The sequence below is a fragment of the Tiliqua scincoides genome, chromosome 1, assembly GCF_035046505.1.
Source record: "Tiliqua scincoides isolate rTilSci1 chromosome 1, rTilSci1.hap2, whole genome shotgun sequence".
In the NCBI taxonomy this organism is placed as follows: Eukaryota; Metazoa; Chordata; class Lepidosauria; order Squamata; family Scincidae; genus Tiliqua; species Tiliqua scincoides.
The window spans coordinates 238,282,812-238,410,649 of NC_089821.1; the positions used below are offsets into that span (position 1 = coordinate 238,282,812).

Sequence of the window (127,838 nt, forward strand, 5' to 3'; positions counted from 1 at the left end):
TCCACTTCTCCAACTTGCAATTTTAGCATTAAAAGTGACCTCTCTGGGAATCAAATATTTCAGAGCTTGTTTTTTGGGAGACCAAAGAAGTGATTATCCATCAAATAACTGCACGCATGCTTTATACTTTGGAGGTTTTCATATCACTGAGCAACAACCATGCATTTCTGGGGCATATTTGTCCTTCACAATTTTCAGTTGACAGCAGAGCAGTAATTCTTAAACTGCAGTCTATAGACTACAAGTGCTCCATTGTGCACTTTCAGATGATCAATGACACCATGATGAGAAAAATGCTGAGAAGACATAGGTTTCACTGAAGTTTTAGCACAGCCACTTGCACTGCTCTATGAACAAGTCACATTTCTAGTGCTGAAGAGACAAAACATTGCTTGACTGCTTTGCCTGGGCACAGACAGTTCAAAGAAATGCTTTTCTCATCAGCAGCTTCATCCATATTATATTTTGACTGACCAACATCACAATGACACAAACTACATGAAAAGTCTGCAATGCCTATCCACCACTTCTTCTCTTCATCCCATTCATTTTAATTATCTGTGTTGATGACTGCATCATATACAATTTTAATCTGGAAGTCTTTCAAAATACATCTCTCACACAATGTAGGAAAATGTGGTGTTCCATGATGAAAAGCAAATCAGGTCCACAGGACAAACCTTAAGAAAATCTTTTGATTGCCCAAGCTCTATTTTCTCTTTGCATTTCTAAGCACATACGTATACTGCTGTATGGTGGCAGACATCCCAAGTTGTTTGCTCCGTTTTTTTACCTTTGTTTCATGAAGCTGCCACCATACAGTGTATGTTGAAACATACCATGTCTTTAAGACCTAAGCCAGAAATTGTCAAGGCTAAAGTTTCAATTTTGCTAAAGAGGCCCTATGTGTAGTTGGGTCTGCTCTCCTCCGGGCCTGAGAAGTGAGACTAAAGCCAGAAGGGACTGGAATTTATGCATATCCCATTTAAGTAATGATTGAGTTGCAATTTGCCTCACCTTTAGTCATTTCAAAATGTAAGTTATACAACATAAGTGAGACTAAAGCCAGAAGGGACTGGAATTTATGCATATCCCATTTAAGTAATGATTGAGTTGCAATTTGCCTCACCTTTAGTCATTTCAAAATGTAAGTTATACAACATAATTCTGAACTATAGATTATAGTTCAATTGCAAATAACAGTTCTCTAGATCAGGGGTGCCCAAACCCCGGCCCGGGGGCCACTTGCGGCCCTTGAGGCCTCTCAATGCGGCCCTCAGGGAGCCCCCAGTCTCGAATGAGCCACTGGCCCTCCAGAGATTTGTTGAAACCCGTGCTGGTCCAACGCAACTTCTCTCAGCGTGAGGGCAACTGTTTGACCTCTCGTGTGAGCTGTGGGATGAGAGCTCCCTCCACTGTTTGCTCTTTCACATCTGTGATGCAGCAGCGGCAGCAAAGGAAAGGCCAGCCTTGCTTTGTGCAATGCCTTTTATAGGAGTTGAGCTATTGCAAGACCTTCATTCATTCGTATAAGTTCATCTTTAATATATTCATTTATGTAAACTTATGTAAATTCAAATTTTAAATGTAAATTCTTTTTTCCCCCCGGCCCCCAACACAGTGTCAGAGAGATGATGTGGCCCTCCTGCCAAAAACTTTGGACACCCCTGCTCTAGATTAACTGTGATCACAAGTTGCAAATAAATCATAGAGCAGCACACCAATACAAATAACAAGACTACAAGAATCCCAAGGACAAACATATTTTTCCATGAAACAGCAAGTTGGCATGACTTAGGAGCAATGGCAGGAGACCATTTGCAAAATCATATTTCTTACCTCAATTATAGTTTGTTTTGTAACTGCAGTTACCAATATAGATCATTGTACAGTTCAGAACAAATAAGCCTACTTCATGACGGCAGCATACCTCATAACATGCTGAATACCCCTTGGTTTATACAACTGCTCCTACGCTTTCAGTGTATGTTGTGTATGTACAGGCACCTTCATACAGCAACATGGCCATGAAAAAACTATTACAATCCTATTATTCGGTAATTTTCCTCCTATGTTAAATGCAGTATTCTCAGAGATGTACCTGAACTCGGTTCAACACTTTTCTTTTCACACTAGTACCATTTTAAAGATCAATTAAAACTCCCATGCCAATACAATCACTTCAACTAAGCCTTGTTGAAGTTTTTTTCTTGGTTCTTTTGAAGCATACTCACATATGGAATAGTTCTATTTCGAGTTTGTGAGATCAGAACCCGCCACAGTAGGTAGTATGAATTAACTGACCCAGAATTTGAGAAATTATGAGAATCTCTCTGGTGTTGTGGATAAGACTCTCTCATACACAGAGCGAACTGGACAGACTTGGGCCACAGCCTCAGCTGGTTCACAGAATAAAGGTAGGTGAGGAAGAGTATGTGTGCCACCCTGAAGTAGCTGTAAGTATTACAGGCGAAATATGGAATAAATTATCTCCCACTTGGATGTGGTAGCTTCTGACATTTTCAGGATCAATGAAGGCAACAATGTTTACTAAATCTATTTCTCTAATAAACACATTAAAGCCATAGATGTGTGCAACTGCAGCAGCAGAGTAATTTGCACGAACGTACAGAGTAGAAGCCCATGTGTGACAAGTACGCATACATTATAGTTCACCAACTGCAATCCTGGTAAGTTGCTACCAAGCACAAGACGCATAAAAAAAGCTGGGTTTATGGTCATTTACAACCACAGGATACCATTGAGGCAAATAAGTCCTCTATGTCTTCTGCTGTTATGATGGGTTACATCTGACACAATTCCCTCTTGACTGTTTATTTCCAATGCAACAAGTAGCTCATGCTACAAGTCACTTGCAGTCTTCCATGCATAGCAGTCCATTTTGCGTTTTTCTTGTGTTCCCTTTATAAATACAGTATTAATCTTTGAAGAGACTGAATTCTTTAAAAAAAACTCAGCGGTAGGAAGGGGGAGAGACAGAAATCTTCCAAGCATTCTCAGCAAAGAGTTTTAAACTAAAAGAGTACCAATTCTCCACCATCTTTAATCCACCAAATGGCGAAGTCATGTTTTCGCCCCCTGTTGTAAAATTCAAAGCTTTATCACACTTCCAAAGGAGTTAGGTGAAATGGAAAAAGGAAGGATTAAGCCCTGTCTATGGAAAGTTACCTGAAAGACCACTTCACCAGCTGTCTGAATGTTCTATCTCCACCTGCAGAATTAAAAAACTGGTCACAAAAGCACTTATTTGAAAGGAAAAAAAAAAACTAGCTCTTTGAACATCATGGTTTATTTTAGATTTACAGATAAAACCCTTTAGATAGAGCCAAGCAAACATTTACTGCATTTATCTTGACAAGCTGTGTAACCAAAAAAACTTTACAGAACAGTATTTTGTGGTTCAGGTATGTAATGTCTGGATACATGAAGTGGATCCAATCCTGAGAACAAAGTTCAGATCTTCCATTTCTTCTGAGATGGACAGCTGCTAAATGATTTAACACAAACAGTTACTGTATCACAATACAATGGCAAGAAATGTGCTTTGAAATTATTTAAGTGACCACAATGCGCAGAGTCCAGGTGTCAGGCCCCAACCTTACCAAATAGTTTTCTTCTCCCAAAAGCACGTTGGCAGATGAATTCTTGCTCAGTGAGTTGTCATCCACACAGGGTTTTATACAAAATGGAATTACAGCCTTGAGTACAGATGCAATTCAACAGTGTAATTACAAGTCAAGACATGAAAAATGCACAACAATCTTCATACATTTGTGCAACAAAACATGCATAACATTTCAAACTTTCTGCTTAAATGCTTCAGCAAGAGCCTCCATTTTCTGAACAGCTGTCCTTGCGCTTGTCAATGTTGCACTTGGAATGTGAATTACAAAAGCTGTGTAAATCAGAAACCATTAAAACGTCAAAGAAAAATGCAAAAAAAGGAAAACCTACCTCACCTCCCGCAATTCCCCAAGCCCCAATACACACACTGTAATTGCAAGAAAAAAGAAAGAAAACCAACTTTAATTGCAGGAAATACAAAGTAAATGGATAAAGATGGACAAATAACATTTTACACAATTCAGTATGTACAATGGAGTCTACTTTTTTGGGCAAGAATGTTTAGGCTTCAGCCAACTGACCTTCAGAATGTCCAACACAGTAAACTTAACAGAGAATTTTAAAATAATCTGTTGTATTTAAAATAGAACAGAATATTTTAAAAATTCCAACAGCAGCTCAAACATAAGGATCCATTGTGGCTGAACTTACCAAGTGCTCCACAGAACACTCAAGTACTTCTGATGCCAACTTACTTTTAACTTCCCATCTACTGTCTCAACTTTCCATTTCCTCTGTCTTGGTTAGCTCTATTGCAGATGTCTGCACCGTTTTCTTGACAGTGCACAATTCATTGTCACCTGAACCCCTCACTTCTATAGATGTTGCCTTCAGATCTGGAAGAAAAGATTCCAGACACTCAGCTGCTTGATTTTGTACATCTTTGCCACCACAACTCAGCAACAGAATATCAGGAGCGCCACCTTTGCTACAATCTGCCTGCAAAAGGGCTTCAGAAACTGGAGGCACATCCTGCATTTTAAGGCACGGCATGCCTGTTTCTGTAGTGCCACTATCTGATGCACGAGCCACAACATCAGAAACCAAGGAACAAAGCTTACCCTCTTGATCACCAGCAGTTAGCACAACAAAATCAATTTCTGGTTCACCCCCTGGTTGGTCAATGGCCAACTCACTAGTTTTGCTGGATTCTAAACTAATGGGTGCAATAGTTTCTAGCTTTGGGCTATCTACAGTATCTTCATTGAGAATTTCAGATGGCAGAATATCCAAGTGTTCGCGTTCAATATCCCCCAGGCTGAAATCAATGGTTTCTAATTCCAGACCTGGTTTCAGTATGGAAGGACCACTAGCCTTTATTTCAACATTCTTTGGAGAATCTCTCTCATTTTCCACATTTAAATTCAGAGTAAGGGTTGCAGACTGATCAAAGTTAAGTCCTGAATAAGTGGTATTCAGATCAAAGTCACCAGCTGTTGAGGTATTTAAGACCCCAGTGTTCATGCCTGTGAAGGCAAGGGTCTCCTCTTCAAGGTGCCCAACACTGAATTCTGTTGGAAGAGAATCTTCTGGCTCTTGAACAATTTCAGGCTGGACAGTAGAAAAGTTAGTATTTTCTTTATCTGTAGGGCCTCTCTCTACAATGTCCATATCAGATTCAGAAAGCCCTTGTGTGTCATTTTTTATAAACATTAGTTCAACACTGGAACAAGGTTCAACATCATTTGCAGAAGAGATGCTGCCCAGATCTTCTGTTCCCTGTACTGGGAAATTCTTGGCTTCACAGTTTGATGGCTGCTGACAAATTTCTTCATGTTTCTCTACTACGCTGCTTATCGCTGTTATATTAGCAAGGCACTCATCTTGCATCTCTCCCAAATCTGTGACATTAAAATCCTCACCATCCTTTGGCTGAGAATTACCTAACAATTCTTTATCCTCATTGTTGGTATGGAAAGAGTCAAATTGAGCTTTATTTAAAGGCTTCAGTTCTGGTTCGATGTTCTGGACTTCTGGAGGATTTTTATCACTGATTGCTGACTCAAGCCCATCAACACCTCCCAGTTTTAGATTCAATTGTGATTTTTTAGAATCTATCATTGTAACTTGAGGATTTTCCTCATTCACTTTTGATGAGTCTGTTGGGTCCCAAGTCAGATGACTCTGAACACACATCTCTGAAACCCAAGTAGAAACTGAAAGTTCAGAGCTGTTATCATTTTGCTTCTCTTCTGTTAAAGTAGGTCCCTTTCCTTTGTGAGTATCAATTTGCATTTCAAATAATGGAGACCCTGGGGGTCCCTGACTAACTGCAAACTGATGTCCTGCTAATTCCAAATGTTCTCTTTCTACATGTCTCTCTTCTAAACTGATCACATATGCTTCTGTCTCCAAATCACTTTTAATCTTTTTTAACTTGGCTCCATCATGCACTTCCACTTCCTGCTGGTCTTGTGGCTGACTAATGTCTTCACATGTCATGTCAATATCACTCACTGCTACAGATTCCTTACTAAAATCAGTCTCTCTTCCTGACAATTCCATTTCTAACATTTCATCATCAGGAGATTTAAACACTGCCTCAAGTTCTAACGATTTCTTGCAAATTTCACCCAAAGGACCAGTACCACTTTCTGGCAACTGCACAGCTAAATCTACTGCGGCCTCCAGCTCTGATGACTTCTTGGTAAGGTCTTCTAAAGAAATAACATTGTCTTTTGATAATTGTATAGCAAACTCTTTATCATCATAAGATCTAAAGTCTGCTGTCTTCCTGCAAATTTCACCCACAAGAGGAACACTGCCTTCAGGCAACTGCATGGGTAACACTACTGCCTCCAGCTCTGACAGCTTCCTACTAACTTCATCCAAAGGAGGAGCAATACTTTCTGGCATCTGAAAGGCTAATTCTGCTGTCTTCAGGTCTAATGGCTTCTTACTAACTTCATCCACAGAAGGAGCACTGTTTTCTGGCGACTGCGTGGCTAACTCTACTGTTGCCTCCAGCTCTGATGGCTTCTTGGTAAGGTCTTCTAAAGAAGTAACATTGTCTTCTGACAATTGTATGGTGAACACTTTGTCATCAGAAGGTTTAAGCTCTGCTGTCTCAAACTCTGGTGCCTCCTTCCAAATTTCACCCAGAAGAGGAGCACTGCTTTCTGGCAACTGCACAGCTAAGTCTACTGTCTCTGGCTCTGATGACTTTTTGGTACAGTCTTCTAAAGAAGTAACATCATCTTCTGACAATTGTATGGTGAACTCTTTGTCATCAGAAGATTCAGACTCTGTTGCCTGAAGCTCTGACGGCTCCTTATTAACTTCATCCAAAGGAGGAGCACTGTTTTCTGACAACTGCGTGGCTAATTCTACTGCTGCCTCCAGCTCTGATGGCTTCTTACTAACTTCATCCAAAGGAAGAGCACTGCTTTCTGGCAACTGCATGGCTACCCTTACTGCATCCAGTTCGGATGACTTCTTGGTAAGGTCTTCTAAAGAAGTAACATTGTCTTCCGACAATTGCATGGTGAACTCTTTGTCATCAGAAGATTTAAAATCTGCTGCTTGAAACTCTGATGGTTTTTTGCTAACTTCATCCAAAGGCAGAGCAGTGCTTTCTGGCAACTGCAGTGTTAACACTGCAGGCTCCAGCTCTGATGGATTACTGCTAAATTCCACTAGAGGAGATGTTCCCTTTACCACATTCTGAAAGGAAACTGAGGCATTTCCTGGTAGATCATGAGTTTTTGATGCTTCCCCATATTTGAGTGTGGAATGTGTACTTGACATGGAAATAGCATCTGAGCCCCCCTCAACACTAGATGCCATTTCAGTGCTTTCTTCACAGGCTGCCAAAATCTTCTCAACTTTTACTACCTCTGTTTCTGGAGTTCCATCACCTAAGGGGATTTTGCTAACATCTGAGGAACTGTCTACATTCTCCAGATCTTCTTGTGAGGAAGAACTGCTGTTTAGTTTAGAACCTCCCAGAGTACCTATGTTTGTCTCTCTCTCAGTAGGACGCAACTTTTCTTTATCCAAAGAATTTGCAGGCTTGTTTTCAGCTGGATTTCTCCCACTGTTGTAGAAAATATCATACAGATCTTTAGCATTACCTGCAGCCAGAGAAGAGTTCTTTTTCTCTAGTTTTTTAGCCTGGTCTCTAAAAATAGTTGGAGGAGGCAAAGGACGGGGACACATGGGCATTGCCAGTATGTTTTTATCATCTTCAGATACACCAGGAGCCAGGTCATCTTCTGCTGGGATGGACGGTGGGTTTGGTGGCAGCAAGACTGGAGGTGATGGGAACAGCACTGGAGTTGGTAGTGGAAGGTGTGGTGGTCGCAGTCCTGGTGGCAACGGCAACAAAGGATGATGATGTGATCGCTCAAGAATCCGCTCACTCATCCTTACCTTCCTTGTAATCTCCTGCTCTTTTGCCAGAGTTGCAAGTTCGCGTGCCTTTGCTTGTGCCTTTGCCACAATCATTGCCTGCTCCTGTGCCTTTGCCACAATCATTGCCTGCTCCTGTGCCTTTGCCGCAATCTTTGCCTGCTCCTGTGCCTTTGCCGCAATCTTTGCCTGCTCCTGTGCCTTTGCTGCAATCTTTGCCTGCTCCTGTGCCTTTGCTGCAATTTTTGCCTGCTCCTGTGCCTTTGCCGCAATCACTGCCTGCGACTGTGTCCTTGACACACTTGTCTTTGCTTGTTCCAGGGCCTTTGCGTGTTCTATGGCCCTTGCCACCGTTTCTTGGTCCGGTTCCTCAGCCTGTTCTGGTACCTTTGAATCCTCCTGTGAGCCCTTTAAAACTACTACTTCACCTCCAAATGCTTTTGAAATAATATCTGGAGGTAGAACAAGTTCTGGATTACCCTCTTTAACAACTGGGAGTGGCTTGGTGGTGGCGCCAGAAGATTTGATAGACAGGAAAGTGTTTAAGGGTGCTGGCTTGCTTACAGTTGTAGTTGCATTCTTCCTGAGAACCATAACAGGGCCTGGTAAATTGGGTCTGATTTTTGCTTGTGATGAAGTTGAAACAACTGGCGTCCAGGGACTGGTGTGAGGTATAACAGTTTTCCCAGACAACTTAATTGCAATAGGCTTTGAATTTGATTTTCCAGACTGGGATTTACTTTCTTTATCTTTGCCTTCCTCGGCACTCTCATCTTTGCTTTGATTTCTTTCATCTTTCTCAGTCTTTTTCCAGCTGAACTTTCCAAATGATGATTGTCTTGACTCTGTTTGAGATTCCTCTTTTCTCCCTTCCTTCTCAGTCTCTTTATGATCCTTTTTCAATTTAAGCTTAATCCCAAATTTCTGGCTAGTAGAATCCTCATTCATGCTACTAATCTCATCCTCTTCTCTTAGTTCTTTGCTACCCTTTGGCTCCTCTTTCTTTGAAACTTTTGCAGTTTTTTCATCTCTATCCTCTTTTTGTTTTTCACACTGTTTTCGTTTCAGCCTGCGTTCTGTTTCTTGAATGACAGACAATCCTGCTTGACGGTCCAGATTCCTCCTCTCTTCATAGAGTGGACTATCATCCACATGTTTCTGAGGGAAAAGGGAAAAAAATCTCAGTATCACTACTTAATTCCATTAATGTAACATATTTAACTTCCTTACTAATTTCTCTTATCTTCCAGCCAACCAAGAAAATCAATTCTACTAGCCATGAAACTAGGTGTGGATATGTGTCCTAGATTCTTAACTGTTGCAATTTCAACACTAGGAAAGCATTGCCTGCTTTCATTAAACATTAGAATTTAACAAAGAATTAAACATTTTCCACACATCTGCCAAAATAATAAAATACTGGAGATGAAGTTGAATTCCTATGCAATGCAAACGGCAAAGTATGAGCATGACAGACTAAAAGTATGTTAGTAGAGCAACACAATCAAAAACTGAAACCCTGCTGAGGAAGACGGGATGAGGAGAACGAGTTTTTTCTTTTTTTAAAAAAAGTTATAGTAAACATCCAAGAAGTGATTCACAACCAAATACACCACATACTAACCTTATATTTCTCATTATGTGGATGACTTTTCACATGTTGTTCTGCTGATATCTGGTCTCCGAAAAATTCATGGCAGAGTTGGCAGTAATATCCAGTGACCGGGATTAGAAATTCAGAACCTGAAACATCCCCCCAAAGCAACTGATCACAAGAGGCTTCAGAGATTTTAACAAAAAGCGATAGTAACAAAAATAAGACCAATGAAAAGAACTATTTAGCTATGGATTTCATTTGCAATTCCTGAGATTATAAATGACTCTGTAAATTAACAAAATATCGTTATTCTAATTCAACATGTCTTACACAATGTTATTGCAACAATATATACAGCTCAGATATGAATTTTTGTTGCTGCTTTTTCATACCCACCTAGTATTTAAAGTCTAAAGGTCTAAGGTCTAAAGTAGGGCATTTAATGCAGAAAACTAAAATAGTTGTTGGAACTCAGCTGTGCATGGAGATATCTGATCCGGCCTCCCCATGTCAGGCAGACCAATTCAAACCTAGGGCAGCAACAGCAGCCGTGTGGCAATGTCTGTCACAAACATGCCGTAAGACATATTGCAACAGTGGAGGGGACAGGCACTGGCGGGAGGACCAGTGGGAACACATGACGGAAAATATCCCACCAAGCAGCAGGAAGGTGATTCTGAGAAGGGAAGGTGGGGAGGGAGCAAAACTGGGCAAGGGGAGGTTAGTCTGGGAAGCAGTTGAAGCCCAGGAGGTGGGGCAGGGACAGCAGAAGAGACTGCTGCTGGATCCTATCTCCCCTCCTGGGCCTCAGAGCCCAACACAAGTCTCCTCAGTTCTGTGACAGCTAAATAACTGGCACAGCTCTGAGTAGACCCATTGGGGTCGTCAGGGCTCTACATGGGGTAAGGAAACTGATGTTCTCTTATCCTGAGGAGACCTCTGGCCGCTTCCCCAGTCCTGCAGGATACAGTGACAGCCATTTTGGTGCTGCTGTACCACAGGGCAGTGCCCAGGGTTAGGATGTGGTCCACTATCTGCTCACTGGGAACAAAAGGCTAAGAATCTTGTGTAGTTTCTACAAGCTACCTAGCGCTGAAATCAGTCGCCTTCAGGTGGTATGCACTGAGCAGCTGCAGGAGGGTACATAACATACCTTTAGCAGGAAGAGGTATTTTGTCAATGCGTTTTGTTACTTCCTGCCTTGTTTCTGTTTGAGTCTTTGAAGCCCAAGGTCTGTTGTATGGATCCAGAGTCTATTTGTAGAGTGACAAAAAATAAGGACTGATACATTAAGAAGTATGCATTTCTGCTAATATTTTGTATTAGCTCAAAACACTGAGAAATCAACATACGGCAAGCATATAGGCAAGATCTGCTTTCTTTTTCTTCACTGTAGCTTACCACAAAGAAATGCTTGTGGATTGCTAACATATCAAGCAAGTATGAAGTTCTTCTCTCTCACACATTGCCAATCAAACTAAAAGGAAGTTTGGATCCAAAAATAGTTGGCCTCAGATAGACAACCGATAATCAGGTGCAGTGCAATCACATCCAGATGATTAGCAGTGAGCTCTCATTCCCAAGCGCATTTCTGCCCTATGGTAAAGGAGCAACTGTTTTGGTGCTTAACAAAATAAACCACACAGCTTCTAACTTCTGGAGGAATAAGGAAGTTTGTGAAATGGGTAAATAGCAAAAATTGAGGGTTTTACTAAAGCAACCCAAGAATAAACTCGGGTTATATTAATTACCACTCCCTTTGATGGCAAGAATCAAAACTTAGATATGTGTTCTACATACTTAATTAGCACATTATTACAGCTTATACAGCAGACAAAAAACCACTCAATGGGAAAGTGATGGCTGGACACATACCTGCCTGTGCTTCTTATTATGCATGTGTGTGAAGAAATCAAACAAGGTCCCACAGATGGTATTGCAATCCTTGCACCAATGGTTCCCTGTGTCATAATAGTCATAAATATTGGCCAACTGGAAATGTTTGGATGGCTGTGAAGATGATTCTGTAGGCTTGGGGCTCTTATTCGTGGGCTTGTCACTCGATGTTTTTGACTCCTAAATTGAACAAAAGGAAATGTTTCTAAGCCATAGAATGACAGTCCGTGCCTCACAACAAGCATCTAAGTAGAGACCTCACAAAATATATGTAACTATATATCACCTGCTTGTCAATGCCCAGGATAATTCCACCGTTTCAGTGAGCTGGCATTGCCGACTCAGATGTTGTTCAGTCAACAGGAAAGAGCTTTCAGTGAGGTGAGTTGGCTAGAGCAGGCACGTGAGTAATCAAGGAATGAAATGTACATTCCATGGAGTACATGGAGTGAGTGAGTGAGTGCTTGAGTGTGTACCCACTTCACTGTCATACTGTGGGCAACCCCTCAAAGAAAATTTAACGAAAGGCAGAAAAAGAACGCTCTGCTTAATTTTAATATTATATAATATTAATATAATATGATCTAAAATATATTTTTGAGGGCTGCTCCCTTCCAATGTTTGTTCAGAAACTCTGGTAAATGTTACAAGTCTTCTGAAAAGTCTATGTACACTATTTCCATGTAAACTTGCACAATGTATGCCTTGACAAAGGAGATTTAGCTGTCTCTGAAGAAAACATGTGAAGAGGTAGCTGGTACCAAACCCTGAATTACTGACATTGCTATTAGCTATGCCACAATGCTACACTTTCCATACATGACAAACAGAACTCTTTTTGTCAGACTGTCTGTATTTTTATTTCAAAGAAAGCACAACATGGTGCAAGTACCTTTCAGCAGATCACATTCCTACAGAACGAGGGTATTCTCATTCACTGTGGAGGCAGACCTGCTTCAGAAAGAACTTGCAACTACACGATGGGGCAATGGCTGCTAGAGCTTGGATGGCTTTAAAAGGGGATGAGATGAATTCATGGAGAACAAAACTATCAACAGGTAGTCAGGATTGGGAACAGAATGCCTCTGAATACCAGCTGCAAGGGAGCAATGGGTATGCCATCAACTCCTGTTTATGGGGTTCCCAGAAACATCTGGTTGGCCACTGTGAGAAACTGGATACTGGACTAGATGGGCCTTGACCCAATCCAGAACGGCTCTTATGTCAGAAGGAGGTGCCTTCTAGTCCAGCCCCCAGCTGAGCCTTTTTTTTCAAAGTGAATCTACCTCCTAGTGTAGATGAGAAAGCACACCAGCATTTGGAACACTGGAGGGAGGCAGTGGAGAGAATGAGGGTTTTCAGTGTTCATGGTGAGTCTCCCTAGAGAAACACAAATAGTTGCAGGAGAGGCATGAACTATTCCCCAACTTTTCAACCCAGTTTGACTGAACCAGAGTTCAGATGCAAGTCACTGATATAACAATCAACAGTGTATGATTTTCTGATAAGCATTTGGGTGAGTGAAAAAAAATTCCTATATTTGACAAGGTTGTTTATTGATGTTGTGTGTGCACAACAACCCTCTGAAATCTCTTCCTTGAAGAGAATGCAGTGAATGCCTTAAAGAATGCCATGATATTATATGTTGTTGCTGTAATAATAATAATGGGTTAACCTCTTGCACATTAACATGTGAACCCTAATCCCAAATTTTGCTTACTTGATATTTATTTTGGGAGGCTTACTATGGTTTAAGAAACCATACTTGAAAATAACCTTGCTGTCTAGCATTAAGGTGGTCACACATCTTTAGCCATGCTGTCTTATTCCAAGTAGTACTAAAAAAAAAAATCCCACAACAGACTACTTCCATGGCAACAAACTGCAAGGGGAGGGGGAGAAAACCCTCATGTAAGCATACTCCCGCTGTGTTAGGTTTTGCGGTTTAGAAAGCAATGCTGTTTAGCACCTTATTTTCATTGTAGTTCTGTGTTTTCCTAGCCATGTCTGTAGAGTATGTGCCATTGTGTACTTGGGATCAGCAACAAGAAATGCATACATCTTGTCTCATGACAATTATCAGAATTTTTGTGTCAAATCAGAAAATGCCACAACAACTCCTTCCCTTTATTATTATTATTTTTATTAAAAACATGAAAGTGAAATAATCCTACTCTTGTTTTCCAGATGTATGTGAACATTTTGATACTGGCACCTACCTCCTAAGGCAGAGAATTTCAACTCAAAAGAAAAAAGAAAACCATACTATTGTATAAGACAGAATACAAACAACAAAACAGTAAGATTGGAATGTTTTTCATTCTACAGTTCAGTACACATAGATTTCTCTCTCTTATCAACTTTCATAGGCCAAGGGGGAGAAAAATCCAAAATTTCCAGTTTTTGGAACTTCTATTATGGAATTAACGCAAGATTTCCAAACTGGACCAAATAGAAAAGAATATGAAAGTAAAAATTCAATCTCCATGCAAAATTTTAAGTGAAACATTTATAGTCGATTAAAAACTACCTGTCTTCTGATGTACAGAAATGTTCTGAAACACTGTTACTCCCCAGAGTGCAGTCAGTTTATTCCAAGATCAGGCACCTCTTACATGCAGATAACTTATTTCAAAAGCAGAGGTTCTCACAGCCACATGTCCATTAATGATCTCAAGCACCAAATGACAGTTTAATAAGGTCTTGTTCTTAATTTCCAAACAAAAGGTGGTAATAAACACTTTCCTACTGTGAGAACATCTGACAGCATCAGCACCTAGAATTTTACCTTGATTGAGCTGGAAGTTTTCTCCTGACTTTTTGCATTTTCTGACTTGTTTTTTTCTGAGGAATCTTTATTTTCTGTAGATTGTTTCCGAGATTTCTCAAAAATGTTAATCCCCAGGATCTGAGCTACCTTGTCAAGCTCAGATTGTTTCTTCTCTGCTGCTTCAGCATTTATCTGCAGCTGAGCAATTTCCTTCACAATGTTCTCTTGTAGCCGATTCACTTCCACTAGCAAGGGGTCTTTGTGTCCATCCTTCTCCCTTCGTTTCTTCCGTAGCATCTCTCCTGAGCCAGCCAAAGCGGTGGAGCAGGAAGCACAAGAAAATAATATTAACACATGCAAAATTACTGTAAAGATACTATGTAGTTAGGTCCACATGCCAGAAGCTGTGTGTTCTGTGGATAGTTCTGACCACAGAACTGTCAGTCAATATGTTGACAGTGATACAGGATGCATACAAACTAGTTCACTGGGATGTCTAAAATAGGAGCGAAATCAATCCCATTCTTTCTGGCAGATTGTGTGGTACCCAACAAAGAAAACAGCCCAGGGAGAAAAGAAAACCTAAAATAAGAGAAACTAGTACCTTGTTGTTTGGAAAGTCTCTCTAACTCAGTTCTTAAATAATGCAGTTTCTTCTGTCGTGCTTCTTGTTCAGCCTTCAATTTCTCCCTTTCCTCTATTACCTGAAATGATAGTGAAAGAGGGAAAAAGGTATTAAACTGCCTCTTTTCACTTATCACAGTCAAAGCAACACTACAAGTGCCATTGTTGCCACTCCCAATGAATCTATTCTTCATCCAAATCATTTCAAAAATCATTTTATTACTCCTTTGAATTAGTATTTGATGCACTCTCCTTGAGCTGGCAACTCATTTCTTTCTATGCTATATCTGTGTCAATTTCTCAATCAAAAACTAAAAAACTTACATGCCCTTCAACGGAGAAATATGATCAATAGCCAGTATGGTATAGTGCTTCTAGAGTTGGACTTAGACCGGGAAGATCCAGGTTCAAATTCCTGTTCAGCCACGAAGATTTCTGGATGACCTTGGGTCAGTCACTTTTTCTCAGCCTAATCTAGGTCACAGAGTTGTTGTAAGGACACAAGGAGGGGAGGAACTATGTATACCACCCTGAGCTCCTTGGAGGAAGGCAGTATAAAAATGTGAAAAATATATAAAAAATAGCTGTTTTCTGTTAAGCTCGTGGTCCATTCCCTACTTCCCATATTCTACTGTAATTAAACTTCAGTGTTTGTAAATGAAACAACTGCACATTCTTTTCAATGTAAACCTGACACTCTTTGCCTCCCATTCCTCTGTTGATTCCATTGTGTTAATTTTAGATTGCAAGCCCCTTGGGACAGTGACTTTTCTTCATTATTTGTTAAATGCCATGCACACTACTAAATGAGTAGTAATACATAAAATTGTTCTGTTATTTAAACTTTAAAATTTCACAAGAAAAATGTCAATAGACAGGTAGCCTACAATCCAACAGTCAACTGTTCCCAAGCCCAATGAAATAAATGAGTCAAAGTGTACGTAACTCTGTTGAGTGGCACCCACAATCTATTATAATGTCAAAGGTGTCCTTTAAGCCATTTCTGCCCAACATTGCATATATGCAACAGGGATCAAATGTGTACACCTGTGGGCTGGGCAAAAATGGGTTAAGCACTCTTTAGTCTGAAAGTATTTGCTTGCTTTCTTGGAAATTTGGAATTTCACTATGTTATTTATTGTTTCTCTTATTGTTTCTCTTTTCTCTTATCTTAATGAAGATAAAACAAATGTGAAGGACTATATTTAAACGTGAAATGTTGATGTGTCTGCCCTTTGTGGCTTGGCTGCTTCTTTCTAGACCAAATACAGGTCCCACCTCCTTACTCACGGATTCAGTTTCAACAAATCGATGGTTTTGAACCCACAAGGTCCAAGTGGAGGCTGGACCTGTATCCTTTGAACATAACCAGTGTGTCCAGAGGGCCTTCTGAGGACAGAGGAGGTCTCCCTTCTAAGGCTTCCAGAAGGTCGAAAATCACTACTTCCAGTTTTAGGCTGAAGACCAGAAGTTGTTATTTTTGCCCTTCCAGAGGCTTTAGAAGGCCTTCTGAGGGTCGAGGAGGCTTCCCTGGCCCTTAGAAGGCCCTCTGGGTGTGACTAGAGCACAGTTAAGGTCTGCTTCCTGATAAGCTCCGTCTAGTTATTTGCAAGAGACCAGGTGCTGGGAGGCAGCCTGAAGGTCGCCATGATCTCCTAAGCTTGTAGTGACCAAGTTTAAGGAAAAATTTCACCCCTCTTTGATAAGTTTAAATTGCATGGGGGAGGGCTGGGGAACAGACATCCGGGGGTACCTGTGATTTCCAGTATCTGTGGGGGAGTCTGGAACAGAACCCCCATGGATACTGGAGCACACCTATAATCTAAACCATCCTGGTCATCCAGGGAGAACGTTGCACTTATATAGATAGTTGGCTTGGCTAGTTGCTAAGCTAGATTGTTAATTGACAGTGCTTTCATATGACACTAATTGTTCTATAAGAATCCTCAGTTAACTCACAGATGATCCTTTAATCAATCTGACAACTCTCACTGCCTGTCATCCTGCATGTTCTTAAAGTCCAAAATTCTCACATTTTTGTGGACAGGTAGCCAGGCATCACTAATGTTTAAAGTTTCTTCCTTTCTATTCATGTTGTTTTGATGTTCCTGAATTTCTATCACCTCCCTGTAGATGCGCGGATGGTATGGTTTAATTGTAGATAACACCTGGGTGTGTTTGAAATCCATCCAGTGGCCTGTTTTTAGGACATTTTCAAGAACAGTCAATTTTTCTGGCTGTTTTAGACTGCAATGTCTCTTGTGCTTTTATCCTTGTGCCAATGCTTCGTTTTGTGGTGCCAAATTACATTTTTTTACATCTACAGGAAATGTGGTACACTTCTCGGGTCTTTGGTCAAGCATATAACCTGCTGCCTCTTACATGTACGCTGATAGATAGGTCCCAAATTGGCTTCTTTTAGCACCCTGCCAATAAGATTCATCACCTTCTTATATACAGCATTAACATTTTAACTCTTTGGGCGGGCCCTTAGTGATGTATCTCCCTGCCAAGGTTTTATTGCTCTCCTGATTTCCAACCATCATTCCCAACAGAAGAGAAGACTAATTAACACTCTTAATATCCTGTGCAAAATGGATTTCTGAACCACAGAATCTTCAGGGTGAGATTGACCATATCACACAGGCTAAATGGATATTCCAGGTTGGAAATCACAAGAGCAAAGCAACCTTGGCAATAAGATACATTACTAAGGGCGCAATCCTAACCCCTTATGTCAGTGCTTTCCAGCACTAAGGGCAATGCAGCTCTGAGGTAAGGGAACAAACATTCCCTTACTTTGAGGAGACCTCCATGAGTGACACCCAACTGCAGAATGCAGCACACATCCCATTGGCACCACTATGCCAGTCCTGGAAAGTACTGACATAAGGGGTTAGGATTGCGCCCTAAGGGAACAGGGGTAAAGTGATCAGATTGAAAAATGGACACAGATATCCAGCATTCACCTCTTCAGGGTAGGTTTCTATATTTTAGTGTTGTAGGCAAGTAATTATCTTAAGTTGAAAATTACTCACCTTTTGCTTCTGGGAAGCTCGATTTCTTTCATCAGATACTCTTTCCATGGCACCTTTAATCGAAGGCTGAGAGAACTGAGGGAGCAATCTGGAGTAAGTAGCAGTGGTAGGAATGTGTACAAGTGCAGAGTCATCTCTCTTGATTTCAGAAGTCCCCTTCCCTGTAGAAACTGTCTCAATAACTCTGAGATTGGGTCGTGTAGGATTTGGTGGCACTGTCAGCGTGACAAGCCCATGTACATCAGAGACTGCAGGCTCACCCTGCTGAGGCGGAGCATACATGGGCCAGCCAGAAGCTGCATAAGCCATATAGTGTCCATATGCATCATAGCCAGGAGGGGCTATTGTGGGAGTGGGATAGTTTGGGGGTAGCTGAGTTGCAGTGAATGGTGAAAAGCGTGAAACTGAATACTGGGAAACCGAGGTGGGAGTAGGAGGCAAATTAGGAAGAGCGGGTGGTGCTGATGGGATTAGAGATACTGGGGGAACAGATCGTTCTGGTGTGCGAACAGGATTGTCTCGCCCTACAGGTTTGCTTTTAATATACTCAGATTTTGAAACAGAGGATATAGCTTTAGAAGATGAATAAGAACCAGAGGGTGACAGAGAGCGCTTTGGCATTGACTCTGGAGAACGAGTATCACTTCGACTACGACGCATCTTCTGTGATTCTGGCTTATGAGAAGCCACCAAATGACGATCAGGAGAACAAGATGGCTTTTTCCCATGGAGTCGTTCCTGCGTGCGAGCAGCAAGCTTACCAATTTCAGCTACACCAATATCAAGACCAATAGTTTTGAGCAAGTCATGGATCTTCTCATACTCTGGTCTAGATTCTTCTGGAGCATCTGGTTTTACAGTGGTGCTAGAAGAAGATAAGGAGCTTACTTTCTGGCTTACAGGTTCTTTCCCACCACTACCCGTTATATTTTGAGTAGGGGGAGAGCGGATAGTAGCGTCATCCTCATCATCACCATAGAGGAATTTCTCTTCATCCTCAATGTCAGGAAAGCTACGTCTTCTCTTTTCCTGAATACTGGTAGAATCTGCCATCATGCCAAGAATACGTGAAAAGCCACTTCCATCCTGGCTGGCCCTTTCATGAGGAAGCAAGAAGTCACTCTGTCGATCTACAGGTTCTGATGTAACCTCATGATACTCTTTCTGTTTTAAAAAACTTCCAAAATTCTGGTCAAAAGAGAAAGTGTTTTGCTGTAGGCCAGAATATTTTCTCCAATCACAAGCATTCCCTTGAGACTCCTTGTTCGCAGACTCTGCAACTGCATTTTTGTTAAATCGTTTGAGGAAATTCTCCACCTCAGATGAAAAAGGAGCAATGCAAGTACGCTGGGGCAAAGGAGGATGATTTGAAAGAAGAGGGGGTTCTTTGACCGAGGCAGAACTGCTAGAAAAGGCTTCAGGCTTTAAAACAAACAAACAAAAAATTATCATTTGTCACTACTTTCAATAAGAAAGTATCCATATTCAACCCATATGACAACAATGCTTTCATATACAAGGATTGCAGCAAACAGTTTAGAACAGTAGTAATCAAACTGGTGGGCTGTGATCCACCAGTTCATGTAAAGGTTCCCCTGTCCCTTTAAGGGGCGGGCAGAGGGTCAATGACAGTGATGGGATCCCCAGGATCACTTCACTAAGGGGGCAAAGAGGGTAATGTACTTACTCAGGGCTGCAGCAGGCTCCAGGAGGTGGAGGGGAACCCCATGCAGCCCTCTGCAGGGCTCCCCGACACTTGGAATGTTGAGAAAAAAGCAAGCATGAACCAGTTTGTGAACGCAACCAGGAGGTAGTTTGTGCTCATTTCATATTTCAAGCATCAAGGAGGCCTGCAGAGGGCTACACGGGGCTTCCTGCACCTCCTGCAGCTTACGTGGGCCATTTGTAAGTAAAAGCACCCCCTCACCCCCCTTAGCGATGCAATCCTGGGGATTGCGTCACTGCACTCGCCCCTCCTCCACAAAAACTTACTTTGGGAATAAGTCTCCCCAAAAGTTTGAGAACCACTGTTTTAGGAAATCAGTAGTAGAAGAGAGAGAAGGGAGGGGGACACTCTGCAAAATATGGTGTTAACTTTCGTATACTGTCAACATGTTATGATTAGGACTGATCCCAAACTGGGGGAGTAATGCCCTACTCTTAACAATTGTTTTCAGAATGTTGCAAAGGGGGAGAAGGATCAAAGCATTGAGTTCAACAAGATCTACTCCCAAATAAGTGTGAGGAGGACTGCAGCCTAAACCTACTGACTAAAATGCCAACACTTGCTTTCCATCCGCATACAAATGTGCATATTGCCAACTTTTAATCCATTTACATTTCACCAAGTGCAACTGTGCCAATGTAACTGTTAGTAGCTTAGGACAGCTTCCAGATATGAAGCTAAAGCAAAGTATTAATTGGTTTATACTGCACAAAGCTAGCATCTACTTTAAGGCACTTATCCACTTTGAGGCACAAAATATAGTTAAATATATAATTTAACCACAAGCACCTTGTCACAAGTATGAAGTAGTATGTTCGCAGCTGTATGCAGACTAAACTGATCTAGTATTTAAAATAAATTTCCCCTTAAATTCAATCCACTAGTTGTCACTAAACCAATTTCAATTCTATGCTTCTCTGGAACAACTCTACCTCATAGAATGGCTTTAAAAAATAATTGATCAACAATTTTGATATTCTGAATTTTACAACCAGTAAAACGTTCTCATTCTGAACCAAATGAAATCTAACATGCTGATTAGACCACAATTTATGCTGAATCAACTCCATGAGGGTAGCCTAGATACTGTTTTGGAAGTACTAGCTCAGTCATTAACTAAGACTGATAGCAGAGATTTAACATTGAGGTTTTAAACAAAATAAAAAAACAGGAATGGACCATTTAACAAGCAGGGGAAACAAGATGGGACAAACCTGCACAGAAGGTTCATCCAATCGTTTTTTCAAGATAGATTTTTTTGGCATTGCTGGTGCTTCATCAGGTCTATAAAGATACCGGGGTTCAGAAGACTGTATTGGATTAGTCAAGCCAGGAATCAGGTAGTCACTGCCAGGAAGTTCTCGACTCAAACGTCTGCTCAACTCCTCCTCTTCTCTTTTTCTCCTAGCACTTTCAAGCTCACGAAAATCTTCATCTAGGTAGGTCGGGCTTGGGCTCCTACTAAGACTTCGTTTGCGGTAATTTCGTGTTCCGGGCAAGAAACCCTGAGAATCTATATTCACATCAAGTAGTCTGTCATCTCTGTCATATCGAGGTCGTTTTGCATCTCGTCCTCTATCCTCTGATGAATATAAGGACTTCCTATGCAGTTCACCATCCCTATCAGATTCTCTTGGCAGATCCTGTAGACGGTCATAGTTCATGCTGTAGTCTGACTGATGGAGGAAGACATCCCTGCTGCGATAGCCTTCATCACGTCTCATATTGTAAGGACTAGGACTTTTCTCATGAGAAGGATATCGCTCAACGCTTCGAGGTCGTGAAAGGCCTCTGCTAAATATTGGGCCATCAGCCAAGTCATCCCTAATGAGAGAGGCACACAGGTTACAACAAAGTCAGCAACTTGAGACAATATCCCAAAGCCGAGGTTGACATAAAATGACCTGCCAACCTTCTGCAAACGAGCCAATGCTACTTGGTTGAACCCGTCATAGTAGGTTCTAGGGATTTTGCATATTAGTAGAAACTTTCACCATCCAAGATATTCGATTCCCCCCCCCCCCAATTCATATGCTGGATGTATTGTGCAGTCTTAAAATATAATAATTTATATAATTTTTATATGCAGTACTATACATTTTTACTCACCTAGACCCTGGTCATCAGGATCTCTGGTTTATCCAAGAATTACCTTGATCAGATCCAAAAATCAAAATGATAGTTGTTGCTGTAGGATCCCCACAACTTCCATCCCAGCAAAGCCATGACTTTCCAACTTTCAGTTCTCTTCTCCTGTACCTACCCAACCTCTCCCTCCCTGTTTTTAGATGTTACAGGTATTACTCTGCACACAGTTAAATTCCACCATGACACAGAACTGATTTAAATAAATAAATAAATTAAAATTTTAAATTCATGAAGTCCTAACTTGCTTCCTGGTTCCATTCCAGAGGTCGGAACCAACGTTTGGAACAGCCAGCTTTTGCTAGCTCAGCAGTATGGTGCCTGCAGAAAAGCACCAGAACCAGAATAAGACAGGCTGTGTCTACAATGAAAGCACCGATGCAGTAATCTGTAACTTGGGGTGTCCATAACTAGGGGAACCAGTGTAGTTATTTTCTAACAGTACTACTCATTTCTTCAAAGAAAGTAAAACTTCCTTACCTTTCCTAAGTAAGTTAAGTAGGCAGGCAGATAAGTGGATAGTTAATTACAAAATATACCAACATACCAAGCAATACTTCCATTAGCACAGGGGATACATTCCCACAAAGTTAAGTGCTGCATGAAACACCTCTATAGACAACATCATTGACAATGAGGCATGAAACTGATGCTGGCTGGCCCTGCGCTACCCAGAATTGTCTGCTCTCATTGGCTGTCAATCATATCCAGAACCAACAGCCCTGCAGCAAAATAGCACTAAAAGAAGAGGTATTTTTGGAGATATTATTGCACTCCCATTTGCATTTTTATAAAAAGATCTGTGCATTTATTAGACTATATCAAGTCTAACTTCTTCCAATTACATAACAGCTTAGGGCCCAATCCTATCCAATTTTCCAGTACCAGTGCTGCTATGCTAAATGGGGTATACACTGCATCCTGTGTTGGGAGGGGCAAGTCTCAGAGGCCTCCTCAAGGTATGGGAACATTTGTCCCCTTACCTCGAGGCTGCATTGCACCAGTGCTGGAAAGTTGGGATAGGATTGGGCCCATAGTCATTATTTCTGTTTAGCTCCTCTGGATACAAAAGAAAATGTAATATCAAATATACATCACAAATTTTACTACTCCAGTATTAATATTTTGATTATATTTAATTGAATCAAGTTAGAAGAATGAATTAATATTCATCTGTCATAACTGAACTCCACTTCCACTGCACTTGAGCTAGAAAGTGACAAAAGCAAGTGAACTAGCTCTCAAAAGGCATGATGCAGATATATACACAGAAATAACTTGTGACTGGACTTGAGTTCAACACAGTAGGATAAACAGAAAAAGTGAGGCACTTTCATGCAAAGTACACTTTCTATGTAGTTCTTATCCCTCTTGAAAGCGTTCTGAAGCTAGAGCAAGGAGGTGGTGACAACAGAATGGATAAGGGGGAAGAAGTTGGTGCAAAGGTATAGAAGCCCCTCTCCCAAAACAGCTGCATTCCCCCATTCATCAAGCTGATGGATAGCTTCTCACCCATCAAACCTTACATGATTTTCCTTACATGATTCCTTACATCAAACCTTACATGATTTCCTTACAGACTGCTTCTCCATGTTACCTTAGCAAAGAAACATCTCACGAATTACTTATTATCAAAACAACTTCCATTATGATATAATACTTTCTTGATCAGTATTCATGATATTGAAATGAACAACGTGCAGGCCGATAGGCCACAGTTAAATAAAGCTCTCCTCACCTAACGTTTTGCCTACTACTTTGGTTCTTTGACTACTTCATCAAAGGACGAAGCTACAGCAAGTAACTCTTCAAACTATCCAGTATAACCGATATAACTGATGTTCTGATCTTAAAGTTCCAAGTCCTATTGTTCTACCTCATCCTTAAAGTCCCAGATACATGTATTTTTGAGCACTGGTAATCAAAAATTATTTACACTCAACGTCTCCTCTCTCCTGTTCATGTTATTCCGATGTTTATAAATGTCTGTGGCCTCGATAAATCTGCGTGTGAAAATGACTGGCAGCACTCAAAAATACAAGTAACCAGGACTAAGAACTGAGATGGAGCTATAGGTACTTGGGACTTTAAGATTAGAACATCAGTTACATCTGTTATACCAAGTAGTTTTAAGATCTACTTGCTGTAGCTTTGTCCTTCAAAAATACCTACCAAAGTAGTAGGCAAAGCATTAGGTGAGAACAGCTTTATTCAACCGTGGCCCATCAGCCTGAATATTGTTCATTTCAATGTCATGAACTTCCATGTATATTTTTTTAATAAAGATTAGCAAAGTTCATATACAAGTGTATTTATCATATTAAGCAGGGTAAGCTCATTTCAAACACTGCTTTCTATGAGATCTCCATGCACTTAATGTTTAGAAAACAACACAAAGAAAACTATCAAAGAAAAAAGCACATTTTCTTCATCATCAGATCAATGATTATTCAAGAAAAATGTGAAGCTACAGTATGTATGCATTTAATTTGTGAGTACATAATATTTACTTACTTTTTATGGTCTAATGTTACAAACAGTTGAACAATGGAAGCTGCTCCCAGTATTAGATAGTATCCAGCATACAGACAGACACAGACACCTTAAACAGCACAGCAATACCAGACATGGTTCTCATGCCACTTTAATGGGAGCAGATGTGCAAACTGTGGGGGTCAATAATATTTGGTATAATCAGGTTTCTGGGTTTTGCAGTCATGAGTGGTTATGAAGGAAAGATGACCAATGGCAAGCAAGAGTTAATTGACCAACTCTATGCATCATATCAAACACAGAATTTTTGCTTAGCTATAGCAGCTCAAATGCCTACTGGCCCTATTACAGGAAAAATATGTTCACAAGATCAAATTATCATTTTAAAGAGCGATGTAATTTGAATCCCTTTTTCATCACCAGGACTATAGTTAGTTTCAGAATAACTTCTCTCAAGCAGTTGTATTAACAGGAAACATATGTCTTCCTTACACTTATCCTGGTATTGCTGTTGCTGTTCATGCCTCTCAAAGATATTCTCACTTCTCATTTTAGATCATCATCATCATCATCATAATACAGGTATTTATATACTGCCTTTCATGGTCTTCAGATTTCTCCTCAGACTTTATTTCAAGGCGGTTTACACAAGCAGGCTATACTAAATCTCAGTACTATACTAATCTAGTAAATAACAAAAATATCAGAAAAAGAAACAAAACTCTAAAAGCCACAACTCCCTCAAGAACAAGTAATTTTCACCTATAACAGTGAAATACACTTGAGAGCACGCTCCACTGCTTCTAACAATATAGCACCCTGACTGCAGAGCATCAAGCACAACCCTCACTTTGGAAATGAAGTTATTGCACAATTCAAGAGAACAATCATAAAACTGTGGCACAATTACATTTTCTTCATAGCATTTTCCCCCTAAATATATCTTTTTCATGTGCAGATGAAACACAGTCTCTAAACATGGATTACAAAAATAGGATGTTTGAGCTGTCAAAGTAAATTATCTAAATTTTAGTACAATAAATCCCCAACATACATACTGGTTCCATTCCAGAGGTCTATAAAGAAGTTGGTATGTACGTACCTTGAAACTGCAATTGTGGCCCAGTACTACTGCAACCTGAAAAGCATCCCTGAGGACATAGTGCACCTGCACAAAAGCGCCAACACACCTGTCCATAACACAGGCACCTGTAATTTGGGGAGCCAGTGTATAGTTTACTGAGTTGGCATCCTTCAGTCTCGGAAGACTATGGTGTCACGCTCTGAACGGTGGTTCTGGAACAGAGTGTCCTCTCCAGTGCGCGAAGCCTGGGTAAAGTAGGTATGGAGGATAGGCTGTTACCCATGCAGCAAATCCCCCCTCTCCACGTCGCTGAAATGGTCCAATGGAAAAGCAGAGGCCAATACGGTTGGTTCCAGCAGCGTCACAGGAGTTGCCAGAACGTGACTGTGTTCAGCCATGAACTGCCTCAGGGACTCTGGCTCTGGATTTTGCCTCGAGGTTGACTCCTGAAGCCTTTTCCATAACTGGATGTAGCCACAAGGCAGTGGAGGTTTGGGATCAGAGTTTTCCTTCTCTCAGATGAGCTGCCTTCCCAGGCTGACGAGCCCCATCTACCCGGTGGCTGTTTAGTCGCCTCTTACGACAAGTACAGCCGAACCGAGGGCCTATTCTTATCCCCAGCCCCCAGGGGATTTTACATAGTTTATTACATAGCCCCATAGTTTATTACACCTGCAGGAATATGCAAGCCTAGTTGCTAACTTTCACCAGAGCACAGAAAACGTACTAAAATGAAGTTTCACTCTTTTTTCTACTTTCTGAAAGCAAACTGTTTCAGTTTCACATGTGCTCTTGCTGCAAGCCCTTTAGATCAGAATCCACTGAAGATAAATGGATTTCTCTCATTTTGAGAGAAAAGGTTCACACAGTTCTGCAGTTTAAAAATATTAAACACTATTTCAGAGAAGATAAGACTCAGAAATTGACATCTTGTTTTCTTAGTCTACCTCTCATCTGTTCCTATAAACTTTTTTTTTTTAATTACAACTGTTTGCTTCATAGCAGGAGGTGTTGTCTGATGGTTGGGTTGCCAGTACTGCATGAAGAGCTAAGCAGGAGATACTGTGGTCTCATTTCTGGATGGGAGACGCAATGCAAGGCTGTCACAAGCTGTGGCAGAACAGAGTTGCTGCTGAGCTGATTAGCCACTGCAGTGAGAGTGGGGGGAGTGTGTGAAGACCAGCTGGCAAAGAACGGAAAAATCCTTGAAGACCTGTGTGGACTTGATTTACAGTGCCTACTGAAGCTTGATGGCACACACATAGAAGATATAACCACACTGTGAAGGCAACATGTGGTGTCTGGGGGTTCTTTGAGTCCTCAGAACATATTGTAAAATCGTCATTGAAAAATGGTGGCTTAGACTAAGCCTGACTATGTAAACCATCTTGAATGCTGTCTAAAAAGCAGAGAAAGGTGGTACAGGTGGAGCCTGTTTATCCGCAGATTATACATCTGCATATCTGGCTCCCCTGGACCCACACTGAGCCAGCTCCACCTGAGTCCAAAGGGCTTTCTGCAGCCCGGAGAGGCAGTGCACATCTGCTCGCTGCATCTTTGGGTTTCAAAACAGCCCAGAGAGGCAAACAAACACCATCTCAGTTTCCCAAGGGAAAGTCCCCAGGCCTTAGAATGCCTTAAAAGGTGAAAAAACGTCACTTCCAGTTTCCCTGGAGAAACCAGAAGTGGCATTTTTTTGCCTCTCTGGGCTATTCTGAAGAGGCTAACATATATGTAGTGTTATTCGCTATTCTGAAGGGGTTAACATATATGCAATATTCTAACACATATGCAACATTAGAATGCCTTAAAAGGCAAAAAAAAAAAAATTCGCTTCCAGTTTCCCTAGGGAAACCAGAAGTGGCTTTTTTCACCTCTCCAGGCTATTCTGAAGCCCAAAGTGACCATGGTAAGTTTGGGAACTGTTGGGTTAGTCTACTAAGCTAGCTGCTTCTGAATTATTCCTTTGTTATGCTAGAGACTCAAATAAAATACAGTTTGGACCCTGCCCCCACTTCAATATGGTAATCCATTCTGAAGGCACCATTGTATTGTAAAAATATTGCAGTGTGAACTCAATAATGCATTGTTTTTTGGTAATTCATTCTAAGACCTCAGAAGTTGAAGCTTCTATCACGGAACTAAGCTATTTCCCTGTATCAAAGGTAATTTAAAATGTGTTTACTGTGCTCTTTACAGCCTGTTACAGTTTAGACAAAGTTGTAATTATAAACACAAATGATAAGCCTATATCCTTATTGATTACCATGATGTTAAAAAATGCTGCTACTGGTCTATACGCTACCCAGAAAGCTCATGTTTGCTTCAATGTTCACACAGGCTACATCCTTCCTGCCAGACACACACCTATTGTTAAAAATGCTGCTGGAATACTACCAAATACTTGCATTCACATCCCTGACTGACTTACCTATCCCCTACAAGGTCCTGTTGGCAACGACTGCTCTCATTATTACAAGGAAAGCTGTCAGCTCAGAAAGAGATAGCTATGACAAGAAAAAAATTCAAATGTAATGACAAATATACTCTATGTATTTATCTAGGAACTGAAACTACCAAGAGTACTTTACCATCAATACAGCAGCTTCTGCACACACCCTACAAAGGGGCCATCACCTTATCTGGCATTTAATACTACACAGGACATTTTGCAATTACTCATTCAAAAGTACCTCTCTAACTAAAAGGCTTACCCGCACACTATCTCATGCAACAAATAGTAGTTTTTCATTATTCAAACAAGAAAATACTGACTATGCAAGGCAATTTTGGAGACTAAACTTAAGCTGCAAGTTGCCACCTACTTTTTGCTTTTGTGATGATACAAGATCAAGTTAGTTTGCAAAATTGCAAATTACAGATGGGGCAGATAAGAAATGATACACCAACAGTGCAAATCTAGGCATGACTACTCAGGAGTAAGTACCAGTAAACAGGGCTTACTCCCAGGAAAGTGCATAAAGAGCTGCAGCCTAATTGAAGGTCAGCAACAGCACATAAGTTAAAGACACAATGAATACCTCTTCGTTTAGGAATCTTGCCATATTAAAACTGTGGTAAAACATTCTACTTTATCAGAATCCCTCTTGTGATTTATTGATTAGATAGAAAAGACAGCCTACTGCTAGCAGAGACCGCAACACCTGAAGTCTGTATCATTAGAGAGTCGTCGTCGTCCCCCTCAAACTCTGTTCTATAAAATAATTCACATACCTAGTGAGAATCTTACTTTGTCTTCAGCCTGGTCAGCTGAATTGAATGGACTCCATTTTTCTCTATAAACTGACAAATGTCCCATTTGATGCATTCTTAACAAAATTTCTCTTAAATTTAAAGATACATTTTATATATCTATTTCTATTACAAATGTTCTTGTATTATCATTCAGAATCTACTACTATTGTAGAATTTTAGTTTCTAAATTACTCAGTAAAGTTTGTTAAGAGCTGTCCTGAGAAAAGCAATCTACTATTAGTAGTTAGTATCCTTTAGTTAGTAGTTAGTATCCTTTAGTTAAAGGATAACTAAAAACCTCTATCCTAGATCAGGGATTCTTTCTGAGAATCCACCCCATCCTTTTAACATTTTCCATATCATCTCACCGAAAGCCTCTCCTGTTTTATATCACTCATGAGACAAGAATCAAGAAGTCTAATTCTGAAAACTGATCTTCAGAGAACCCTACCTGTCCACATCACTTAGGCTATCAACTGGTGAGCCTAGTCTATCAGACAGTCTCCTTCTTTCTGGTGTGTCAACACCATAACGGTCATTGCCAACTGTGATCTGCAAGCTCTGTTCCACTGAAGATTCAGAGTGGTGACTTGGAGAGCGTCGGCCTGGAGAGCGGGAGCGCCTGTCTGTAGAGCAGGAGCGCCTGTCCGGAGAGCGGGAGCGGGAATGCCTGTCTGGAGATCGAGAGCGGGAGCGCCGTCCTGAAGACTGTGAATGCCTGCCTGGAGAATGCCTCTGCAATAGGAAAAAAACGCAATCCCATCATACTAGCTATTCTTTCATCAAAAACATACATTAAAATCTTTCCATTACAGTCAACAATATGGTATGTGATAATATATAAAAAATAAGCCAATACAAATATAGCATCAGTATGCACATTTTACTGCATCAGCGTCAACTTGAGACACACAACACCTATCTGATCTCCACTGAAGACATCTGAGAATAAATACAGTGCAGTTATTCTTAAAAATGAGTCACTTGTAAGAATTACACTGCATTTCAGTTGGCAGCCACTGATTGAGGAAGAATATTTTCTGTAATGGAAAATGTTCCACTGGTATTTTTTTCATTTCTAAAAAATGCATTATTTCATAAAATCATTATTTCATTATTTCAAAAAACAACGCAACAGCTAGATACAACTCATGTGCTGGCATCTTTCAAGCTGAGTGGCCCCTCTCCAATCACAGTGGCCACAGAAGCAGCAACTGCCAGGTGAAGAAGAATAAAAAGACAGTGAGACATAACACCCAACACCTTTTCTATTATAATGAATGATTTTCCCATTGATTGATTTTCTGTAAGATACTCTGGGAGCTGTATGAGCTGAAGAGAGGGAAAAAATACTTTAAATAAATACCATTCACACACTGAGTTCTTAAAGCTATAAATTTTTTTCCCAGGTGACTTTCTCTAAGAAATGCGCTCATGAGTGTATTAAAAATATACATCTCACATGCAATCTATTTATAAATTGAGGGGGCCAAGTGTAATTCAAAATCAAACACATATGTAATCCAAATATTTTTGTGCTGTTAATGTTATTGTAGTTTTTAAAAATTTTATTTAAAAAATTTATACCTCACCTTTCCCAAAGCTCAAGGTGGCATTTTGATATGTTTTTAATATTATACTCTATTTCAGCCCTTTTCATCTCATGGCCCTTTTCATCTCATGGCACACTGACAAGGTGCTAAAATTGTCAAGGCACACCATCACTTTTTTGACAACTGACAAGGCACTTCGCATTGACAGCAGGGGCTCACACCCACCAGTGGCCCTACTAATAAATGACCCCAAACTCTTACCTGCAGACCACCTGTGATACAACAGTGTACCACAGCACAGTGGTTGAAAATAGCTGCTTTATTTGTTAGCCACTCCAAGTACCTTAATGAGATTGAAGGAAAGATACAAATCATTCTAATAAATATGCTAAATCAGAGCTAAATCTATTTAGGACATCAGAAAATTTTCTAGAAAACCCACATTACTGCTTTGACACCATAAAAGACTATATACCAGTGGTTCTTAAACATTTTAGCACCAGGACCCATTTTTTAGAATGACAATCTGTCAGGACCCACTGGAAGTGATGTCATTAACCTGGAAGTGACATCATCAATTTAAGCTTCAAACCTAAGCCATGATCAACCAGAGGTCCTATTACACAGTATGCTTGTGCTGTGTATAGCTCAGAATTCAAACATTCCAGCTCAGGAGTCAAAGGAGAATGCAGACTTGGATCCTTCTCCAATCACACATTTGTCCCCGCTTTGCAGTGTTCCATCTTCCCACCTATTCAGGGCAAAGCAACATGCCTTTTTCCCACCAGGGGCCTGTCCTGCCCAGCAGCTCTGAAACCTGTATTTTCAGCTCTGTATTTTCAGCAGCAGCTGAGCTAGGTGCTACATGACCCATCCAAAACTGGCTCATGACCCACCAAGTGGATCCTGACCCAGTTTGAGAAACACTGCTATACACAATTGGAAGTCTCACAACTGACTATTCCTACAGCCACCTATTGGCAGAATACTGATGACCTCCTCCCTTGGCACCCCCCAAGCCTATGTACAGTCTAAAAAGGAGGGATTAAATAATTGTCCTAATCAATATTCTCTTCTGAAAGGAGAAAGGAAGACAGACATCAAACAAAACCAACATATCCTAAGGGCACTCTAATTGTCTCCAATAACCAGTATGGGCACACACAAGAACACATTTCATATAAGCAGCTACACGCACACTGTAACCAATGTGAACTAATACTGCACTGTACCCAGCTACATTTATCCCAAATGCTAAGCACTTTTAAATTTAAGATTATTTATATCACTTCTTAGAAATATCATTTGCCTTTTCAAAATTACAGTACTAAACGTGTACAGAAAAAGAGTACCAACTGCTATTTCAATAGCCTGCACATGGCTAGTTATGTTTACAAATGAAAGAATGCATTAATGATATATGTTATCCTTTCCACTATTTTTAATGAGATGGCCAGAACATTTAATCTAAAATGAACTTTTTTTTTTAAGTTCAATCAGATACTGATGTCATTAACCAACAATGTGTGCACTGATTAAGAAAGATTATCAATACCATTATGACTGGTATTAGACATCAGAACATGCTGCCTCTCCTGTAGATGTCAAGATGCTGGAAACCTGCAGTCTACAACAGCTTGGCTTAAAAAAAAACTTGATTTGAAAAAAAAATTGGGTTGGTTTGAAAAAAGCACTTTTCTACTCATGTACAGTATACTGCTTATAAGCAGTTGAGTAGCAAACACAGTTTGGGATAATGAGAACAAAACGCAGACTGGAGAAAAGCTAAGGAGGAGGTCCTGCCAAACTCTCCAAGGAGGTCCTGCCAAACTCTCGGGGAGTTTGAAAACCGCTGTAAGTCCTTTCAGGGGCGGGGAGGGAGGCAGCGGGGTTGGGGGGAGGCAGCGGTGCGATCCCCAGGATCGCGCCACTCAGAGGGCTGCAGGGCTCCCTGATGCTTCAAAAGAGAAAGTGGAGCGATTGCTCTCCACCTCTGCTTTAGCAGAAGTGGAACGCAATCGCTCCACTTTCACTTTTGAAACATCGGAGAGCCCTGCAGACACTCGCTCAGGGCTCCTCACACCCCCAGGAGGCTGCAGGAGGCTCTGGTAAGTGCACCCAAGCCCCTGCAGCCCCCTAAGCGGTGCAAACCTGGGGATCGCGCCGCTGCCTCCTGACTGCCCCCGCCCCTTAAGGGGGCAGAGGCTGGGGCATCATGATGCCCCAGTTTGAAAAGCCCTGGCATACACGCAATAGGGACCAAATGTGTACACCTGTGGTTTGGGCAAAAATGAGTCAAGTATGTTACTCAGACTACTTGTTTATTTATTTAAAGAATTTATATCCCGACTTTGCAATACCCAAGTAAATGACCAAGAGGCGAGTAAGTAATTCAATGTGACTAACTTCTAAATAGACATGCACAGAACTGTACAGTTCATATCAGTAAGATTTGATAAACACATCCATGTAACAACAGTTACATACTTTTCATGTGCTATCTTGATATCAAGACAAAAGGTAATATAATGTATATAAACATAATATAATCACAGGCAGGATTACCACCATACCTGCAAGACCCCTTTTCTGAATCCAAATGATTTATAACCCTTTAGCTGTGAGTATTCTTGACTCCTAGTCTGCACTGATTGACTTCCCAATCATATCTTTCAGAAGTCTAGAAAGTCACCAGTCTGCAATTTTGGATCAAATTTTATGCTGCTTCCTGGATTAACATGGATTTCCTGGATTAATGTGGTTCTGATTAACCTCACCTGCAGACTGATAAGAAAAATCATACTTTTCCTGATCAAACTAGTGGTCTTGTTAATACAATTGAATTTGATGGGGAAGCACCTAAGCAGATACTTATGAAGCTACTCAAAAGCAGCTCTGCTCATTTCTAGCCAGCAGATTCTGAACAGTAATAACAGGGGTTTGCTTACCCTTTGGACAGGATCCTGAAGAGAAGCTCCAAATCTTTTTCAATAGGTACATAATTTTTTCAAACCCTACCATACTAGTGTCCCATCCTCAACATGTCTCCAGACAGCTTTCAAACTATTACATTAATTAAATGATCTGGTTTTCCTCTACGATGTCAGGAACAGTTCTGACCCTATGCAGGATAGAAATCATTTTCTCGATTTTCTAACAGCATTTTGGAGATTAACTTTCTGGCTATACTGTCGTTTTGCCAAGCACTTTATGGAAGCACTTTATGGAAGCTGCTTCCTCCACAGTTGTAGGATTTATTTTGACTAAGACTTGATGAAGTCAGATCCTAAGTCTTTTCTGGCACTGCTTCAGCTTCACACAGCCAACATTAAGCCACTACAAGTCATTTTAAATTTGATATAAAATTCAAAGTTCAGAGGCCATTTATTCAAATCCAACAGTTAGGGTTGTAGAAAGATGTTATTTGTCTAAGTACTGATGCAATAAATTGCAAAAAGTTAAAACAAAGATGGTACATTTTTTTATGGCTAGAACTACATCTCTAGGATGTACAACATATTGGGAACTACTACCTTTTTTGCTAGATGCTTAGGCTCTACCAATGTGAAGTAACCCTTTGAAGAAATAGAGTCAGCTGTGAAATAGCAGTTCATACACAAAATTTTCAGTTTTTACACACAAAAAACTCAGATGTGTATTCTGGTCAATATTCTACCCATCCTCCAAGCATTGTTGGGTGGAAAAATTTGAACCTTGACTTCTAGGATCCATTGGATACAAAGGAAAAAACATCTAAGCCACCAGAGCACGTAGGCTTTAGGAATAACTTTAGATCACTATCAAAGCTACCCATAGCTCTGCCCATCCTGAACTACAAAGAAGCAGATCATGAACTAAAAGCAAAAGACTATTATAAGGATATAAATATCCAAATTCTTATTTTATAAGCTATTTCAATGTTGCTCTTGCAAACATTACATTTAATACAAGTTGCCTCTGACTACAAAGCAACTTGTTCTCACATTCTTAGCTGAAATTATTCTCCAATCTCTAAACAGAAGCATCTCTAACAAAGAATCAGAAACTGAAAGAAGTCAAGCATTCTAGGAACCAATCAAATTGGTTCCCCAATCCTAACCAGGATTTTTCATAAATCCTACTAAGGTTCTTAAATTCCAAACACTCATTGCTAGGGCTTGAAGCTATAGTATGGTATGTTTTCTACCACTGAAACTCATTCAAAATTGTCCACGAAGTGTCTCTGGAAAAACTAAGCGAGGGTTCAACAAGCAAGGTGAACGCTGTACTGTCTGACGGTTGTCTCTGTAGAGACAAAATATTAGGTTCCCACTTCATTAATTAAAAAACCATATTCATAGAAACCTGCAGGCCGAACCTACGCATGTTTACTCAGAGGGAAGGCACACTAAATTCAACAGAACTTAGGGCCCAATTCTATCCAACTTTCCAGCACCAGTGCAACTGCAATGCAGACCTTGAGGAGGACTCTGTGACTGCCTCCCAACCATAGGATGCAATGTACACATTGGTACAGCTGCACTGGCACTGGAAAATTGGATATGATTGGTCCTTCTTCCCTTGGTGAATGTACATAAAATTGCAGCCTACATACATTTATAGTTTCAGGGCAGTGATTTACAACCAGTGTGCAGTGGCACACTGGTGTGCTGCGAACGTCTGCAGGTGTGCCGCAGAAATTAGGGGGTGGGTGGGTCATTTATTATGAGGGCCACTGGGGGATGTGAGCCTCCCCACCTGCAGCATGGTGTGCCTTGACAATTGTAACGCCTTGTCAGCGTGCCCCAAGATGACAAAGGTTGAACATCGCTAGCTCATGGCATGTTCTGTCAAGCAGCATGGAACTTACTTCCACAGGCTTGCACAATCAGTACAGCTTCTCCTCTGCTCTGTCACAGAGTAAGGGCCCAATCCTATCCAGTTTTCCAGCGCCGGTGCAGCCGTGCCAGTGGGGTATGCGCTGCATCCTGTGTTGGGGAGGTAGTCACAGAGGCCTCCTCAAGGTATGGGAACATTTGTTCCCTTACTTCGTAGCTGCACCAGCACTGGAGAGTTGGAATAGGATCAGGCCCTAACAGTTGTCTTGGGACCCCTTCCCCTTGGGCTTGAAGGGTGTGCCTTGGGTGAAGCGGTGGTGTAGCTGGAGGGGGGCAGAGCACTCAGCCTGGCAGGGAGGTGGGTGAGCGGCCTCTCCCTTCGGAGCCATTCCTAGAAGGGGGGAACTGCTCTGTGTCCCCCTGCGGGCTGAATGGTCCGCCCCCCTCCAGCTACGCCACCCGGGTGAAGCCACCACATGCGTGTTGTGTGTTGCACATGCAACTGTGTGGGGGTGCTCAGCGGGTCGTCAGAACTGGCCCAGAGATGCAGGTCACTCATGGGGGGCACACCATCTGGGGGAAGGCGAGGAAAGGGAAGGGGGGATGCTCGGCCTGCCAGCGCACGGCGAAGGGCGGGCGAGCGGTCCCTTGAACGTGCGAAGGGGGACGCATCCTCGCAGCCGTCAGCGGGAAGGCTGCCCGAGGCCGCCACGGCAGCGACCTCCCCCACGCGGAGACCGTACCCTGCTGCTGCGGCGCGGGGACGGAGAGCGGCGAGAGGAGCGGCTGCTGGACGGCGAGCGGTAGCGGCGGCCCCGGGGAGAGGGCGAGCGGGATCGGCGCGGGCTGCGGCCCCGAGTCGAGCCGGACTTGGAGGCGCCGGAGCGGGAGCTGCGGGAGGCCGAACTCCCGCTCTCTTTGGACCGGCTGGAGGACGACAAGGCCGAGCGGGCGCCGGCGGTGCGGTACATGATGGCTAACGGCCCGATAGGCCGCGCTCCCTCAGTCCCTCCCGCCCCCCTCTCCCTCTCCCTCTCCCGACCACCCGCCCCCCTCAGCACGCTCCTTGCGCATGCGCACGAGTCGCAAACGCAGTTCGCGAGGCTGAGGAGGGGGGCACATCCGACAAAATGGCGGGCGGAACTCCAGGCACGTGACGGGCAGGCGTCGCGAGAACCTCCGCGCTCCGATGCCTGTGGCAAAATGGCGGCGGCTGGAGTCGGGTCACGTGGGGGGCGGGGCGAGGAGTTGAGGCGCTAAAGCGCCAAGGGAGTAGTGCTCCTGCAGGGTCGGGCTGGCGGCCGCCCTCCTCCACGTGGCTCTCGGTCTTTGTGGTCGTGCTCTGCATTGGGCTTGCACTGCACTGTTCTGCAGTCGCTGCGCTTCACGTTTCATTCTCGTCTTGCAGTTCCCTGGGGCTTCTTGGAACTATGTTTCCTGCTCAGTGGCGCACCTCCCCTGACCCCCTGCTGGGCAGGCTGCTGGGCTCTGGGCTGGGTGATGCGGGGCAGGTCTGTGAGTGGCGGACAGGCTGTACTCGATAGCACAAGGTCTTCTCATCCACCTGGAGGGAAGTTACCCATGGGGTGACTGAGGGCCCAGTCCTGAGCAGTGCATGCTGACCCAGCGCAAGCCCGTGTTGGGACAGTGCTGGTTAGAGGCTGCCAATCTATCGCCAGGCACTCCGTGTGAAGCTGCCTGGATGTGCTCAGGATCACGTGTGGGTAGCTCTACTGGGCTCCTACTGCTCTGTCTTGGGACCGGTTTTGTTCAATGTTTTTATAAATGACTTGGATGAAGAAGTAGAGGGATGCCCATCAAATCTGCAGACGACATCAAACTGAGACAGATCGCTTATACGCTAGAGGTATAGCATGGTGGGGGCACCGCACTGCCCTTCTGCCCTCCGCTGCTTCCATTTGGCCTGAAATTGGGTTGCTTCAGAAGCAGCTCCTGCCCACTGCTGCTTCCAATTGCCCAAAATTGGTGCCATGCAGGGGGCAACATGCACACCTTGCTCTTTCCGTGCCCTCAGATCTCCCAGCACCTGTCTTGCTACCTGTCTCACTCTGGAGCGGGCTGGTGACGGGCAAGGGTCAGGGAGCACTGTGGGCTGGGTGCATTCTCCCTCCCTCCACCTGACCTCCCAGGTGCCTATTCTGCACAACCACTAAAGGTACAGGAGTCCTATCCACCTGCACAGAAGTAACAGATTTTTTTTTTCCTTAGCCTGGCTCCATTCAAGAGCTAAAAAACTTAGTAGAGGGGTTCCCATAACAGTGCTTCCAATTGGGCCCTGCAGCTCCTAAGGCTGGCCCTGGACACAAGCAGGTGTACGGCCCCACTACCACCACCACCACCATATTAGTTGGCAACCTTCAGTCTCGAAAGACTATGGTATCGCGCTCTGAATGGTGGTTCTGGAACAGCATCTAGTGTGGCTGAAAAGGCCAATTCGGGAGTGACATTCCCTTCTACACTGGGAGCAAATGCAGTCTGTCCCTGGTCTGTCTCCCTGGCTATGGGCCTTCCTTCTTTGCCTCTTTGCTTCAGTCTGTTGGCCAAGTGTCTCTTCAAACTGGGAAAGGCCATGCTGCACAGGCTGCCTCCAAGGGGGCAGTTCAGAGGCCAGGGTTTCCCACCTGTTGAGGTCCACTCCTAAGGCCTCCAGTTCCCTCTTGCAGATGTCCTTGTATCGCAGCTGTGGTCTACCTGTAGGACGCTTTCCTTGCACGAGTTCTCCATAGAGGAGATCCTTTGGGATCCGGCCATCATCCATTCTCACGACATGACCAAGCCAACGTAGGCGTCTCTGTTCAGCCACTACCACCAGCACGTCTAGAAAGTGGTTCACTGCACAGTGGGCCGAGTTCACTGCTCTCTTCTACAGTAGCAGTGATACTCAGGGAACATGCAGCCTCCTACAAGCTTCTCGGATCAGCAGGGAGGCTAAGGAGACAGAGCAGATGGTTGATCTCCCTCCCTGTTGACTGCAATCACCCTTGTATTCCCACCTTTTTACCTCAGAGCCATAACAGCAGGTATGGACTTTAACAGCCAGCAGGGCGACCCCACTGGACAAGACCAACCACCTAAAGTCTAGATTAAGGTTTTGGTCAAAGAGATCATGGTAGATCATTTATCAGGAATAAAAGCACAAACTTTCCCCTAGCCCAGTCCCGACGCCCCAGCCTGAGGGTCCTGGTCCCTTTCCCCTTAAGGGGCAGCCAGGAGGCAGGGAGGAGGCAGTGGCGCGATCCCCAGGATGCACTTGCCAAGGTGCACTTGCCCAAGCCCCCTGCAGCCCCCCGGGGATGCAGGGAGCCCTGTGCAACCTTCAGCAGGGCTCCCCAGGTCAGGGAAGGTGACAGCAGAGCGATCACACTCCACTAAACTGGAAGCGGTGCACAATTGCCCCACTTCCCCTTTTGACCAGGCTGCAGGGACTGGGGTGCATCCGCAGAGTGCGATCGACCCACTCTCACTTTCCCTGACCCAAGGAGCCCTGCAGGCGCTGCCGGCTGCTGCAGGGACTGGAGGGTGCACCTCAGTCCCTGCAGCCTGGTCAAAAGGGGAAGTGAGGCAATTGCGCACTGCTTCTGGTTTAGCAGAGCGGGGCGCAATCGCTCCGCTGTCATCCTCCCTGACCCGGGAAGCCCTGCTGAAGGCCGCACAGGGCTCCCTGCACCCCTGGGGGGCTGCAGGGGGCTTGGGCAAATGCACCAAGCCCCTGTAGCCCCCCTGAGCGGCGTGATCTTGGGGGTTGCGCCGCTGCCTCCCCCCTGACCCCGCAAAGACTTACTGCAGGATTCAAACTCCCTGCGAGTTTGAAAACCGCAGCCTAGCCGACACTACTAGTCAGATAGAAACAGTCCAGATAGGTCTCCAGGGCCATCTAAAATGGCCTGCATGCCAACTGAGGCCTGGCTGGCTTTTTTCCCTGAGAGGCCTGTGGCCTTCATGCCAAGGACCAGGCTTGGCATCCTGCACTCATGGGCAGCTGGTAACATGTGGGGAGGAAGTTAGGGGCTGCACTTGCTTTCCATTGTTCTTTGAGGTGAACCACCAGCTTGTTTCCATGGTTGCTTTCCTTCTGTCTGTTCTTTTGCTGTTATTTTTAGTTCTGGTTAGTTCCTTTCTGTGCCTTACTTCTGCCCAGGGGAATGACTGACTTACCAGCAAGACGCAGACAGGGTGGTGTTCCAGGGGACAAGGGTGTTCCAGCTCTTCAGTGCCAGTCTGGGGAAGGGATGCCCTCCCAGGAACAAGGAGGCTGTCATTAGACCGACTCCACCTCCGAGAGGTAGGGGCTTCCCATGTGTCAGGAGGGCTTCCTTTCCTCTCCCCAGAACAGGAATCTTCAAGATAAGAAATTCTGTTTTTCCCTTACCTTGAGGAGGCCTCTATGACTGCCCTCCCACTGCAGGATGCAGCGTACACCCCATTGGCACAGCTGTATCAGGGTTGAAATGTTTAATAGGATTGGGCCCTATGAGTGTCCTATAAGACAGAGTATCCCACATTAGTGTCCCATAAGACAGGGCCTTGTGCCATGAAGTTGCAAGCTAGAGTGGGAGATGTAGTACCATAGCCGGTGCTTTGGCATTTCTGATGAGAAAACCAGTGGCCAGGCTCCAAAGGTCTCTCACAAAAGACTCCCGAGAACTCAACAGTCAGGAATAACAGGACAGGTTCTTGTATGGATTAGGAACTAGTTGGATTAGGAAACAGAGAGTAGGTATAAATGGACAATTTCCACAATGGACAGAAGTGGAAAGCAGTGTGCCCCAAGGATCAGGCTTACTCCTGGTGCTTTTCAACTTGTTCGTAAATGATCTGGATTTGGGGATAAGCAGTGTGGTGGCCAAATTTGTAGATGACATGAAACTCTTCCAGGTAAAGCCCAGAAGTGATTGTGAAGAGCTCCAAAAGGATCTCTCTATACTGAAAAAATGGGCAGCAAAATGGCAGGTATACTTCAATGTAAATATAAAGTGATGCACATTGGTAAAAAAAAAAATCAAAATTTCACACATACACTGATATGTTCTGAGCAGTCTGATCAGGAGAGAGATACTATTGGGGTGGTGGTGGGCAGCTTGACGAAAGTTTCGACCCAGTGTGCAGCGGCTGTGAAGGCCAGTTCCATGCTTGGGATCATTATAAAAGGGATTGAAAACAAAATTCCAGTATTATGCCATTGTACAAACTGAAGGTAAGGACACATTTGGAGTACTGTGTTCAGTTCTGGTCACCACACCTCAAAACGGATATAGTGGAATGGGGAAAGGTGCTGAATAGAGCAACCAAAATGATTAGTGGACTGAGATACTTTCTTTCTTTGGGCTATTCAGTCTAGAATGAAGGTGCCAGGGCGGGGAAGGGGACATGATTGAGACATATAAAATTATGCATGAGATGGGCACAATGGATAGAGAGAAGCTCTCCCTCTTGTAGAATACCAGAACCAGGGGACATTCTCTAAAATTGTTGAGAGAGTTAGGGCAAAAGAAAATATTTCTTTACCCTACATGTAATTAATCTGTGGAATGCCTTGCCACAGGATCTTGTGATAGCTAGAGGTGTTTGTTTCTGGTGAGAAAGATAGGATTACAGTCTAACAGCTCAATCCTATGCATGTCTACTCAGAAGTAAGTGTCACCAATTTCAGTGGCACTTACTCCCAGGTACATGTGCATAGGATTGAAGTCTCAGTCTCTCTGAACACATTGGGCTTACTTCTGAGTAATATAAATAACACTGTTTTCAAATATCTCTAGTGATGGTATCTGGCCTAGATGTCTTTAAAAGGCGATTGGACAGATTTATGAAGGAAAAATCCATTACAGGTTACAAACCCTATGCAACCCCTGGGTAACCTGTTTTAGTGGTAACCTGTCTCTGAATGCCAGTGTAAGGGAGTGGCAACAGGATACAGGTCTCTTGTTGTTTTTTTAATTTTTTTAATTTTTCCAAAAAGAAAAATAAATCAACTATATATAAAAATAAAACAATAAATCAAATTGCTAAATCAACATCTTGATGAGTCATCTCCTTCACTTGATCATTCCAATCTATGTCAGTTGGTTGAAGTATTTCTTCTTCCTTCACTTGATCAATCCAATCTGCATCAATTAGTCAAAGTATTTCTTCCCCTTTCTGGTCTGCTGACTTTTGAGTCTTTATCTTCCAAGCTATCTCCATTAACATTGTCTCTTCCAATTGTTTGTTTTGTCCTGTCTCCAGTATTTTGGATTTATCTTCCATTTCTTTGCTCTTTTGGTGATCTTCTCCTGTTTGTTGCATATTAGACTCATTTGTCTGTTGAATTAAGATTTCCCGGCTAATTTGGATTTGTAAATATCGATTTGCTTGTTGCTTCCCCATTTCCAGTACTTTTTTCATAATCCTTTGTTTTTTCTCATGTGATTCGGACATAATATCTTTGAGTTGCACACTAAGATCATCTAGTTGTGTAGTTAACGCATCCAAACTAGCTTGAACCCGCAGATATTGATTTGTTTGTTGCTGTCCCATTGCCACTAATTTCTCTATATTGTCTTGTATTGTCTGCTTCAATTCTTTCCCTTTCAGTTCTTCTTGTGTTAGTTTTCCCAAGCTGGACTCCGCGGCAGAAGCGCTCCTAACTTTCCCTCCTTTTCCTATCATCCTTTTTCTTCCTTCTTATATCTTCTTTCTTCTTACTTCATTTGTCAAGTCCTTGTCCTTGTAGTGTCCTTTTTAGTCTGCTAGATGTCCCTAATGTTCTTATTTCTGTTTATATCTTATTTCTGTTATTTATATCTGTTTCTCTGTCAACCGCATTCCTTTCCAGGAGATAATCAAAAGAATGTAAACAATCAACCACTTTTGCAAAACAAAAAAAAATGCAGGTCTCCAGTCGTGCTCGCCACAGGAAAATGAAACTGAACACTCCACAACAATAATTGTATTCCAAGACGGTTAATTTGTAATCCAACAAATTTTAGATTTATAAAGTTAGAGTTATGCACTCATATTTCCATAACAAGTTCTGCAGATCTCCTCCAGAGCCTCTTTGCACATCAACAAACAAATAAGCAGAGAAAGCCTCCCCCTCCTTCCTCTTTTCCAAGGAGGGGGAAAGCCTGCCCCTCCTTCTCCTTCTCTCTGGCAAAAGCTTAATCAGGCAGTCAATTATTCAATTAATGCCCGACACACACAATGGAACAACACTAACTTGCTTCTTTCAACTTCCTTCCCTGCTTGGAGCCTTCGACTTAATTTCAACATTGAATCCTCACCATCACTGACATCGATGGCTGGGTTCCCTTGGAGAAAAAACAGTCCCTGACAGGACCCTTCTTCTCCGAAACAGTACACCATCTGTAAAATCAAGGCCTCTCCTGGCCACTGACCCTCGGATCTCATCAGACCCACAATTTTTGGAAGAAATAGCATGCTTTCCAAGAGCTTTCCAGGAGCTCAGAAAAACACAGCTACTCAGCCACCTCAGGCCCTGCCCCCTCTTCAGGTCTCTTGTTGTCTTGAGTGCTCCCTGAGGCATCTGATGGGTCACTGTGAGATACAGGAAGCTGGGCTAGATGGACCCTTGGATTGGCCCAGCAGAGCTCTTATGTTTGTTGTTCATCCATGGTGCATGAACACCATGGATGTGGGTGTGGCTTCTGCACAGGTGTACATGGAGATCTAGAATTTCTTGAGGTTAGGATTAGATCTTCCCTTCAGTCTTTCCTGACTTGTATGAGCAACTACAAGAAGTCTCCAGGAATTCCTGTTTGCTCTTCCTGTGTCAAGGCCTTTCTTGGTCACCTTCAACACCATTGTGGGGACTTTGTTTGCTGGGTTTCTTGAAGCTCTCTAAGCTGTCAGCATCTCAGTGCCCAAAGTGAGCTTTCTTTCTGTGGCTGGTGAATGACAGATATTCCATATCTCCATTGCTGTGTGATCAACATTTATGTGACCAATTGCGTGACAAGGACATCTGCAAGAGGGATCTGAAGGCCTTAGGAGTGGACCTCAACAGGTGGGAAACCCTGGCCTCTGAGCGGCCCGTTTGGAGGCAGGCTGTACTGCATGGCCTTCCTAGTTTGAAGAGACACTTGGCCAACAGACTGAGGCAAAGAAGGAAGGCCCATAGCCAGGGGGACAGACCAGGGACAGACTGCACTTGCTCCCAGTGTGGAAGGGATTGTCACTCCCGAATCGGCCTTTTCAGCCACACTAGATGCTGTTCCAGAACCACCATTCAGAGCATGATACCATAGTCTTTCTAGACTGAAGGTTTCCTGCGTGACATTTACATGGTTTTGCAGAGACAGTAGTTGGAGAGGTAAGATAAAGGCACCATCCTTCTTTGATGATATCACCACTCCTTCCCTTTTACATGTTGTTAATGCTAATGTTTTTATTGTTAATTTTTAGTTTGTTGTATTTTGTATCTTGTACTGCTTTTATTTGTAAGTCACCTTTGGGGACCTGGTTGGATATAAACCTTTTTAAAAAATTAAAGTAGTTATGGATAACCGTACGTTGGATTGCACTGCTTATAGAGAAAGTTTGATCCTTCATAAAACAGCTCATTATCTTGCATAAAGCAAAAACAAGATAAGGATTGAACAAAGTCTAGTGCAAAAGGAGTACTTGCAATAGTTGTGCACTTCTTGGGTGTTCAGTCCCCAACGTGGGATTTTCCATACCTTCTCTCTCAAAGTACAGTAAAGATCTTGGGTAAGTTTCAGTTACTTCTCCTTGTGACAGAACTTGTTTTTACTTGAGAAATCTCAAAAAGACATTCTGGCCTTCCAGCCTTTACACTCCTAGTCAGAAATTTGTTTAGTCAGAAATTTCCTTCTTGCATACTTTAAGAAGTAAGTTTGGATGTTAGCCAAGACTCCAACGCACAACCTGAAAGTGGCTTGTCCATAAGTTTCTTTTCCAGAGCTGCCCCTCCCCTCCATCACTTGTGCCCCTGGACTGCCAACTGTGAAAACAAGATCATCCTAATCAAACTAGTGAGGGGAATTGATATAGTGGGTGTGTGTGAGTTGTTAACCCTATTTTTCATTACATATTATGAAGTGTAAATCACAGTTAGTGGAAAATGGAACGGCATAGAAGAAAAGGAATCTCTTGGGTTCAGATAATGGAAAATTGATCCCTTATCCCAACTGAAGCTCGGAGATTTACAGGCATTATTCAAGAAGATGCCTGGGCCTCTGGATGTATTATTTAGAGAGAACAGTTGATTGACAAGTTAAGGCCCACTAGTATTTCTGAGAATTCTAGATTTCTAAAACGTTTTAGCCTCCCTTATACCCCAATTAGATAACAGGGCCTAGAAACTTGAGAATTTGGTTTCCATTAGAACTTCCTGTAGCACAGAATATAAAATTTGATTTGAATGTTAATTTTAATCATCTGATGTTCATCTGAGTACATTCCTCTTTTCAAAAAAATGCATTTCGTATTGAATAAACCAGTGGGTCGCAGACATTTTAGCACCAGGACCCACTTTTTAAAATGATACTCTGTTGGGATCCACTTAGCTTTATGAGATTTTTAAAAAGGAGTTTTAGAAAGAAAAAATGTTTGTTTATTTAGAAATAATATTTTGTTTGTTTGTTTGTTTGCAAAATAAATCTCCCAGTGTCAGAATGCCCTAAAAGTCATTAAAAAGTCACTTTTGGCTCTAGGAGCATTCTTTTGGCTCTAGGAGCCAGTCTGAAGCCTCCAGAGACAGCAGGCAGATGCACACTGCCTCTGCAGGCTTCAGAAAGCCCTCTGGAGGGGACCGGAGCACAACTTTGGTCCCCCTTGGAGGGTTCAGGTGGAACAAAGTCTGGCCCCAAACAGTCTGGCCCCTTTGAGCCAGGTCCGCAGATGTAAAATCCAAGGATAATCAGGCTCCAGCTGTATTTACACAAACTTACAAACTGCAGGAGATACAGCTCTTTGTAGGCCAGTTGGCAGCTATCTGATTTTTGAATAGCTTCTGGGCTTGAGATAATTTTCTGTTCTTTCCATCACCCATATTATCATTGGAGGCTCTGTGGAACCCACCAGAAATCAATCACAACCAAAACATTTTATTTCAACAAGTGTAGGACTATGAAGGAGCTAAAATTGTGTGAAAGGGAGAAAAGCATCTCCAAGCCAATAGTGCCTCTGCAGTGCTTGTATACTGTATCTCACTGTTTGGAGATATTACGTGCAGGCCTCCCTTTCATACTTTGCATGTTCTCCAGAGGGTACATACTCTGGCAAATACACCACATGGCAAACACGCCTGCTATCTTATAGTAAGAATCATCCTTTTTACTAAACATGCATAGGCTCAGAGAGTAAGAATGGATTTGGGGGCTGTATAAGGGCAATTGTTGATCAGCCTTCTTGGACGAATCCAGCTGTATGTAAGGGTGCTATTCACTTGTGCTTCTATTACATCATTGTTCCTTTGGGCCAATTTATATAATCAGCACAATCAAGAGGTAAAGCTTTTCATAGGCTGATTTACCTCATGGTATTTAAATGCACTCTTGTAGGATAAACATGTCAAGTTCATACTAAGGTCTCAATCCTATCCAACTTTCCAGTGCTGATGCAGCCATGCTAATGGGCCATGTGCTGCATTCTGCAGTGGGGAGGACAATCATAGAGGCCTCAAGGCAAGGAAATATTTCCTTACCTTAAGGCGCTGGTAAATTGGATAAGATTGAGCCCTAAAGCTAGATTAGGCATGATGATGGAGTTAATGGTTGAACCCTTTACCTGAATTGCTGACTTTCTACATACAATGTTATTGTGTGCCTGTGCATACACATACACCTACAAACATACAAAAAGGAACATTCAGACAAGCAAACTACACTCTTCTGACAGCAATGGTGTCATCCAGGACAAAGGAATACTATTTAATTCTGCTGATGATATAAAGTGGCATAGGATTGGTTCACATAAACCTCTACATCACTCAATTTCTCCATCTTTCTGTGCATCTGATGGCCAGCAGGGGAATGTGTGAGCAGATTCATTGGAAAACATTGTGAAATATCACAATGCTATTCCATTGGACCATTTCAGCGACGTGGAGAGGGGGGATTTGCTGCATGGGTAACAGCCTATCCTCCATACCTACTTTACCCAGGCTTCGCGCACTGGAGAGGACACTCTATTCCAGAACCACCATTCAGAGCATGACACCATAGCCTTCCGAGACTGAAGGATGCCAACAACAACAGATCTAAGATAGCCTGTTCACATAACAATAGTCAGCCTCTATCTTTGAAGGAGAGCCCTTTTCATCCCAAAAATAATCTCACACACCATGCATTTGGGTTTAGTGAATATGGGCATTTTTAGAGAGAGAGAGAGAGAGAATTCCACATAGGGTTGAACTATTGGCATGCTGGTGAAAATCATAATACAGGTTGATTATCCCTTATCAGGATTGCTGGGATGGGAAGGTGTCTGGATTTTGGATTTGTCTAGATTTTGGAATAAGTGCATAAATATAATGAGAAATGCTTCCTCTTGCTCTTTTCACTGTTACCCATATGGGTGTCTGCTGGCCTCTCTGACATTTTTCAAGAATGTCCATACAGAATGTCTGTACAGAGCAGAGAACAGAGTGATAGCCTGTACCTGCACTGTATGTGGAAATGAGCCCAACACCTTCTTGTGTTCACACCACCATAAATGAGTCTTGGACAGAAATATCTGGATTTTGGAACAGTTCAGATTTCGGATGTCTAGATAAGTGGTAACCTACTGGTACTATGCTGTGTAAACCAGTGTTGCTCAACATTTGTCCTCCACTGTACTACTTCACATGGTCCACCTGCTCAAAGTACCACCAGAAGTAACTGGTGATGACATGCATCGCCAAACGCAGTGCAAGAAACATCAGTAAGAGGCTCAGGGTGGACAGGAGGGCTCTTTCAAGCATGGAAAAGCACGATTTGAAGGTCTGCCCACTGAGCCAAGCCTCCTACTGCTGTTTGTTGCATCGCGTTCCTGGTCTCACTGTCAGGTGGCGGGTGTCCAGCCGTCCCGCGGGTACCACCAGACACCAACTTGAGCATCACTGGTTGTTCCCCTACTACTGGTTGAGAAACCCTGATGTAAACTGTACAGTTAATCATTTATGTATCCACTCCAAGCTTCTTCTTGCGCATGAAAGGCTGCAAAGGGTCCTCCCAGACAATAGGGGTCGCAAGGGGGAAAGAAGTAGGTATCTAGGAGGCAAATGAATCAGAATGAGAATACAGATCAGACAGGCTCCCTAGTTTTCAGTTTCAGCTAGGATCTGCAATTCACTACCAGAGGTGAAAGTTCTGCGTGCCTGCGATGGAGAAGTGGGTTGGGGTCTGCTTGGCTTTGGATTTCACAGTACTGTATGTTTTCAGCATGGCTTTGTGATAAGTTCAGCTGCCTGGATAGTGAAATGAGGCTGCAATCCTATCCACAGTTACCTGGGAGTAAGTCCAAGTAAGTCACTGGGGCTTACTTCTGAGTAGACCTGTCTAGGATTGTGCTCCGAGTTCACCTGAAATCCTGTATCTGTATATTTTGCTATGCACCTATCTCCTGGTCCATCTGTATTTTCCTTGTGTGTGTGTGTGTTGTGTAGTACTGCAGTGAGATCTGTGGTGTTACGTTTTGTCAAGACGCGAGAGATCATAAAGCTGCTGCAAGATAGTGGTTCCAAACTATTTTTCACTTCAGCCCCTTCTGGAATAGGGAGATCATCCTGCAACAACAAGGGCACAGTCTGCCAACCTCCCCCCCTCGCAATGGGGGATAACAACACTGGACTCTGTCCAAACTGTAAGGTGGGCACAGTTTCTGCCACAGCCTCTCCTCCACTGACTCCGTTTCCAATATGGTGGAAATAATGCTGGAGAGTTTCTTTGTTTCTCTCCCCTCTCCATTCCAGAGCTGGGAGCATTAATATAAGAAGAATCCCACTGGATCAAGCCAAAAGCCCATCTAGTCCAGCTTCCTATATCCCACAGTGGTCCACCAGATGCTTCAGGGAGCACCCAAGACAACAAGAGACCCGCATCCTGGTGCCCTCCCCTGGATCTGGCATTCTGAGGTAGCCTACCTCTAAAACCAGGAGGTTGCACATACCCATCACAGTTGTGACCTGTGATGGACTTTTCCTTCAGAAATTTGTCCAATCCCCTTTTAAAGGCATCCAGGCCAGATGCCATCACCATTATCCTGTGGCAAGGAGCTCCACAGACCAATTTGCCAGGTATGTTTGCCACTGTTTTAAAAAAAATGCAAAGAACCAACATGTTCACGCACAGTTGAGTCTGAAAGAGCTTGTAGTGCTACTCAGAGCACAAGCCTGTGCTTGTCTGCTCAGAAGTAAGTCCCATGGTCTTCAACGGGGCTTGCTCTCAGGAAAGTGTGCACAGGACTGCAGCCTTAGGGTGCAATTTTAGCGTGTCTACTCAAACGTAAGCCCCATTAGGCTTACTCCCAGGACAGCGTGGATAGGACAGCGTTGCAGCCTTAGAGCCCAAACCTATGCATGACTACTCAGAAGTAAGTTCCATTAGAGTCAATGGGGCTTACTCCCAGGAAAGTGTGGATAGGGTCGGGCTGTTAGTGTGCTGAGGGAGGGCTGGGGGTTTCCGAATAGGAGCAGCTGCCACTTTTCCCGGCTACTGCGGAGAAAGCCTGGTGCCGGCAGTCTCCAGGAAGTCCTGCCTGCAGGGGTAGGGCTCCCCCGGCGTGATGTCACTGGAGAAGCCGGCTGTGGGTTTCCGGGTCGGGCATTTTCCGCAGGTATTGTGCGCGGAGGGGAGGGGGCTGCAGCCTCCCGGAGGAGGACGCGTCCCTTTCGGAGCGAGCGCCAGGCTGAGAGGCAGTCCGGTTTCACTGCCAAGGGGCGAGGGGCTTCTTGTTAAAGCAAACCAGTCCTCCCTCTTGGGAGAGGCAGGAGCTTTCTGGCCCATGTAGGTCTCTGAGGCTGCAAGCCTATGCGCACCTGCCAGGGAGTAAGCCCCATGGACTCTAATGGGACTTACTTCTGAGTAGACATGCCTAGGATGAGGCTCTGAGGCTGCAATCCTATGCACGCTTTCCCCACTGAACTCAGTGGGGCTTGCTTCAGAGTAGACATGCATAGGATTGGGCTGATATTCTCAATGAAATTGACTTGTCCACACTGGTCTTCAAGACCAAGGAGAGTTGCTGGCAAGGCACTAGGAGCAGTGTCTCTCAACTAGTAGTACCGGTACTACCAGTGGTACTTGAGGTGTCATCTGGTGGTACCCTGGACACCAGCTGCCCAGCAGGGAGACCAGGATTGTGGCACAACAAACAGTGGTAGGAGGCTAGGCTCTGTGCGCAGAGCTCCAAAGCATGCTTTTCTATGCTCCAAAAAACCCTCCTGTCCATCCTGAGACTCTTACTGAAGTTTGCCATGTGGCATCTTGTCTCCCAACGCAGAAGTAACTGGCAATAATGTCATTGGCAGTTACTTCTGCTGGTGCTTTGAATAGGTAGACCATGTGAAGTGGTGTGGCTGAGGACAAATGTTGAAAAACACTGCATTAGATCTCTTTTCTCTGTGCATTCTTCTGTGGCAGGTTTTCAGCTGAATCCTGGAAGTTTTGTTTGCTGTTCTTGTTGACCTCTAGAGCACATGAAGTGATAATAAAGGGGAGAATGCTTCTGAGAGTGTGTGGGTGCATTTCTGTAACCACTATGTAGAGGCAGGTCAGCCCTGCCTTTGCTGGGCTTGCCTCTGAAAATGTGTGGGTGCTTTTCACTCACTAGGTGGAGTCAGATCAGCCCTGCATATCCTGGAAAGAAAGAAGATTGTATGCAGGTTGAAACCTGAACACTGTCATATGGGAAGCTTTAAGAAAAGGAGCAGGACAGCCCTTCCATAGTGGCAGAGATGATGCTCTAAGGCTGCCATCCTTTGCACACTTACCTAGGAATAAGACCCACAAAACTGAATGGGACTTACTTCCAAGTAGATATGCATAAGATTGTACTGCAGGGTAAGGAAAAACAAATGTTCTCTTGTGGACAGATACACACCACAGAGAGAGAGAGAGAGAGAGAGAGAGAGAGAGACTGTTTCCTACTATCTAGCTGTAGAACAGGGGCACCCAAACCCTGGCCCTGGGGCCACTTGCAGCTCTTGAGCACTCCCAATCCAGACCTCAGGAAGCCCCCAGTCTCCAATGAACCTCTGAAGACTTGCTGGAGCCCTTGCTAGCCTGACTCAACTGCTCTCAGCTTGAGGGTGACTGTTCAACCTCTTGCCTGAGCTGTGGGACAAGGGCTCCCTCCACTGCTTGCTGTTTCACATCTGTGATGCAGCAGTGGCAGCAAAGCAAAAGCTGACCTTGCTTTGTGCAAGGCCTTTTATAGGCCTTGAGTTATTGCAAGACCTTCATTCATTCATATAAGTTCCATCTCTAATATATTTGTTTATGTAAATTTATTCAAATTTGAAATGTAAATTAATTCCCCCCCACACACAGTGTCAGAGAGACAATGTGGCCCTCCTGCCAAAAAGTTTGGACACTGCTGCTGTAGAACAGTTTCTCAAACTGTGGGTCAGGACCCACTAGGTGGGTTGCAAGCCAATTTCAGGTGGGTCCCCATTCATTTCAATATTTTATTTTTAATATATTAAGCTTGATGCTGCCATGGAATGTGACTGCATTTGGGGCAAAGTTACAGACCAGTACTTTTAACAAGCTACTTTGTATGTTCTTTTAACAATGATAGTCAGTGGGAGTTACTCCTGGGTAAGTGTGGGTAGGATTGCAGCCTAGGACTGTTAAAAATTTTTCCTGCTTGATGATGTTACTTCCACTCATGACACCACTTCCAGTGGATCCTGACAGATTCTCCTTCTAAGAAGTGGGCCTCCTGCTAAATGTGTGAGAACCACTGCTGTAGAAGATTTAAAACAATTTGACAGCAACCTGAATAGAATTTAAAATGTCATTGCACAAATTGCATTTTTGTCCACACCCAAAAAGCACTACAATCTTTGGGGAGGAGGGTGCAGCTGTATTTTTTGTTTACTTGTGTAACTGACATTTTTTCCCCCCAGAAAAGGGGCAGGAAGTAAAGTTAGGGTTTAGGTAAAGAAGGAAGTTAAATGGTCCATACCTTTTCTTTTCCTGAGGACTGCAGTGTCACCTGGCTTTCTCACCTCCTTGAACAACTTTGATACAAGTCATCACCTTGTACGATGAGAGAGAGAATAACAGCGGTTCTCACTTTCTCTTTTATGTTCACTGTCCTAACACAGAATGTGGTGCCAGAAATCTCAGCAAATATACATGGAACTGAACTGGGCTCCACATTTCATGATTTGCAAGAAACTGCAGCCATTTGTTTACCACAAAGCGCACACAATTTATAAGTGTTCTGACCACTGCTCAGTTAATGTGGAAAGCCATTCTGGCTGTCCTTCCAGTGATGGTCAACTAAGGATTCACTTTGCAATCTGTATAGGCTTCTAAAAAGTGAATTTCAAGTTCTCGCTATTTTCTTATGCAGATGATACAAATATTGGAGTTGAATGTCTGAAAATGAAGAGAGGGAAGGGACAATTCTCAGCAGGATTTCATACAATTACAAGACTAATAATTTGCTTTGTTAGAATTGAAGAAGCTAGTTGACAATTCTTAAGGATCATTAATTACCCAGGAAACTCACTCCCTAACAGCCTCCATAAAAAGTGTCAACTTCCACAGGAGTAGCCATGTTAGTCCACTGCAGCAAAAACAACAAAAATCTTATCGCTTCCTAAAAATCGCATAAGAAAAACTCTGTTGGATCAGGCCAAAGTTCTGTCTAGTCTAGCATCCTATTACCCACAGAAGCCACCAGCTGTCTCTGGGATGCCTACAAGCAGGAGAGAAAGGCATACTATTCTCCTGCCTTTGCTCCCCTGCAACTTGTTTTCAGAGGTACACTGTTCCTGAACTTGGAGGGAATACATAGTCATCATGACTAGGAGCCACCCTGTCCTATATGAATTTCTCCAATTCTTGTTTCCAAATCTTCTAAACTATTGACCATCACCTCATCTTGTGGCATTTGTTGCTACAAACTAATTATGCCCTGCATGGCGAAGTACCTCTTTTTGTCCATCCTAAATCCCTATCAATGGGTTTCAAGGGATGACCCCTGGTTCTAGTAGTCTGGGTGAGTGTGTGTGTGTTTTATTCTTCATCCCAAGAATTCTTGGGCTGGACCAGCTAGTATATCTTTCTAATGCCTGATTCCTTGTCTTCTGCTTTCCTGTAGGAACTTCTGGCTGTTGTATTTGACCCTGGAGGAGGATGGAGGAGGTCCTGGCTACTCTATGCAGAACCAGTCCAGTAGACCCCCTCCCTGTCTGGGTCCACAACAATGTTGGGCATTGTTTTAACCAGCTGATTTTAAATATTATTCCTCACGTAATCCTTGCTGTAATCAGTGCCTGCTACATTGGAACACCAAGGTATGGTGAGAGGTCTACCTGTGTGTGTGAAGCCTCACACACAAATTCTCCATATGGAAAGCTTTTCTGTCAAAATAAGCTTTTCAAATTAAGTAACAATGCATAAGATTGTTTCTAACAGTGCAAGTCTATTTTTGTTTACTGAAAAGTAAATCCCAGTGTGGTCAGATGAACTTACTTCCAAGTCAATATACCTAGGACAGGGTTTTCAAACTCTCATTGAGAGTTTGAGCCACTGTAAGTGCTTGCAGAGGCAGGGGGGCAGCAGGGAAGGGGGAAGGCAGTGGCACGACCCCCAGGATCGCACTGCTCAGGGGGCTGCAGGGGCTTGGTTGCACTTACCTCCTGGGGGTGCGGGGAGCCCAGTGCGATCTTCAGCAGGGCTCCCCGCAGCAGTGAAAGTGGAGTGATCGCACTCCGGATTGTCTACCAACCTGGCTGGAAATGCAGAATTGCTGCCTCCTTTCTCCTTGCTGGCTTGTCAATTCTTGATATAATTCCAGCCTGCCTCCAGGCTGCCCCCACCCTTAAGGGGGTAGAGGCCAGGGCCCGCAGGCTGGGTTGTCGCGATGCCCCAGTTTGAAAAGCCCTGGCCTAGGAGGACTGTAGCTTTGTCTCCTTTTTCTCCGTGATCTTGACAGAATGTTAAGATCATCTTCTGAGGTCTTTCACCAAGTCCCTCTCATTTGCAAAGTTGAGGCAGGTGGAAACCTAAGATGGGATCTTTTTAGTTGCGGCCCTCTGGTTCTAGAATGTACTTCCCAGGGAGGTTCATCTGGGTAGTGAGTTTGAGGTTCTTTTGACTAGAAGTTTGAGGTTCTTTTGACTAGACCTTTTCATTTACTCAGGCCTTTTAGAGTTTTTAATTTATAGACAGCCCAATCCTATAGAAATTACCCCATGCTGATGTAGTGGTGCCAGCCTGGCTTCTGCTGCATTCTGCAGGGGAATTTCAGCTGTTGGAGGTCTCCCTGAGGTAAGGGGACATTCATTCCCTTGACCTGGGATAAGCCCCAGCAGCCACAGTGGGGCAACTTGGGCCTGCACCAGTGAAATCGCTGGCATAAGTCCACATTGTCCCTTATTGGCAGATCAGGCCTTGAAAGGGGGACAGGATACACTGCACTGGCGCTGTCAATATCTCCTCCTCCTGGGCCCAATCTGCCTACCCCACCCTGAAGAGATGAGAGTCCATATAATGCTTTGTCTTATTTCTTTACTAGGTCATTAGGAGCTGGGATTGTCTACCGGCCTGGCTGGAAATGCAGAATTGCTGCCTCCTTTCTCCTTGCTGGCTTGTCAGTCCTTGATATAATTCCAGCATCCATTTGGCGACAGGGCTTGGACTCTTTATACCTGGAAGTCCTGGCAAATGGCATCACCGCATTGGCATGGCTTGTTCATAGCTTGGCACTTCTTGCTCTCTACAAATCTCCATACAGTTTCAGCCATGGCCCTGTCACACTACTGATCATCATCTTCTTTCCAGTCCCGTCCTTTATTATCACACTTGTATGGCGCTGTCAGACTGAGATGGGTGGTCAGCACCTCCAACCTGTCACCATTTTCAGACTCTCTATCCTCTGCCTGCAGTTAGCCTCTCTCCTTCTCTACATAATCGGGTACATCATTCCTGTGGCCAACAGGCAAGACTTATGGTCTATCAATGATTCTTGGCAGCGCAAGCCCCTTATTACAGACTCAGGGATCTCTGCACCCACTTGGCAGGGAATATCAGTAGATGGTGAGAGCTGGCTCTCGCGTCTCTCTTATGCTTGGATGAACCCCCTCATGAAGCGTGGCTACCAGTGGATGCTGAATCGGCCCCAGGATGTCTGTCACCTACCTCGAGAGCTCCAGGCAGTCCAAGTCCGTGAGCAGTTCTACTCCTGCTGGCAGGAAAAAGCAGTTTGCAGCCAAGTAGATTCCACAAAAAGATTATCAGCCAAAAATGCTATGAAAAGTGATGTATTCCCACCCCCAGACCATCCTTGTGATACTCAGAAGTCTGTGCGTCTCCTTTCAGTACTGCATGCAGCATTTGGATTACGCTTTTATTCCCTTGGGCTTCTCAAATTGGCTGGCGGTCTGTTGGGATTCTCTGGTCCCCTGCTGCTGAACCTGCTGGTCAGTTTCATGGAGTCGAAGCAAGAGCCTCTGAGTCTTGGTGTGCTGTATGTGCTGGGACTCTTTGCTGGGTCCTTCTTGGGTGCCATTCTGCGTAATCAGTTCAGTTATGAAGTAAACAAAGTGATGCTTATGGTGCGCACTGCAGTCATCTCTGCCATCTATCAGAAAGCCCTTCGGGTGAGTGGCAGTAGCCTGACTGGATTCACCACAGGTGAGATCGTCAACTTTATGAGCACCGATACTGACCGGTTGGTTAACTTCTGCTACAGTTTTCATGAGCTGTGGGGTCTCCCTTTCCAATTTGCCATCACTCTCTACCTCCTATACCAGCAAGTGGGAATAGCCTCCCTGGGAGGGCTGGCTATGGCTCTGCTGCTTGTGCCCATTAATAAAATCCTTGCAAATTGCATCATGGCGAACAACAAGGAGATGCTTAAACACAAGGATGTACGTGTCAAGGTAAGATGGAGATAAATGGTATTTCAGGGCTACAGTTGTATCTGTCTCTTGATTGTACCTGGAACTTTGAATAAAAGAATGTTAGAGTTGTATATGTATTAAGAAGAAATACTAGATTTCTTCTTAATACATAATACATAATAAAAGAAATACATAATAACTGGGTCTGCATGATTTGTCAGCTTACAATGAACCAGCAGTACAGGATAATCAGCATATACAAGGAGCACAAAAGAAACAAGGGGTTACATCTCACCAAGCGCATTGGTCCAGAGTTGTCTCTACTCTGAGACAAGGTGAGACATCATCTTCAGGCAGTGGATTTTTGGTGCCTTTAAGGGTGGCCAAGAGGAAGACATAAGAACATAAACATAAGAACATAAGAACAGCCCCACTGGATCAGGCCATAGGCCCATCTAGTCCAGCTTCCTGTATCTCACAGCGGCCCACCAAATGCCCCAGGGAGCACACCAGATAACAAGAGACCTCATCCTGGTGCTCTCCCCTACATCTGGCATTCTGACTTAACCCATTCCTAAAATCAGGAGGTTGCGCATACACATCATGGCTTGTACCCCATAATGGATTTTTCCTCCAGAAACTCGTCCAATCCCCTTTTAAAGGCGTCTAGGCTAGACGCCAGCACCACATCCTGTGGCAAGGAGTTCCACAGACCGACCACGCGCTGAGTAAAGAAATATTTTCTTTTGTCTGTCCTAACCCGCCCAACACTCAATTTTAGTGGATGTCCCCTGGTTCTGGTATTATGTGAGAGTGTAAAGAGCATCTCCCTATCCACTCTGTCCATCCCCTGCATAATTTTGTATGTCTCAATCAGGTCCCCCCTCAAGCGTCTCTTTTCTAAGCTGAAGAGGCCCAAACGCCGTAGCCTTTCCTCATAAGGAAGGTGCCCCAGCCCCGTAATCATCTTAGTCGCTCTCTTTTGCACCTTTTCCATTTCCACTATGTCTTTTTTGAGATGCGGCGACCAGAACTGGACACAATACTCCAGGTGTGGCCTTACCATAGATTTGTACAACGGCATTATAATACTAACCGTTTTGTTCTCAATACCCTTCCTGATGATCCCAAGCATAGAATTGGCCTTCTTCACTGCCGCCGCACATTGGGTCGACACTTTCATCGACCTGTCCACCACCACCCCAAGATCTCTCTCCTGATCTGTCACAGACAGCTCAGAACCCATCAGCCTATATCTAAAGTTTTGATTTTTTGCCCCAATGTGCATGACTTTACACTTACCGACATTGAAGCGCATCTGCCATTTTGCTGCCCATTCTGCCAGTCTGGAGAGATCCTTCTGGAGCTCCTCACAATCACTTCTGGTCTTTACCACTCGGAAAAGTTTGGTGTCATCTGCAAACTTAGCCACTTCACTGCTCAACCCTGTCTCCAGGTCATTTATGAAGAGGTTGAAAAGCACCGGTCCCAGGACAGATCCTTGGGGCACACCGCTTTTCACCTCTCTCCATTGTGAAAATTGCCCATTGACACCCACTCTCTGCTTCCTGGCCTCCAACCAGTTCTCAATCCACGAGAGCACCTGTCCTCTAATTCCCTGACTGTGGAGTTTTTTCAGTAGCCTTTGGTGAGGGACCGTGTCAAACGCCTTCTGAAAGTCCTGATATATAATGTCCACGGGTTCGCCCGCATCCACATGCCTGTTGACCTTTTCGAAGAATTCTATAAGGTTTGTGAGGCAAGACTTACCCTTACAGAAGCCATGCTGACTCTCCCTCAGCAAGGCCTGTTCGTCTATGTGTTTTGAGATCCTATCTTTGATGAGGCATTCCACCATCTTACCCGGTATAGATGTTAGGCTGACCGGCCTATAGTTTCCCGGGTCCCCCCTCTTTCCCTTTTTAAAAATAGGTGTGACATTTGCTATCCTCCAATCTTCTGGTACCGTGGGATCTAAGACAGTGAGATCTAACCCATGGGGCACAATCCACTGCAAACGTACTCTTGCTCAACTCCTATTTATCTAAATTGCAGGAATGCACATTAGCCCATGCACAGTAAAGTTCATTTCAGTGAGACTTGTTCAGGAGAATGTTCTGATGGTTTATAGCGGGAGGGGATGCTATTGGGATTTTTCATCTCTGGTCCCAAAACATATGCCAACTCTGACTTGTCTCTTTGGAAACATCAAATACACAGAATTTCTCTGCAGTGGAATCCTATGGAGAATTTGATTCTCCTTTGTTTGATCTAATTCACCTTTGGGGAATTTGCTGTAACTCACCTTTGCATAGGTTGCTGCATGTATATGTGTGGGTAAGAAATATACCTGTAACTGTTCTGTGGTGCCTTTCTCTGCCCATAGCTGATGACAGAGTTCTTGTGTGGCATGAGAGTGATCAAGTTTTACACCTGGGAGCAGCATTTTGGCACTAAGGTGTATGCTTGCCGAGCCAAGGAGCTGAAGAGCCTGCGAACAATCAAGTACCTTGATGCTGTGTGTGTCTACCTCTGGGCAGCACTGCCTGTGGTTGTCTCCATCCTTATCTTCATCACCTATGTTCTGCTTGGACACCAGCTCTCTGCTACCAAAGTAAGAATTATGAACCTTTTCAGCACAGTTCCTTTGGGTGACATGTGACAAGCAAGACGACTCTCCCCTAAGGGCCGTGTAATCTGTTTATTGCCCTTAGGGTGATCAAGTGGCCATAAACCCATACAACCACTTGACACCCCGCAGGTCTCTCCAAGTTCAGTTACCAATAGCTCTTTAACCGTAGAGCTCCCAATCCTGGTAGCCAGGCCAAATTTGGGGAATCCTCCCCTGAGCTGTGCTCCAGCCGAAACCCCCCTTGGGTTCAGCTTGAACCTTGGAGCAGGCCCCCAATAATGGGTCTCCAGGGTCCGCCCCAGACACACTGGATTGACTCCCACAACCAGTCCCCTCAGCTTCACCAGTCCCAATAATCCAGTCAGTTGTAACAGGTAGGATTTATTGAATACAGATTTAAAGAATAGTCATACAGACAGCACTGCATCAGTCAAGGTTTTAGGAATTTAGAATAGAGCACACCAGTACAATACAACGCTCAGCACTAATAAAACAATAAAGAGATAACTCCTAACTCTAACTATCACTCACCAAAGTCTCAGATTTCCAAAGTCCAGTCTAACCCATCTCGCTGCAGTCAAGTTGGGTCACTCTTGCCAGGATGGTCAAAGATCTCAGATCCCCTTAGCCAGAGGTAAAGCTAGAACACAGAAAACTCTTTTCCCTCACCTTTATAGGGCTCCTGTCCCATCCACCAATCAGAACTTGGTTCCAGCCAAACATTCTAGGGGTGGACGTGCCACAAGCCATCTTACTCATGGTGGAATCCCCCCCTCCCAACCTGAGAGGTTCACAGCTGTACCCTGTTGTTAATCAAGTTGGCCTTGAAGCCCACTTGGTGTGGTATCTGAGGGCCCTGTGAAGCGGCCTCCTCCACAGTTCTCTCAGACTTGGTATGCACTAATTAGAAGTTGGTTGCAGCTGGAGCCTTGTACTTGGGCCTACCGACATGGCTACAAGCAGAAACTTTCCTTGTTACCTGGTCGTTGATTTTCACTTTTCTGCCACATGACATATCTGTCATGTGAAGTAGAGCATGGGATATTTCAGAAAGTATTGGCAGAATGATTGCCCAGACTTCATTAGGTCCAGCTCAGTTGACGTGAAATGTGTATTCATGTATGAGCATAACCTTACCGTTTCTAAATGGCTATTTATGTTTGCTTCCACTTTATAACTCCCTGCTATGCCAAAATGCAATGTTTATGACTGGGCCTGAAATGCCATTTTTGCTTTCCATTAATTCTTCTTTCTCCACCATAGGTATTTACAGCCTTGGCCCTTGTTGGGATGCTCATTCTCCCTCTCAATAATTTTCCCTGGATCCTCAATGCGATTTTGGAAGCCAAAGTGTCTCTGGATCGAATCCAAAACTTCCTTGAACTCTCAGACCAGAATTTGGATGCTTATTACAGCAAAGGTATGGAGGCCACGGATAAGCAGTTGAGACACCTGAGTACATAGAGCAATATTTGATTCATGGGGAATAGGTCTGAAAAGATGTTTGTATATTCTGCTGGGCTATAGATTCAGTGCTTGGAGTTGTTCGTTTTTCACTTGTATAAGAGAGCCTGTTTTTATACTTTATGATAATAGAGACAGGCTGGGAAATATATCTGCAGTATCTGTAGAAGGCTCTGAAATCAGAAAGGGACTCTAGTATAGAGTGGGTTGAGCTCTCTGTTGATTATCCATGGCTGCTTTTCCCTGTCACTGTACTTATACTCCTTAACCCATTTCTGCCCAGCTCACAGGTGTACACATTTGATCCCTGTTACGTAGATGCAATGTTGGGCAGAAATGGCTTAAAGTCCATTGTCCACATATTTTCCCTGTCTACCCAGTTTTGCTAAAAATAAAACCTAGCCTCTTTGAAAACCCAGATTTTTGATGTAGATTTGATTAGGCAGAATGAGCATGCATATGTATATCGTTACAGGTACAATAAGGGGGGGGGAGATATGATGAGTTCCTGCAATTCAAAATTTGCTACCACACAACCCAATGATAGTTTGTTGTCCTTTGTTAATCCAGTAACTCTAGTGGTTCACCAAGTTTTTCTCAAAGCTTGGGATTGAGGAACCTGTTGGTTGGTAGAGGAGCAAAGACCTGATACTTTGTACTGTGTTGGCCTTTGTGCTGCAGCTGGGATATGCTGGAAATCAGTGTTCTCTGCACAGATCTGTTTAGGAGGCAGTTGATTGTTCTTGCTGATTTCCTCAGGAAGCATTGTGTACCATTTACAGTTCCCAAATCTACCTCTATATTTGTTGCTGCATTACTGCTTTTCATTGCAGCCAGTCCCTCTGATCCATCATCTGCCCTGGAAATGCACCATTCCACTTTTTCATGGTCACCAGCAAGTCGAGAAGATACTGAAACCCACCTGCCTACAGGAAGTTTGCAGCTTTTCATTCAGGATCTGGCGGTGGCAAAGGTGAGCAATGCAGAACAACGCTATAGGAAAATACTGTGACCCAGGCCTCTTCATTTGGGAGGTTCTGGACTTCGTTTTGTGGGGAGAGCCAGAGCATGCTCTGACTGAAAGTTAGCCAAGTGATACTGTAAGGTTGAAGAATAAACTGTGAAAGTGCTGGTGCTTCTTTTCCTCTGCAGGGTACACTAGTAGGGGTCGTTGGGAAAGTTGGATGTGGAAAGAGCTCTTTACTTGCTGCGATCACTGGAGAACTCAATAGGTAAATAGTCAAGGGAACCTCTCCCATATTCATGTTGTTTCCTATTTCTTAGGATCCAGGGTTTTCATTGGTTAGAAAGATCTAATGCTTCCTTCAAATTCAGGCTCCATTTTCAGTGCCAGGCTTAGCTCTGGAACGTGTAATGTAAGACTGAAGAAGTGTGTGCTTCTGACTATGTACAGAGCTTAAAAATTATGTATAAATATTGATATTTCTATTGATAAAATATGGTTTATTATAACCTGATCTCACATGAAATTCCCAGTGATCTTTCATCCAAGCGAGTGATCAGGTCCATACCTTCAGCAGTACTGCATTGTCAGGTACTCCAAATGCTGCATTGCTTCAATGCTGCAGTGTCAGGGGCATTCAGAATGTCTTTCCCTCACCCACAGAGTAAACACAAGCAGCTCTCACGGAATTTAGGGGCAAGAGTTTTCAGTTAGAGAGCATGAACATGGAGCAGGGAATTCAAACACCAAGCTTTTAAGAAAATAACCAGTTATTATACCCATTTTCTAAACCAATTCTGATGGCCTTTGCCTTCCTCTTCATTGTGTCTTTCCGCTACCCGTGCTTCGGGTGCATGCAGTCTAGGTGAGCTGGTGTACATCTGGGATGTGGAGAAAGGATTTGGTCTGGCCACACAGGAGCCCTGGATTCAGTTCACAAGCATCCGTGAAAACATCCTCTTTGGGAAGGAATATGATGCCAGATTTTACAAGGAAGTAATAGAGGCCTGTGCTCTTTCTGATGATTTGAATGTAAGTATCCTATAATGAAAACATCCCTTTGGCTCCCCAGGGTCCATGTTTTTATCAAGCAGTTTTAGTCCAGAAGTAGTTAATCCCCGTTTAAATCAATTAAATTAAACCTTCATTCAATCAATTAAATGAGATTTAGGTGCAATTGTCTTCCTTTGGAGTGTGGCCAGTATACTTGCAGTATTTAGTGTTATCCCTAATAATTTTTATCCCCAGTTCCTATTCTTATGCCTTCTTTTGGGGTATTGGTATTTGAAGGATAAGCTTGCTTTTTGGGGGTATGGTCTGATGTTCATTCTGTCTTAGAACTGAAGTCTAAAGGGAATTGGAAAGGAAGAAACACTTCTGGCTCAAGTTCATGGGATTCTCTTATTGCCAGATACTGCCTTGTATTCCATGCTTACAGCATGGAACTAAGGCTTCAGCCCTATACAACCCTTCTAAACAACTGTTACATTACTTATCTTTTGTCTGTTTTAGATCCTACCAGCAGGTGATCAGACAGAAGTGGGTGAGAATGGAGTGACTCTCAGTGGGGGACAGAAAGCTCGAGTTGCACTTGCTAGAGCTGTTTACCAGGTAAATAAAGGACTAGATGAGTAGTAATAGAGGGTACTATACTACAACAGAATGTGCAGAGCATAATGGTTTCCTCCAACTGGGATCTTCCTGAGTCACCAAAGGGTCTTATTTATAAGAATCAGTTTGAGGGAAAGGGAGAGAGATTTATTAATGTTTTCTCATAATCCTTTGCAATACTGGGATTGAAAGAACTAGATCTATATCGCTGTTTTCCTTAGGAGAAGGAAATATACCTACTTGATGACCCATTGGCAGCTGTTGATGCTGATGTAGCCAATCACCTTATGCAGAAGTGCATTCTGGGAATTCTCAAGCATACAACCAGGATTCTTTGCACTCACAGAATTGAGTTTTTGGAAAAGGCTGACATTGTATTGCTGATGGACAGTGGCAGAATACTCAAGACAGGTATTGTCTGTCTCTCCTACTAGGTCAGATCTCTCTTCCCAGTGGTGGGAATTTGGAGAGTCAGACTACTGTTTATAAATCAAGCTTTTAGAGATCTACTGCATTGTGGTTATTTTGCAGTTTTTAATAATGTGTAATTCTGTTGGGATGTTTCTTTTATTGTCATTTCATGAGTGATTTTTAACATTGTATTAATAGTAAACCACCCTGAAGGTCATAAGGCAGGGTGTATATGTAATAAATTGAAATTCAGATGCCGACTTGGAAAATAAGGTTAAAGCAATTGGATTTATACAGAATATATCCCTGCTAACTGGAGTCATCCCTGCTAACTAGGTAAAAGACACTTTTTCAAATGGGTGCTCCTCTTTTATTTAGCAGGGGGAGAGTAACTGGCCCTCCTCATCCCAGCAAGGATTTTTCTAGTGGCTATCTGCTGGCGTTGCATCTTTTTAGATTGTGAACCCTTTCAGGACAGGGAGCCCTTAGTTATTTGATTTTTCTCTGTAAAAGCTTTGTGAACTTTTTGTTGAAAAGTGTTATATAAATACTGTTAGTAATAATAATAATGTTAGTAATAATAATAATAGCACAAAAAAGAACAAAGGAAAGTGTAAAAACAGTGCAAATGATGAACAAATAAGATGAAAGAAAATGGTTATGGAGCTCAGATAAAGCAGAGATTCATGGAACAAGGATGAGTAAGAGTTGAGCAGAGATTTTACTGGCATGGAACTGGATATAAAAAAGAGAAAAAGACATGGTCTTGAGCCTCAGCTAGATGATCTAGTATTGCAGCTGGCATGCAATTCACAGAAGTGCGCCTTGTTCTTGTTTTTCTAGGAACCCCATCGGAGATTCTGCCATTGGTAGAAGATGCCCCTAAACTTAGAGAGATGGACAAGAGAAGAAAGAACAGAAGTCAGTAATGAGTATCTTCAGGTGACCAAGTTCTGATGTCTCAGTGGAATCAGTGGCAATCAGACAAAACATTTAGAAAATTTACAGCCCAGTCCTATCTCCCACCACCAACACTCATGCAGCCAACCAAAAAGACATGTACTATATCTCGGGGGGGGGGGGGAGGGAGTTTGGACAGCCTGTAGGAGGTAAGTAAAAACATTTCATACTTGCTTCCTGGTAGTCTGTTCACCAATCGGTGTCCTTGGAAATATGCCACCTAGGAAAGAGAGAAGTAATGGAGCGTGGAGGTTTTCAAAGGGGAGGATCAGGAGTGTACTATTCTCACCATATCACTTCCTCCTGCCTCCTCCCTGCCACCGAGTTCCTCCCCACCCAGAAATACTCCTGTTCCTCCTTCCCCCCCCCGTCTTTCCCACCGCCTGCCCCCATCATTGCCTTAACTGCCATGGTAGATGGTGGCCTTGCTGCTGGCCATGTGTGCAGCCACCAGCAACCGTGCTGTCTGCCTCATAGCACTTGCTGGTGGTGTCAGTGAACATGACAATATTGCAAAACCTCTGCCAGGCACTTCTACATAGATCCTGGTGCTTCTGCCAGTGGAATGCATATTCTGCCGGTGGTGCCTGGGGGATAGGATTGGACTGTTTGCCACATTTAGCTCTCCACCAGGTCCAGGGGCCCAGGGCGGGGAGCAAAACTAGTCTGGAAACCAAAGTGAAATGGTTTTTGGAAAAACATGATTTTTCTAAGCCCTGAAAGGCAATAAAATAGATAAGAAATGCTAACGAGTCTGAGCTGGGCACTTGTGTGCCTCCAGCTGGAAGCACTGGGGAAGGAGTAGTGTCCAGTCAGGTTTGTATATCTCCCTTGGACATCTTGCTTGGTAGTACATTAAGGGATGTGCTTGGCTTCAGCTGTGATGTAAAAGAGGAGAGGCAGCATACAGCATGGGAAATCTTCATATTTTAAGGCACCTTGTTGTGCAACTGGGAGCTCTTCTTGCATACTCTGACCTGTAACCTCTTCCATCTCCAAAGTACCCTCTGAAAATGGTGAAGAGGAGGATATAGAGCCTGAGGAAGAAGAACCAAACCAAGAAAATGGCCTTCTCAAGCAGGAGGAAGACAAGAAAGAAGGAGCTGTGGCTTTCCAGGTCTACAAAGCATATTGGCTGGCTGTGGGCAGCTGTCTGGCATTGTCCATTCTCCTTTCCCTACTGTTGATGCAAGGTAAATCATCCTTTGCTTTTCTCTCTGCTCACACCTTCTCTCAATCTTGGCTTCCTGCTGTCTGCCAGCAATTCAGTATCCTGCTTGGGCCAGTGTACAGGAAAGGAGGGCACTTATAACAGTTACTTTCACCTTCCCCATGGTTCTCAGCCTACATTTCTCTGTCCTCATGCATCTTTTCTATTCTTGGCAACGAATTTCTCAGTTTGCCTTCCGCTGAACCCGATACTTCTCAGTTAAGTTCTTTTTTGGAAAAAAAAATTTCAAAGACTGCACCTAAGTGCTCCTGTTGATTATATCACCAGTCCTGCTGTAGGAGAAGTGCCAGAGCTAACCCACACTCCCTCAACTGTATCCCAGTTGTCCCCCATGACCATTTTTGATGTAGAAAAGTCAACACAACTTTTTCCCTTCAGTTTTCATGCAAAAAAGTGGTTAACCATTCATCACATTAAACTCACATTTTAATAAGTACTTGCAAGTTCCGACAATTTTTAAAAGTGCTTTCACAAGATCACTTTGGCCCAAATCTTAACCAACTTTGCAGCACTGGCATAGCGGTGCCAGTGGGGCATGTGCTGCATCCTGCAGTCCCATTATCATGTAAAAATTGAGGGGAAAATCACCTTGCAGTGAGTTTTCTACCTTAAAAATCACATGAATGGACCCTAAGCTAACTTTGGTTTGATCAGGGAGGGTTACATCTCACTCATTGACAAGGATATGCATTGTTTCAGCTTCTAGGAATGTCTCTGATTGGTGGCTGTCAAACTGGATCTCCAGCCTACCCCACGCAGAAAACACCTCCCTCAGAAAGTTGTCAACTCTGCCTTCCTCACAGCTGCTGCTCTTCTCCCCTGGGGGACTCATGTATGTTGGTTTATATTAGGTGCTGAGTCTGGGGACCACATCTATCAGTGAATGTGCATAAGCTGTGCTTCTAAATTTGCTTTTAGTAATCCTTTTGTGAAGACTTTTCACATCCTCAGTAAGATGCTGAACACACCCAAAGAGCCACTGAACTTCATGCAAAAAAGAGGAATTGTTCATAAATGGCATCATGTGCATTGCTTAGGGCAGATGGGAATCGAGGCACTTCAGTTGGAGAGGGAGACAAAGGACAAAAGCTGGCTAAATAAAGACTTTCCATGAGTTTCCTTTCATTAGCCTTACTAGGCCAAGTAAACAAGCAACTTGGAGCCCAATCCTAACTAACCCCCCCCCCCAATGCAGCCATGCCACCAACGCATACACTAACTCCTATGGGGCAGAAATTGTGGAGATTGAGAACTTTCATTCCTCTACCCTGTGGCAAACCTCTGCTGCCTTAATGGGTCTGTACGAACCATTTTGCTGGCACAGAACCAAGAAGAGTAAGGGAGACAGAAAGGGAACAGGGATAGCTTCCTGGTGCACACTGTTGCCGCCAGTATACACCCCTCCTTCTCCTGTTCCATTTTCCGCCTGCCTCCCTCCCAGCCCAGACACACCCTCATTTCTCCCACTCCTTGCCCCATTCCTCCTACTGCCCACTGCTGGCTTGCTAGCGGGAGGCCTCTCCGCTGGCCCAGACATGTGGCCACCAACCATATGCACCGGCAGCCTTGTTGCATGTGTTGGTGGTGCATCACTTCTGCCACTGGATCAGTATTTCCACCAGCAGAATGTGTGTTCTGCCAGCAGAACCCTTAGTTAGGATTTGGCCCCGCCTCTTTCCAAGTTTCATTAACATGAAAGGACAGATTATTTTCCCAAGCTTAGTCAGAGCTTTATCCCTAAAAGAAGGGCAGGCCCAGGTGAACCTCTAAGGCCTCTGGAAAGAAAAACTGGAAGTTGTCCTGATGGTAAGCCACACACTGAATAACCCTGCTAACTGGATAGAGGCACTTTTTAAAGTGGTGCCTTGTTATATTTTTCAGGGTGAGAGCAAACGTCCCTCTTCGTATTCCAGCATGGTGTCTTTTTCAGTGGCTACTGCTGGTGTATCTTTTGTGTCTCTTTTAGATTGTGAGCCCACTGGGGATAGGGAACCATTTATTGATTTGTTTAGCTGTGAGAGAAACTTTGTGAACTACTTCTTATTAAAAAGCAGTATACATATTCTTAATAATGATTGTCATAATCAAAACATGAGTGGAGCATATAGCTTCCTATATTGTACAGAGTGCAGTCAGTCAGTTGTTGGCACTGTAGGTGGTGGGCAGTGTGCCTTCAGGATTAAACAAAGCACACATGGGGGGAGGGAGGAAGATTACTTCCTCAGCCCTTCCAAGGAATATCTCCCCTCTTTCACACTTTGAGGATTGATTTAGCTCGTCTTTCTCATTCTTAGTTCTCCAGTCTTGGCCACCATCCCTTCAAATGGCACTTCGGATGTGAATTTTTACTTGACTGTGTATGGCTGCATTGCTGGGGCAAACTCCATCTTCACCATCCTACGGGCATTCCTCTTTGCCTTTGGCACCATCCAGGCTGCTACTATCATTCACAACCGGCTGCTTAGAAGAGTGATGAAGGTAAAGTCCCGTAAGTCCAAAGGGACCCAGCTTGGGCTGCAAGCCCATTAGTTTGAGGAAAACAATTGAGGCTGAATTGTTTCATGTTTGATTAATGTTTATGCAGATTAATCTGTATTTATATGTGTCCAGACTTCATAAGATCTGTGAAGTTGACTGGAGCCAATCAGAAGCAATGTGAGAATGGAACAAGCAATATTCTGAACAGTGGCACTCTGAACCCCAGGTCCTTTTCTACAGCAGAGGGGGAGAGTGGGTATGTGTACATGCATATATGTATGTATGCACATGCTTGTAGAGGAAACTTTAGGTATTTTAATTTTAATACACAATGTGCATTGTGTTTTGGACATGCTCTCTCAAGAACTGCATCACAGAGTTCCTTAGTCCCTGCTGGCATTTTCTATGTGCAGGCAGGAATGCCCACAGATGATAACATCTGATTGGCAGGAGGAGGGAAGGACAAGCACTATAAGGATTCTGAAATTAGGACACCAGGTGCCTGTGTGACTGATACAATTTACCTCAGATCATTTGTGAGTACATGAGTGAGACCTTTGGTCTCCACAGAGTGCACAGAAAATTAATACACTTATATGCCACTCTTAATTTAGGTTTATCAGAAATAGTAAAGGGAAGCAGTAAAAACAAACCAGTTCTTCTGTTTTTTTCAAATTGGATATTTTTCCAACTTTATGAGAGAGTGAAAGGAGGTCATTGCAAAGATTACACTAACAATTGATTCCTCTATCACCTCTATCTTCCCAACAATTTTGTGAACTGAGGTCAAGCTGAGGGAGAAACTTAGGGTTACCCTAGGTAAACCAGAAGTGGAGCGCAATCCAAACCAGAGCGTAATTGCTCCACTTTCACTTTCTGCATGCTGGGGAGCCCTGCAGATACTCGAGCAGGGCTCTCCACACCCTCAGGACGCTGCTGCAGGGACTGGTGAGTCATTAAAAGACCCACCTGGCCAGGCCAACCCCTGTCACTGTATAGGTGACAGTGGTAGCATCCAGTGAACCCTCAAGGGTTGCCATGAAGAGCCCACTGCAGGGTTTTGCCCCAGGGCCCCCATCAACAAAATACCAGCAATGATGCTCCTCTTCCCTATAGCAAGCTTTATGGCTGCACTATGATGGTGAGTTTGTACTGGGATAAGTTCTCTTTGGAGCTGTTGACTATTTGCAATCTACCAATCTACTCTATGCTAGATGCAGCAACTGTTACCCTGCACATGCCCAATCTCGTCTGATCTGGGAAGCTAAGCAGGGTCAGGCCTGGTTAGTACTTGGATGGGAGACTGCCTGGGAATACTGGGTGCTGTAGGCTTATACCATAGTCTTTCGAGACTGAAGGTTGCCAACCATGTCTATGCTAGGAGAAGCAGGAAAAAAGGAAGAGTTGCCTATTGTCCCATTTGGCTAGCCCACCTCAACATTCTTTCATGTACCTCCTTCACAGCTTTTTAGTAAAGAGAATGTTTGTTAGGCTCTCTCTCCGCAAGACCAGGTAATTTGTCTCCTTTGGGTGTAGGTCCTTGCCATGGCCCACTGTATATCATGGTGTTTATAGCTAGGTTGGTTCCACAGCCCAATTTAGCAAACATTCCAGCAACAATGCAGCTGCAATGCAGCCCTGAGGTTAGGGAACAAACATTTTCTTACCTTGAGGAGGCCTTTGTGACCGCCCTCCCACCAGAGGATGCAGTGCACGCTCCACTGGCTGCATCGGCGCTGGAAAGATAGTTAGGACTGGGCTGATATACAACTAGATGAAAGATTGTATCTTTAGTTAAACAAACTGCTTTTAATTCTTTAAAACAAATCCTTGTTCCTGTAAAACTTTAATTTCAGAACTACTTCATGTATCGACTTTTTTCCATCCAGGAATTTCATCATCATGTCTGGAAAGGAAGTGTTATATGATGAATGGCAAAAGTGTTTTGTGTCTTGGATGCAAGGACTGAGCACCTGATATATGCAGTGGTCCTTGATTCATCCCCACAACACTTTTTATACATTCCAAACCCCAAGCTTTTTCTGACACATAGACCTAATCTAAACAATGCAGATGCAAGGGATAAAAAATTACAAAAAAAACAAAACACCCCATAGATACCTTGAGGTGAATTCCTGTAGTAGAATGCTATTAAAACTATTTGTGATAAAAATATGTGAACTATCAACTCAGCATGAGATGAAAGTATTGTTTAGACCAAATCTGCTGAATTTTTAAAAGTAGTATGTCAAGTCCCCTATGGTTGCTCTCTTTGTCATAGCTTGCAATGGCTCTAGACTCTCTCATTCCTCTGTTGCCAGGCCACAATGACCTTCTTTGACACAACACCAGCAGGCCGGATCCTTAACCGCTTCTCCTCGGACGTGTACTGTGTGGATGATTCTCTGCCCTTCATGCTCAATATCTTTCTGGCCAACATCTTTGGGCTGCTGGGTATGCTGGTGATGATCACCTATGGACTGCCTTGGATTGGCCTAGTCCTACTGCCCTTGGCAGCCATTTACTACTCCATCCAGCGTTATTATCGACGCACTTCTCGTGAACTCAAGCGCCTGTACAGTCTCACCCTGTCCCCCATCTACACGCACTTCTCAGAGACTTTGACAGGCCTCAGCACAATCCGGGCAACTAGGGCCGCAGGCAGGTGAGTTCTTCCTTTCAGCCAGGGAAAGTCTAAACATTCAGACAGTTGTGACTTGAAAATCTGGCCCTGTGACTGTTGGCAAAAGAGGTGTCAGGAACTGCAAGAGGAACTGTTTCTAATACTAATCTCAGGGCTGTATCCAGTCTAGGTTTGAGACAGAGAACCAGCTGCGACTGGAGCTGAACCAGCGCTGCCGTTTTGCCAGTAATACTGCCATGCAGTGGCTGGACATTCGGCTGCAGATGATTGGAGTCGCTGTGGTTACTGCTATTGCAGGAATTGCCATCATCCAGCACCAGAGGAAACTAGGAGACCCAGGTGAGTGATCTGACAGTGAACTCTGGAGGAGTCATCATTTGTGGCCATCCCTCCTGTGATGTCTTTCTTCCTAATCTAATAATTGTTCTCTCTTTCATCACCTTCAGCTATGGATTCTAAATTTCTGTCCGTATGCTGATCATAGAATGGGCAGCTGGAAAATAAATGAAGAGTATCTGGTTTGGTAGACCAAGCCATACTTTTAACATCAGTAGGCAATATGGAACCTGCTGGTAACTTATTAACACAATATGTTCACATTTCTAGTTCACTCCTTCCATCTGTCTGTTTTCCCTCTCCCTTTTTTCCTCCATCTTTTTCCTTCTCTTTTAAAAAAAACAACAGAGAATAGGGCAGCTATTAGCCACTAACAATCCAGCTGATTGAACACCTCTTCCAAACATCCCAATCACATTAGACCAGTGGTTCTCAAACTTTTAATTCTGGGACCTATTTTTGAGAATGACAATCTGTCTGAGACCCACCAGAAGTGATGTCATTAACCTGGAAGTGATGTCATGGCTGGAAGTGACAACATCAAGCAGGAAGTGCTTTCCTGAAAATGTAGCAAGCACTGAAATTGCCCATGACAAGCACTGAAATATCATTTTCTCTAGTTAAGCTAGCTATAAATAAGTAAATCAAAATAATTATAAATAATTAAGTTAAAGTAAAACAATTAAATAAGAGGAGATAAGATGGGGAAGCTAGCCCTGTAGCCTGCCTGCAGTAACTTCAAATGCCCCCGCCCCATAAAAAAATCAATAAGATTTTCAACCCTACCCAGTGCCAAGTTCAATTTAAATTCTTATATTTAAAGCCAGTTCAGTGTGATTTGGGGCAAAATCAATTTTAAATCCAACATGTTTTTTGTTTGGGCTGGATTGAGATTCAAAGCTTCCATCTAAACAGCATAAAAACCCCAGAATGATGAGGAGAGGAAATGAGGCTCAACTATGGGGTGAGGGAGAGAGGAATCTGGAAAAGACAACAACCCAATAAAGCAGTGGTTCCCAAACCTTTTAGCACTGGAACTAAATTTTTTAAAATTACACACCTTCAGGACCCACCTAGCTTTACAAGAGTAGAAAAGAAAAAATCTTACCAGTTCAAGTCTGTCTTTACTATAAAAAGTACGGGGGGGGGGGCTGCCTTCTGGAGAGGTTGTTGAGCTCCATGTTCCTTGAATCTGGACCATTGTTGTAGCCTTCCATTCCCTTTCACCTGACCTTCACTAAGGCACGTTTGCTTACTCATGAGTAAAAACAGGCTTGTAGCTTAGTTTTGCTTTCCATAAGGCTCAATACATTTGTCAGCTTGGAGGGAGGGACTTCCTTCTTTGGTGTTTTTTGGGGGCTGCATGCATCAGATTGGAACCATTCTGGTGGCTTAGATTCCTTTCGGCCTTCCCCTTGCAATGGACCAAGGCATGTACGTCTACTCACTAGTAAACATGCAGTGTGGCTTAGGGCCCAATCCTGTCCAACTTTCCAGTGCTGATGCAGCCTTGCCAATAGGGCATGTGCTGCATTCTGCAATGGGAAGGCAGTCACTGAAGCCTCCTCAAGATAAGGGAACATTTGCTTCCTTACCATTTGTATGTGTATCAACACTGGAAAGTTGGATAGAATTGGGCCCTTAGTTTCACTTTCCATAGGGCTCCATGCATTTGCCTTCTTAGCTATCAACTTATCAGTTAAAACTGCATAATCCACCAACAATCAAGTCACAATCCACCAAGTGGGTCATGACCCACAGTTTGAGAAACCCTGCATTAGACCATAGTGGTGCAGACAGTAGCAGACCACAAGTGAAACAATGCATGTTTTTTCTGATGCATCTGTAAGTCATTAGGAGACTGATTTAGATGGATGAATCAGGTGAGTTGCAATGCATACAACAAAGAAGGAAAGAAAAAAGAGCCACTAGCAGTCTTGCCTGAATGAAAAAACCCTTATCTGTCATAAAAATCTTTGCCAGTTGTGACAATTAAGCTGCAAGAAAAATAATTCCAACCATTTTTTTTCCAAGGGGAACTTTTCTTAGCATGTTGGCCTTTCTCTTTGTTTTGTCTTCTACTTTCCTATTTTGGAGCTCAACTGCTGCACCTTCCTCTTCATGAGTTCCCTCTTTGCGTTGTTTCAGAGATATAGTTTCTCCCTGTAGTTCAGTGGTTTTCAAACTGGGGTGTTGCAATGCCCCAACCTGAAGGCCCTGGCCTCTTTCCCCTTAAGGGGCGGGGGCAGGGAGGAGGCAGCAATGCGATCCCCAGGATTGTGCTGCTTAGGAGGGCTGTAGGGACTAGGATGCACTCACCAGTCCCTGCAGCAGCCGTCCTGAGGTGCGGGGAGCCCTGCGTGAGTGTCTGCAAGGCTCCCCAGCTCGTCAGAAGTGAAAGTGGAGTGATCACGCTCCACTTCCGGTTTTGCGGAAGTGGAGCATGATTGCTTCACTTTCACTTTTAGAAGCCTGGGGAGCCCTGCAGATGCTCGCGCAGGGCTCCCTGCACCCCAGGATGGCTGCTGCAGGGACTGGTGAGTGCATCCCAGTCCCTGCAGCCCTCCTGAGCAGCGCGATCCTGGGGATCGTGTCGCTGCCTCCCCCCCCCCGCTCCTGCTGCCTCCCCCCAGCCCTGCAAGAACTTACAGTGGTGCAAGCTCTCCTAGAGAGTTTGAAAACCGCTGCTGTAGTTCCTTCTGTTCTTTATGCCTTATGCTGCTACCCTTTTTGTCTCTTCAGGTCTTGTGGGCTTGGCCCTCTCCTATGCTCTGTCAGTCACAAACCTGCTCTCTGGGCTCATCACTAGCTTTACCCAGACAGAGACCATGATGGTGAGTGTGGAACGGACAGAAGAGTATGCCACAGAGATTCCCATAGAGCCTCAGGAGGAGCTGCTGCAGGTAATGCTGTCTTGCCTCTAAATTGCTCATCAAGTTTCATGTCGGCATATTGCCTAATCCAAATTGCCTTTCTCTTTTGGGGGGGAAGTTCCGCTTTTGCAAGTGGAGTAGGGTACAAGCCTTCACAAGTAGAGTAGGGTTTTTTGAACAACTTTGGAGCATCCAGTTAATGGGATAGGGAGTCAAAAGAGCAAAGCAGGAAAGGGCCAGCAGAAGAAAGACCCTCATGCTTCAGCCAATCTCATGGCAAACACATGCAGGAAGTTTTCTGTTCAGATCATCTTCCTTCAAAGGGGATTTCCCAGCTTCTTCATAACCACTTGAACAGAAGGCATAGCTTCCCAGATTACTGCAGAGCCCAGGAGAGCGAAGTCCTGTACAGAGGATGCAGCCTGTGTGGCTACCACTGCAGCCAACAGTAAACCCAAAAGCTCAGCATCTTGTGTGGGGGAAAAGGGCAAGATTGAAATCTGAACCAGTGTGGCATGTGTGACTATCACACAGATAGTGAAGCCAGGAGAAAACTGGGCTTATACTACAGCTGGAGAACTCAATGTGAATTCTCTTTTTATGCGATGTCTGTATTTACCCATATTTGGATATATATGAGGGAAGTGGTTATGAGATACGGCAGTGGAAGAAGCAATGAGGATTGTAAGAAATTGCATTCCAGTTTCTCACCATCTTTATTCAAAGTCCTGTTGTTGCTCACATGCTGAAAGGTCAGAAGGAAGTTGATGGGAGGTAGATCACTTCATTATTGTCATTCATTATTGTTGTTCATTACTCTCTTTTTTTCTTCAAGGTTGCACCTGATTGGCCAAGTAGGGGTCACATAGAGTTCCAACAAGTTAAACTGGCCTATCGGCCTGACCTACCCAATGCCCTGGATGGAGTGACTTTCACCATTTATCCTGGGGAGAAAATAGGAATAGTTGGACGTACTGGATCTGGCAAATCCACTCTCTTTTTGGCTCTTTTCCGCATGGTGGAGCTCAGAGCTGGCCAAATCCTCCTGGACAATATCAACAGCCATTCTGTTGGCTTGGAGAAGCTGAGGTAGGACAGAGTCAGCAAAGATAGCAGCACAGAGCAGTGAGGGTGTTGCTGGAAATCCATCTTTTTGTTCTTGTGGTTGTTCTTAGCATGACATTACCAGGGAGTTAGGAGACAATTCTTTTGTCTAATGATCAAATTTTATTCAACATATATACAACAGTTTGGGTGTTTCTCAATCTCTTTCAGCAGATTGAATGAGATGGACTGAAGCTGTTTCAGGATGTCCATTAACACTGTTTGCCTCTAAGCCAGTGGTTCCCAAACTTTTTTGACTGGCAGCTCCCTTGATCTACTGGGCCATTGGCCATGGCTCCCCATTATGTCTACAACCCTATATTTTGTATAGGGCGGCAGGGTTTTCCTGAGGATTCCATGGCTCCCCTGGCTGGTTTCTGTGGCTCCCCAGGGAATCACAACTCACAGTTTGGGAACCACTACTCTAAGCTGTTGCCTTCCAGCAAGTCTTCATCTGTTTCCTCTTACAGATCTAGATTGGCCATAATCCCCCAAGACCCCTTTTTATTCAGTGGAACAGTCCGTGAGAACTTGGATCCTTTGAATCAACATACAGATGCTGACCTATACCAAGTCCTGGAGCAGTGCCATCTGCGAGAAGTGGTCACAGAAATGGGTGAGTCAATTGTTTGAGCAAGGAAACCGCTTATCAGATTTACTCAAAGGAGAAGAATGTCAAGATTCATCAGAATCAATCAGTGCAGTACTTGTCATATCTGACCAATAGAAGTCAAAGTGATAAACCCAAGGAAAATTCCAAAATGACTTGAAGGGTGGAGGTTGGGCCCTGGCAGATCTTTCTGTAGATGTTTAACCAAGATTCCAGTAAGTCGATTGAAGAGAGACTTCATAATCTTTAGTGCAGTGTGGGAGGGGATTGGTGGGTTTCCAGTTTCTCTCTTTCTTGCAGAGGGCATACTGTATTCTTACTACTTGCTTATGTCTAGGTCTCTCATATCTTGAGCATTGCATTCATATGGACAAGGGTTGAGTGGAAAGTGAAGTTTTGAATGTTGTCAAGCCCTTGGCTAGGATGGCAGGGCTTAATAACCTTAAACATAATTTCACTCTCTTATTCCATGCAGGTGGGCTGGATCGTGAGCTGGGGGAGAGAGGAAAGTCTCTCTCTGTGGGACAGAGGCAGCTGGTTTGTCTAGCAAGAGCTCTCTTGACCCAGGCCAAGGTGAGTGCTGTTCCCCAGACATGGCAAATATTTCTGGTTTGGGCTAGCTTGCACCTTCTTGGCTGAAGAAAATTCACATTGAAGGAAGGAGTGAGGAGGTTTTATTTGTCCCATCTCAAAAAAGGATACCTCCGAGCTAGAAGAGGTGCTGAAAAGGACTGTCCACATAATTGATTGCAGCACCTTCCTTACAAGTCAATACTAAAATTTTTGGGCTTTTTTAGTTTAGAAAAATTATGACTAACAGTCCAATTCTATGTGTGTCCCAGTGTGTTCGGTGGTGCTTACTCCCAGGACAGTGTGTATTAGATTGCAGCCAAGGAAGGATATGATGGAGGTTTATAAAATTATGCAAGGTGTGTGAGAGAGAGTTCCCCCCCCCTTCTCTCATAATATCAGTACTGGAGTCCTAAATAAAACTAATTGACAACAGATTCAGAACCAGCAAAGCACTGCTGCACAGAATGTATAATTAGCTTACAAAATCCTCTGCCTTAAGATAAGGTGATGACCGCTGGTTTAAATGGCTTTCAGGAGGACTAGATAACATTCATGGAGGGATAGGTCTATTATTGGTTTTAATGATGAGAGTTAAATGGAAGTTCCCTGATCCTGGGCAATATGATATTAAATACCAGTTCCTGAAGAACAACAATAGGGAGAGTTATTGTCCATGCCCTGCTTCTGGGCTTTCTGGAGGTATCTGGGTGGCCAATGTGTGAAGTAGATTGTGGACTAGCTGGGTTCTAAGAACTGGGTTTTTATGTGTTAAGATTCTGCTACATGAATATATTAGATTTAAGAATGATTAGCAGGACCAAGAGTTGTGTTTGTAGCAGCAACACCCTTCACTTCCTGGTTTAATTAAAGGTTTTTTTCACTTTCTGTCAATGGTAGGTTTTGTGCATTGATGAAGCCACAGCAAGCGTGGACCAGAAGACAGACAGGTTACTCCAACAGACTATCCGCCAGCGATTTGCAGACAAAACTGTGCTGACTATTGCTCACAGGTGCTGCTTTGTTTCTCCCTCCACTGCTGCTCTCAAGTGTCCTAGTAATAATGATAAAATGGGGCATCACTTGGCTTACAAATCACCTTGCCTCAGCTTTACTTGCTTAAGGCATTTGCATTTCCAGCCCCCTCAACTGGCGTAACATGACTTGCTGTCCTACTTGGCAGCCGTGGAAAGCAGATGCTGGAACTTATCGGTCACATGGCTTTTGATTCTCTAATTATTGTATTATGTATTAGCATTGTATGATTATTAGGGTAAGGCCCTGGGAAATGCCTCGAAGAGCATGTTGGGGCAACAACTGGAAGGCTGGCTTGGGCGATATTTATTTCAATGGACAGGTTCTCAAGCTGGATTTGAGTATCCAATTTTGTGGGTAGCCCAAAAGAGCACTGTTCATAAAATTGTTCTCATGGTAATGTGAACCATGTTCGCTTTCAAAATACAATATTATTTCCATTGTGAACAACCACTACTAGGTTTATTTTACAATTTTGTAGTGCAGTTCACTGTAGCTTTGAACTGCTGCACTTTGCTGAAAGAGTATGAATTCTGAATAAGTTGTAATTTTGTAGATCTCATCCAGTTTTTGTCTCACAGTAACATCTGTATATTTGTGTAGGGTTTCATTCTTTCCTTACTTCAAGCTGTGGTAGATTCAGTGCATACCATGAAGACACCCTTGGTTTGAATTGTGCACATGTTCCGAAATTTTAAAAGCACTCTCTGAAAATTAAAGAGTGAGCAAGAGAGACTATACTGAGTAAGAAATTTGGTGAATCTGGAAAGAAGCTAAAGACCAAAGTACATAATATACAGCTTGGGCTGCAATCCTGTATACACTTACCTGGGAGCAAGTCCCATTGAACAAAATGGGACTTATTTCAGAGTAAAAATACATTGCATAGGATTGTACTGTTTTAAGTCTTAAAACAGTACATGTTGTACTGTACATGTAAACAACATGTTTACATGTTGTAAAGATGCTCAATGCTAAAATGACACTCAATGGATTATACATGCTATGCAGACAAAATTAAAATCCAAAGAGTCCTTATAGAAGAAGTAGGATGAGATGAGGATGGTTACATTAGAATTAGAATTCTAGAATTTTCACTTGTTACCCATCTTGAGCCCTGAGATAGGGCAGACTGTCTTTCAAATAAATAAAGAGGAAATTCAAGGAGTAGGATACTGTTGTGGGTCAACTCTGCCATACACTTTTGAAGGGTGTTGAACCTTTTCACTTGAACCTGTGTGTTTTGTTGTGAAAAGGAACGCAAAGTGCAAATAAAACATGAATAATCTAATTGTGCAGACTATGCACCTGAGCTACAAGTCAGGCTTCAATCCTCCATACAGTTAAATTGATTAAATCCCACTGAAGTCAGTGCGATATACTCTAACTGGGCTCAAAATTGCAACCTGGAGTAATTGAGCTGATAATAGCCAAAGATTGATATCACTGAATATATTGAGTTGTGAAGACATATAGACTCCCACAAAACCAGAGCAGAACAAAGCAGAGTTTGCAGTGACACGCAAAGTGTAGAAGTTGTCTCCCGACAAAGGGTAGATAATTCCATTAAATGATATTTGCAAGCAGAAATAAAGAGAGCCGACTGAGAACTAACTCCTTAACAGTATTCAAGGCAAGCAGAACTTGGCACTATCAAACGCTTCTTGGCAAAGTTCCGTCTGTTGATTCCTTCTAACCTTGTTGGAAGAAAATGGATCCAAACATAGAATCTTATGAAAGGTATCAGTGTTGTCAACCATGTAATAGATTCATTTATTGAACACAGTATTTGGAAGTATCACAGTACTTACCCCTACAAACACTGACTTCAGAGCGTGTTCTGCTGCTCTCATTTGTCTTTCAGAGGGAGAGCTAAAACAATCTTGAGCACAACACCTAGAAGAGCTGATAGTGTTGCTTCCAAAAGTGTCTTGCTTATGTAAGAGGGAGCAATGTTGTCACATCATGAAACAGAGCTACACAGTGAGCTTAGTTGTAACTTCTGGCTGTTCTGCTCTTAATCAGCAGTTACCCAGTTCCTGAGACCTAGCTCAGCATCTTTCAGTAACAGAGTATGGTGGCTGTCACAGTACAGCTGTGCTCCAGCTTCATCCTTCAGTGTCTCTCAGGGGATTTCTGAATGTGTTGGATTTCACTTTTGCCTGCATGTTGTTCATTTTATTTTGTTTCATTCTGGGCAAAATATTTGCAACCTACTGATAAGTTATTTTCAGAAAAACAACTGGATCTTTTATTCTTTGAATGTAGAATGCAGGCTAAAACCTAGATCAGAACAATACTGTTAACTATAAAGAATTTATGATAGTTAAAAAGGTTGTGCTTTGTATACTCACACTCACTCTGAAGCTACTCACTGAGGATGCATTTATACATACCACTCCTACTCAGATGAACAGTGTAGGATCAAAGAGCCTTCCTCTGTGTATGCCCAGCAAGAAAGTTAAACTTGAATGAATTCACATTATGTGATAATTACAGTTATCGGAAAATGGGTGTGTAACATAGTTGCTAACTTTTGTGTGTGTGCATTTCTAATGTGTCTTCTGCTGCACAGACTGCATCGCGCACATCGGTCCTATCCTCATTGCAGTCTCTGTTGTGAATGGGTACAGAAAGGCAGAGATTATTATCAGAAGGAATTGTATGCAGACTGAAACAGATGGAGGTGTACTAGATCTGTCCCCTTTCAAAACTTTAGTCATGATGATGCACTTTAAAACTGAATGGGTGGATTCATCTTTGGAATTTCACAATTCTTGAGGATCAAATGGAAACTGGTGACTATAACTTGATCTGTCCAGCAGGGGGTATTGCAGAACAAATGGAAAAGTTGTTCTTAAACAGTGTTGATTTTGGAGAATGTTGTCTTTTAAACAGCTTTAAAGAACTGAATGTCCTCTTTAAAGATTCTAGTGTAATTTCAGCCTGATCACCTGCACAGACACAAAGTTCTGCATTGCAGCTCTTCTAAATAATGTTATACCTATCTGTTGGCAACCTTCAGTCTCGAAAGACTATGGTTTTGCGCTCTGAATGGTGGTTCTGGAACAGCGTCTAGTGTGGCTGAAAAGGCCAATTCGGGAGTGACAATCCCTTCCACACTGGGAGCAAGTACAGTCTGTCCCTAGTCTGTCTCCCTGGCTATGGGCCTTCCTTCTTTGCCTCTTTGCCTCAGTCTGTTGGCCAAGTGTCTCTTCAAACTGGGAAAGGCCATGCTGCACATGCTGCGGGCCGCTCAGAGGCCAAGGTTTCCCACTTGTTGAGGTCCACTCCTAAGGCCTTCAGATCCCTCTTGCAGATGTCCTTGTATCGCAGCTGTGGTCTACCTGTAGGACGCTTTCCTTGCACGAGTTCTCCATAGAGGAGATCATTTGGGATCCGGCCATCATCCATTCTCACGACATGACCGAGCCAATGCAGGCGTCTCTGTTTCAGCAGTGCATACGTGCTAGGGATTCCAGCACGTTCCAGGACTGTGTTGTTTGGAACTTTGTCCTGCCAGGTGATGCCAGAATGCGTCGGAGGCAGCGCATGTGGAAAGCGTTCAGTTTCCTCTCCTGTTGTGAGCGAAGAGTCCATGACTCGCTGCAGTACAGAAGTGTACTCAGGACGCAAGCTCTGTAGACCTGGATCTTGGCATGTTCCGTCAGCTTCTTGTTGGACCAGACTCTCTTTGTGAGTCTGGAAAACATGGTAGCTGCTTTACCGATGCATTTGTTAGCTCGGTATCGAGAGAAAGAGTGTCGGAGATCGTTGAGCCAAGGTACACAAAGTCATGGACAACCTCCAGTTCATGCTCAGAGATTGTAATGCAGGGAGGTGAGTCCACATCCTGAACCATGACCTGTGTTTTCTTTGCTAAAATGATCCATGAGCTGCTGGAAAGCTGAGGCATAGGATTGGTTTTCACAAGCAGCAAATAAAGTAGTAAAACTGTCTCTTGACTGTGGGGGCTATACATGATTCACAGTTTCTGTGTACAAAAAAAAAGTCTTTTGTGATAAGGCATTTACCGGTGAAAGCTGCATACCAGTTATTAGAAGCCTGTGACAATATGGCAGTGGTTTGGACAAAATGAATTTCCTTTTCCTGTCACTGAATTTTAAGTCAAGTCAACCTTTATTAGGCATAAACTACTGAATTTTAAGTTATTGCAGTAAAAAGGAGAGCTGCATTTGAGGTTTCTGTCATGTAGGCCACAAATTGTCCTGCTTATGCTGCTGTGTTTGTTTCTACCAGGCTTAACACCATCCTGGACTCAGACCGAGTGCTGGTGATGCATGCTGGCAAGGTGGCTGAACTCGATTCTCCTGCTGCTCTCAGAAAGAAGCCAGACTCCTTGTTCTGGCATCTGCTGCACAGTGGGCAGCAGTGACCTGCCACAGAGACACTGATCCTGGACAATTGGTACCTCATGGTTGTCTGCCTTCCCTTTTACAATGTGGACTTTTCTCTGACATTCTTCTCTATGTGTAGGTTGGGGAAACATGTACTCCACATCCTGTTAGCAACCTGCTTATTATGCGAGAACAGGGGATAAAACATTCCCCACCAAAAACTGAAGAGTTCTTTCACACAAGAATTCAGGCAACAGTGTCTCCTTGAAAAGGGTCTGTAATTTAAAAAAATAAAATAAAATCTGTTCTTATGAAGCATCTTCCTTCTAAGTAGTAATACTGCTAATATAGTAATAATACTAGTAGTACTTAGCATTTGTATGAGGCTGAATGTGCAAAGTACACCTCTTATATTATCTTGGTGTAGTTCTTACAACAACATTTTAAGGCAGTGTATTATTATCCCCATTTTGCAGCTGAAGCTGAACTGGCTTGCCTAAGGCCACTTAGAGTGAGGTTCAAAGTAAAAGGAAGATCTGAACTGGGAAAGTCTTGATTTGCACTCATTCTCTTAGCCATTTCACCACACTGGCTCAGTACTGCCTGCCACTCATTAATAGCAGAACCTCTTCTCCTTTTTCCCCATTTCCCCCTCTTCCCACAATCTCATCTCAAGAGACTACCCTAACCCTTTTTACTCATGGACTTGACTCACTGATGTGATTCCCCTTGTATGTACTGCACATTTGGTCTGGGCCTAAGAGAGCTGAAGTCTGGGGAAGAGGTCAGAAAGGCACTGGTTCCAGTATTTTAGTTCTTGTATTTAGTTTATAAAGTTACATCATTCATCAACTGTGTATTACAAAAATAATCTTTCTGGTAAACTCCCTGCCCCCCACCCCCTTCCCTTCTTCTTCCCACCTTTTTGCTTAATTTAGTTTTTCTAGACACACAGCCTGCAGCTCTTTAACCACATATGTGGGATACTTGGATATTCCTAAGGGGAGGGGGATGAGGAAGAGAGCAGTGGTGGGTGATAAGAAAATGTGGCAAATGTTGTCATCTTAAGCAAGAATCTGTCAGGGTTCATCCTGGGAGTAACTTCTAACATGGGGTGTGTGAATGCTCTGAAGTAGGATAGACATGACTGAATCAGCCACACTCAGTCAGAGCAGGTAAACTGTCTCCATCAGCTCCCGCCTAGGACTCAAATGTGCTTCATACTGAATCAGTGGCAGATTTAAAGATAAGATCATCTTTCTAGAGCTGAACTGAATCGGGGGGGGGGGTTTGCAAACATTTTCATGCTTTTCAAAAATCACCATATTTGATGATTGGGGGGGGGGGGAAACCTGAAATGTTCACAGGGCAAAGGTAACATATCTCTGTTGTTCTGGCAGCCTACACCCTCATTTGCTGTCCTCCAGCCATGAATCTGCCTTGCTTTCTCTCTGAAGTCTCAAGCCAGCTCTATAGTCCAGTAGACTGCACACTGGAATACATACTCAGGAGTCCTGGGGCAACTGTCAGTTGGCAAGAAATATACAGTATGTGTGGAGGGGGATCAGGATTATGTCTTGTGGCTTTGTCCCAAACTCCATGTACAGATCATAACTTGAGCACAGGAGCCTATAAGTGTTAACATCTCAATGCAAGTATGCTCTGAATACACAATTAGTATCCTATTGTTTTGCATATGGATAGTGTTCTTCAGGCCTACTCATACTGGAGTGTTTGGCAGTAGGCCTTCTGCAGAAGTTATGATAGATGGTGGATGTCAGGGTAGGCCCAGCAGGTGTAATCCTGATCCCCCCCCCCCCGGCATGTACCTTTCTATACAGCTTGACCATATGTATAGGGCCAATGAGACATCCCACTGAGTGATGGCATGGTGACAGACAATATGCATCCATTAATCAACATGAGAATGTGCACCCAAGCATAGGTTGTGCCTAGCCAGACTACTAGGACACCGCTGAATGTGCATTCTGATGCTAGTGACTTCAGAGTGAGGGCAATGTGGCTTTCTTTGACCTTGCTGCTATCAAATCTGACTGGCTCCATGGCACTATCACCTTCAATAGTAATACAGTATAGTGAAGAAGAAGCTGAAGGATCAAGAGATGCAAGGGAGGGGAGACAACATTTATAAAGAGATGTGAAAAACAGCACAAAGGGGGATTTGCACCCCTGGAAAGCCTGTTCTTTGCCTTGAAAATTGTGGGCAACTCTGGATCTTTCTGTCTCCACAGAAATCACCACAGCACCTGGACTTTGCCTGCACCCTAATTCTGTATGATGGATCTAATACCTTGTGTATTGAAAGGCATTATATTTGCTGCTGCCAGGTCACTCCCAATTTGGTTTCCTTAGAGAAGTGAATCCTTGGAACTGGGGTTGCAGCCAAATAAGCCGTACCTTACTGTCCAAGTTTACATGCATGTCTGCATTCTGTTTAGTGGGAAGCAAGGAATACTGGCATTGTGCCTGCTCCTCTCCTGACTCAATATCTGAAGGAATGAGGGGCTAAGGTGGTGAAGGAGTATGATGGGAAATCAGAAAACTAACAGTTGAATTGGTATGGGAAAGGAAGAGGGTGGGAAAAGACACAGGTTTTGTTTTATATGTACCAAACATTTGCAGCCACATAAAAAAGAACATGACACAGGTAGAATGGGCAAAACATGATCCTGGATTACCAATACGGCCAATGCAACTCATGGCACCACAAAGCCGTCCGGTGAGCTTGTGGTGTGTGAGAATTAATGAAGACTTCTAGGCAAATTGGGGAATCCCGTATTGTCTATGCCAGAGCTCCAGAGGCAGAGCCATATCACTACATAGCCATTCCCTTAAGTAAACAGATAGGCCATATGACACCTCCAATGCCTCTGACCAAGACTGACCAGATGCCCAAGGGCCAACCCAAGTTTTGGCTCCTACAACCTGTCTGGCCCACTTGACCTCATTTCTAGTCATTCCTTTTAGTGCATGTTGGATAGTATCCATCCGTCTTGCTTGCTGTTTCCAACATTGGGTTATCCTGACCCAGCTTGTCCTTTGACTCCCTTGGTAAGTTAATATTACCATGCCAGTGGGTGAAGCTGCACCCGTTTCATGCTGCCTCATGGGAAATCCTCCTTCCTGCTGACTCACAAACTTAAGTTCTACCAGAGCCCTTCAGTGCTTTGGAGATGCGCAGTCAAAGCAGCTCCCAGGACATGGCTTGATGAATTCATTGGAAGTTGTATATAGGTTGGCCAGGCTCCAACTTTGGGTCCTTACAGCTCAGTTGTTTTCCTGGGTTCTATCAAAACTGTACTTAACATTCCCACTTGACACTCTTGGTCATGAAATTTTCTTGCAGACTGAGAGGGGCTTTGGCTCCTCCGGCGACCCCTCCGCCAGTTCTTCAGCACCCACAACAGAGTTACCATGACAAACATCGCTGTAAGGAGCCCAAACACCAGCACTAAAATCAGCTGTAACTGACTCAGCCCAGAATCCTGCTGTGTCACCACCTCTTCCACGGAAATTAGCAGCCCTCCATCATTTGATTTCTCACTGTAGTTAGTGATTCGTTTCCCAGTAACCACAATCCTGATTGGTTCGGACTGAGTTGTCCAAGGAACACTGCTGGTTGTGCTTTTCTCATTGCGTTCCTCATGCTCAGCCTGAAATGCAGCGACCCAGGTTGGTTCTGGAGCAGGGAGGTCACAGGTTTTGCCAGCAAAGCCATCAGGACACAGGCAATCAAAATCATTGATCCGGTCATAACACTTTGCCCCATTTCTGCATGGCTGGCTGGCACAATCATCAATGTTGATGGTGCAGAAACGCCCTTCAAAGCCTGCCTGGCACTGGCAGGAGAAGCGGTTGATGCCATCAAGGCAGGTGGCACCATTGGCACAGGGACGCATCAGGCAGTCATCTACATCGATCTCGCAATGAGCACCAATGAATCCTGCCAGGCACTTGCAAGTGTAGTTGCTAGCAAAGCCATTCCTATCCTGGCACAGTCCACCATTCTTGCAAGGAAATCTGAAATGAGAGATCAGAGACAGGTAACAAACCAATACAGACCATGCAGTGCTCTTCTAGGGAAATTCACCCTGACAGGTTCCATTTATACGGTCAACATTGTTTCATGTTCATTTTTTAAAACCAAAAATGTAATTCATCTTCTGTCAGGAGGCTACAGCAGCAGACCTTGTAAGTCCTTCAGGTTTTGCAGCTGACCTTTTTAGTAATTAGTGTCATAAGGTTTCCTGTGGCATGCAGTCCATTTTATACTGTAGTATACTATACTACAGTATACTATATATCAAGCACTCCTTTGGGGGTTACCTCCCAAAATGCATGGTTTCTGTGTGACTTGTGAGGCTGCATCAAGATTTCAGTGAGCCGCCACTGTTGCAGGGAACCAGCTGCCTTGGTCAGCCATCGTGAACATAAGACCAGCCTTGCTGGATCAGTATCCTTCTGAGTTCTTGGCCTTTTAACATCTTTTTAACATCTTTTAATATTTTTTTTACAGGCCTGATTCTTTTATGACTTGCTGCTGCTCTATGCTCTTTTTACCTATTTTTACTCTGACTGCTGTTTTTAGTATGTGTTAATATGTTTTTATTTGTTTTTAAATTGTTTTTAATATGTTGTAAGCCGCCTTGAGTCCCTTCGGGGAGAAAGGCGGGGTAGAAATAAAGTTATTATTATTATTATTATTATTATTATTATCCACTCATCTCACTCCTTTCTCACACGGTACACAAATTAGGAAGCGTACATCCTGATTTATCTAAAGAAGTGGTTCCCAACCTGGGGCACATGAATCCTCAGGGGTACTTGCCAGGACCTTTAGGGGTACTTGAAAAAGAATTGAATCATGGCAGAAAAAGGCAGGTCTGTATCAGCATGTGTTGCTGGACTGGCAAGGCAGGAAGGAAGGCAGCTAGATGACTGTGAAAGCCCCAGAAACTACTAGTTTCTGGTCATCAATCTGTATATTATCAGATATGGATCAGTAGTTGAAAACATATACATTTGAAATAACAGCAGCTATATTAATTGCAAACATTTTACTAAAACGAGGGGTGCGATTTATGGGAATGGGCTTAAAGGGCAAGTGAAAAAACCATTGGGAACCACTTGACTAGCCTAAAGGGACTATGTGAGGAAAGAGTAAACAACAGCAGATACTCAAGTATAAGTCGACCTCACAGATAAGTCAAGGACAGGTTTTGAGCCATAAATCATGGAATTTTCTATGAACCTCGGATAAGTCAGGGGTTAAACTTGGAGGGGGTGTCTGACTCAGTGGCATGCAAAGGTCATTTGGTACCCAGGGCCCATAAATTTTTGGCACATCCCATACAATGAAATAAAAATTAAATAATATATTCTACAATTAATTCAAATATATTATTAAGAAGCATTAATACACTGTCAATCTCTTGCTATGAAATTTAGCATGCTCTGACCTCACAATTTATCTCCACTTTTGACTACTGGAAGATGGTGAGGTGAAGGAAGACCACTGGAAATAAGGCAAGAATTAGCAGCCATCAAAGCACCTATTCCACCTAAAGGAATTATTCTCTCTCCTGACGCTTTCAAAATGTGATGTATTACTAGTAAGGATGAAGAAAATACTCAGAGATCATTTCTCAAGCATAAGATCATTCACACACACACACACACACACACACACACACACCGTGGTTAATGTAGCATGAAAAGCCTCTAGGAACGTATATACAAGAATTTAATTTAAAATATCCATATTATAATACAGACAACTAGTAAGGCTGCAAGAACACAACTAGTAAAAAGCTAAAGTGTGAAGTAGAATATAGCAAGCCAATAAGATTATTCACACACAACCCCAAGTGGGGGGTGGGGAACCTCAGAGATGGCAATTAATCCCTTACTTCTCCCCCAGGAGGGTTTCAGTGGCTGCTGCATGGGCACAGAACATTGCAATGGGATCTCAGGCAGCTAAACTTTGCTGCATAAATGCTTCATTGCCTGGGGATACTGCAGAAGCAAGCATGCTCTCCTCATAAGCAGTAGTTATCTGGTGCTATCTGGTGTGCTCCCTGGGGCATTTGGTGGGCAGCTGTGAGATACAGGAAGCTGGACTAGATGGGCCTATGGCCTGATCCAGTGGGGCTGTTCTTATGTTCTGATGTTAGTTGCAAGTGCTTCAGAGCTCCTGCCAGCATACAGCTAAGATCTCTGGCTAAAATACCTGTTGCTGCAGAATAATTCTACTCTCCCTGTGTTTTTCATCTTTGCAAGGTCTCCAGGATTCTTCCAGTGAAAAGAACACACATACAGGGAGATTGCTTTTCTCTCTCTCTCTCACAGATGCTCCCCCCCACACACACATACACAAATGCAGGGACTTTTTCCCTCCAGTCCAACTTCATTGGTGAGGACAGGGGGAAATGAGGTTAGCAAGGAGGTTTGCAAAAAGGTCTGCAAGGGAGAGATTGAAGTGTGACTGTATGCAGTAAGGGGGGGTAGGTGGATAGGGGACTGGGAGGGAATAGACTGGGAGCCCAATCCTAGGCATGCCTACTCAGAAGCAAGTCTCTAAATAGTCAATGGGGCTTACTCCCATGAAAGTGAGGATTGTAGTCTTAACTGTTTTAAGTGCCCCAGCGCTCGCACATGCTCACGTGCTCGCGCTCTCTCTCACTCACACACACACTTTTCCTTTTATAAAAGTTAACACTTCCTCTCCCCCCCAGTACAACTTCATCAGTGGTGAATGATTATGGGGAGAGGGTTAGCAAGCCTCAGCTTTGCAACAGAGAGTAAGGGGGGGATGGGCCAAAAACAAGAAGAGGAGATGGACTTAACTCTTTCAATGGCTTGAGAAACTAAGGTACAGCCTTCTGCAGGCTGCCCCCCCTCTCTCTGTCCTATTTTTTTTTTTTTTTTAAAAAGATCTCTCCCCCACCCTGTCCAGCTTCATCTGTGGGGAGATGGGAAGGGGATTAGCAAGTTGGGCTTTCCAAGGGAATGCTTGAAGTTTATTTACAGTAGGAAGGGGGGGGAGGAGGAACAAGAAGGAAAGAGGAGATGGACTCAGCTGTTTCAAATGACTGCTTCTCCCTCGCTCAGACGCCCCCTCCCACACACAGCTCATTGTCTCCTGCACTCCTACTCTGTCTTGGGAGCCGCTCCAGGTGCTGGTGCTGAATGAGGAGGGGCTGTTGATGGCTGCGGTGGCAGATGCCCCTGCTCTGTCCTGCACAGCCCAGCCCAGCCCAGCCCATTGAGCTCCTGCAGCTGGGCAACAGCCTGAAGGAGACCACCAGCAGGTAGCTGCAAATGCTCAGCAACAGCCCCAGCCTGCACAACACCTCCTCCCCACAGAGATCACTTTCTTTCTCCCACACTTGCTCCCTCCCACAATAGTTATTGGCTGGCTGGCTTGCCTTCCCCCACCCTTGATGCTTGCATGCCCCTTGGGGCAATGATTCAGGCTGCATTTCTGGGAAGAATTTTTGCCTTATAGGTGAGTATCTGTGGTAAGTGGATAGGGAAGTGGATTGCTTCTGCATGCACCCCAATAAACCATGCAGAAGGCAGCAATTCACTTCTCTGTTCACTCACCTCACTCCTTCCTTGCAACAGGCAGTGTGGGACATGCTGGGAGCTGCCAGAATGTCTTGTACTTCAGCTTTTGTTTAAAAAGAGGGTGCAGGAAGCAGCAAGGTGAGGAAGTAAGGGCTGGGTTGCCATTCTGTACCTGGATTTTGGGAGGAGGTTAAGGCAGCCGCAGTGGTTTTCAGTGGTGCATCATGTTGGGCTGCTTTGCCTCCTTCTCTCTGTTTCTCCTAGGATCTCTTACCCTGTCTTCTCACATGGTCCTGTCTTCAGCTCACAGTCCTTTCCATGAAACCCTTCAAGACATAGGCAGGTATATTCTCCATCTCGATCGTAGACACACTGAGCTCCATTCTGGCATGGGTTCTGATGTTCGCAAATGTGCACATCTGAAAAAAAGTAAAAGAGACTGCTGATCGAGGGAAAAGTTTTCATATCTAATTTCCAGACAAAAAGATACATAAACTATTCTTTATGCTATTTGCATTGGCAGCAAATCCAGGCTATGTGCATACTAAAGGTAAGATAGGTGGTCAGATGCATTCTTCTATATTTTTAATAGCTGTGTAAAATCAAGAATGTTGATGTCCTACTTGTCATGCAGACAAGAAAAGTGGCAGCCACTGAAATTCCCTCTTCTATACAAATATGAAAGGTGAATCAGGGGATGGATGATTTTTGTCAGTTTTACAGAAGGTGTTTGAGGAATTTCCCTGGAAGTGATTGTGTGCAGTGTAGTGGTTAGAGGGTTAGGCCTGAACCAGGAAAACCTAGGTTCAAATCTTTCCTGAGCCATGAAGCTCACTATTTCTAACCCTAACCTACTTCACAAGGTTGATATGAGGATAAAATAGGGAAGGGGACCTTGTGCAACATAGTGAGCTCACTGAAGAAAGGGCAGGACAAAAATATCAACTGCTCAGCAACTCAGAGGGCCCCTCACTCAGGGAGGCAGGGGCATCCAAGACACAGACTTGCATCTAGATGCAGACTTGCACATATCCTCACTATAATATTTAATCATGTATCCAGGACTGGATAGAAGATGTCTACTGGTGGCCATTTCTCACACTGAGTACAATGTGATTATGAGGTGCTGCCTTTCACGCTGTATCCTTCAAAGAGCTTATCTCTCTGTCTAGATGTTAATCAAGGTTTTGCCACCCTGTTTCCACTGGAGTGACCTACCTTTGTTACAGAACTTGCCAGCCCAGCCACTCTGACAGATGCACTGCCATGGCTGGTGGCATGTTCCGTGGGCGCAGCCTAGCATCCTTGCACACTGTTCACAATATTTCCCTTCCCAGCCTGGATCACACCTGAAAAAAGACACAGGACAGACACAGGGTGATCACACACTACCACATTACATGCATGATAAAACAACAACAACATGGAATTTTGTGGTGTCATGGCTCATGGGTAATAATAATAACCTTCTTACAGCATTAGATTTCCATTTAGTAGTCTTGCCTTCTGTTCCTGAGTAAGCTCTTCACAGGTCTTAAGTAGTGGTGGTGGTGGAAACCCACAAGTCTTTTCAGGTTGCCTGGCATAATATGCAAAAGCACCTCCAAAGAATACCATGAGAATTCTTAAAGCAAGCAACAACAGAGGTAAGAAGTGGAGGCAGAGCCAGCATGCAGGGCCCATAGCTGGACATCCCCAGTGGACAGGTAAAAGAGGAGGAAGTGCACATGACTCACATGGGTGCTTCCTCTTTCTCCTCTTTGTTGCCGGCCAGTGAGGATCTTGCTCCCAGTCAACAGCTCTGCTGCTACCTAGAAGCAATGTCCCAAACTCAATGCTTTTCCTAAAAGGCAGCCCTATAAGGAGCTTAAGGGCCCAATTCTATCTAACTTTCCAGCACCAATGCAGTCACAATTCAACCCTGAGGTAAGGAAACAAATGTTCTCTTGCATTGAGGAGGACTTTGTGACTGTCTCCCCATCACAGGATGCAGTTCACATCCCATTGCATCAGTGCTGGAAAGCTGAATAGGTTTGGGCCCTCAGTCTCCTTATGTCCTCATCTAAGGGCGCAATCCTACCCTGGACTGAAACAGGCAAGTCAAGAGGCTTGCGCCATATCCAGTGTGGGATAGGAACCCAAAGCAGCTCAGCCAGAGGTAAGGGGAAACTTTTCCCCCCTTACCTCTGGGTAAGGCACGCTGGCCCCTATGGGTCTCCTCGCACCTGCACCACCACCTGAGGTGGCACAGGTCCAAGGAGAGCAGAGCGGCTTGAAGACCCGCCTCCTGCTCCCCAACCGCTGCTCCTGGGGCCGCCCACCACCTGCCCCCACCCCAGAATACCTCCCTCCTACCTCCTCCTGGCCCACCACAGAGCCTTGTGTTGGCCCAGCTGGACCAACGCAAGGCTTGCTGCCTCTGTCAGCGCAGAGGCTTGTGTTAGCCTCTGCAGGCCAGCGCACCTCTGAGCACCGGCCTTGCTGACTCCTGAGGAGGCGCAAACGTGCCTTACCCTCCTGGGCCAGCACAAGGGTGCCCTCTGGATTGCGCCCTAAGACAACTTGGCATAGCTATAGAGATAGCTACACAAACACAGTCCAGGTTTGGTCTTGGCTTCTACACACATACTATTAAAAGACATGTTGAGGTCTCAGAACGTGCATATGTGGCCTATGTAGTTTAGTGGTTGTCATCTCCCAGAGTCAGAAACAGACAGAACTGACAACTCAGCATATACATCTCAGACTCCAAACTACACTTTCTTGCTCTGAAAATAGTTGTATTGTGGGCTGTGTGCTGTGGGGAAGTACACTATGTAGTTGCATTTCCTGCTACAAAATCCAGCACTAGGCTGGATTTCTAGAAAGGAATGTCTGTTCCAGGAAGGCAACCCAAGGGAGGCAAACGTATTATCAATGTAAACTCTCAAAATATTGTTTGCACCTTTGTGGTGTTGTAGCAGATTATTTTGCCAATGTTTCTTTGATAATGCTAAGCTGTCTTGCAGGCAGTGAGCCTGTTCAGAATCCTAGGATTTAATGGGATCTAAATGACAATGTATACAAAAGCGTCTCCATTTGTCTGCCTAAAACAGAGACTTCTACTTAGAACCATAATTTAGCACATGATAAACAAAGCAAAAAAAGGCCTAGCCCCTCAGATATCCCTTACCTGCAACTTCTAGAGGTCCAAGAGCAATCTTGGAAAAATGATGAACACACCTTAAGAACATACTAAATATAATTAGTCTAATATTTTAAAACCTTCTATCTATAAGAGTTAAGAAGGTTTCTATTTCCCCTCGTGTGCCAAAAAGCTTGGAAATTAGATGTTAAAGTGGTCACATTAACTTCTGTGCCATGTAATTAGTCTCCTATGTCATGCTCACTTTACAAATTAAAATTCCATGCACCCACTCTTTGCTTTGGTCTTCAACTTTGGTCTCCACTGGGTTGTGGAGGGATGCATTTAGACAGAAATTCCACAGGTGACCCTTCCCTAATGTCTTACAAGAGATAACCTGATGAACATGCCTGATGCATCACTTCAAGGCTGCCATTTGTCCTGTACGAACATGGCTGCCGCATGCTGTGTTGACACTAGTAGGTGAAAACTTCTTTTATTCGTGAAACGAATAAGGTTTGTCCAATGTTCCCGAATTTTGTTATGGATTAAGTCCCAAACTTACTTTTAACAGGTTGTAGAGCAAGGCAAGCAGCAGGGCTTGCCAGGACATTTACTGAGGTGCTGTAACCATGGAGACTCTCATGGTTACAACACTTCTGAATAAGGCTAAATTCTCAAGTTAGCATATGACAGAGTACACATTTTTTCATGTGTAAAGATTTTCAATGTAGAAAGTATTACTTCTTAAGTGGACTTTTGAGAGCAGAATTGAAAGTGACTAGATACTTAATCTTGTTTTTTGTTTTGTTTTTGCACAATGTGCCAGGTGTACGCAGATACTGTGTCTGAACAGACCACTCCTTCAACAGCATCACAATATGGTGTTACCTGCATTTGCCGTTCTCGTCACAGCTTCCATGGGCCAAGTTACAGTGGTCACTGCAGTCATCACCTGCAAGAAAAAGCGCAGATAGGATTGATTGCACAAGGAAGTCAGGAATACAAGTTATTGGCTACTTAAATCAGTATGCATGTCCAGATTTAATGCAGCATTAAATCTTCTTATCCTAAAGTGTGCTACTTGGGCAGACTTGCCCTACAAAAGACATTGGGACTTTGATCCAAGGATGTGAGTGTACTAGAATGAACATATGGAACTCCACTGAGAATGTGATACCCCATTCACTCGGAAAGAAGTGGGTCTGCACATGCATTCCTTTGTGTATACCAAGCACTTTTCTCCATTGAAATGTGTTTATTAATTTGTGTTAGAATTATATTCCAGCTTTCCTCCCCAATAAAGAGACACCCAAAGTGGCTTTACTCAGCGTGTAGTAAAGCCACAGGATGTGGTGCCACAGGATGTGGTGATGGCATCTGGCCTGGAAGCCTTTAAAAGGGTTTTGGACAAGTTTCTGGAGGAAAAATCCATTACGGGTTACAAGCCATGATGTGCATGTACAACCTCCTGATTTTAGAAATGGGCTATGTCAGAATGCCAGATGCAAGGGAGGGCACCAGGATGCAGGTCTCTTGTTATCTGGTGTGCTCCCTGAGGCATTTGGTGGGCCGCTGTGAGATACAGGAAGCTGGACTAGATGGGCCCAGTGCTTTTTTTGTAAATAAAAAGGTGCAGGAACTCACAACTCGTTAATCTTTTATTTATTTATTTATTTTTAAACCATTTTTTATTGGAGAAATAAAATATTTTTATGTGCTTCCCCCCTAAAGATGAACTTACTTCTGAGTAGACATGCATAGGATTGGGATCTCTACATCCCCTTCCCCCTAGCTATTTTTTCTACACAAGGGGAAAAATACTGTACAGGTGCACTTGTAGCATGTAGTATGTAGTGTGGCACTACTTCGAGGAGAGGAAGCAGTGAATGGATTCTGAAAAATGGCTTACATGAGTTCCATGTAGTAAAATTACTCTAAGCAACTGTGGGAGTAAGAACAAAAAAGGAATTCTTACACGAGAGGGGTCCTTAGGTGCACATAGAAATAGCTACATTTGCAAACAAGCGATTAAATATGGTTTAATTCAGGTATCAGAATACTCTGTGTCTTTGGGAAGGCACTTGGCATGCAATTGTATGTTCTCTGCTGCCCTGAGCAGCTGCTGTGCATTGCTGGAGAGGAGCTGCAAACGCTGGCTGGCAGAGGGCATGCTTGTGGGGGAAGGATGAGGAGGATCTCTGGCAAGGCTGGACAGCACGTTGTACATTCACATGCCCTTAGCATGTGAAAACGGGTGCAGATATATATCTCTGCCAGGATTAAGAGCCCAATCCTAGGTATGTCTACTCTGAAGTTAGTCTTGTTCTAGTCAATGGAGCTTACTCCCAGGAAAGTGCCTAGGATAGCAGCCTAAGAGCCCAATCCTATGCATGTCTACTCAGAAGTCAGTCCCTGAGAAGTGCAAGGCTATGACACTTTCCTGGGAGTAAGCCCCATTGAACACAATGGAACTTACTTCTGAGTAGACATGCTTGGGCTCTCAGGCTGCAAGGCTATGCACCCTTTCCCAGGAGCAAGCCCCATTGAGCACAATGAGACATACTTCTGAGTAGACACGCCTAGGCTCATGCTGCAGATTGGCATGGGGGCTGCACCAGCCAGCTTCCTTCCCCTCCTCCTCCACCAAGCCAGTACCTGGGCGTTCCGTGGGTGCCGCAGCCCGTCTCCCTGGCTGGCTGGCTGGCTGGCTGTCCATCCTCCTCGGTGTCGGTGCATGTCCCCTGCGCCCTCCACCAGCTTGGAAGCTGCGCTGGAAAGCAGAGCGCAGGGGGAGGGGAGGCAGGCTGGGCTCAGGCAAGAGCTTGGAGATGGGGCAGGAGGGGGTTGATGTGCGGTCAGGCAGGGGCCAGGCGCCCGCTCACCCTGCACCCCCCAGCACCCACACAGCAAATGCCTCTATTTTGCTCCCCCCTCCTGGAATGCCTCCAAAGGGGAGGGGCCCCTGCAAAAAGGTGCCGGAACTCCGTCCCCCTGCGTTCCATTAGAAAAAAAGCCCTGGATGGGCCTATGGCTGATCCAGTGGGGCTGTTCTTATGTTCATTTTTAAACACAGTCATTAAAACAATAAAGATAATCAAAAGGAGGACAGCATGTGGAAGTGGAGACCTCCTGGCATCTGAGGTGACTTGCCAAATGCTGCCCTCCCTTTACCTGGTGATATTACAGGTTCCCACTTCCTGGATTGGAAAAGGAAAGAGGACTAGAGCAGAAAAGGAAGTGTGGAGTAGAGGAGAGTGGTGAGCTAGAGCATCACAGATTCTCTATCATTCTCCTCTCCTCCACACTTTTGCTTAGTTTTCCCTTTCCAATTCAAGAAGTGAGATGAGGATGTGCAGTGGAGGTGAGTCAACAGTTGGGCACCTCCTGCCAATCTGCTGCTTGAGGTAACTGCTATGTATGCAAGTTATGCAGGATCGAAATCCTGCATAACTGATTGGCCCAGACTTATGGCTGGCCAATCAGGTGATGGATCGAAATCCTACCATCCGATTGGCCCTCTAGTTAATGTTTCAATTGCACCAATCATGGGGAGTCTGGGCGGAGCTAAAGGGTATAAAAGCCAGAGGTGTTTGCCTTGTGTCAGATTCATTGCCAGGTCCTGTTCTGAAGATGGAATAAACATATTGAGCTGTTATCGCTATGCCTTCCTTTATTCGCATGGACCCACTATATAGAACACTGGCAACAAGGATGGGATTTGATTCCTCCATGCTTAACAATGCTAGAACCAAGAGCTGATTCACTCAGAGCTGATTCATCACTGGGGAATTGTCGCCCCAGACGAAGAAAGAAAGACCTGCTTCCATAAGCCTGCTGAGCTGCCATGATGACCACCCGAGGTCACATCAAGGAATTTGATCCAGCGTCCCCAGAGCTATGGGACACTTATGCAGAATGTCTTGAGTTCTTCCTTGAAGCCAACGCAGTCAAAGATGCTGCCCTAAAGCGGGTCACCTTGCTCAGCGTCTGTGGCTCTGCCACTTTTGAAATTGCCCAGAATCTCATGGCACCAGCAGAATTAAGGGCTACCAGTTATAAGGACATCGTGGCTCTCCTGAAGAATCACTTCTCACCCCAGCCGTTCCATATTGCATGCCGCCATGCCTTCTACAAGCGAGATCAGGCTGCCAGTGAGTCTGTTCCAGCTTACGTGTCCGTGCTTCGTCATCTTGCATGAAGATGTGAATTCCGAGACCTGGAAGAAATGTTTCTCGACCGGTTTGTATGCGACCTCCAGGATGAGAGGATTCAGAGGAAGCTCTTCGTGAAGGAAGAGCTGACCTTTCAAGAGGCTGTCAAGGAGGCACTGGTGTTTGAAAAAGAACAAGAAGCAGCAAAGGAGATTTGTGGCTCTCACAGCCTAGCTGTGACTTGAAAAGCTGAGGCAGTCCACCACGAGGACACAGCCTCAGACCGTTTGGAAGGAGGGGAGGTGCTACAAATTAATCAAGGTATGTTGAGATGCAATGATCGCCAGGAACCACAAGCACCTAGACCCAAGGCCTGGCAAGCCTCTGATGTCTCCAGCCAAGGCCCTTGTGCCAGCTGTGGGGAACCGCATGAACATCAGAATTGCCTGTTCCTCGATGTGACTTGTCGGGCCTATGGAAAGAGGGGCCGTATTGCCCGCGTTTGTCACAGTAAGCCTTCTTGGGCTCGGAGCCAGAAAGTTCTTCAAGGGTCTGTCGGCCAAGAAGAGCTCTACACTACTTCAATACACTCCAACCAGAGCGTCCGTTTGCCAACCAAGGAAAAGGTTCATGTGGCAGTAGAAATTCAAGGGTCTCCCTGCATAATGGGACTCTGGATCAGTGCTCTCTATTATTTCTACAGAGACTTTCCAGCACTTTTGCCTTAGAAAGGGCCCCAGCCTCGAGCCGATTGGACTTTTCTTACAGATTTTCAGGGCAACCGCATCCCCATTCAGGGTGCGGATAAGTTTCAGGTTCGTTATAAACACTTTGATGGGTTCCTGGATCTGGTGGTCATTGAGGGCCATTGCACCAGTCTCCTTGGCCTTGCGTGGTTTGATCCTCTCGGCATCCAGGTAACTGGGGTCCAGAGTATCAGCAAATTAGACTTTGATGCTGATGCCATTCATCCTGTGCCAGACAGAACTTTGGGAAGACCACCGACTTCCGAGATACAAGAGGCCATTCATGGGTTCAGCCCCAGCGACCCAGTCTACGTCTGGAACTATGCAAATAGCCCATCATGGATCCCAGCAACTGTCATTAGAGTCACCAGTCCTATCTCATATGAGGTTGCCATCCAGGACGGCCGCTGTCATGTGGACCAGATGTGCCACTGCCTGGCTGACTCAGCACCCGCCATGCTGATTCCAGTCCCTGGTAACCAGCATCAGGTCTTGCCACAGACCGGAGAGGCCATCATTCCTGATGTGATACCGTGGGAACTGGAGACCTCTCTGGACTTATCTGAGCCACCTGATGTCAGTGTACCTATGGGGAGTCCCTCTTTCATAGCTGTGCCAACCCCAGAGCGGACTAAGGAACCAGAAGTCCCGATGCCAAAGCCTCGCCGCAACTTGTGAATGCAGGTACAGCCCCGCCACTCTGATGACTATGTTTGTTAACCTTGAACTGTACTTTGGTGGGGAGGGGTGTTATGTATCCAAGTTACGCAGGACTGAAATCCTGGATAACTGATTGGCCCAGACTTATGGCTGGCCAAACGGGAGATGGATTTAAATCCTACCATCCGATTGGCCCTCTAGTTTCAATTGCACCAATCATGGGGAGTCTGGGCAGAGCTAAAGGGTACAAAAGCCAGAGGTGTTTGCCTTGTGTCAGATTCATTGCCAGGTCCTGTTCTGAAGATGGAATAAAAATTTTGAGCTGTTATCTCTATGCCTTCTTTTATTCGCATGGACCCACTATATATGTTTCAGTTAACTCTATTGGTGGGCCAACTCTGGCTGAATCAAATAACTCCTCACAACAACTTCCTGCCTTTGGACTTGGGTGCAAAGAATCAATTTTTCTTTATATACTTTCCCCAGTCATGCCTTATCTCCCACAGTCTTTCATTATATCAGAAGACCTGTCAGCATGAACAACGTACTGTTCTTCATGTTAGGAATAACATATCCATTAATTTTACCCACTTCCTGTTGAAACAATTACTCTTAATATAATCTAGGGCAGGGGTGTCAAACTTGTTTCATACAGTGGGCCAAAGTTATCATTCATGGTGCCTGCTGAGAGCCAGAAGTGACATCATTAAACAGATGATGACAGAAATAAGCACTTTGTTCTCACAAAGAAACTCATTAGCTCCAAAAGACTGAATAGAAAAAGTGCAAATCTTGTTTGCATTTTCAAGCTGTGAGAGCCCAATTATCACACTGGGAGAACCAAATTGTAATGAAGTTGGATAAACTGCTTCCAGGGACTGCGTTTGGCCTGGGGGCCTTATGTCTGATATCCCAATCTAGCAATCATAACAAGGCATATATCTGAGACAGAAGCCCTTTCCACTTTCTCACGCCAGACTCTTAATACAAAAGACCTGCAGCTCACAGCGTTTAGCCTGATACTATGTTCTATATGTGCTCTTAGCTGAAAATATTGCAAGCACAGAGCAATTCCATTTAGTTTATGGTACCAAATGTGAACAGCTCTGATTGTGTGTATAACATCCATAAATCTAATCACTCTGTATCTTATCCAAAGCGACAAGTCACATCCTAATACAGTACATGTTTCTCACTGTAGATACAGGAAGAATAACCAAGAGAATTTAGAGGATAAACCATCATTGTTGCAAGGACACAGAGGTTATAGCCTATCTATCTTGCTACCTTTTAATATTTTTTGGCACTATACCAGAGAAGACTGGTAAGTGGAAGAGTGCTGCTATGTTTTCTGAGGCATACCATGGGGTTTCTCCATTGTAAATAAAAGTATTTATCCATTGGGCAACTAACTCTAAATGTGAAACAGTAATACTTCACTATGTTCAGAGCTATCACTCCCGTTTTCAAATTTTTTCTCCAAGGTCACTTTAGCCACTCTTGTCTTCTAGGCCCAGATAATTTTTAAACATCTGCCAGTTTTTTAAAGTGCATAGGGGGAATGAAAACTGGCACATTTTCAATCAGAAACAGAATTATTGGGATAATTTTTATGTTATAGCAACTATTCATCCTTTTCAAAGGATATTAGACAGAGACCACTTGGCAAGTGATTGTTATTGTTCAGTAAACATTAAAAACAAGATATTCTGATTACTGAGTATTGATTTTACAGCTCAGACTACTATTCAGGCTGCAATCCTATACACACTTACCTGGAATTAAGTCCTACTGAACTCAGAGGGAGTTACTTCTGCATAGACATGCACGGGATTGTGCTGTAAGCTAGTACTCTTGATAGTAATCGCCAAGGGTTTGAAACACATAACAAATAGCAGAGGATAGGCAGCCTTGCCTGCCACCACAAAGTGGTGGGGATTTGTATTTCTATTGTTGACAAGATCAATATGAGTCATTTAAAGGTCATTTAAAGTTTTTATATATCCTGAAAATAATCTGCCAATTTTAAATCTCTCCAATACTTCAAACAAAAAGTCACATTTGCCTTTTCAGTGACAAGGAAAGCAAAAACTGCTGCATAATCATGTTCTCAGCATGCATTAATAAGATCAAGCACCCTTCTGGTTTTATCAGAAAGCTATTTTCTAGGAATAAAACCAGTTTGGTTTCAATGTATATAGCTAGCAGTGCACCTCTTAAGCCTTTTAGTGTACAGTATATGGATACCAAGATCTTGCAGTCCTGGTTTAGAAGTAAAGTTATTGTTGTTGTTTTAGTAGTAGTAGTAGTAGTAGTAGTAGTAGTAGTAGTAGTAGTAGTAGTAGTAGTAGTAAGATTACTTAGAAATAAAAGGAGTAGGGCAGAATGCTGCTGCATTTTACTGGATCATTCCTTTTTTTATGAATCAGTGTCATCTTTGCACCATACCAGGATTTAGATATAGTGTGCCCATGTATACCCGAAGTAAATACAAATGAGGAATATTTACAGTTGATATCTGAGTGGGTTCCTCTACCTTTAACTTGGAGGCCCCAAATATTTCCATTGCTCAGTCCCACCACTTTAGAAGAGAATTATAAACCTCTCCAAGGTACAGGGTATTCATTTCTTATTATTTATTTACATGTCTCCAAGGCTGTAACTGAGCCATGCATTGGTGCTGCCATCTTAGTATCTATTTTCCCCTCACTACCAGCCTCCTTTTTTCCTGCTTGGTGTCTTTGACCTTTTTCGTCTTTGCCATGGGTACTTGAAGGTTCCCCTGCTACTTCTTGCTTACCAATCTCCTCAGTCCTATTTGTTTCTTCATAAGAGGTTTAACAATGAGTGATTATCCAGAGTCCAGTTATGTTTGTTTAGTAGGATATTGCTACACTGTGCAGACCAGTTTATTTATCATGGCTTCCCTCAAGGAATCCAAACCAATATTACAGCAGCTAAAATTACCAGGCACAAATGGTATGCAAAATATAAAATACAACTAGCAGAAACAAAGAATCCAAATAGGAAATATATTCAGGAGGGAAAAGCACAACAAAAATGAAAAGTTTTGAGGTCTCTCCAGAAGGCTAGCAGGAAGGGGGTTTTGTAGAAATGGTGCCACCACAGAGAAGGCCCTGCTCCTGGTCACTACCAACCTGGCTTCCACCAAGGTGGTACACACAGCAGGGCACCCTCAGCTGACCTCAGGGGTTAGGCCAATTCGTATGGGAAGAGAAGGTTCCTCAAGTACCCTGATCCCAAGCCATATAGTGCTTTAAAAGTCACAACCAGAAGCAGCAGTTAGACTTAGGTAGCAATCCTAACCAACTTTCCAGCACCGAGGGAACTGCAGGTCCGAGGTAAGGGAACAAATATTCCCTTACCTTGAGGAGGCCTCCGTGGCTGCCATCCAACTGCAGGATGCAGCACACACTCCACTGGACAGCTATGCCAGTGCTGGAAATTTGCTTAGGATATGGGCCTTAGCCAAACCTCCAAGCTCTCATGACCACATGTGCTGCCCCACACTTCAGAAATTGTGGTTTCTGATCAGGCTTCAGGGGCAGCCCCATGTACAGCATGTTACAGTAGTCAAGTCTCTATGTCACCAATGTATCAACCATTGTTAGGTCTGAGTGACTCAAGTATTGCTGTGAACTTCAAATATGACCACACACTTCAACATGGATTGTGTGGGGGACCTCTACTAACCTTACTTTTGTAAAAGTGACTAACAGCCAACAGTGCCCAGCAGGTGTCACTGCATGCCTAAAACATAGGAATGCAGGGGTGGGGTGAAGAGCACAGCTTAGGTATAAGACAGCTGGTGCAAATGCCAAAGAACAAACCTATTAATCTTCAGCAATGTGGGCCAAATCAGATCTTATATCCTAGTGGCATGTTACTATCTCTCATGGATTTTTTTTTCCAAAAAAAAAAAAGCCTCAAAAAAACTTGAATCCAAGCAGAGTAGTGTTGAACAGTAGATAGGGCCAGCCGAAGACCTCCTGGCGCCTGATGCAGAATGCCAAATGCTCACCTCCCCCTTACCTGGTGATGTTCCAGCCTCTGTGAATTGCTACCGACTAGAAAAAGGAAGAGAGAAATGGAGCAGAAGAGAAAGTGTGGATAAGAGGAGAGAAGTGGGCTAGTGTTAGAAATTTATACCAGTCTTCTCTCCTCCATACATCCTCTTCCGTTCAGTTCCCATCTTCCTTTTCCAATCCTGGGATTAGGAGGAGAAGCAGTGGAAGATGAATGGGCAGACAGAGATGGGCACCCTCACCAACATCTCGGCAGCGGCTCCTACTCTCATCCCATCTTGGTCTACCCCTTGCCCCATAGTTTTCCTCGCCTTCTTGAGGCCTTCTATTGTCTGTATCTCATAGAGCCTTGGCAGAAGCGATGCTGCTGAAAGAACAGTGCTGGGAGAGCCCAATTATTTTAGATGGGTCAGATAACAAGCTTCCGCAGGCCACATCCAGACTGCAGTGTTTGACACCCCTGCACTAAGCTGTGCAAGACAGAAATAGACCCAATTTTCTGATATGTTAGAGAGCAAAGGGAGTCACCTATTCTTTAGATCGGGGGTGCCCAAACCCCGGCCCTGGGGCCACTTCCAGCCCTTGAGGCCTCTCAAAGTGGCCCTCAGGGAGCCCCCAGTCTCCAATGAGCCTCTGGCCCTCCTGAGATTTGTTGGAGCCCACACTGGCCCGACACAACTGCTCTAAGCATGAGGTCGACTGTTTGACCTCTCACCTGAGCTGTGGGATGAAGGCTCCCTCCATGCTTGTTGTTTCATGTCTATGATGCAGTAGCAGCAGTAAAGGAAAAGCCAGCCTTGCTTTGTGCAAGGCCTTTTATAAGCCTTGAGCTATTGCAAGACCTTCATTCATTCATATAAGTAATATATTCATTTATGTAAACTTATGTAAATGTATTCAAATTTTAAATGTAAATTAATTTTCCCCCCCAGCCCCCTGTGTCAGAGAGATGATGTGGCCCTCCTCCCAAAAACTTTGGACACCCCTGCTTTAGATCAGTGGTTCCCAATGTTTAGGAGCCCACAAATCACTTCTTGGGGTCTTGCAGGCTATCTGTGGGACCACAGGTTGCGATCTAGTGCTTTAGACCAGGGGTCTCCAAACTTTGTGGCTAGAGGGCCACATCAAATATCTGGTGCAGTGTTGAGGGCTGGAAAAAAAATTTAAACAAATAAATTAGAGATGAAACTTAGGTGAGTGAATAAATGAATGAATGGGTTCATTTATTCAACCTCTCCGGCCCTCAGAACATCCTCCAGATGCAATCAGAGTACAGCTCTGGTCGCGTTCAACTGAGTGAACCAGAGGCTTTCAGGGGACAAGAGGTTGGCCGTGGGCTGGACAGAGGCTCGCCGTGGGCCGCATCTGGCCCCCGGGCCAGGGTTTGGAAACCCCACTTTAGACAAAAGCGACTTTATCATGAACTCATAACATATTTGTTTAAACATGATACACAAACGTACTTGATAAATGTATTTGTTTGGCTCCCTTCTTGACAGGTCCTTGCACAGAGTGGCTTACAATCTATGTATCAATACAAAGGAAGGGGAGGGAGATGGACAACAATGGAAACAGGAAGAATGTGCTATTATTTTGCAGGACATACTTAGGCTTAAGCCACAGGAAATGCACCAAACTAGTCAAGTTACCCATATGCTCATGTACCATTTTCACCTGGCACCTGAAAAATAGAGAATCCTTATAAGCCAGACTAGGCACATACAGCTAATCAAAGAGAGTCTTCTGGCTCCCATGGAAGAAATCAATCACTCCCTTTTAGTTGCAGGAGACCTCAGGCACTAGTGAAACTGAAGGAACATTTAACTGATTCTCACCTTGGGCAAAATGGTGATGGGCCAACAGGATCCAAAGCAAGGACATGAGCTGAAGACAGAAGCTCCTGAGCATGGTCAGTGTGGCCCCACTGAGACAGTCACCTACAAAAACATGAAGGCAAGGTCAGGCCAATGCCATGTCATCACCTCTGGGGTGCTATTGCAGTGCTTGCTCCACACAACTATAAATTAGCACTTGCAGAACCTGCCCTTATGCACTGAAAAAGCAATACAAACATACTTTCATTGCTTCCTTTATTGCTGAAATCCCGAAACCTCTTCCAAGAACTCAGCCTCTGCTCCACATTGTCATGCAAGATTGAGATAACTGATTGAGCATCTTAAGGATATACTCAGTCACACTTTGTTATTTTTCTCTATGTGATGATACCACTGATAACGTGGTAGTTGCTAATAGGGCACAAACTGTGAAGAAAAAGCATTGGACTAGCTGAGTTACAAGAAGGAAAGGCACTTCTCGAACCTCTGGCAGACTCACAAGGCAATCCTATACATGCCTTCTCAGAAGTCCCATTGAGTTCAATGAAGTATACAGCCCAACCCTTCCTAAATCCCTGCTTGGTGATGCAGCGGCGCTGGTGTAGGCTAGGGTGCATCCTGCCAAGGATTTTTGGCTACTGGAGGTCTCCTTGGGGAAAGGGCACATTTGTCTCCTTGCCCCAGGGCAAGCCCCAGCAGTCACAATGGGTCAACTCAGACCTGCACCTGTGATATCGCTGGCACAAGTCCAAGTTGATCCATGCAGGTGGATCACTCCATTGGCATGGGGGGGGGAGATTTTCGCCTTCCTGCAAGCATGCTGGCTCCCTGCATTGCCACAAAGTGCTTTACAGCACTTTTGTGGCAGCCAGCTCTGATGGAACACATGTTCTGCTGGTGCTTCCTTTTGTCTCGGTTGGTTTATTATTCAAGGAAAGGGTATATAGGATTGCAGCCTCATGATGGAAGGCTGAAGAACAGTAGTTCAGCTACAGGAGTGGGCACTGCACTAAGTTTTGAATGGTGTTTAAGCGTACCCTGTAAGCTGGCCCTCCCCCTCACTGTCAGATCCATTCTGGAAGGTGAGAGAAATACAGAGGTGTCTCCTCCGCGTTGCTTTTGCTGCTGGAAATGGCTCTGACAGCGAGGGGGAGGGCCAGCTTACAGGGTATGCTTAGGCACCCTGCAAAACTTAGTGCTGTGCACTCCCCCCCATAGCTACACTACTGCTGAGGAGATTATTAACTTCTCTCCCCCTGGAAGATGGTGAATACCACCAAGATCACTGTGAGCGCATGTAGTTGTCATTTGAGGTGGATATTTAAAATGCTACTAAAAATCACTGGACATGTACCTATTGCTTCGTATCTTCCTGTGGAGCAAATGATAGGCTTCTGTATTTCAAACCACTATCTTAAGCTGTATTCAGATTGTGAATAGCAATATGGTTCCTTAAGATTCTTTGGGCTGCAATTATTCTATATCCACTTACCTAGGAGTAAGTCTCATTGAAATCAATGGGACTTATTTCTGAATGCATAGAACATAAGAACATAAGAACAGCCCCACTGGATCAGGCCATAGGCCCATCTAGTCCAGCTTCCTGTATCTCACAGCGGTCCACCAAATGCCCCAGGGAGCACACCAGATAGAAGACATGCACAGGATCATAGAAGACATGCACACGATCATGCTGTTGGTCTATTATTATGTTATCTCATTTGTATCCTAACATTTGAAGCTGCCTTATGCTAAGTAACCATGTGCATTCACAGTTAGAACAAATGGAATCAGATATAAATGATTCGCCTATTCTCCGCCCCTGTATCTGATTTCATTCATTCCAAAACAAATGCACTATGGAATGAATGAATGACTGGAATTAATGGCAGTAAACGGGTTCCATTTTTGGAACTCACATTCATTGTCTTCATCCTGTATAAATAAATGTGTTGTCTTACTCTTACTTGTAGCTCCACACAGTTGCCTCCTTGCAATGACCGTTTTAATTATCTGTACTGTATATCCCAGGACACAACTTCATTGTGGTGTATACTAGTATACTAGTGTATACTAGGTTAATTATTATAGCTACTGCAAGGAGGCAACTGAGCAAAGCAAACATTACACAACACTTCCTTTTATTAAAAAAAATGAATAGGAAAATGAATTAAAACAGGAACAAAGCCAACAACAAAATGAATAAAATTAAATTTAAAAAAAATTTTCTTGCACATGCCTAATGCTAAGTAAGACTTTTGATTAAAAATTTCAGTACTGTATAGATTCCTTAGACTGGCGTCTTAGACTGGCAGTAGCCTACCATGGGCCACTGGAAAGACTCTTTATTTTTAATATATTAGACTTAATGCTACCATAGTATGTGACTTCATTTGGGGCAATGTTACAGATCTGTATTTTTAACAGGTTACTATGTATATGCTTTTAATAATGATAGTTAATGGGGCTTACTTCCAGTAAGCATGGATAGGATTGCAACCTTTGGGATGTTTGGGAGATTTTTTGTAACAGATTAGCAACTGCTCGGGAGGGTTAGGAGGGTTCTTCTTGATTTTAAATAAATTTTTAAATTTATACTTATTGTAAACTTTTAATTTACTTAATTAATTTGTTTTGAGTTGGTCATATGGGGGCTGTCAAAAATTTTACTGCTTGTTGACTTCCAGAAATGACATCACTTCCAAGTCAAGGACTTCAGTTCTGGTGGGTCCCAACAGACTGTCCTTCTAAAAAGTGAGTCCTGGTGCTAAAAAGTTTGAGAACCACTGCTCTGTCCTAACCAACAGGGATGCCCATGCCACGAAGTGACACGAGACAATCATGTGGAATGGCACCAAGGGAGGAGAAGCAAATAAGGAGGCTCCTCTGTCTGCTTCCCTCTTCAAGCTGCCACTCCAGTGGGGACTCCAATCTTCTTCCAACTTCTTGAGAACAAGTCAGAAGAAGATTGCAGCAACTGCAGCCTCCTTCTCCCTTTAGCGCTGCTGAAGGAAGGATTGGAAGGGTAGTTGTGGTTCCAAATCACTTCTCCTCGCCTACTTGGTTCTTAGATTATTTGGAGCCCCCTTTCCTTTTACTTATGAGGAGCAAAATGTGCAGCCTCCCTGATCCATGCTGCTTCTGTCTGTTTCTGTCTCCTGCTCCCCCAATATCCCATTTCAAAGAGAAGCAGTGTGGAAGAGGGAGGCTGCACACATACTTTCTGCAAGTAAAGAGAAGGGGGAATGGGTGCACTTGCTCATTTGCCTGCCCACTCTTCCTTATCTTCTAGGGGGACATGTGAGTACACACACAGAGGTGGTATTTGGTGTGGTATTCAGGTGGCACAAGGGCATGCACTGCCCCTGCTAACAAGGCACAAAAGAGAGAAGCAGAAAATCTTTTGGACTTCAAGAAGCCAAAGTAAAATACTGTAATGGAAATACAACAGTACATGAGTGTGGATTCTCTGAAGGCTTGGGAGAGGAAGTCTGCACAGTCCTATCCCCAGCCAGGTTATAGCATGAATCCATCCCAACAGAGGCTGCACTACATGTATGGGGGTGGCAACAGTTTAGCCTTTAGGAAGTCAGTAAAAATATGTTTTATTTAAAATATGTTTCACTAACCCTCCCTTAGGCTGTTGCCTATGAGTCCCTTCTGACATACGCCAGCCATTTTGGTGGCGCATGTCTGAGAAAAGGGGCAGGAAAGTTTCAAAAGAGGAAATAAGGTCCAGCAAGTTTGACTGCTGCTGGATCCACCCCCTCCCTACTCTGACCATCTCCTCCAGTTCCTCTTTGAAATGTCTCTTTATGCCCTCTCCCCACCCTTGACCCACTTCTGCTGCTGACGTATTAGCGCTTGCTGAGCCCCCTGGGGCCATTGCCACACACCACACCTCTTGTCATTAACAGCAGCTGCCCAGTAATGTGTGATAGTGGCCTGGCTTTCATGCCAACATGAAGGGCCTTGCAATGCTGGAGTGCTAAGTCTGGCAGCACAAGGCCCCAATAGGATCGGGGCCAAAGTCTACATCATGGTTACATTTTTGCTGCACCTCAGATGCCAAGGTACATGCACTGAGAGCATATCTATACTATACGCTTAGTTTATAATCATTCTTTGACCAGAGGAACCCTTGGAAATTGTACTTCCATAAAGGGAAAGCCTAAGGATCTCTAACAGAAATTTGGGGGGGGGGGGGGCCCAAGGAGAAGCTATGACAGTTAAACTGGTGTGAAACCTATATAAGTTTGTGGTGCAACACAAAATTAGGTGAGATGATACCTAATGTGAGGAAATGAAACACAGCAATCCTAACCCAACTTTCCAGCACTGACATAGCTGTGGTAGTGGGGCATGTGCTGCATCCTGCAGTTGGGGGGCAATCATGGAGGTCTCCTCAAGATAAGGCAATGTTTGTTCCCTTACCTAGAAGCTACATTGCCCTTATGTCAGTGCTGGAAAGTTGGGTTAGAATTGCGGCCATAGTTGCAAAAGAATGATGCCTATGTCAGAGCTGCTGACTCCAATGAAACAGAACATGCTCCTTCCAGAAAGGTATTTTGGGTGGGTTTTCAAAGAAAGATTACAATTGTGTGATAATTAAAGGCTGTTATTTTTATTAGTCTACATAGAATTCTGATCGTGTTCTGCTTTGGGTAACTGTACTCCTCTATTACCCTAAATTCCAATTGTTGTTACTATTGGCAAGGAGATCTTCTTTCACTTCCTACCCTAAAGTATTGTGTTATGTTGTGGTGCTTTGTGCTGCTGAACAGCTGCTACATATCAAGGGAGGGCAAAGTGATTCCTGTGAATCTTATAAAATAATTTATGGATTAGGGATGAACAGTTGGCAGCCAATTCCTCCTGAGCTGTTAGGACCCCAGCTGAATACCGCATGTCATTGAAAAGGTCATTTCTCCCTTACGTTCCTAATAAAGTCTCCAAAGCAGAGACATGATCTCTTGAGTTCAGTGCTATTGTAATGCTTTCCCATCCCCTCAAATGGTGTGCTTACTCCTTAAGCAACAGTTTCAAAACCCTGAAACAAGATGAAGGATCTTTCAGAATCACGGGCGTAATGTAAAACAAGTCTTCGGTTTTCTCAATATTACACACTGAATCTTACTTATTAATTGGGGGAAGGCTACTAGATCACAGTGAGGTAAGAGAAGTTACAGGTTTTGAAGTCATCAAATAAGATTTTAATGAATTACTGGATTTTTATGGGACCTGGATGACTTTTTTGGGTTAACTGGTTTGGAGATCACCCATAAGGTTACAGAAGTGTGTGAAGGGGGAGTAAGGTGTTATCACAGAGTAGTGTTAAGAGAATGTAGAACAGTATTTTGGGTCATGAAATGAGGTCTGGAAGGCTACTGGATTGTCAATGGAATAGCAATGCAGTCTTAGAAATAAGTCACACTGTGTTCCCATGGGGTTCACTCCCCAGGTAAGTGTACATAGGACTGAAGTCTAGTCAAAGTTACTGAATCAAGAGTGTGGGTGGAATTCTATGGTTATTAGATTATAGTGTCAGTAGATAGGTTTAGCATGTGCCAAATCAAGAGTGCCAAATCAAGTAAACTGTATTGAACTGAGGCTTCTCCACTTTGGGAAGTTGGCTGAAAACCCTGGAACATTGTTAGTCTGACAGTTCACACAGGCCCAGGTCAAATGGATTACTAGATGGGGACAGTGTATTTGGGAGGGGAACACACACACAACTACAGGTTGTGCCTCGTTATCCATTGGGGTTCCATTCCATATCAGTGGATACCAAATCAGTGAAAAATAGCTTTAAAGCTTTAAAAACCTAGGTTTCTTGCTCCTCTATTGCTGCCCTGGAATGCAATGGTATAGTATAGGCATTATACCACATTCAGCCTCTAGGTGGGGTGAATAATGCAATCCAATGGAATGAAATTATAATTATTAACAACATGAAGGTAGGAAATTGAATTCTGGTGATTTTTTTCTTGTTACAAGGCATTTAAAGCTGGACCTCAATATTAGTGGTAAGTCAGATCAGTGGATACCAAGGTCCCACCTGTACTGATAATCACAAATGTGGATTCTGTTCTCCTTTCTCCAGAATTTTCTGCAATTAATCTCGTAGTTCCCAAATCTGAACTTCTAAATTCATTTTCTCCATCTCTACCATAAGAAAAAAAGGAAAAGCACGACTCAGCAGTATAAGAAGGTTTGCTAAGCAGCACAGCTGCGAGAGAAGCTACCACTAGGGCACCTTGTAGACTAAAGTCTTGAGGAGCACCACCTAGGCTCACACATGTTCTGGGTATACACCTAAGAGGTCTGAAGTGTAGTACACCTAAATATGTGAAATGAGAATGTGGCTCACACTGAGACCTTTGCCAGGAAGCTGTGATTGGCTGAAGCTCTCTGTCGAGTGTACATACAATGGCAAACACAGGTTTGCCTTATCCCTATCTTGTGTGAAAAGGCCCTCTAAGAGAGAGGAGAGCAGAGTCAAATGGTTTTGATGTTGGTGCTCTCCAGAAGTGTTAACAGGGGCGGGGATTATAGAATTAATAGTTTTGCATCAGCCCTTCAGGTTGATTTATAGATGGTGGGGGTGGCTGAAAAGACTCTTCCCTTTCTAGTATTTTACAAGGATATAACACACAAGCCTGCCAGACCAGCCAACTGCAGGTTTCTTTCCCCTTTCCTCAGTGATCCAGCTCTAGATCCCCACCCTGAGGGTTCGTGTGTGTGTGAGAGAGCGCGCGCGCGCACTAGGGATCTGGGGGTCCAAAGGCTGGCCCCCCCCAGGAGCCTAGGGATCTGGGGGCCTGAGCGAGGGTGCTTCAGGAGACAGCCTGGGAAAGGCCACTCTCCGGACCCCCCCTCCTCACTCACAAGCGCGACTGGCTCAGCGCAAGCGGCCCCACGTGCTCCCGCCTCCGCCACCGCTGCCAGGCACCACTGACAACCTCTGCGTGTCAGCCCCACCCCAAAGGTAGGGCAGCCCCTTCGCACATGCACACGATTCCTTCCCGGCCCCACCGCTCTCCCGCAGCGCAGGAGCCTTGTGCAGACGACCAGCGCTGAGCGCGCACACAAAGCGGGGAGCGGGAGGGAGGCCACTGGGCGCCGCGGGCCCCCGCAGCTGTTGCACGCGTGGGCTCCCCCACCATCTGCCACCTCCTCCTCCGCGTGCTGTGGGATCCTCCTTCCCCCCCAGCCTCTGCCCTCCCATTTCGGGGGGGGGGAACCCACCTAAAAAAGAGCCCCGCAGTCCTCGCCCAGGTTCCCCGCATCCCTCCCCATCCTCGTGCCTCCCTCCCTCCCTCGCACCGTGGCCCTGCCGCCCCCCCAGCCTCACCTCGGCGATCGCGGCGGCGGCTCCTTGCTCTCCCCCGGGAGGGTCCCTACCTGCGTGCCTGGGGTCCGGGGCTCTACCCCGAGACTAGCGTGGCGACCGGCGGAGAGGGGCTGCCATGTCCTTCCCTACCCTGGCACGGGGGGTTCGGAGGCGCGGCGGAGCTGCCTGCGAGCCTCCCCGCTCCTCCTGCTGCTGCTGCTGCTGCTGCCGCCGCCGTGCCGTGCACGCTCAGGCCGGCTGCCAGGGGCTGCGTGTGGCTACACATCCCTGCTCCCTCCCCGGGACATTCCGCCTCCCGCAGCCCGAGTGTTGCGAGAGGAGGGACCCAGGAAAGCCAGGGCCCCCAGACCGCAGGCGGACCCCCCTTGCCCAGCCCCGCTCACCTCTCACCTGAGACTCCTGCAGCCCAGACTCGGGGGAGGGGAGGGGAGGGGACGGGGGAGAGGAGGAGAGACGCCTTTCCATGAACCAGGAGCAGGATTGGCGCCTCCTCCCCCTCCCAGCCAGGCCAGGAGTTCCTCTCCCTCCTTCTCCCCTTCTTAAACCAGCCCTTTACAACCACTGTGCCCTGGCACACTGGTGTGCCGCCAGTGGTTCACAGGTGTGCCACAGGAATGTGGAGGAGGGCCAGTCATTAGTAGGGCCAATGGGGGATGTGAGCCCACCACTGGCAGCCTGGTGTGCCTTGGCCATTTTTGTGCCTGGTCGGTGTGCCATGAGATGACAGAGGTTGAAAATCCCTGTGGCCCCATCCTTTGGCCTCCTGATTTTGCCCCTTTTCAGAATGAGCAGCCACTGGCCTGAGAAAAGGTGGTGCCCCCCCCATTCCAAACACGCACACATCTTAGGGCCCAATCCTATCCAACTTCCCAGCACTGATCCAGCTGTGCCAACAGGGTGTGCACTGCATCCTGCAGTGTGTTAAGAACATATAAAGAGTCCTGCTGGATCAGGCCCAGGGCCCATCTAGTCCAGCTTCCAGTATCTACCAGTGGCCCACCAAATGCTTCAGGGAGCACAAAAGACAGCAAGACACAACCTCATCCTGGTGCCCTCCCCTGCATCTGGCATTCCAAGTTCATCTACTTCTAAATCAGGAGCTTGCACATACCTATCCTGACTTGTAACCCATGATGTTCCTCCATAAATTTATCCAATCCCCCCCTCTAGGTGAGATGCCATCACCACTTCCTGTGGCAAGGAGTTCCACAGACTAATTACATGCTGGGTAAAGAAATATTTTCTTTTGTCTGTCCTAACTCTCCCAACACTCAATTTTAGTGGATGTCCCCTAGTTCTGGTATTATGTGGTGTTGGGGGGATGTGGTTGTCACAAAGGCCTCCTCTAGGTAATCTCCAGGCCACATTGCATGCTGGAAGGGTGCTGGAAAGTTGGATAGGTTTGGGGCCTTTAATAAAGGACTTTGGGGCTACATAATGAAGTTTGGGAAGACAGAGCAGATGACGGGGGGGGGGGGAATGTGTTAGAGCCCAATCCTATCCACACTTTCCTGGGAGTAACACTCATTGACCATAAAGGGATTTACTTCTGAGAAGACATGCCTAGGATTGGGCTATTAGGCGTTTATGGAGGACTGAACAGAATGAACTCTCTCTCTTCTGCTGAAATGAATTAAGTACAGCCATTTCTCATTACGCACTAGGGTTAATTTCCTGGAAAACCTAGTGGATACTGAATTAGTGGATACTGAATCACTGAGCCTAGGGGAAAAATGGGATTATGTTCCATGGGATCCTCTTCACCATACACTCTATGAACTTTATGGACCTGAATCATATCTTGAAGTCTATGGGCTGGGTGATATAGAGGGCACATCAACATCTCTGACATCTGATGTTTCCTCCTCTGTGTTTGCTATCTCTTGACTCCTTGAAGGTTGCTGGCCCAACAACAAGGCCTCCGAGTTCAGCAGTGGGAAGGGGGTTGCTTCATCCTTCCTCTTCCCCCACGTGTCTCTTGCTTGCCCCAGCCCCAGAGCAGCCCTTGGGTAGCCTCTCATCATCCCTAGGGTTGTGAAGGTTCAGCTGGAGTCTCTGAGATGGTGCCCAAGACAGTGGAGCAAGTCTGGAAGTGGACACAAATGTGTCCAATGATTCTCCATGGGTCAATGCCAGTTTGATGTGGAAAATCGATCCAATCCAGACAACTTTCTTTAAAAATGAGTCATATAATTGGCTGGAGGTGATTACCCCATGATTACTGTCACCCCTCTCTCATCAGCTGTATTGCAGCTGGGCTGAGCCACCCACCCCCATCCCAGTGCACCAGCACAGTATTTGCAGATAGCAAGTGGATAAAGAGGTAGGTGGCAATTCTGCCCCTCACAAATAAGCAGATTCACAGATAGTGAATTGCACATGAGTGACCTGTAGAACTTACTGCCACAGGACATTGCCATGGCAACTAACAGAAATGGCTTTCAGAAAATGAGCTAAGGAGACCAGGTCTGCCAGTGGCTACTAACTATGATAGCCAAAAATGAAACCCATTTTAGAGACCGATGGGGATTAACAAGGGATGCTGGAGTTCACCATTCTGTCCTACTTTAACTTCTCTGAGCCATCTGTCTGGCAGCTACTCTTAGGAGACAGGATGTTGGGCGGGATACACAAACCATTAGTCTGACAGTTTAATATATCATATATTCTTAGCATGTCACAGAAGGAGGAAAGATATCTTTTTTAATATACTCAGCAAAAGTGCCCTGTGCTGTCCTTACCTCACATATTATAAATCTCCTAAATATTTTTCTTTCAGTAAAAGCAGATGCTGTTCTGCATGAGAAAATGGGTTAGAGAACCAATAATACAGAATGTGTTAGATATACTTTATTAAATTCATGATGAAAGGATATACAAAATAAACCACAAATGCAATTTCTTTGCTGCAGTAGCAATTTTCTATATAGTTACAGAGGAGCTAATTCAGGTATTTCAGTGGATGATACCAGGCCTTCTAAACACATTTTTAGAGGCCTTTCCAAGGTCAGGGAAAGCAGCAAAGTGTGAGTTTTTCTTCAGTAAGTGCCTCTGCAAGCAAGCAGTGATCCAGGGCTTGAAGTTCATCTTGGATCTTGAAAAGCAGGAAAAAGAGAATTTTGCCAGAGTCATGTCTAGCTACTGACATGCAGTTCCATAACTAACCCACAGACTAAGCCCCAAGGACATAAAAGAAGCAGTAGCAGAGGAATATCTCAGTTGTCTTGCTCTGAAATCTTAAAGTAAAGCTACACTAAGAAAAGCAGGGGGGAAGAGAAGATCACCCAACAGACTTGCTGTACAATTCATCTGTGTTCCCTGAGATCTTATTACGCCAAGTGGATTTTACTTAGAGAAGAAGAAACCTAAAATGTAAATATTTTTAAAAGTTTTCAGAAGGTCCTCTGGTGCTCCGTGTTTTGTTCTGCCTACTATCATGCACCTCAGAAGCAACTGCTGGATCAGAACCAGGGAGAATATTTTTTCTAGCCATAACTCCATAATCAAAGATATGTGTCTTCATGAAGAAAATAGTTTAGTGTGAGACACTCCCCCTGGGGGCTGGGGATAAGAATAGGCCCTCAGTTTGGCTGTACTTGTCGTAAGAGGCGACTAAACAGCCACCGGGTAGATGGGGCTCGTCAGCCTGGGAAGGCAGCTCATCTGAGAGAAGGAAAACTCTGATCCCAAACCTCCACTGCCTTGTGGCTACATCCAGTTAAGGAAAAGGCTTCAGGAGTCAACCTCGAGGCAAAATCAGGAGCCGGAGTCCCTGAGGCAGTTCATGGCTGAACACAGTCACGTTCTGGCAACTCCTGCGACGCCGCTGGAACCAACCGTATTGGCTTCTGCCTTTCCATTGGACCATTTCAGCGATGTGGAGAGGGGGGATTTGCTGCATGGGTAACAGCCTATCCTCCATACCTACTTTACCCAGGCTTCGCGTACTGGAGAGGACACTGTTCCAGAGCCACCATTCAGAGCGCGATACCATAGTCTTCCGAGACTAAAGGATGCCAACAGTGTGAGACACTGAAAATAAACTAGGAAGGTGGTGTGTCTTTGCATCATTCCATTGTTGATGCTGCCTTGGCAGGCCACCATCATGACTTGCACACTGACAAAAAGATGGCCCACTACAGCCTCTCTTGCTGGCTGAAGCCTGATCTTTGGAGGCAGCTGGACATAAGTGGCCCAACACAGAGGCACAGTGGAGGGAACAAGATGATCCTATGGCATCCCTGCCATTCAGACACACTCCACAATGCAAAGGAAGAAAAAAGCCAATACTTTGCTGCTCAGGAACTTGGTGAAACACTCTCTGAATGCTCTAATCCCTAAAGGGAGGTGGGAGGGGGGCAAAACGGAAACCAGCTGGAGAGAGACCACAAACACCACAGAGTTGCCAACTCAAATTAGTGTCTCATAAATTGGTATTCACTCCTGGTGGGTCGAAAGTAAATACTGTACACAGGCAGAGCCCAATGCCAAGTTTATGAATTGAAACAAGTGTTCTCCCTACCACCACCCCCCATTCTGCACCCTCCCTCTTACTTTTCCCATTCCACCTAGGCCCACAACAAACACAAGCAGCCTGCTGGCCCTGCAGCAATGTAACCCAATGCCCTGCCATTGTTTCCCCTTCCCTGAGGTCTATATTTGACTCTGCAGCCAGTGTTTAGATATATGTGTGTGTCCATGTGTACGCACGTGCATGTGCTTGCTTTGGTATTCAGCGCTTCATTCCCCAGATGCCCAGGATTGCTTACAAATAACTTCCATGGGCAGTAGGTGCATGTAAGTGAGAGGGAGTAAAAGGGAGGCGAGGGGGAGAGGGGAGGATGGGCAGAGGTGAAAAAGCTTCTAGTGTCTTATCACTTTCACCTCTCCATGGTTTTTGTCAGTGTGTGGAGGCTGCTTTTGTCGAAATATAGCTTTGCCTATGCTGTGACTTGGAATCATTGCCCTGAACACAAAGGTTGCCTGTTAAAATCAGCAATTGGTTTCTTTCAGGGAAGCAGGAGGAAATACAGATGGGATTAGGCTGCAGTGCAACACTGCTTCTGCTCTCTCTCTCTCTCTTTCTCTCTCTGTGGCATACAGTGGTCAGGATTATGTAGGTTAATCCGTGCTGGAGGGGAAGGGTTTATAATCTTTCCTTGGATTGGGGTGGTTGATTTTATTCTTTCACTCAGTAGCAACAGAGCCCATTTCTAACCAACTTTCCAGTGCCGATGCAGCTGTGCCAATGGGGCACACGCTTCGGGGGGGGGCTGTCACAGAGTAACAAAGTAAGGGAAAGTTTGTTCCCTTACCTAGGGGCTGTGTTGGAGCTGCTTTGGCACTGGAAAGTTGGTTAGGATTGGACTGAAAGCCAACAATAATTGTGCCCAGTATTCTGCCTGAACACAGAACTAGTACCCATCACCAGCACCCTTGTTGATCAACCTGTGTAATCCTGTCCCTTTGCAAAGGCAGCTGAATGACATAAAAGCAGTGCAAAGTCCTTTATTCTGTACTCCCTGCTCTTCCAACCTTTACCTCCTCATGGAATGGCTTAGGCAGGGCTAAACAGACAGCAGAGCTATTTGAATATTATCTCTATGCATGAGCTCCGCAGAAAACTTCATGCAGTCAGCTGTTGAACAGTTTCAGTGCTACTTCCATACACACATGCTGCCCCTTCCATATCTGCTGAATTCATGGCTATCTGCTTTAATCCCCATGTCCTTCACATCCCCATGTTTTATTTCACCATGTCCTGAAGGAACAAGAGTACCAGTGCAATTCTATGCCTATTTACACAGAAGTAAGTCCCATTGTATTCAGTGGGACTTACTCCCAGGAAAATAGGTATGACTGAAGCATAATTCAAATAATCTTTAGCCACATTTGGCAAACCAAAGGTATGGTAGGTGGGGTGTAGAGCCACTGTGCTGTTGGAGCACCTAGCACCTTGTTTGCATTTATTGAGTTCCTATTTTCCAATTTAAACTAATAATTTCAGCTCCTCCAAAATTTCCCAGATATGAGTATGCCCCTGTTTTCTTGTTAAATAGGAGTCCTGCCTCCCTATTTATCCCTGCATCTCTCTCTTGAAATTGATACAAAGTCTGTGTCAACATTCTCTATATCTCAAACATATGCAAGTTTACTTGGACGTAAGTATGCTGACTCAGTTCAGTGCAACTTAATTTATTATTATTATTATTATTATTATTATTATTATTATTATTATTATTATTATTATTATTATTATTATTCTGCTTTTCAACAGAAAAAGTAGTGCAGTTATTAGCATGCACTTCTGTGTTCAAACCCCAAAGTTCATTCTTAGATCTGGTAGAATCACAACTCAATTCTAGTTCCACATTTTGCATAACCTAGAAGTTTCTGGTGACATAGCTCAGACCCAGGACCAAATATTCTGTTATCTTGAATCTTCCAGAGCCATATACCCAGTAATAGGCTGAGACCAGGTCAAAATAATTCTGTTTGGTGCAGTGGAAGTCTGCTAAGGATCAATTTTCATTTATTATCAATCACTATACCAGAGCCAGGGGCCCACCCACTGAATAAGAGAAATGGTTTCTGCTTGCCCCAGGATAGAGATAGCAGCTCCCAAGTCTAGAAGTGTTTCCTGGAAGCTAAAAGGAGTGGCAGTGCTCTGCAGACTTTTTATACCAGCTTTGCTAAAAAACAGTGCCCTTAGGCTGCAATAAATTGGATGCCAGATAGCTGCTGGTTGGATTTCATAGTGCCTTTATTATAAAGGAAGAGAAATATTATAATTAGTATGCTGACTCAATCATGACTGAATAGCCTCAATTCTTTGCTGCAAATGAAATGGTAGGAAAAGATTTGGGCCCATCCCATTAATAGTAGAGTTGGAGCACCTATCAACATCTCACTGGCAGAGCAGACAGGCAAGCCTGTTCTGTTTTCTAATTGCAATTGAAAGGTAAGATCTGAATGTATTGTACATGTGAATTGCTGCCTTGTAATCCCTTCTATAGCCATGATTTAACAGTAAACACACTAAGGGCACAATCCTATGCATGTCTACTCAGAATTAAGTTCCACTGCATTCAGTAGGGCTTACTCCCCAAAAAAGTGTGCATTGGATTGCAGTCTAAGAGGTTCCATTCTAGGCATGTCTATTCATAAGTAAACCCCACTGACTTCAGTAGAACTTCCAAGTAAGTGTGCATAGAATTGCAACCTTACCATGGGGCAAGTCTTATTCAACTCATTGGGGCTTCCTTTTGAGTAACATGCTTAGGTTGGAGTTCATGGAGTAGTAGGTACAACTTATTTGCACTTTGTACTTCCAGACAAAGGAAACAGTTACAGGAATACTGTATATAATGTGATTCAGTCTTCAGCAACCTACAAATTGATAATATATAAGTAAAGATATCTCATTTCTAGGAGTGAGACAGAAGCAATTCACAGAATTGGGTTATAGTGGGTGTTCATCTATGAACCCAAAAGTTTCAATCCCAGCATTTGTAGCTCATGTTCAGGGTGGATTGACTGTCATAGTTCAAAGCATATGCTTTGCCTGTAAAAGACCACAGGTCCCATCCCTAGCTGGGAAAGACCCCTATCTGAAATTTTGCAGAACCACTGCCAGTCGATTGACTAATCATCTGATTTGGTATTAGGTAGTTTTATATGTTCAATACCTTACATTCTAATGACCCTCAACTCCCTTTGCCTGAAAGGTGATGAAACCATCAAATCAAGAATCACCTCTCAGTTTACAGGTTTATCTGTCATGAAATGGGACAGAGGATCCAATTGGCCTAAAAAGTGTGTATGTCCATTGGAATCACTTCAGGGGCCATACTATGAATGGCAACCCCTTCAGAGGGATTGTAGTTCAGTGGGAGAGCATCTAGTTTGAATGCAGAAAACCTCAGATTCAATTCTCAGCATCTCCAGGTAGAATAGAGAAAAATTGTCTGAAACCTTGGCAAGTCGCTGCCAGTCTGTGAACCACAGTACCAAATGACCACGGAATCCAAGAAATGCAATTGGTAACTGTTCTATTCAATGGGTGATGTCTGGGCTCTATCTGAAGATCTCCTGTATTTGGTTTCACATAAGAGACTGCTTTAGCTCTGACTGTTGCTGTGAATCATCACTTACTTTACCGATTTCATCCAGGAGCACTTTGCCCTCACCTTTTAAAACTTTTCTTCTGTTTCTCCATCCCCATATATTTATCTATACCTGCCCACTATGGATTTCACTCCATACATCTGATGAAGTGAACTGTAGTCCATGGATGCTTTAAGGTGTTGCTTTAAGGTGCTACAAGACTCCTTGTTGTTTTTGCTACAATGGGCTAATGTATCTGCCCCTCTGGACGTTGTGACTGTGGGAAGCACATGTGAGTACAATTTCCTTTGGGGGCAGCTGGTGAGGGAATGGGTGACTTGCTGCACAATTATTCCTGCAGTGGAGAGCCTTCTCTAGCTGTGATTGCCTCCTGGTTTCTCCTCTTCTCACTGCCCTCCTGGCCCAACCTGCCATCTTCTGAAAGAGAGTCCAGACTGCTACACAGCTGTACCCATCTACCAGTGCAGGGCTGACCCAGGACCTTCTGAAATGGCATGCAAAGAGCTGCCCCCCCTTACCTAATGCTACGCTAGCCTATGCTCCAATGTTTTGGCTCAGCACTCGACTCCTCTCCACATTTCCTCTTCCTCTCTGTTCTCACCTTACTTTTCCAATCTAGGGAAAGAAGGTAGGTGGACAGAGATGGGCACTCCCCACCAATCTGCTGTCTGAGGCAACTGCTTCAGTTGGCCTCATGGATGGGTTGGTCCTGCCAGTGCACTACTACCTCAGCAATCTCCACTTCTGGTGAGGTCAAACCAAGCATGGCTGTGCCATGCGGCCTCTGTGGCAGCAATGGCACTTCCCACACAGAATATAATCTGTTCTATGCGGCAAAGTACTATTTGTCATTCTGTCAAGTACCACCAGTGGTACTTACCACTAGTTGAAAAGCACTGATTCTGAAGACAAGAAAGGAAATCAGCCTGCAAGTAGTAAACATGAGGCAAACACTGCATGTGTGTGCAGTCGCTTTTGCATGTCAATTAATGTTTTCTTTATACTGTAGTCAAGGAAATTAAATATCAGATGGGTGATTCAAAACTAGCCATGTGGTAAGTTACCATGAAAATGGTACCTACCATGAAAATGTTGCAGAAGGAGCTCTAATAAGGACATCTCGTACATTGTCATCAAGACTATCTAGAATCCCGCACCTTCCACATTGACCCCTAGAAGGCAAGGGAAAGAAAGGACCATCCCAGGAGATGGAAGCAGGCTGCATCAATCTGGTCTCTCTCAAGCACTACAAAACTGGCTAGTTTGTGAAAGGCAAGGATAATTTACAGCCTAATCGTTAGCTGTGCTGGACAGGGGAGCAGTATGGCCTGCACTGCATTCAATGCAACTCAGGAGACAGCTGAAAGCCTCTTTGGGGTAAGGGGATATATTTAGCCTTACCCTGAGTAAAGTCTCAGCCATGCCATTCAGCTGGTACAAATCCAGGAAGCCCAGTATAACACAAGGTAGGCTGAGAGGGGGTTAGGATACAGCAAAGGCCTGCTCCACTGGTCCCACCCCTCCCAGTCCTGAACTTCCCTTGTTCTGCCCTTCCCTTGCCCCCAAACACCTCCTTCCCACTTCCAAAACATCTTTCTGCCACCTTTTCCCAGTCCCCATGCCATCCGGCAGAACCTTACCTGTGCCAGCTGGCACTGCTTCAGGATGCAGTGCCAACAGGTTGGTGCCTTGAGCTGTGCCAGCTCAACCAGGAGTTAGGATTGCATCTTTAAGTATGCCTGGCCTGGCCCCTAACTAACTTCATATTTGATAAAGTGGATTGCAGAATGCTATGTCCTTGAAAATGGAGAAGAGAAAAAATAAGGGAGATGCTTTTAAGTGAAGGTAAGATTAAGAAGGGCACAGTGCAAATGCAGTGGGTAGTGATGCATTTGTGATGCTGTTTGGTTCCTGTAAGTATATATGGCACAGTGTAGGGCTAACCCTGTACAAGATCCCATCACTTTCAGAGACAGATTCTGTCTTGTTGTGAGCTGCCTAAGGGCCCAATCCTATCTAGTTTTTCAGTGCTGGTGTAGCTGTGCCAGTGGGACGTGCACTCCATCCTGTGGTGGGGAGGCAGTCACAGAGGCCTCTTCAAGGTATGGGACCATTTGTTTCCTTACCTCAGGGCTGCATTATGGTTACACTGGTGCTGGAATGTTGGATAGGACTGGGCCCTAAGTTGTCACTCAGGAATTTTAGGAGAATTCTATAACCTGGCCTTGGGTGCCTTGGAAATGTGTCAATCATACAGCTGATTCAATATGCTACAGGCACTGGTGTATCCAGGAGGAGTCGGGGGGGGGGCAAATGACCTGGGCGACATCCACAGAGAGGATGGCACTACAACCCTTTTTCGGGCCTGTTTTCAGGCCCATTTTTGAGGTCTTTTAAGAGCTGGGGGGGTGCCCTTGGCCTCCCTGCCCCCCAGAAGGTTTCTGAGGCCTTCAAAATGCTGAAAAATGGAAAAAAAATTTCCAGGAAAACCAGAAGTGCCCGTTTTTGGGTGTGGGGGGCGGCGGCATTTTATGGTCCTGTGCCCCTGGGCAGCACCAAGGCCAGATCCACAATGGGCTACAGGGACTCTAATGTCAAGAGCAGGCAAACTCCTTTCTGTCATTTTTATATTTAATTTTTGATACTTTCTAGCAGCAAAAAGAACTTGTCCAGTGTTATCTACTTGCTGTTATCAATGTCCTGAATCCTGTCTGAATATCTAGTTAATAGAACAAAATGACCCAGATCAATACATTCCACTCAAACATAATGAAATGTGTGTCTTCTCCTTGTAATTCATATCCCCACCAATGGACAAATAATGATGTGGTCTTCTCAAAGTTAGCTTGAGAGTCTGCTGTGTGTCATAAGTGTGTCTTCCCTTTCTCTTTTCTTCTATCAGAACTTCCTTAATACACACTAAGCACCAACCTGTTCTTTAAATTAATTTGATCTTTCCTGTATTTGATTTTGAGCCCAACTCATTTCAGTCTATTATTGTCTTTGGGGATTTCCCTTGCATGATTTGGTTGCTATTTTTATAATCATAATTTTTAAAACCCAGCTATGCATCCAGAAGGACTATAGATGTCTAGTGGGCCAGGCATAAATGAATCAATGCACCCCAGTCTCTGCTCTAACAACATAAAAGATAATGGGTTACAATAAATGTCAGGGTTCCTGCTCCAGGCTGCAATTCCCTTTTAGCAGAAGAAAGCATGATAATTCCTGAATAGAATCTTTCCCAGTCAGTGGTTTATGGGCTACGTGGTGTGGTAGAAAGTTGATTTCAGACTACCTGGCTCCTTGGCCACAGAGTGATCTTGCAACGAGGCAGTAATGAACTCAGTGAAATGCCAGCCATGTCCTAGGGTAAGATAATTCCTCCTCCACCTGCCTGGACCTGTCCCTATAAACAACTAAGGCTCCATGAGGAAAGAAGTGTGATGGATTTCACAAGATTTATCCTCAATGCTGGAGGAATATGTTCAAAACACATATGATGAATACACATGGTGAGAATTCCCTTCCCCCTTCAGGCACAGAAAAGGTTCCTCTTTCCATGCCACACACATTTGTTGACACACCCAGAGGCACAGCTCTGCATGCACTTATTCAATACCATCACCCTGAGGCCTATAGCTAGCAATCTACATAACTACATTTTCATACTGTAGTCCTTGCCCTTCTTTATCTATTACCTTTCAGAGTCTGATACAATCTATCCAGTGAGTGTTGTCTTGAACTGTACCATTGCCTTCTTGGAAGTGGGGTATCAAGTATATCTTCTTTGTTTGCACAAGGACCAATAGCTACAATCCACACATATCCCAGAATCCATTTTGTACTCTTCCTGTCCTCCACAATGTTAAGTGCTGGTAGTGATGATTACAGGACTTGGATAAGTTGAACAGTCTGCATGACAGGAAACAGACTTTCCCCCCCCCCCTGTGAATTCACTTCTGTTTGTCTTCCCACATATTCTGCTGATGTCCCCTGTCAAGCCCAGAACATAAAATAGGCTATCCGAATTTGTCCTAAGAATCTGTAAATGTCTCTGTCTTGTAACCTATTCTGGGCTTTTAAAAAATTCCCTGTAGCCCTGAATATCCCTTATGTAAAAGGCAGAGACCATTTTCCAAATTGTGAGGAAATGTAAGACTTCCTCAGAAGAAATAGGACATCTGCTTCTGATTCTGCTTATATCAGATCTTCCATGTGAGTGCAGAAGATGAACTAAGAATGATACCCAGCATAGTGCTTCATATCCTTTAATCCACAGTGCTCACTCACTTCTGCTTTGGGGTCTGCAAATGCATATGCCAGTCAAGAGAACACTACACTTCCTGAAGCCCCATAGTGAGATTTTAGGATATTAGCCTATGGGAGAGAAGATCAAGCTAGAAGCTTTCTCCTTGGCATGCCAACCTTTTCACAAGGATTGTGGCTGCTCATGTGGAGTATTGCAAGCACACTACCCCTCTGTGAAAATGAAGGCTTGGTACAAATCCCACAAGAGGACGGCTGTACATCTGCATCCAATCTACACATTTCCATTCAACAATGCTATTTCATAGAAATGGACCATGTCTTGAGTGACTAAAGCAGAAAACTCACATGGTGCCCCACTCCATGATTGAAAAATGTAATAACAAACCAAACTGCTTATGATTTTCTGCCTTTTTATCATTTCTCCAAACTGTTATTCAGGGTAGGTTGCGTCATCCTGCTGAATACGAGTATTCAGCATAATACTGGTTTTTGTGCACCAAAAACCAGGACTAGCACTGGTTTTTGTGCACAGACACAGACACATGTAATGGTCTCTGTGATGACATGGAATGACAATGAACCTAAGCAGACTGGTGTGCAGATGTCTCTGATGAAGAGGCAGTACATTCCACATACTTGGCATCCACTCAACCAACAATCAAGGTTGAGTTTTACTAAATGGATGGATTCATCTTTCTGCAAGTGACACCTGACCCTCCAATAGTTCCTTCTATACAGTTACCCTAGTCCAGGGGTGCTCACACTTTTTTAGCTCGAGAGCTACTTTGAAACCCAGCAAGGCCCGGAGATCTACCAGAGTTTTTTTTACAATGTTCGCGCCATCATAACATATAACATTTATGTGTACAATGTATGTTGGTGTACCTTGAGCCCCACTGAGTATAACAGGACTTACTCCTGAGTAGACATGCCTAGGATTAGGCTGTGAGGCTGCAATCCTAGCCACACTTACCTGGGAGTAAGCCCCATTGAGTACAATGGGCCGTACTCCCAGCGTTTCCTCCCAGAGGCACCTGAAGGGGGGGTCAGCACTCCGCGATCTACTCATTTTGCCTCGCGATCTACTGGTAGATCGCGATCCACCTATTGAGCACCCCTGCCCTAGTCTATATTAAGTGTTGCCTTTTGGAAAGTATTTTTGAAGAGATTACTTTCTGCTTTTCACCAACAGCCATAAATTCAGCTGAATAGAATAATAGAATCAAAAATGTATTTTCAGGACTTCTTGGCAAGAGTTTAGACATCAGATGGAGCCCCCTTAAAATAAAGGGATTATTAGGAGCCAAGTGTTAAATTACCTGATGCTTGTTAATTGAACTTCAGAGGATTTAGTGAGCAACTGGTTCCAGCAGGGAGCAGCACTGTGGTATTAAAGGTGTTTATAGTAGTAAATATAATGTAGCATAATGAAGTTCCCCTCATGGTATCTGACACCCTATTCCTCATTGTGAAGACAGTTTTCTCTCCAGTTTAAAAAATTCAAGAACAAGGGAGATGATGGATATTCAGCAGTGAATCTTGGGTTTGGCATCTAATCTGAAGAAGTAGGATTTCTAGTGATCAGAGGAGGAACTGGAATGCTTTGATTGCCAGCTGTTTCCCACTATATCATGGAATTGTTTGGCATGAAGGAACATAAACAATTTAACAACCCAATCCTATACTCCAGATATACTAGCATATCTCTATGTACACCAGTGCAATGACAGCCCCACTGGCACAGAAGACCCTCCTCCAATGGCTGCGCCATGGACACAATGCTGAAAAAATACTGTGCTGATAGCTCAAACATCATTCAGATGCTGCTGCAATTCTGCTGGCAGAGAGGCCAAAATGGGGAGATTGGGGCGTATGTAGGAAGGATGTAGGAGCAACATGGGAGGGATGAGGAGGAGTTAGTGTATGTCATATTCTAACCTAGAGATTTTCAACCAGTGTGCCACAAATGGTCCACAAGTGTGCTGCAGGAGTTTGGGGAGGGTCATTCATTAGTAGGGTCACTGGGGAATATGAGTCCCCTGCCAGTAGCACAGGGAGCCGTCAATTGTCAAAAGGCTAATGGTGCAGCTTGACAATTTTAGCACCTTGTCAGTGTGTCATGAGATGAAAAGGGTTGAAAATCACTGTCCTAACCTGACCTTCAGATGCCCTCAGTGTCAGAAAAATGCAATGCCAACAACAGAGCTATGCCTCCTACTCAGGATCACCCCTCCTTCCCCTAGTTAAAGAAGGGGAGGCCTTCTTTCAGAGTTTCAGAAAGGCTCAGAGTGGCTGCGCGATTGCATAGCACAGAGACACACAGAGCAGAGCAGGCCAAAAGACCTGCATTAAGAAACTCAAATGAACAGGTCATGACTCGTTTCCAAGAAAAAAATGTAAGTCAATTCTGGGTTCAGAAACACATGTAACTCAAGTCAGTATGAGTAGCGGAAAACATTTTTTTTGTGACGAGTTCGAGTCATCCAAGGCATGGCCCATCCCTGGTTCATATACTAGATGCAATCTACAATCAGACAGCATCTGATGAGCCAACCTTATTGCAGTATGTTGCCAGCAGAGAAGGACCATAAAAGATGGAAGGAGAACAAGGATCAAGCTTTTTCTGTTAGTTGGGATTTGAATTAAACATTTATTAGCTATTCCCCACCTGAAGCAGAACTCAAAATTCTCTAAATCAGACTCTGAAACAGTTAAACTTTATAAGAGGTTATTTGCTTTGATATGCTCTGCCTTAAGACAACTGTAAAAGAGCAAATGACTCTTACCAGTGTCATCTACTATAGGCACTCACAGAAACCTGAACAGTGCACAACTGTGAAGGCTTCAAGGCAGCAGGGCCTATTGGAAATGAGAAACCTCTTTGCAGCTATGAAATTTTCATCAGCTGGCTCTAGGGAGGCAAGAATCTGGAAGTACAGAGCAGATGGGCAGCCTGGATTCTTGGAGCCATTGTCTTTCTGCTGTTATATGACTCCATGGCAGTGAGAGGATTTGGAGAATTTATGGAGGGCCAAGAATTAAGGGCCTTCCTTGAACTATCCCTGTCTGATCCCATGCAGCACCAGCTCTCCAGCAGTGGTATACTAGTTTCTTCCTTTGCTCATTACGTTCCCAAGGTCAGGCAAGTGGGACCCTATTGAGCGCTCTTTCTCTCCATAAGGGTCTTCCCCATCCCTAATTGGAGAAGACAGAAATAGAAGTTGAGGCCTCCTGTATGCAATGCATGTGCTCTGCCACTGAGCAATGGTCCCATCCTCTGCCATGAACAGTGCTTGAAGCCAGTTGGCATTTTACTGGCCTCCATCCTATCTTTCAATATCTGTATTTCAGAAGCACAAATTCCTTTTATCTTCCCAATGTAATTTGTTCCATTCTCCACCCATTCCTCTCCCTCACTGCCTAGCCCCAGTCAGCTTAGAAGCCTCCTTTGTTTGTACCATTATAAATCTGTTCCCATAGTAACCAGTTATGCTTCATTTCCAGATATTCGAAGCCTAATTCTGTGCAGAGTTAGGCACAATCCCTAAGCTCTTAGAAACCAGTTGGTACCTAACTAACACTGCATAGGATAAGGCTGCTAGTTTTCTAGAGTCAGATTGTGGCTGCAAAGATGAAGAGTTTCAGTTCTGCTCTTATGATAACCGCATTGTTTGTTATCACATAATAACCTATCTATGCAAATGCTCATCCATATGCAAGTACTGTTAAATGTTTACTTTATGCCTTCCCAGTCCTCGGAGCATCCCCCTCATTCAGTTGCATTCAGTTGAGCTGGCCAGAGGCCCATAGGGGACCAGAGGCTTGCTGCAAGTTGAATAGAGGCTTGTGGCAGGTCGCATCTGGTCCCTGGGCCGAGGTTTAGAGACCCCTGGATTACAGAGACAGCTAATGAAACCTATGTTAATTTACAGTGGAGAAGCAGAAAGTAGCAGCCTGCCTCTCAAGTGTTTCTCACTGTGAAAAGCACCTTCTTTTTTTTCTTTTTAATGATTCCTGGCCTTTCTCCATTGGTATGCTGAGTCCTGCCATCTTATACTTCCCAATGTGTTTGGCTCAGAGCCTAGGAGAAAGGGGTAAAGGGGGTAACATGTACCTGGGCCCAGGGTCAAAAAGGGGACCCAGGAGCCAAAGGAGGGGACCCAGAAATTTCCTGGGATCTTACATTTTCCAGTCTAACCCAGACTCACTGCCCACGTGGGATGCTGGGGGCATTACCATGGGCACATGGCGGCAACTATTGCCACAAGCCATACACACCGGGCCCAGGAATGTTCCTTAACAGTATCACATCTGAGAGGAAGCTGTCCTGCTACAGTGGATCCACTTATCATGAAGGAGGGTAGAGGAGCTCAAGAACACAGCTGCAGGAGTGCAGCTGCTGCAGAAGTGTGTTTTGGTGCAAACAAGACACTTTCCATTCTAGTGTGAGTCTAAATACTAATCTCCTGAAATGATTTTCTATATTGAAAGATTTCAGAGAGACTTAGGAGTGTGTTTGGTTTTCCATATTACCGCATCTAGTGGCCAATGCTGGGCAGGCAGGTAGACCTGAGCTCTGTATTGGGAAGACTGTTAGACCTGGGCTCCAAAGACTATTCCGGCTGTTGCACTTTCTTCCTGCCTTTTCAGCCCCCATTCTGCTCACCCCCATTGCCACCCTGCACTCCGTTTCACCCCCTCCCTCTTTGGGAAGGGGCCCAAAAGAAATTTGTACCCCCGATAAAATTCCTCTCAGACACCCTGGTTCGGCTAACAAACAATATTTTGCCAAAGGTGTCCATCCCTTGCAATGAGAAGCTTTTGAGCAATATGAGAAATGGCAGCACAGAGCAAGTGGAGACCCATTTCAGGGTCTTTGTGAAAGAGGGGAAATCCCCCAGAAGCTGGTGACAGGCCCTGGAAAGTTAGAACAGGCGGTCAGGGTTTATCCTAGGGATATTTAATATTGCTGACCTAGAAGTGACCCACAGACCCCAAGTGGCAGATCTACTAAAAGAATCCTGGCTTTAATGACTCACAGCACAATCCCATACAAGTGTACTCAGAAGTAAGTCCCTCTGTGTTCAGTGGGGCTTACTCCCAGGGAAGTGTGGATGGGACTGCAGCCTCAGTCAGAACAAGTAACAGATCAAGCCTAGACACTGTCCCCTCAAGAGTAAGTGAAGTGGGGCTTACACTAAGACACCACTAAGGCTGCCATCCTATCCACACTTTCCTAGGAGTAAGCCCCATTGACTGTACTAGGACTTACTTCTGAGTAGACAGGCATGGGCTTGGGCTCTGAGGCTGCAATCCTGTTCACACCTTCCTGGGAGTAAGCCCCACTGACACTCATGGGACTAAATTTTGAGTAGACACGCATAGGATTGGGCTCTGAGGCTGCAAGCCTGTCCACACTTACCTGGGAGTAAGCCCCATTGATCGTACTGGGACTTACTTCAGAGTAGACCTGCGCGGGCTGGCGCTGACACGCTCCACGCCCACCCGCAACTGCCTCACCTCATCCCCCCGCAGCAGCAACCTGGGTTTTCCCCTCCGCGTTCTGTCCCCGCTCTCACAGCCTTCCCGCCACCTTCCTTGCTGCCATG

The 127,838-nt window shown here is 44.3% G+C and overlaps 3 protein-coding genes across 4 annotated transcripts; 1 reads left to right on the forward strand and 2 right to left on the reverse strand.

The window, feature by feature from the left end:
- Positions 1 to 3,294: 3,294 nt before the first annotated feature.
- Positions 3,295 to 35,997, reverse strand: ZNF318 (zinc finger protein 318). The gene is made up of 10 exons (XM_066618366.1): positions 35,737 to 35,997; positions 29,075 to 29,358; positions 20,861 to 21,470; positions 17,921 to 19,342; positions 14,863 to 14,962; positions 14,277 to 14,560; positions 11,468 to 11,668; positions 10,746 to 10,845; positions 9,620 to 9,738; positions 3,295 to 9,153 (listed from the first exon to the last, which is right to left on the reverse strand). The coding sequence occupies exons 1-10, from the start codon at positions 35,962 to 35,964 to the stop codon at positions 4,363 to 4,365; spliced, it is 8,139 nt and encodes a 2,712-aa protein (XP_066474463.1). The 5' UTR covers positions 35,965 to 35,997; the 3' UTR covers positions 3,295 to 4,362.
- Positions 35,998 to 48,743: 12,746 nt separating this feature from the next.
- ABCC10 (ATP binding cassette subfamily C member 10) lies at positions 48,744 to 80,641 on the forward strand. Of its 2 annotated transcripts, none has more exons than XM_066618379.1 (22): positions 48,744 to 48,793; positions 52,295 to 52,490; positions 53,714 to 55,079; positions 57,427 to 57,654; positions 58,936 to 59,092; positions 59,970 to 60,109; positions 60,289 to 60,368; positions 60,961 to 61,132; positions 61,613 to 61,711; positions 61,933 to 62,122; positions 62,966 to 63,043; positions 64,084 to 64,275; positions 65,013 to 65,145; positions 66,608 to 66,791; positions 69,113 to 69,456; positions 69,605 to 69,774; positions 72,514 to 72,674; positions 73,480 to 73,733; positions 74,219 to 74,364; positions 74,834 to 74,931; positions 75,829 to 75,941; positions 80,224 to 80,641. In XM_066618379.1, exons 2-22 carry the CDS (start codon positions 52,330 to 52,332, stop codon positions 80,357 to 80,359), a joined length of 4,602 nt encoding a protein of 1,533 aa, XP_066474476.1. In that variant the 5' UTR covers positions 48,744 to 48,793; positions 52,295 to 52,329; the 3' UTR covers positions 80,360 to 80,641. The 2 variants fall into 2 exon arrangements, with proteins under 2 accessions (XP_066474476.1, XP_066474485.1); XM_066618388.1 differs by lacking the exon at positions 48,744 to 48,793 and adding an exon at positions 48,868 to 48,963.
- A 2,961-nt stretch (positions 80,642 to 83,602) lies between these two features.
- Positions 83,603 to 102,549, reverse strand: DLK2 (delta like non-canonical Notch ligand 2). The gene is made up of 5 exons (XM_066611567.1): positions 102,477 to 102,549; positions 91,927 to 91,990; positions 89,130 to 89,260; positions 88,186 to 88,330; positions 83,603 to 84,362 (listed from the first exon to the last, which is right to left on the reverse strand). The coding sequence occupies exons 1-5, from the start codon at positions 102,547 to 102,549 to the stop codon at positions 83,603 to 83,605; spliced, it is 1,173 nt and encodes a 390-aa protein (XP_066467664.1).
- Positions 102,550 to 127,838: the final 25,289 nt, after the last annotated feature.

Excerpts from the sequence above, each read along its gene's own strand:
- ABCC10 (XM_066618379.1), top strand. The coding sequence starts at position 52,330 with ATGGAGGAGGTCCTGGCTACTCTATGCAGAACCAGTCCAGTAGACCCC. Across the intron at positions 61,712-61,932 it reads TTGCTAGAGCTGTTTACCAG|GAGAAGGAAATATACCTACT; the intron begins GTAAATAAAGGA and ends TGTTTTCCTTAG. Across the intron at positions 69,775-72,513 it reads GAGGAAACTAGGAGACCCAG|GTCTTGTGGGCTTGGCCCTC; the intron begins GTGAGTGATCTG and ends TTGTCTCTTCAG.
- DLK2 (XM_066611567.1), bottom strand. The coding sequence starts at position 102,549 with ATGCTCAGGAGCTTCTGTCTTCAGCTCATGTCCTTGCTTTGGATCCTG. Across the intron at positions 89,261-91,926 it reads GACGAGAACGGCAAATGCAG|GTGTGATCCAGGCTGGGAAG; the intron begins GTAACACCATAT and ends GTCTTTTTTCAG. Across the intron at positions 84,363-88,185 it reads GGACCATGTGAGAAGACAGG|ATTTCCTTGCAAGAATGGTG; the intron begins GTAAGAGATCCT and ends CTCTCATTTCAG.
- ZNF318 (XM_066618366.1), bottom strand. The coding sequence starts at position 35,964 with ATGTACCGCACCGCCGGCGCCCGCTCGGCCTTGTCGTCCTCCAGCCGG. Across the intron at positions 14,561-14,862 it reads GAGACTTTCCAAACAACAAG|GAGAGATGCTACGGAAGAAA; the intron begins GTACTAGTTTCT and ends TGGCTGGCTCAG. Across the intron at positions 9,739-10,745 it reads AATACCTCTTCCTGCTAAAG|GTTCTGAATTTCTAATCCCG; the intron begins GTATGTTATGTA and ends GGGATGTTTCAG.